The 131,465-nt window shown below is 36.9% G+C and overlaps 8 protein-coding genes across 12 annotated transcripts; 2 read left to right on the forward strand and 6 right to left on the reverse strand.

Annotated features, from left to right (window-relative positions):
• Nucleotides 1–11,511: 11,511 nt before the first annotated feature.
• LOC134674601 (tetraspanin-5) lies at nucleotides 11,512–29,491 on the reverse strand. 4 transcript variants are annotated; one of them, XM_063532722.1, is made up of 9 exons: nucleotides 29,220–29,491; nucleotides 27,703–27,823; nucleotides 26,182–26,255; nucleotides 25,538–25,612; nucleotides 22,769–22,867; nucleotides 15,988–16,167; nucleotides 14,918–15,031; nucleotides 14,171–14,287; nucleotides 11,512–13,093 (listed from the first exon to the last, which is right to left on the reverse strand). In XM_063532722.1, the coding sequence occupies exons 1-9, from the start codon at nucleotides 29,307–29,309 to the stop codon at nucleotides 13,025–13,027; spliced, it is 939 nt and encodes a 312-aa protein (XP_063388792.1). In that variant the 5' UTR covers nucleotides 29,310–29,491; the 3' UTR covers nucleotides 11,512–13,024. The 4 variants fall into 4 exon arrangements, 2 of the variants coding, with proteins under 2 accessions (XP_063388792.1, XP_063388801.1); XM_063532731.1 differs by lacking the exon at nucleotides 14,171–14,287 and having other exon boundaries at nucleotides 29,220–29,490; XR_010099637.1 differs by lacking the exon at nucleotides 14,918–15,031 and having other exon boundaries at nucleotides 12,934–13,093; nucleotides 15,668–16,167.
• A 1,366-nt stretch (nucleotides 29,492–30,857) lies between these two features.
• LOC134674909 (plasminogen-like) lies at nucleotides 30,858–43,685 on the reverse strand. The gene is made up of 13 exons (XM_063533068.1): nucleotides 43,562–43,685; nucleotides 43,184–43,214; nucleotides 42,036–42,201; nucleotides 41,006–41,211; nucleotides 39,557–39,759; nucleotides 38,884–38,950; nucleotides 38,363–38,407; nucleotides 36,483–36,654; nucleotides 34,861–35,069; nucleotides 33,900–34,093; nucleotides 32,592–32,649; nucleotides 31,046–31,090; nucleotides 30,858–30,965 (listed from the first exon to the last, which is right to left on the reverse strand). Exons 1-13 carry the CDS (start codon nucleotides 43,604–43,606, stop codon nucleotides 30,892–30,894), a joined length of 1,515 nt encoding a protein of 504 aa, XP_063389138.1. The 5' UTR covers nucleotides 43,607–43,685; the 3' UTR covers nucleotides 30,858–30,891.
• Nucleotides 43,686–46,692: 3,007 nt separating this feature from the next.
• On the forward strand, nucleotides 46,693–49,378 carry LOC134674774 (acyl-CoA Delta-9 desaturase-like). 2 transcript variants are annotated; one of them, XM_063532917.1, is made up of 6 exons: nucleotides 46,693–47,211; nucleotides 47,392–47,522; nucleotides 47,654–47,859; nucleotides 48,139–48,324; nucleotides 48,586–48,785; nucleotides 49,121–49,378. In XM_063532917.1, the coding sequence occupies exons 1-6, from the start codon at nucleotides 46,938–46,940 to the stop codon at nucleotides 49,345–49,347; spliced, it is 1,224 nt and encodes a 407-aa protein (XP_063388987.1). In that variant the 5' UTR covers nucleotides 46,693–46,937; the 3' UTR covers nucleotides 49,348–49,378. The 2 variants fall into 2 exon arrangements, with proteins under 2 accessions (XP_063388987.1, XP_063388979.1); XM_063532909.1 differs by having other exon boundaries at nucleotides 46,701–47,211; nucleotides 48,586–48,781; nucleotides 49,117–49,378.
• Nucleotides 49,379–50,429: 1,051 nt separating this feature from the next.
• LOC134672410 (vitamin K-dependent protein C-like) lies at nucleotides 50,430–52,990 on the reverse strand. Its single transcript, XM_063530296.1, has 5 exons — nucleotides 52,984–52,990; nucleotides 52,218–52,398; nucleotides 51,667–51,875; nucleotides 51,188–51,384; nucleotides 50,430–50,600 (listed from the first exon to the last, which is right to left on the reverse strand). The coding sequence occupies exons 1-5, from the start codon at nucleotides 52,988–52,990 to the stop codon at nucleotides 50,430–50,432; spliced, it is 765 nt and encodes a 254-aa protein (XP_063386366.1).
• A 548-nt stretch (nucleotides 52,991–53,538) lies between these two features.
• LOC134672420 (uncharacterized) lies at nucleotides 53,539–87,295 on the reverse strand. Its single transcript, XM_063530309.1, has 25 exons — nucleotides 86,933–87,295; nucleotides 86,297–86,411; nucleotides 85,614–85,770; nucleotides 81,884–82,089; nucleotides 81,252–81,457; nucleotides 80,500–80,569; nucleotides 79,981–80,101; nucleotides 78,850–78,868; nucleotides 69,510–69,624; nucleotides 67,015–67,299; nucleotides 66,546–66,741; nucleotides 64,294–64,430; nucleotides 63,942–64,104; nucleotides 63,250–63,455; nucleotides 62,397–62,602; nucleotides 60,745–60,802; nucleotides 60,157–60,277; nucleotides 58,798–58,816; nucleotides 58,262–58,303; nucleotides 57,645–57,720; nucleotides 56,542–56,704; nucleotides 55,215–55,420; nucleotides 54,555–54,760; nucleotides 53,981–54,038; nucleotides 53,539–53,694 (listed from the first exon to the last, which is right to left on the reverse strand). The coding sequence occupies exons 1-25, from the start codon at nucleotides 86,984–86,986 to the stop codon at nucleotides 53,573–53,575; spliced, it is 3,327 nt and encodes a 1,108-aa protein (XP_063386379.1). The 5' UTR covers nucleotides 86,987–87,295; the 3' UTR covers nucleotides 53,539–53,572.
• Nucleotides 66,529–67,340, reverse strand: LOC134674865 (15-hydroxyprostaglandin dehydrogenase [NAD(+)]-like). Its single transcript, XM_063533022.1, has one exon. The coding sequence runs from the start codon at nucleotides 67,289–67,291 to the stop codon at nucleotides 66,542–66,544; it is 750 nt and encodes a 249-aa protein (XP_063389092.1). The 5' UTR covers nucleotides 67,292–67,340; the 3' UTR covers nucleotides 66,529–66,541.
• On the forward strand, nucleotides 69,428–70,266 carry LOC134674874 (15-hydroxyprostaglandin dehydrogenase [NAD(+)]-like). Its single transcript, XM_063533032.1, has one exon. The coding sequence runs from the start codon at nucleotides 69,472–69,474 to the stop codon at nucleotides 70,219–70,221; it is 750 nt and encodes a 249-aa protein (XP_063389102.1). The 5' UTR covers nucleotides 69,428–69,471; the 3' UTR covers nucleotides 70,222–70,266.
• Nucleotides 87,296–95,866: 8,571 nt separating the features above from the next.
• Nucleotides 95,867–119,779, reverse strand: LOC134674914 (trypsin-1-like). The gene is made up of 8 exons (XM_063533073.1): nucleotides 119,490–119,779; nucleotides 107,594–107,720; nucleotides 106,737–106,772; nucleotides 103,528–103,690; nucleotides 100,381–100,589; nucleotides 99,657–99,817; nucleotides 98,863–98,953; nucleotides 95,867–98,038 (listed from the first exon to the last, which is right to left on the reverse strand). Exons 1-8 carry the CDS (start codon nucleotides 119,586–119,588, stop codon nucleotides 97,917–97,919), a joined length of 1,008 nt encoding a protein of 335 aa, XP_063389143.1. The 5' UTR covers nucleotides 119,589–119,779; the 3' UTR covers nucleotides 95,867–97,916.
• Between the last annotated feature and the right edge of the window lie 11,686 nt (nucleotides 119,780–131,465).

The raw sequence follows: 131,465 nt of genomic DNA on the forward strand, positions 1-131,465 counted from the left end.
TTTCACTAAAAAAGCTGGCCATTAGTAGAATGTATCAAGACGTAGAATCCCGGGAAAAGGGTAGCCGAACTCAATAGTCATATAATTCATAGATACTAGAACAATATTTATTTTTCGCTGCGTGTGGTGGGTATTTGTGAAATCGGTGTCATTTAACCGCTCTTACTAAAACACATCTACGAAAGCGGAAATTCGATAATAAATATTACAATTGTTATGCGTTGTTTAGACAACAAATAAGGTGATATTTTAAAATGTCTGTTCAGGAAATTGATTCACCAGGTATGCTTAATTTAATTTGTTTATTATTATTTTCTTACTAAGGGTTATATACATTTAATATCAAATTTCAGTAAGTACTCTCTTGCACTATGAATTTACGAACTTGAATTGAACTCAAAAGGCCGAAAGTTGTTCTATTGGGCTATATTGGGCTAAATTTGTAGTTCTATTCCACAGGACATTTAATTCTCTAGCAATTTTATTTAAAATTAGGGTGCCCAGAAGTGCCCATTAACGAATTACGAGAATTTTTACACTGAGCGATATTACCAAACAAAGTTTCTTTTTGCGGTCGGAAAAAATAATTTTCTGATTTATCATGGCAGGTCCTTCTGGCGTGAGAGTAGTGACCAGAGAATACATTTTTCGTATGATGAAAGACTGTAACGAACCCCAATTTCTACAAAAACTTGATGCAGTCATGAATAAAATGACCCCAACCGTGCACAAAATTTTACTGCATGGTCCTGTTGTAATGAAATATGCCCTTCTCCCTATAGGAAATTTATCCGAAGAGGCAGCCGAGGCCAGAAATAAGCACTTCCAAGAATTTAGGAAGAGCTTTTCAATTTCAAGGAAGTTCTCGAGAGAGCAGTGCAATTTGGACGTCTTAAATCGGCTGCTACTTACGTCAGATCCGTTTTTGAGCAGCATTAGGCCTAAGCCTCTAAAATCAGCGAAACCATTTAGCCTTGCTACTAGGGACATGATGCTTGGCCCAAACATAGACGCAAACGCGATGTCAGATGACTTATCATCAGATTCAACAGGTGAAAGTGATCTTCATCACTGTCGTCTGATTGATCAGATAGTAGCTGTTTATCAAATAATTAAAACTTGAAGAATGTTTTATTCTGCAATTGACCGGTATACAAACGATACAACACTACACCAACTGGCAAATGTATAAAAGTTGTATAAAATAAATTAAAATAGCATATTTGGATTCACACAATAAAACTCCTGATACAAATGTACATAAATCATTTTGGCCAGCTTTTCTAGTGAAATACCCCTATGTGCGCTACCTCAATGCAGTTCCTCTATGCAGAGAATTGCTATTCATCAAAAAGAGGTACGCCGAGCTCTGCAGAATCTTGACGTGAATAAGGCCAGTGGACCAGACGGTATACCTGCACGTGTACTAAAGCAGTGTACGCCTGAGTTGTCTTCTGTACTGACACGCCTGTACCGCCTCTCTCTCCAAACAAGAACGGTGCCGAAATCCTGGAAGCTTGCAAACGTGCAGCCAGTACCCAAGAAGGGTAGTCGTGCTGATCCCTGCAATTACCGACCAATCGCCATTACCTCCATGCTCTGTAAAGTCATGGAAAGGGTACTTAACGGCAAGCTGCTGGCATACCTCGAAGCAAATGATCTGCTCAGTGACCGTCAATATGGCTTTCGCCGAGGTCGGTCTACTGGGGATCTTTTAGCGTATGTCACGCACTGCTGCGGCGAGGCCATCGAGAGGAACGGTGAAGCGCTTGCTGTTTCACTGGACATCTCGAAGGCCTTTGACAGGGTTTGGCACGCAAGTCTCCTTAGCAAGCTTCCTGCATACGGCATCCCAGCTGACTTTTGTAGCTGGCTATCTGATTTCTTGAGTGAACGGTCGATCAGAGTAGTTATTGATGGCTGCTCTTCGGACCTCATGGCCATTGACGCCGGTGTTCCTCAGGGGTCTGTTCTCTCCGCAACCCTTTTCCTGCTCCACATTAACGACATGCTGCAACCCAGCATTGTAGGTTATGCAGATGACAGTACGGTTGTTGAGAGATATTTGGCTAGTGCAGGGGACAGCAGGGAGGATATACGTTCACAGAGAGGGTGTACCCTTGTTTTGCCGACAAACTTTTCATCGAATATTATTTCATCGACAACGATTCATCGAAACGTTAGTACTAGTAATATTGTTTGGCGTTATTATGTTTCATATACTATTTATTTCAATTTTTCTTACTGCGTAGAAATACTATTCTACGAATATTAATTGATCGCTGATTCGTTTCAAATAATTTCAATTGGCATAACTACTAAACAATGTAATTCATTTGTTCGACGTATTACTTTAATACATTTTTATATGTCGTACTACACTTTTATATACATATTTTTCTGTTGTAATAATTTTAGATTTACGTTAGGTTAGAACTGCGACCCCACACAGAATTGAACGGCTATCAAAGTCGGTTTAGGTTAGGTTAGAACTGCGGCCCCACACAGAAACGAACGGCTTTCAAAGTGGGTTTAGGTTTGGTTAGAACTGTGACCCCAAACAGAAACGAACGACTTTCAAAGTCGGTTTAGGTTAGGTTAGAACTGTGACCCAACACAGAAACGAACGGTTTTCAAAGTAGGTTTAGGTTAGGTTAGAACTGCGACCCACGCAGAAACGAACGGCTATCAAAGTCGATTTAGGTTAGGTTAGAACTGCGACCTCACACAGAAACAAACGGCTTTCAAAGTAGGTTTAGGTTAGGTTAGAACTGCGACCCCACACAGAAACAAACGGCTTTCAAAGTAGGTTTAGGTTAGGTTAGAACTGTGACCCCACACAGAAACGAACGGCTATCAAAGTAGGTTTAGATTAGGTTAGAACTGCGACCCCACACAGACACGAACGGGTTTCAAAGTAGGTTTAGATTATGTTAAAACCCTACCCGCGACCTGCGACCCTATACAGTAATAAACGGCTATAATCGCACAGAGTGAGTCGACTGACGTGACTGCTTTTAGTTTAGTTCCGATAACGAAATATTACAAATTGAAATAATTTTACGCGTGATAAATTTTATTAAATATAAACCAAAATGAAATAAGAAAACCCGTAAAGAAATACCACGATATAAACTATATTTAAAATAACTCAAGTACCAATTAAAAGTCCCCGATTTAAATTTACTAGTATCGATTCTTCGACGCAATAACTTGTCGATGAAATGAAAATACTTGAAGCGTTGTCTTCGAAATAAAATTCGATGAAATGTCTGTCGGCAATTCAAGGGTAAACCTCACAGAGAAAGGCCATGGTTGAGCGAATGAACTTGACCCTTAGTCTCGTTTCCCAGTGGGGTGATGACAATCTGGTCACGTTCAATGCCTCCAAAACGCAGACGTGTCTATTTTCCGCAAAACGGAGTCCATTCGACCTGACTCCTTCTTTCCAGAGTGCATCTGTACCTATTGCCGACAGCCTGGAACTCCTCGGCATGGAGCTGAGTTCAGTCCTCAGCTTCGGCAGCTTCATTGAGTCTAAAGCACAAACTGCGGCCAGAAAGCTGGGCGTCCTAAATAAGGTGAAGCGATACTTCACACCTGGACAGCTTCTAACACTTTACAAAGCTCAAGTCCGGTCGTGTATGGAGTATTGCAGCCACCTGTGGGATGGCTCAGCTAAATACCAACTCGCCGCTTTGGACTCAGTGGAGCGCAGAGCCAGGAGGATGATTGGCGACAAGAAGCTAACGGCTAAGCTTCAGTCTTTGGCCCATCGGCGGAAAGTCGCCAGCCTGTCGGTATTCTACAGGTTGCACTTCGGGGAGTGTGCCCAAGAGCTACACGAGCTTATTCCACCGTCCCCATTCTACCATCGGACTTTTAGACGCACGGCCGGTTTCCATCCTTACTTGGTAGATATTCCACCAGCGTCTATATTTCCGTGTTCTTATAACCCGGCAACCTTCAAATCAAGAGTGAACAGGCACCTTCTGGGCGAGCTCGCTCCATCGTAGGCCACGTCTACGCCTCGGCTAGTCTGTGGCCATGAGTAAGCCCATTCATAATTAAAAAAAAAAAAAGGTAATCGGCGGCAGTGACTCGGTGGACGTTTTTTATTTTTTTATTTATATGCATGCTCTTTTTAAGAACATTTAGTTTAGAGATAGTTTGTAGTATTATTTTTAAGGTAATTTAATGTTTAGAATGTTTTTATTTGTAATTTATGTCTAATTCGTATAGTATATTCATATATATGGTACAAAAACAAGTCAAAAAACAATAAATAAAAATAACTTAAAATTAAACGAAATACAAACTATTCTAAAATAAAATGTTTTATATTTATTTAATAGTGTTACGAGTAATTTATTTTGTAAACAGATTTTTTAGTCCCATGGTAAAAAGTGGATTTTTAACCATACATCAACGAAATTTTACTTCGGCTCCAATCTCGTGGCGATGAATTTCATACGGTTTCGTTCTGTTTTGCGCTACAGATTAATTATATAAGACGATCTTTCCTTAACTACAATTAAGCAGGACTTAGCAGTACAAACGGTGTGTGTAGCGATAACACAACGTCGTCTCTAACTCGCAAATTATTACTTTTATACCTAGTATTTACTATCCCAGAGGAGCTAACAAAAGCTTCTCCCCGACTATTAGCTCCGTATTTCACGTCTCCAATTGTCTCGCTCCGGGTATTAGTATGTGTCCCAACTCGCGGCTTAACTCACAATCGTCGGACTCCATTCCCTAGTAGCATTTTCGTTGGGGCCCACGGTGCCAACGGTAGGGAAAACGTTGGGATGAGGTTCGTTCCGTAGCCAACGTTAATTTTGTATTGGCCCACCATCGCATTTACCAACATTCGCTGTGGCACAGATGCCCAACAATGGGCCTTTGTGTATTTTGGTACCGTTGGCTAAACAACGATAATATTCGTTGGCCCAATGATGACATATATCGCATTTACCAACATTGGCAGTGGCAGTGATGCCCAACAATGGGCCTTTGTGTATTTTGCTACCGTTCGCTAAACAACGATAACATTCGTTGGCCCAATGGTGACGAATACCGCATTTACCAACATTGGCTGTGGCACGGATGCCCAACAATGGGCCTTTGTGTATTTTGGTAACGTTGGCTAGTCAACGATATCATCCGATGGCCCAATGATGACAAATATCGCATTTACCAACATTGGCTGTGGCACTGATGCCCAACAATGGGCCTTTGTTTATTTTGGTAACGTTGGCTAATCGACGATATCATCCGATGGCCCAATGACAACAAATATCGCATTTACCAACATTGGCTGTAGCATTGATGCCCAACAATGGGCCTTTGTGTATTTTGGTAACGTTGGCTAATCAACGATATCATCCGATGGCCCAATGATGACAAAAATCGCATTTACCAACATTGACTGTGGCACTGATGCCCAACAATGGGCCTTTGTTTATTTTGGTAACGTTGGCTAATCAACGATATCATCCGATGGCCCAATGACGACAAATATCGCATTTACCAACATTGGCTGTAGCATTGATGCCCAACAACGGGCCTTTGTTTATTTTGGTAACGTTGGCTAATCAACGATATCATCCGATGGCCCAATGACGCTAAATATCGCATTTACCAACATTGGCTGTAGCATTGGTGCCCAACAACGGGCCTTTATTTATTTGGTAACGTTGGCTAATCAACGATATCATCCGATGGCCCAATGACGACAAATATCGCATTTACCAACATTGACTGTTGCATTGATGCCCAACAATGGGCCTTTGTGTATTTTGGTAACGTTGGCTAATCAACGATATCATCCGATGGCCCAATGATGACAAATAATCGCAGTTACCAACATTGGCTGTGGCACGGATGCCCAACAACGGGCCTTTGTGTATTTTGGTAACGTTGGCAAATCAACGATATCATCCAATGGCCCAATGATGACAAATATCGCATTTACCAACATTGGCTGTGGCACGGATGCCCAACAATGGGCCTTTGTGTATTTTGGTAACGTTGGCTAGTCAAAGATATCATCCGATGGCCCAATGATGACAAATATCGTATTTACCAACATTGGCTGTGGCACTGACGCCTAACAATGGGCCTTTGTGTATTTTGGTACCGGTGGCTAAACAACGATAACATTCGTTGGCCCAGTGAGCACAAATATCGCATTTACCAACATTGGCTGTGGTACTGATGCCCAACAATACCAGTTGAGTTTGCTTGTGGCGTCACTAGATGGCGTTACTGTCTCCAAACATCGAAGTTATAGTTATTTTCTCGATTATTCCGGATATAATCATAATATTTTTTTAAAGTAACTTATAAATCTAATAGCTATAACTATACAATTTATACATAAATTTAAAAAATTGTATTTTACCAACATTTTCTCAATTTAAATCTCAAAAAACATAAATCTCGCTTACGAAGTTTCGAAGTGCGGTTAGTATATATACAAATTAGAGTGTATAGTAAGTGTACTTGCTTCGGCAGTACATATACTAAAATTGGAACGATACAGAGAAGATTAACAACAACTGCTGCCTAGGGCCTTCATGTGGATACAACCAATGCCTACCGTAGTGTAATTGTAATACATATTTATCAGCAAAGGCCCAACGTCGTATTACACAACCACTACTTACTTAACGTAGGGTAACTGTAGGACTCGTAAACAAAAGCCCATTACATAATTAGACTGTAGGCACACTATAAATTACACAACTATTTACCTACGGTAGTATTGTAAGAATCCTACACAAGGCCCAACGTTAAAGTTACAATGTTGGCCCTTTGTGGGACAAGCTGTGTTGGGCCTTCAATCTGGTGCACGACTACCTACCGACCTACCTGACTTGCCGTTGGGTAATTGTTGAATTTGCAAACAGAAGCACAACGAAAAAATTGCCCTTTTTTATTTTTTTGCAGTTGGCCCTACAGCAAGCCATACGGCCAAATGTAACAATTAACCAACCATCAAACAAATGAGTATAGGCCCAACCACGACCCAACCAAAACCACCACCGTTGAATAATTGTATGATTTATTTAAATAGGCCCAACGAAAAAATTACTCTAATGGCCCTCTGTTGGGAATCTTCGGGAGGGCCTTTGTCGAGGGCCCTCCAGCAAATCGTACGGCCAAATGTAACAATTAACCAACCATCAAACAAATGTGTATAGGCCCAACCACGGCCCAACCAAAACCACCACCGTTGAATAATTGTAAGATTTATTTAAATAGGCCCAACGAAAAAATTACTCTAATGGCCCTCTGTTGGGAATCTTCGGGAGGGCCTTTGTCGAGGGCCCTCCAGCAAATCGTACGGCCAAATATAACGGTTGCCCAACTAATACGTAAACAAAGGCCCAACAAAATCCCTGCAATAAAATGCTATTAGGGTTCGGACTAAATGAAAGTAATGCACCATTTCTGTCCGCCGCCGCGCTTTACGGGCGAGTTTGTCGAATGGGTGAGACTAACGACAAAATATACTGACACAAAGAAACGAATTCAATAGGAATTGCTTATTGAGTTGAAGTTACCTATATGAAAGAAAGGATAAATGAAACATGTTTGTCATTTATAATAATAAACACTATATTTGCGTATAAAATATTTTACATTACTGTACGTCTTTTAAAAGCAATATAAAATCCTACATCTACATACAAATACTGTTATACTATATTTAGCTGCCTAATTCATCATTTTTCTTTCATTTCAGTAAAATTATGAGATATCTTATGTACTTAAAATTACAAACAGGAAAAATAAAGAAAAACCAGGAAAACAATGATTTGGATTAATAAATGCCAATTCCATGAATTATGCAACTTAAAATCAACTAATAATATCAAATTGTCTTAGAAGACTATACCGAGAACATCGAATTTCGAAAATTGTCTAAGGTGTATTCGGGTAATACCGAATGTCGGATAATTCCGAAATTCAGATGAAAATCACCCTAAATTCCATCATAATAAAAGTCTCTTTTCGGATTTATCCGACAGTTTTTGACATTCGGAATTACCCGAGTAAACCTTATATCTATCTCTGACTTATGTAATAGGAATAACAGAGTTAGATATACAGAATTTCGATAGTTGAAGCTCGTAGGTCCGGTAATGCGTCTTTACATACTTTCATAATATTTAAGTGTAAAATTTTTGCATAATTATACTCAAGGCAGTGTATATTTTAGTCCAGCTAATAAGTATCTAACCTAGTTGACTTTAATAAAATATTATTTTAGATCTTTAGGTGTTAAGTGCCAGAAAGTACGAGGAATTACATAGATAGGTAGAGTATAAACATTAACAATAAGGTTCTAGTCTATTTTTTTTTAATTTGTTCAAGGTTTCACGAAAAATACTTGGCTGTTTGGTGAATTTGCCAACTAGGCTGTTTTACTTTTTAAAGAAGTTCTAAAATTTCTATAATAATTACAACACTAAAGCATAAGTAAACGCACTCTCACGGTTCTGATTATAACACCATGCATCTTATTAAAATATACTGAATTACTATACTGTATTAATTAATTATTATTAGATTGTCAATACCGGCAAATAGGAAGCAAATGTACGGAGATCAGATAGCACAAGTCGCTTATCTTAATAATTTCGCTTTATTCGTAATTCAGGCACGCACATCACTATTTATTGGTAAGCAGCTATGGTTGGAAACTAGGGGAATGTCAGTATCAAATGATACCTATGTATCTGAGTACCTAAGCATTGAGAAGCTGTCAAAATTCAATGAATATGCTTAAGTAATTCATAATTACGAGTACATAATAATATAATTACATTTATGATTCTTTCTTGAAAGTACATGTCATTTTAATAGTTATGGTGTGTTATTATATTTTCAAATGTTGGTACACACCGCGCACCGGGTATATATTATAACATCACAAAAGCAAGGAAAATTTGTTGAAACTAATGGACAGTATAGTTTCACGGTTAAATAATAGTAAACTATTTTCCTTAAAAAATAATAATTCAGCACGTAACGTCACTATTTTTTAAAGACGTCACAACTCACACAACTGAGACAAGCGATGATTATATTTCCGCTAAAACAGAAAAATACACCCTAGCAGTAGTAGCAGTGACTTATTTAAAATCATATCTAAAAATATAAATAAAATATGGTACAAAATATGAAATTATACGTCTTGTGAAAGTTTGTGGTCACATTGTCAAAAATACATGCTGCATTAATAATACGAGAATCAAACAACATTAGTAATGTAGGTACCAGTGGCGGCGCGTCCATAAAAGGCGATTCCAACCGGCTTGCCTGTTTTTGGACGTTTGAGCAGAATTGTAAAGGAAATATGTAAGCCAAATTAGCCCCGGCTTGCCTAGGGATATGTTTGACGCGCCGCCACTGGTAGGTGGGCGTTTTCGGAAAAAAATATTTGGGTAAAATATCACTGTCCTACGACTTTGGTATACTTTTTTACCGTCAAATACTGTTTTAAAGTGTACTACATGTATACAAAAATTGTAAAGTGATTTACTATCTGAGTATTTATGGTAAAAAAACTGATTAAATGGTACTTTAAAGTAAAGAAAATATACAAAAACTGAAGAAAGGGAGATGATTTTTGAGTGTCCCATGCACACTTTGCATACTTTGGATCCAAATATTATATATGTGCCTCCTTCTAGGCCCAAACCTGGTTGTTGTGTGATAAGATCGTACCAGCCAAAATCTATTAAAAACCTTATTTTATAGCACCTAAAGTAAAAATATGCATTAAAGTTTAATTTATTGTTGTCCTTCAATATCGACGTAGTGGAAATTTCCACCAACGTCACGGAGTTTTTACCAACTTAGTAGCAAAAATCTACTAATATAATACGGATTTTTACATGATCGTAACATAATGTTCCTATAATTACCCGGTGTTTAGGTTTTACAAGGCAATTGGGCTCGAAAAAAGCTAGTGTAGGTTGTGCGTCACGATGTGCAGAAATTTGTTTTCCACAACGAACTGAATTAAACTGAAGATAAGGAGTCAATTATTGACTAAATATTTATGAATTACGTTAGATTATTATGTGTTGTATGATATCAAATAATTATAATTAAGAAAATTCAAACGATCAGACCGCTATTTCGCTTCATTAACCAACCGGCATGCCTACGTCACATCCAAAACGTTACGTGATGTATTAGTGGAACAAAAAAACGTGACGTATGGAATGAAAATGCACGGTTTACATGCCGTCAGTTTAAGTTGCCAAAATATAGTAGGTAGAGTGATATTAAAAACACACAAATAATTTTATTCTAGCTATATTCTTCTAACTACTCGACCTACTAGTAATTACTTAGCACCAGTGGCGGCTCGACCTAAGAAACGCTGGCAGGCGCAGGTTATGCTTTCGACTGCAGCAGCATTGCAGTACGACAATACTGCTAACTGCAAATGTCAAAAAACTGGGCAGCAACATCTATTTTGATTTTGTAGCAGTAATGCAGTCGGCAGTATTATCGTGCTGCAATACAGCTGCAGTCAAAAGCATAATTACTGAAGGTAATTTCAAAATCTGTTAAGTTAAACTATAATAATAGGTATTAGTTACTAAATTATTTAATTTAGTACAACATTAAGTAGGTATTAAATTAAGTAGCTATTTTCCGCACATGTAAACCCTTCATGTAGTTCCTAAACGCGATATTATGGTCCATAACGTCACTTTGTCCTACTGTGGCTGTGATTGATTTTATTAGAATTTATATTAATTTTTAGGATAATTGATACTGATTTCGATCTCATTTGCAAGAATAATATATGATAATTATTAAAAACAACTTTTTATAATACCTTTACCTTACGTTTTTTATAACAAAATGATTGCAAAGCAACAATTAAAACGAAAAATGTGACGTATTGGAAAGACTTCTTTAAATAACTTTATTGTAATACTTAGTATTGCAGTTGTTATTCGTTTTTAGAAAATTAATATTGTTTTGTATTTCAATAAATAAAAACTGGTTCACTTAAAACACTCAGATCTTCACTTAAAACCTGCCTAAAACTTGTAACGTAATGGATCGTCACATTCGCTGTCATTCAGTTTAAAGTGATTTATTAGGAATATAAATAATTTATATAGAAAGAAAGTAACATTTTCATAAAATATATAAATAGTAGATTTAATTCAACCCATTTTTAGTCAAAAAAAATTTTTTTTTGGTGTGTGGAATTCCATTACGTGACGGACTCTAATTCTAAAAACGCCCAGGTACCTACTGTACTGCTTATTATGGATGTATATACAAGTAAAAACCTAATTCTAAAGTCCTAGTCTAAATATACAACAAAAACACTACAGAAATCCTACCACTAGACACTACTACAATACAATAATATAATAAACATTTTGTGCAAAAAATTGAGATTTTTGTCAAGATCGAATCACAACATATTGTCTTAAATATAATACTATTTTTGAGATATAACAAAAGAAATAAAATTACAACGAATTTAAATACTTATAAAAATCGTTTCTTAACTTAAAGCTATGAGTATTACTTATCCTAATATTCGTCAGTTAATCTTATAATTGTACAGATAAGTCCTCTAACTCTTATAATACTATTTTCAGCCATTATTCTCCTGGGCCTCAACCCCTCGCACCGACGACAGGTCACCTAAAGCACTTTGTAAAGCATTTGCAAGGCAATTACAATTTTATGCGAACTCATCTAGATTCTAGAGTAGTATATAATTCCCACTAAAACTATCAATATAAACGAAAACTTCACTTGTATTATAATTGATTTTGCAACATATTTGTATACTACACAACTTCGGCGAATATTTTTCACTTTCACTCTATAATTATTTCGATACTTATATTTTCACAGCTCTTTTAAGGCTAATACAGTACAGTTGGCCAATATGAACACATGTTTTGAGTGCAGACAATTTCCTATCTAGTTTATTCCTTAAATTAAAGGGATTTTTAAGATCTTTTGGGTAAAGATTGTAAAGTTCGACGCAAGCTTTCCAACGGCGTGCTACTACATATTTAGATTTTATATAAAGTAATGCCACATACGACGGTTAGATTTGAGGCCTCAATGGTATTTATGTCAGCGCCATCTATTGTGACTGTGATCATATCACGGCTTTGCTTGAGCATGTCTATTTGTTTAGTTATCTTTGTGGAAACTGTCTGCACTTTGGACTTAGGTCATTTACACATTGGATAATTCTTATGACGATATCAACATTTTATTTATAAACTTTATCACCATCAAGATAACTTGAACATTCAGGAAAGAGGTGAAAGTGAAGGATTTAAGGATTTGAAAAGCTATTAATTAAAAGTTTGGAAAAAGCTACGTTAATACGATAGTAGGTAAGGTAGTAACTACAAGGTGTTAACAACAGATTTAGAACGAAAATATCATTGTACTCGTATATTTTTTTCTGGCCAGGCAATATTGTCAGTAGGACCATGTTAATCAGATCCTGATAGACCTGAATGAAATGGAAAGTCAAGTAAATTAAATTCTGTAATGAATATCAGATTCCATTTAATAGACAAATGTCATATTATTTAATTTTTAACTGAAACTTCAGTTGTAAAACATTAATATTATGTGGGTTAAACGTTATGAACTGAATTTGCTGTGTATTTAAAAGATGAGGAACAGTTAAGTACCTAAGTACATGTAATTCGTATTAATGAACATAACGTTTATAGTTTTTGATTTTCCCTTCATTTTCTACTGACAATATTGGCCGACTCATACATCGATAAGAAGTCTTATATTCTTTCTAAATCCGAGTTAAGTTAACAACAGCGCCATCTATCCTAACCTTACATAACTAGCAAGCGTCGGCGACGTCGTCTCCCCGGGCCGCTCACCTGTCCAAGTGGCAGGTGGCGCCGGGGGCGTACAGCGCGCGGTAGGGGTCGGGGGTGCGACGCGGGGGGCGTCACACGGCCGCAGGAGGGGCTGATTGTCAGTGCCATTTCGCCTTTTGGGCGAATATGTCCGCCCGCAGGTTTTGGGCGAAACATATTCCGAGGATCTATTGGGAAAATTAAAGGTTAAAGTACGTAAATCCTTTTCTTTCGTGCGTTCGGCACTGAAATGCTTCCATAGTATCGCAATTAGCTTAAATTACAACGCCATCTAGCGACCGACTGACTGAGTTCGAACAGGTGGATAGCATTCGTGGCATTTAGAACAAGAAATGCAGTGAAGCCGCCATTACATAGTTTTTATAACTGAACGAATGACTGAATGGTAAAAAAATATTATGTATATTTTCTAATATAACATTTTATTACATAGGTATTGGACCTTTTTGGTTGACCAAAAAGTCCCTGCAACTAAGTCTTTTGACGTTTTTAGTCTGTCAATGGGGTTGGCAATTGTCAAAAGTTTGCATAGATGGCGCCATCATAGCTTTGGCTTAATGGAATTTTTATGCCCGGGATGCTGGCATTCAAAATTCCATTACAAAAATAAAAATTGACACATTTCTAGGGATTGACAGGGCAAACTATGCTGGCGCCATCTGCTAAATGCTTCGACCGGCCAACCCCATTCAGACAACTTTCACTGGTTATTATTAGAAAACAAAATTCCCCTATGAGGGCGCCACGGACAGTCGGACAGTCGACTCAGTCTTAAGAAAAATAACTAAATGCAAGCCAAACAAATGTTCCCAAAACTACTACAAATTCATGCCAAAAATCAAACAATGCTCTTTTGATCTACTACATATTAAACTGAGGCGGTTGATAAGGCAGGCACAGTGCGTTTCCTAGTAGAAGGTAGCATAGTTACGAATACGAACTAAATCTAATTTATTTATTTTTTAATTCTAAGACGCACACAGCTATAGCATCAACCAATCCTTATTTTTAACCAAATTGTGTTCCTAGTTTCCAACAACCGCCTCAAGTTAAGTGGTAGACATTTCGCTGGCCCAATATTACAGGGTTCTATGTTACATTTTCAAGATTGTTGAATTTGACTTAATTAATGTCACTATGACAATGTTCAAATTTCAGTTTGATAAAAGTGAAACATAGAACCCTGTAATATTGGGCCAGCGATTTAGTAAAATGTGCAAGTGCACCTACAAACAAAAACTTACGTGTGCAAAAGTAGTACAAACAGCGGTCGTGGCAACCACCAGCAAGTTACGGTCAAACCACTCCTCGGCCGCCTCTAGACAGCCTTTCTCATGTATTATCTTAGCAATATCATAACTCTAGAAAGAAAGAGAACAAAAAATAAAACAAATGCCAACACAAACTTCTCTACGCTAAATTAGAGCGTAAAAGAAAAGATGGTTGCTTGGACTGTAAATTTAACATCTTTTTCGAATTTCAATTAATAATTCATCAGTTTACAAGCATCCATCATGTTATTATACAGTCGAAAAAATGCAAAGAATTGCCACTTTTATATATTTGAACTACCGAAAAAAAATATTGTACAATTTTTGCATTCCTCGTCTAAACATATCTACGGTACGAATATGAATATTCTACCATGCGGTAAATGCCATGTGAACCCAAAAGAAGGAAGTAAGGACTTAATTAAAATAAACTAGCCTCAAACAATAAAGTTTTGGCAGTGGCACAGTTCATTCCTTTGCGTTATTTGCATCTATTCTACTGGACGGCAAAGTCAAATCAAACACATTTTTCGAAGGAACCTCGTGCAAGCTTCCGTTGACGTAGTTTTAGCCATTACTTTGACAGTTTCTATGCTGTATTGTAATTTTAGACTAGGCGGTCTCACACGGGGTCATTCCCTCTAAAATAAAGTTAATTGGGCTTAACCCAAGCCCAAACGTCAACGAAAACCAGCCCCGTCTCTTCAGTAGAGTTAGAACCTTAAGCGCGATGGGCCCTAGGAAGGCGGCCGCCACCACGGGGAAGCGGCGCTGCAGCCAGTCCTCGCCGGCCGCCAGGCAGCCGCGCTCGTGGATCACGCGCTCGCTCACTTGCTGCCGTTTATATAACATAAACTCAATGTACTCGTGTGTTTACTTGCCATAAGATGCCCTTCACGGGTGTTCAGTTATTTAAACGAGAATTATCAATAAGTTAACCTATTCTACAATGAACTACAAGCCAAACTTGAAGTCAGTCTTCGCCCACCGCCAGGCAGCCACGCTCGTGGATCACGCAGACGTTGTAGCTGCACTGCGTGTTGCGAATGGTGTCCTGCGGTAGCTGAAGGGGACTCCGCAGGCCTCACGTGAACCAACGGGGGCGCTCAAACAATTGAAGTAGCATTGTGGTCTCGGTACAAGTACTCACACAGGTCGGCTTGCGAACGTCGTAGCCGCACTGCTTGTTGCGACAGCAGCTGAAGGGGACTCCGCAGGCCTCTCGGGAGCCAACGGCGCCGCTCGATTAGTTGAAGTAGCGTTGTGGTCTCGACACAAGTACTCACATAGGTCGTCTTGCGGACATCGTAGCCGCCCTGCTTGTTGCGGATGGTGTCCTGCGGCTTGTTGCAGCAGCTTAAGGGGACTCCGCAGGCTTCACGGGAGCCAACTGCGCCGCTCGAACAGTTGAAGTAGCGTTGTGATCTCGGTACAAGTCACTAACGTTGTGGTCTCGGTACAAGTACTCACATAGATCGGCTTGCGGACGTCGTAGCCGCACTGCTTGTTGCGGATGATGTCCTGCGGCTTGTTGCGGCAGCAGCTGAAGGGGACTTCGCAGGCCTCTCGGGAGCCAACGGCGCCGCTCGATCTGTTGAAGTAGCGTTGTGGTCTCGGTACAAGTACTCACATAGGTCGGTTTGCGGACGTCGTAGCCGCACTGCTTGTTGCGGATGATGTCTTGCGGCTTGTTGCGGCAGCAGCTGAAGGGGACTTCGCAGGCCTCTCGGGAGCCAACGGAGCCGCTCGATCTGTTGAAGTAGCGTTGTGGTCTCGGTACAAGTACTCACATAGGTCGGTTTGCGGACGTCGTAGCCGCACTGCTTGTTGCGGATGATGTCCTGGGGCTTGTTGCGACAGCAGCTGAAGGGGACTCCGCAGGCCTCTCGGGAGCCAACGGCTCCGCTCGAGCAGTTGAAGTATGCGTTGCGGTCCCAGTCGCGCGGGCCTTCTACTCCGCAGCATTGGAGCTGGAAAGATTCCATAGTAGTTTATGTTACTTGAGTTGGTGCTATAAGCAAGCAATAAAATAAATTAATTTTATACAAACTAATTAAAATATTCACTGAACGTAAAAAGGCGGTATAAAAAAAAACAAGACAAAGGATTAGCCGTCGGGCTCTATTAGATAGCTACAAACTATAAATGATTTTTTTTTTCACGCAAGTCACGTTTTTTTAAACTAGTGCAGAGATAAACTACTCTGTCCCAAACTGTCAAAATTGTTTGCAATTGACACTTCATTTATGTAATTTGTATAGTATTTTTCAAACTGGAAGGATAGTACGATGATGGATGTCAATTCAAAATTTTGTGACATTTGGCATTTTAGGTTATAAATTGTATGGATATGACATCAATCGTACTCTCCAGTTAGAAAAATCTATACAAACATGCGTCGACAAAAGTGAGTCAGTTATTGATGTGGCATAGTTAAATACGAATATGTATAGCAATAGAAAGCAAAAGCACATCTAAAATGGCAGTCATACGAAAGCTAACCCACTTTCCGTATACCTAAACCAGTTTTCATTGAAACGCCCACGTTCAACTTCAACTAGCTATTAAACAAGGTTGATAAAAAATTAAAACCTGGTATCTATTTACTGCGCATACTTCGTAACCATGCACCATCTTTAATGGCTCCTCTACACGATGGCCCAGCGCCGGCCACTACAAGGGACGCATTTATGCGTTAGAGCGGCGGTCGGCAACCAGCGGCCCGCGGGCCCCATGCGGCCCGCGAACCTCTCATTCGTGGCCCGCGAGCCTCCCTGGCTATTTGTGACGTTCCACGGGAAAAGGTACCTTATGAGGGTTTCTAGTTTCGGAGTTATGAAATGTTTTGTAAAGAGGTGAAAAAATGCTCAATTTTTTTTTATTGTGTGATCTCAAACCTTAATGCGTAACGTTTGTTTACCTGTTTTTATTTTTGTTATAAGTTAGTTATAAGCCTAGTAACGTCGTCTCAGAGTTTAGTAAAAAGGTACCTTATGGAAAAAAGGTTGAAAATTTCCAAAAAAACTAGTCAATACGGGAAAAGAAGTTTGGTAGAGAACTGTATTAGCATTCTGCAAAACTAATTTGATAATTTCAGTTCTGGTTGGGGCGCCTAGCAAATATTATAACCGTACATCGACCGACATTATAAATCCAAGTAGCCTGCTATTATACTAAAGTTACTCTCGTCAAGTCTTTCTTAACTAGAATAATCTTCATTTGGTTTGGTCGCATGCAATAAATCAGCCATTGGTTTGCTGAAAAATGCCAATACCCGACGCATTACCTTATGGAATATCTGGGTCAATTTTTGAAGAGGGTGTTTTTTCGACATTTGTATGGCAATTTATTATTTATGAAAAATCTGATTTATAATCATCGTTTTAGGAAGGGTTTTTAACAAAAAAAAATATACTGTAGGAGGCACCTCTGTACTTTTTATAGTTAGCTAGATATGGACGTTTAAAAATCGACATTTGTATGACACTATTTAGCCATTTGTAAAGCGCTTTTGACATGTTTAAGGTATTTTTTCGACATTACATGGCAGTATCAACATGTATATGCCACTATTTATTATTTTTGTTGCATTTATAAGACCCTGACGACATTTGTATAAAACCTTCTCGACATCTGTATGGCACTATGTCGACATTTGTATGCCACAATCGACATTTATACGGTCAAAATAGCCGTATAAATGTCGCCATACAAATGTCGCGACATGTCGCCAATAATATTTTTTAGCGATATTTCCTACACAATACAACCGATTCACTTATTTATTTTATTATATATTTTAACACTATATTTGCAAGTATTATTATAAAATAAACATTTTTATTCCAACTATGTACCAACGTATTAAGCGTCTATACAAATGTCATTGTAGTCGTACCAAAATATATCGAAAGAGATTTTTATCTGTTTTTAAATAAATTGAACTGTTTCCGGGTCTATATTTGATGTCAATCGATGCCCAACTAACCGCACTATTGCGTTGTAAATTTAATCTAACCGTTATTCAATAGACAATGAAGATTATAGGGGGTATATTTAAGTCATAACAAAATAGGTGCCGCGCGGGACAGCGATAAAAAGGCTTCCCTTGTTTTATTAAATATCGCATTAATTTATCAACATGATTAAATCAATTCTCTAGAAAATGCTCTTTATAGAAATACAAAGTTGTTTATAGTACGTTCCCTACATCCAAAGTTATGATTTTTTTTATTGCGCGATGCCGCCACTGGGACACGCGAAAATCGGCAAATTTCGCCGTTTTTGGAACTTCAAATGCGATTTTGTCAGGAACAAATAATATTTTAGGTACAGTTCTGCATGATTTTTAAAGCTTATAATACACTGAATGAAAATATATACATACCCAGACTTTTAGTCCTATGGACTTCGAGTTTTAGCCGTGGGACAGCAAAAAATGCCTATTTGAAAATTGACCCATCTAAGGTCATTGAACCTCAATGCCGCTTGTCTTCAATGGCAATCAAAATATATTATTGATAAGAAATAAACGATTTATAACATCTTTACCCCAAAATATTATTAGTTTATCCTAACTGTTCCATCATCATCATGCCTCATATGTAACTTAACCACAAGGTACCTTTTCATTACATACAAATTATTGGTCTTTTTTAAGATTATTATGACGAAGAACCAATTAAATTTGTGGCAGTTTAATGTAAATTAATATTTTCTATTCATAAAAGATAAAAGCTTCAATGTGATTGATGTTTTGTAGTGATGTATTATTAGATTTATTTCCATAAGGTACCTTTTCGTAAATGTATGGAGCAAATACTGTTATTGTTATGTAAGTTTAAAGTGGCATAAGGGGTTAAATATAGTATTTAGTTGGGGTTTTAGGATTTATTTATTTGAATGACAGAATTTCTTTCATATGTGCTCAGAAAAATTGATTGTGTGTTACATTAAAAGTAAAAATATTCAATTTTCTGATTTTATATGAAAAAGTCAGAAAATACATTTTCACCTCTAAATCGGTATTGTTTTTTGCTTAAACTGTCTCTCAGTGTCGTTTTCTAATAGATAAAATTTAAATCTTGAGAGCTCATTGCAATCAATCGTGAAAATGAAATAAAACTTTATTTTCAAGAGACTGGTTAGTATACACATAAATCAGTCGATATCAAAGGTTTCTATTTGCATTACAGAACAAGTCGCAACATTTTTTTAATCTCAGATATATAAGGTATTATTATTTGTAGTCAACTATGTAACTTACTTCAGGAACATAATTTTTTAGGCGGCTAAACTTAAAACTTCTCTATCGTAAAGTTGCTCATTTCACAACATTATTTTCAAAAAATCATATCTCTGTAACTACGCAACTTAGGAGGTTGATCTTTTGTGTTATCGATAGCTTATTTATTGTAGATTACTGGGGTATGCATAACTCCATACCCGCCATAAGGTACCTTTGACCGTGGGACGTCACATTTTGTATGTAATATTGACAAACGACAATCTATATATATAAATGCAAGTGTCCTGACTGACTGACTGACTGACTGACTGACTGACTGACTGACTGACTGATTCATCAACGCAGAGCCGAAACTACAAAAGCCAGAAAGTTGAAATTTGCACACCAGATTGCATTTATAAAGTGTACAAGAGATAAGAAGCGATTTTGAAATTCAACCCCTAAGGGGGTTAAAAAGGGGATGAAAGTTTGTATGGGGTTAAAGTTTTCTTTTAAGCTAGGAATTTGAAACTTCGTAAAAAGATATATTATTAAAATACAAGAAAACTAATTTCAGCGTTTTTGAAAATTCATCCCCTAAGGTGGTGAAAAAGGGGTTGAAAGTTTGTATGGATATCAAAAAAATTTTCAAGTGGTGGACTTGAATCTTTGTATTTAGGGATATTATTAGAAGACAGGAAAAGTAATTTCAGCGTTTCGTAAAATTCATCCCCTAACAGGGTTAAAAAGGGGTTGAAAATTTTAATCCATTACAAATGCTTTGAAACTTCGTAGAAAGGCATAATAGCCGATTACAAAAAAAGTGATTGCAACGTTTTTGGAAATTCAACCCCTAAGGGAGTTAAAAAGGGGATGAAAGTTCGTTTTCGGGTGCAAATTTTATTTTAAGTTAGGAACTTGAAACTTTGTAAAAAAGTATCAAATTCAAATACAAGAAAACTAATTTCAGCGTTTTAGAAAATTCATCCCCCAAAGTGGTGAAAAAGGGGTTGAAAGTTTGTATGAATATCAAAAAATTTTTCGAGCGCGGGACTTGAATCTTTGTATTTGGGGATATTATTAGAAGACAATAAAAGTAATTTCAGCGTTTTGTAAAATTCATCCCCCAACAGGGTTAAAAAGGGGATGAAAGTTTGTATGGGGTTAAAGTTTTCTTTTGAGCTACTAATTTGAAACTTCGTTAAAAGATATTTTATTAAAATACAAGAAAACTAATTTCAGCGTTTTTGAAAATTCAACCCCTAAGGTGGTGAAAAAGGGGTTGAAAGTTTGTATGGATATCAAACATTTTTTCGAGTGTGGGACTTGAATCTTTGTATTTAGGGATATTATTAGAAGACAGGAAAAGTAATTTCAGCGTTTTGTAAAATTCATCCCCTAACAGGGTTAAAAAGGGGTTGAAAATTTTAATCCATTACAAATGCTTTGAAACTTCGTAGAAAGGCATAATAGCCCATTACAAAAAAAAGTGATTGCAACGTTTTTGGAATTTCAACCCCTAAGGGGGTTAAAAAGGGGATGGAAGTTCGTCTGCGGGTGCAAATTTTATTTTAAGCAAGGAACTTGAAACTTTGTAAGAACGTTTTAAATTAAAATACAAGAAAACTCATTTCAGCGTTTTTGAAAATTCATCCCCTAAGGTGGTGAAAAAGGGGTTTAAACGTTGTATGGATATCAAACATTTTTTCGAGCGCGGGACTTGAATCTTTGTATTTGGGAATACTATTTGATGACAATAAAAGTAATTTCAGCGTTTTGTAAAATTCATCCCCTAACAGGGTTAAAATGGGTTTCAAAGTTTAAATCCATTACAAATGCTTTGAAAATTCTTAGAAAGGCATAATAGCCGATTACAAAAAAAAAGTAGTTGCAACGTTCTTGGAAATTAAACCCCTAAGGGGGTTAAAAAGGGGATGAAAGTTCGTCTTCAGTTGGAAATTTTATTTGAAGCTAGGAACTTGAAACTTTGTAAAAAGGTATTATATTTAAATACAAGAAAACTAATTTCAGCGTTTTTGAATATTCATCCCTATGGTGGTGAAAACGGGGTTGAAAATTTGTATGGATATCATGCATTTTTTCGAGCGCGGGATTTGAATCTTTGTATTTGGGTATATTATTTGAATCCATTACAAATGCTTTGAAACTTCTTAGAAAGACATAATAGCCGATTACAAAAAAAAGTAATTGCAACGTTTTTGGAAATTCAATCCCTAAGGGGGCTAAAAAGGGGATGAAAATTCGTCTTGGGGTGTAAATTTAATTTTAAGCTAGGAACTTTAACTTTTTGGAAAAAAAGGTAATAAATTAAAAAATATGAAAACTAATTCAAGCATTTTTGAAAATCATCCCCCCAGGTGGTGAGAAAGGGGTTGAAAGTTTGTATGGAGATCAGATATTTTGTGAGTGCGGAATGCGGAACTTGAATCTTTGTATAAGGGCATAGGTACCTATTATGAGAATACAAGAAAAGTAATTTCAGCAATCAACATCAAAATCCACTTGACTTAAAACTTCATACAACTTGCTAAAAAAGAAAAGTACTTAATTTCAACATTGCTTGGATATGAAAAATATCGGTACTAAAGATGTAAAATGTTGAAGATAAGCTTCCACGCGGACGAAGTCGCGGGCAACAGCTAGTGTCTGATAAAGTCATAAATACTAACAAAGCGCGGCCCGCGTCCAATTCGTTAACTGTTATGTGGCCCTTGGGTGCTAAAAGGTTGCCGACCGCTGCGTTAAAGGGAGCAAGTTATATTGCTATCTCATTCTACCGCATGGCTGCGTCCCTTAGAGTGGCCGGCGCTGGGCCATCGTGTAGAGGAGCCATAAGGTTTTATAACATTTTACCCTATCAAATGACACATGTCTAAAACAATTTACAATTTTTTTATAATTGACGTGCAGATGTAGTGCATAATTGTTTTCCATCGTATTTTCTCGGAAACCTTCGTATTGGTCATGCTAGTTCAGTCAATGTCACTACTTTTTGTACCGAGAATGACTGAAATAGCAAGACACGTTCGTAAGTTTCAGTGAAAATACGATGAAAAATAATTATGCATTTTGATTTTGAATTTTACAATCCTATATTTTTCTTCTACATCGAAGTATATTTAATTATTTTTAACTGTTATTGGATTATAATAAGAGCCACAAAGAAACAAGCTAACATAGCAGCATTGCAGTGTTGACCGAAACGTTAATGCAATTAACCATTATTGGCCATTAACGTTTACGGTTTAATTTAGAATAGTTAATGGTTAATTGCAATTAACGTTCGTCAACACTGGTTAATAGCAATTATTGCATTTGTTTACCCATTCTTCTTGTATCCAGTCAATCAGGTTCTGCTGGTCTGGGTCTTCCCTGTAATGCGTGATGAAGGTCTGGAAACCAGTCGTCGCCTGCTGTTTTATCTGTAAATAGCATTATAATTGTTACATTAACTAATTGGATTACCGAGGACAGTACCTATCTTTTTTGCAATTTGCAACAGGTAAACCCGTTAACCCGCTTAACAAATTCACTGCCAAGAACACGTAGGTATGTATGTTCATTTTGTACTGGAATCGGGGCGCCCGGCACCGAAAGTGTTAATAATCAAGAATATTCTGAAGGGAAACATCTTTGGCGGTCAAAAGGTTAAATAGGAATCAGTAAAAAAGATAGCAACGTCCCATGGGAGTTGCCAAAACAATCTTCGCCCACTCACCAACCTATCCTCCTAAGGCCCTAAGGCCTAGCACCTCTTCAGTTGGATGAAATTTAAATCCTATTCAATTTGAACAGAGTCGCTTTTGCTTTGTTTCATTAAATTTTCCAACAACGAAAAATCAACTCTATTTCTTACACTATAGTTTCAAAGGGTCTAGCCGTGTTTGTATGGGGCATCGGCCCCAGAAGCCAAATTGATTGCCGGTTTGCCAATTTATTAGGTCAGATGTAAGATGCTATTTCACCAAAAAAATAACCCTAAAATGCAGCAGGTTTTTGAGAAAATTAAAAAAAAAGAAAATTGGTTTTCATTTTTTTTATCTAAACTACCGAACCGATTTTTTTGTAACTTATACACATTATGTAAGTAATCTAGATGAATTATTTTAAAAAAAATGGAGTTCCAAATATCCTTATAATTAGTAAAATTTTCACTTTTAATTTTTCAAAAATTTTTTTTTTATATTTCCGAAATAGGGACACCCACCAATTTTGGGTATTTTATGTATAAATTAATGTTCTATAACATATATTTTTTTCAAAAATATTCATTTGGCTCAACAGGGTAAAAATACCGTATGTATGTATGTAATGTATGAACAGACACAACCGGAAGAACTCCCGGTCCCATATTAACCACCGCGCCGCTCTGTACGAATTTGAATTTCGAACGTAACAAATTGCTAAAATGGACTATATTATTATTGGCTGTATGCGGCTTGGCTATCGTCGCGTCACGAAACTAAAAATAAAAAGGCGGGAAACGCGGCTCATTAAAAGGTTCCGTTTTAATATGAGCTGCGTTGATATTGATCTTGCAATGGAAAAAAAGGAGATTATACACAAAATATTTTCAAAATCTCCAAGATCGTTACATTACTAAAGTCGCACCAAACAAAGTCTGCAGCGGATTTGATAGCCCACGCAGTGTAAGTGTTAAGTATACGTCATAATTTCATAGAAGTTTGACGTTTAAAATGACACTTGCACTGCGTGGGCTATCAACATCGCTGCAGACTTTTTACGGTCTAACTATACGTTCTTAGCAATATCTGCAAACGGCTTCGAGAATATGCGATTGATTATATAGAAAATAGCCCGCTGTCCTTAGAGGAAAACGTAAGCCCTTATAGGATCACTCGTGCGTCTGTCTGTCTGTCCGTCTGTCACAGCCTATTTTCTCGGAAACTACTGGAGCAATTAAGTCGAAATTTGGTACACATATGTAAATTCGTGACCCAAAGATGGACATATTTTTATATAATTTTAAAATACATAGGTTCGAAGTTATTTAAGAAAATAGCCAAAAAATTACCATTATCTCCGAAACTACTGGGTCTAAAATTTTGAAATAAATACTCAAAAAATCATGAATTAATATTTAAATTAATATTAATACTCAAAATAGTTCTTTACCTATAGATGACAGGAAAACCTATTAGAAAAGTGCAGTCAAGCGTGAGTCGGACTTATGTACGGAGCCCTAGAAACGCGAGTCCTAATCGCACTTGGCCGGTTTTTTAATTTCGTGACGCGACGACAACCAAGCCGCATGCAGCCAATAATAATATAGTCCATTTTAGCAATTTGTTACGTTCGAAATTCAAATTCGGACAGAGCGGCGCGGTGGTTGATATGGGACCGGGAGTTCTCCCGGTTGTGTCTGTTCATACATTACATACATACATACGGTATTTTTACCCTGTTGAGCCAAATGAATATTTTTGAAAAAAATATATGTTATAGAACATTAATTTATACATAAAATACCCAAAATTGGTGGGTGTCCCTATTTCGGAAATATAAAAAAAAAATTTTTGAAAAATTAAAAGTGAAAATTTTACTAATTATAAGGATATTTGGAACTCCATTTTTTTTTAAATAATTCATCTAGATTACTTACATAATGTGTATAAGTTACAAAAAAATCGGTTCGGTAGTTTAGATAAAAAAAAATGAAAACCAATTTTCTTTTTTTTTAATTTTCTCAAAAACCTGCAGCATTTTAGGGTTATTTTTTTGGTGAAATAGCATCTTACATCTGGCCTAATAAATTGGCAAAACGGCAATCAATTTGGCTTCTGGGGCCGATGCCCCATACAAACACGGCTAGACCCTTTCTGTGGAAAATTTTGTATTTTTCATTTGTATGGCTGGGCCTTAAGAGCCTATTATTGATTATGAATTTATGACTGTCGTAACGACAGGTCAACCGTAAAATAATTGACCGATTCGTTCAGTGAAAGTTGCTGAACGAATCGGTCACAAGCCAAAAATGACTAATTATGAGAAACAAAAGTGGGGGGAGGGCTTTGCCCAGCAGTGGGACATTATAGGCTCCCAATAATAAAAAATAATAATAATGATTTTACCCAATCTTTGAACACAAAGAACAGTATTCCTGTCGTCATCTCAGACAGCAACAATAGCGCCAAAAACACCGCATACTGAAACAAACATAATTAACGTATTTATTAACCAAGGCTAAACATTATACATAATTAACATAACAGCCAAAGCAAATAAATTTAGGTACTGCGCAGTTTTTTATCTAATACCTACTGGTTTATTTTATTGTACTGTAAAATATTAGAGCAAAGACTTTATACAGCTCATTAAGGCTATAAACAATAAAGCAAATATACTACACTTTAACGATTTCTTTCAAAATTAGGACCTTACTACATTGGAATAAGGTAAAAAATACATCGTATCTTTGACAATGACCGTACAATTGCCATCTCATATATCGGAGCAGCCAAGGTGTTCACAAATATCTGAACGTCTAGATAATAAAGCCTCTATTATCAAGACGTTAAAGTGCATTATTCAGATATTTTGGAGCACCTTAATCGCCCTAATAATATATATCTGATGGTAACTGTACGTACTATCAATATACTTATGTAAGTGGCCATTGGGAAACCTTAATCCATTGCAATAAGGTTTACTATTGATCAGTTGACTATCCATTATAGTGTGATTGTTTAAATTGGTGTTAGTGTTAATTACTCACGCAGGCCAGTAGGCAGGTGTTCTCACGCAATGCTCCGACGCAGCCCGTGAAGCCGATTATGAATGTGATAGCCCCTGAAACGAGGAGTATAAAAAATATGGTTAGATGAAATAATTTGTGTTTAGTTTATTGTCCACTTCTGAAAGTGCGCAGTTCCAGACGCAAACTAGGTACTCGTAATGCTAGTTAGGGTTCCGTACCCAAAGGGTAAAACGGGACCCTATTACTAAGACTTCGCTGTCCGTCCGTCCGTCCGTCCGTCCGTCTGTCACCAGGCACGAACCGTGATAGCTAGACAGTTGAAATTTTCTCAGATGATGTATTTCTGTTGCCGCTATAACAACAAATACTAAAAAAAGAATAAAATAAAGATTTTTTAAGTGGGGCTCCCATACAACAAACGTGATTTTTGACCAAAGTTAAGCAACGTCGGCCGGGGTCAGTACTTGGATGGGTGACCGTTTTTTTTTGCCGTTTTTTGCATTATGGTACGGAACCCTTCGCGCGCGAGTCCGACTCGCACTTGCCCGGTTTTTTTTAATATAGTCTATATAAGTATGTAGCCTATGGCCCAATATATTCAACAATACCAAAGAGTTAAAGAACTGTACCTCACTACAATCTAAGAACAAATATTATGACAACAATACTCTTTTGGAGCCGCCATTAACAGGCGTTCCCCTCTGTCGAAAATAGGCGGCCAATGGTCAACCTCATGTCAACCATATGTATGGACTGACGTTTATCTGACATGACGTACCTATACATTTGATGTGCCCCTCCCCCGCAAAAAACGGCAGACTATTTTGTACCGAAAATTTTAGACATGGCGTCTCCGTTGGTTATATCCTCCAAGCTTTTGATAGATAAAAAAAACAAACAACTCCATTATGTAGGTGTATGACAGTCATTAGATAACCTGATTAATTGTAACTTTTAACATATTGACATTTTGTGGCATTCATACAAAAATATGATACAAAGATACAGAATGATAAAATGAAAACAAAATACATACTAAAATTGTGACTGCACTTGTAAATTCGGACATGTGCTTGATTTTAGGAAACTTAAATGAAACCCTGAAAACACTACATAATGTTATCTTTCCTGAAAATTTGACAGATGACATATCGGAATTTACAATCACAACAACATGTTACATGTTGTTGTTGTTGTGAGCGCTTTGCTTCTACTTTCCTTATGCGCACTGCCAAGGAATGGAATTCCTTGCCGGCGTCTATATTTCCGTGTTCTTATAACCCGGCAACCTTCAAATCAAGAGTGAACAGGCACCTTCTGGGCGAGCTCGCTCCATCGTAGGCCACGTCTACGCCTCGGCTAGTCTGTGGCCATGAGTAAGCCCATTCATAATAAAAAAAAAAAAAAAAAACATGTGCTCCCGGTACTGGTTTTCTATACAAATACAGTACCGGAACAGGGAATTCCCGGTTCTCGCCATACAAACTCAGTACCGTGAGCATTCCCTAGTTACATGTACCTATATGTTAACCCACTTACCAGCACACATCAATATGAAAGCTGGATCCAGTGCTATGTTGGTCAGCTGAGATAGGTTGTTGAATGTGTCCTTTTCCGTCCATGCCCACACACCCACAGCCAGAACTATAAGGCCCAAGAACTGCAAAGAAAATATAAAAAGTGAAGATCAGGGCCTCATTTCTAGCTAGGCCTTGTGGGCCTAGGTAGAAATGAGTCTAAGAGGTAGAAAAGTGTCTAGGGCTAGGTCTCTAAATCCGGGCCTGGTGAAGATGGAGACTTACTACACCTTGTGGTCAACTACCAGCCAAATAAAAATGTGTCATAAACATACCTTCTTTCTTCTTGAAACTTAAACTGTTGTGAGTCATAATAAAATTAAGCTAATTTTATGGCTTAATTCATGTATTTTTATTTATTTCATGCACTTAGGGCTCCCCGATCTGCATGATTTTCCACCATCCTAATAATGGGCGCCAGTGCAGATCCCTGTCAGGCCTTCTTTAGCTTAGTTACTATGTCTACCCAATATAGTTCTACCATTATTACATCTCTAAAACTTTAGTGGGGTGGATTCTTGTTTTAAAATTGTTGGTACCTATGGAAAGTTTTCAACATAGTATGGGATCAAATCTCTCTTGCAGTAAAACTATGTGTACCTACATTAAATATAGATTTAAAATATTTTATTAAGTACCTTAACTTTGCCTGAGCACCTAATTTAATTGAAATCTCTGAGAAACATACAGTCAGAAAACTATGCAGCTTTCAAATTATAGTTATATTTAGGGTTCCATACCCAACGGGTAAAGGAGGGACCCTATTATTAAGACTCCACTGTCTGTCTGTCTGTCCATCTATCTGTCACCAGGCTGTATCTCATGAACTGTGTTAGAAGAGTCAGTTGAAATTTTGCCTAATGTAAAAGTGATGATATACAAGTATTGTAATTCAATATAAGATTTCTAGTGGAATAACCCACTTAGTCATTGCCAAGTTCACCATACAATCTGCATCAATCTTGTTTCATTAGCACAACACATTACTGACATCACGGCAGGTTCATACCTATTGTTTTCAATTGATTTAGCTGAAACAGACTTTAAAGGAGTGTTTTCATATTTATTCAGATTCTTCTAGACAATAAAATTATTAGTTAAAAATCAGTTTTAAGAACCCTACTCTCATATTTAAATTCGCGATCGTAAAGAGGATGTGTAATGTCAAGTACTGTTACAACAAATTGAGGTGGCCTCAATTTAATTCACCTAAACAAATGAAAATACTGACACATTGGCTGGCTAATATCGTCATAAATATGGAAATTCAGCTGTTCCAAATACGTAAGAATGGCTAACTCGTTTCTTTTTTGTTTATTCTAGCCTTGAACTGCACTTGTTTGTAAGGCGTTTACACTAACACAGAAGAACACTGTAACTACGGTACTTTTACTAGGTATAATCGGGTACTTATCAATTATTCATACCATTTCAATTTGGCTTAAGTCTCTTTAATTAATTATAATGAAGAATACTCACCCAAAACAACACATTCACACCAAAAATAACATATTTCAAACAACAGCTGACTTCGCTAGTATCTCGTCGATATTTTCTTATTCCAGGCATTTTGATGGAACTAAATTAATTCATGTCACTTAAATAAAATTACTTAATTAATTTTCACAAAGAAATAACTTAAATCGACCTACATTTAGATAGAAAACTAAATATCTGAAGACAACTAAATTATCGAGCGCAACCAAGCGCATTCTACTCTACACACGACAACGAAACGAACAACGAAACAAATCACAACGGGTGGGGGAGGAGCACGTCTCAATGACAGCAGGATAGCAATATAGCATTAACTAAGGTGCAACAGAGATGCTAAAAAGAGAAAGAAATGACGTGCTCGGAACGCTCGGAAGCGCTTCGGCCATGCTTCGGCCACAGAATAACATACTTCGGCGTTAAAGGGCTCCACTGACCTTAAAACAAATCGCATACGATTTTGATACATTGTGGCATTTGATTTGATCGACCAATTGAATGGGGCTCGTATGGCGCGAAACCAAAATTAACCTGAATTTATTTTAATAACTTTTTTCTAGGTAATTCATTACTAAATATTTTTAGTACTATTATTATGTAGACTTGTGAAGCCTTTACTTAGTACAATATGAAATTAAGTAAATGGGTTTCTGAAAAATACTCAAACACACTCAACTTGTCAGCGAAAAAAGGCGCGAAATTCAAATTTTCAAAAACCTATCTCTTCTCATCTCATCTTCAACAACCTGTAAAAAAAACTAGCCTAGTCTAAATCGTAACCTTCTTTTTCTAAATCTAAATCCTAAACTTTAATTACATCCCAAGTGAAATAGAACTTGGCAGACACGCGGTAGCGTATCAAGCCAAGTTCAAAAGAAGAGAACTGGCGACACGGCGCAGCGGCCCGGTGTTATATTTCACGAACCATTCTGAGCCACTTTTGACTTCTACGGAACTCAAAATCTATTTAATATAAACACATGAAATTTGGTTCATTTATTAAGACCCTTTAAGGCTAATTGGAACCCAAAATTTCATTAGTGTAGCTCAACCGGTTATTGAGATAGGTACATATGTACATCTAAAAACCGATATTTTTCTCAGACTAATAAAATTGCCTCATGTAATACTGACTTACCTAACATCAAAAACCTAAAACCCTCTTCCAGTTGACCTAGCAAGTTGAAATTTGTCATCCAGCTGGGAAATTGTTTGATCACAAAACTAAGATAAAGAAATAGTGATTTTTCAAGATTTGTGTTGGCTAGTTTGTATACTATCACAAGTATCACACTAAATTTTTGAAATGTAAAATAGACAAATATAATATAGCGTGTAGGTGAAAACTGGCCAAGTCAAATCTTGAACTTTAATTATATCCCTAGCGAATTCTTTTTCCGGCGAAGTCGACAACGACGCATATTCTTAATATTGAACTTGGCTCTCATTTCACATTTATGCTTTTGATGGGATTATTATTACTTACCATAGTATACCTACCTTAAATAGAATACGCCATAGAAAATTTAAAATCACGCCTTTTTTAGCTACTGAGAAAGTGGACTTTCCAAAGTACTTACAGATACTTAAATGATAGTGTCACTAATAGGCAATAAAACACCATTCAAATTGTAAACTAGGTATTATTTATAATTATTTATTTGCACGTTTTTCCATCTTCCGAGTTTTTCTGTATCCAGTCAATATAGTTGCTAACCTTCGTGTAGACTCCTAAAACAAAATCATGTTAAATGAAACGAAAGCTTATTTAAATAATGTTTAGTAGTTCAGTTCATACTTAGTTCAATTACCTGGGTATCGTGGATCAGCACAGCCAATGCCCCAAGATACAACGCCTGAAAAAGGGCAAAATACCAACGGTTATTAGCTTGAGGATGATAAATATTGCATTGCTTTGCTACTATTTTTCTATCAGGCGTAGATGTTTATTAAATATACAGTGTGTCGCGTCCAGGCGGGTGCTACGCCGCCTACGGTCGCGTTTTTATCGCTTGTCACCATGCCTGTCACGTTCTAACAAGTATGTAAGTGCGAAAGGGACGCGCATAGTGATAGGCGATAAAAATGGAACCGTGCTGCGCCCGCAACACCGATAGCACGGTCGCATTTTTATTGCTTGTCACCATGCCTGTCACGTTCTAACAAGCATGTAAGTGCGAAAGTGATGGACATAGTGACAGCGATAAAAATGGAACCATGCTGCGCCCGCTGCAGCGGTATCATGGTCGCTTTTTTATCATTTGTCATGTCATGCATCACTTTCGCACTTTCATACTTGTTAGAACATGACAGGCATGGTAACAAATGATAAAGAGCCGACCATCTTAGCCCTACAGCACAGATATCATGGTCGCATTTTTCAGCCGTATTCGAACAATGAGATACGTCAAATACTAGATATTGAAACGATATGGATTAGATATGTCAGTGTCAAACAAGTGTCAAAAGTGACGTATTTGTTTGAAGAAACGTCAATTTTGACACTTGTTTGACACTGACGTATCTAATCCGTATCTTTTCTAGATCTATTAACTGACGTATCTTAAAGTTGGAATCGGGCCGTTTATCACTTGTCGTGTCATGCGTCACTTTCGCACTTTCTTATGGTAACATTCCATTTCTAACCGCAGCTGCACTACCGGTACTGAACGCGTCGCTGTCATTGACAATTTCCATAGTAAAATTGACAGTAATGCAGCTGCGGTTAGAAATGGAATGTAAAAGGCTTGCTACACGGTCGCCGACAAGCCCCCAGACCGCGTGGCCTTGGCCGGTCCCGGACCGTGTAGACAGTTGTTACCAATAAAATTTGACCAAAACTGACCAAGGACAGACCAAGGTCAGACGGTTAGAAGGCTTGTCGGCGACCGTGTAGCAAGCCTTTTACCCTTACTTGTTAGAACGCCACGCCAGACATGGTGACAGATGATAAAAAGGTGACCATATTAGCCTTGCAGTATGATGGAACAAACGAAGCCTATGATATAATATGCATGACATACGAAATATGTTTTACCCAAGCTAAAGCGATGACGCTTCGCTCGTGATTCGCGCTCGCTCGGTTAATTAGAGGATAGGTGTACGTTTTAATCGAAAACTGTTCTCCTATCAATGTATAGCGAAATTTCAATAATTTCTTTAAAACTATGAATTTTCGCTGAGCATGCATGGGGGGTCCTATCACCTTCTTCTTAAGGTCCTCTACACTATCATTGGCCATCCTTTGATTCGTGAAAGCGGCACCGTGTAGGCATCTATTCTTATTTAATTGTTACATTCATTTTGTAAGATATCATGAAAAAAAAAAGGTTTTATTTTTTGAATTTTTTAACTCGCCTGCTTGTACGTATTTTCCAGATGTTTCAAATACTAGAAATGGCCCGCCGCTGTCTCCCTGAAATGTAAGTAAAAGGCACAATAAGATTCAGACCTTTGGGCTTTAAAATATGTACCACTAGGTAGGGACGTTTAGAATCCGTTGCTCTAATTGGTTACTTTACTCTACTTAAAATTAATTATTTTCATTCTGTGCACAAAATAAAACACCAGATAACTATTAGAAAAACATAGATACCTTGTTATTTTTAACCACAATTTCTAATTACATTTTATTACATTACATTTTCCAGCATTTTTGGTGCAGCAGAGTGGTGTTAACGGAATTGGTATAAATAATTTCAACCCTAATGATTAATTAGCGTTAATTACGTTAATATTAACCTTAATTAACCATTTCAGTTGAAATTATCTATTTCTTACTTTTTCAGCCAATTCCGTTAACACCACTCTGCTGCACCAAAGATGCTGGAAAATGTACGGTCATTGCTAATTAATAAGTCGGATTGAAATATAAATAGTAGGTGAGTTGACCGTGACGTCACTATACACTTTTTCATATAAATTCCGTATTACGCTACGTCTTACGTAGGCGAACAACGCGCGAACGCGGCGCGGCGCGGCGCGGCGAAAGCGGCCGCCGCCGCGCCGCGCCGCGCCGCGCCGCCTGACATTCGCGTGCAAATCGCGCCGCACCGCGTTCGCAACGAGATCGCTTACGTAGGACACTTCTAAGGGCATCAAAGGATTGATTTCGCCGCGCCGCGCCGCGCCGCGTTCGCGCGTTGTTCGCCTACGTAAGACGTAGCGTTAGCAAATCGTTTTGACAGTTCTAAAAAAGAAGCTGATTTGACTAGTAGCAAAGTAGCCAATAGAATTAAGAAAACCAACAGGTTAACATGTGTTACGATTTACGATATAGGGGTTGTTGCATTTTTTGGCAATAGACCGACTTAAGTAAGTATGAGACTTTGACTGATTCTCGGCAATATGATTAATTGATTAGGTACCTATCTAAATTCAAAATAAGCTTAGAAGACAGTGCCTGCTGCCAATTATCGTTGATGAGTTGAAACCAAGCGTAGGTACTAAACGGTTTGCTTCTAGCTAGCAGCTTTGCTATGCGAACAGCTAAGGTGTGGATCTTACTTGCTGCTTATCCATTCCCACAATAACTTTCAAATCTTAGACATCTCTTAGGCAACCATCCTCGATCACATAAGCTCTTACCGTCAGGTGAGATTGTGGTCAAAAGCTTTCCAGTAAAATAATCATTGACATCTGCTGTATCAACCATTTTGATCATACCTGACATCCATCCTTTCCCTTTGAGAAAGCGCACATCATAGTCGGCTTCAGATGTTGCGACAGCTTGGATTGCATGCACTCCTCGTCGCTCAGGATCTTGAGGGTGGCCTTCAGAAGGACTTTGGATGCCGAGGCCTCTGGGGCTATCCGTCCCCATCCGACTATAGTGCCCACTCGGTGGCTGAACTTTTGTCCTGTAAATGTGTAAGTATAGTTAAATCAGTGCAACAGAATTTAAAAACAATTGACATAATATTATAAATATTTTCAGTGGTTAACAGTTTTGTAGTAAGTAACATCAACCACTTAATAAACAGACTCGTAAGGTAATAGTACTGGTGCACGACGCGGTCCCAGTACATGTCATCTTGAAACTTAAGTCATTGTCAATGACAGCAATGTGTCATCTATTGGGCATTAGCATGTCGAGTACTAGTACGTTTACCTTATATAAAAAGTGCTAAGTGGAAACAGAATTCCCATTTTTACAAGCTTTTATTTACTTTCACCTGACCGTTGTCTGTCTGTCTGTAATCAAATCTTGCAAGTTAAATTTGATCCACTTCCCAGTTTCCGATTGAGCTGAAATTTTGCATGCAAATGCATGTATAAATCGGATGAAAATGCAATATTATGGTACCATCGAGCTGATCTGATGATGGAGGCAGCAGGCGGCCATAGGAACTCTGTGATGAAACAACGCAACCTAATTGTGTTTGGGGTTTTTAGAATTGTCTCGATGAGTATTAGTTGTCTGTCGTAAGACAAGTACAGTCAGCGATAAAAGCTTGTACCAAAAATGAAATTTTTGCCAAAAACTTATAGCTTTTTATTTTTTATATACTTACATTAAGCTTCATACGGTTTACCTCTCGCAAAGCCAAAGTAATCTTTGAACACCCTTTCTTATGATACCTTTATAGGTAAATACTATAGGTTCATAGTGTCGACTGCTACTTACCAGGTTCAGGCAAGCATATAGGGATGATGGTAGGTCCAAACGTCACGGGTGAGGTAAGCGTGGCGATCGCGATGTCGTTTTCGTCCCTCACTGCAGTCGAAGTGAAGTTCTCGTGGATGCTCACGTGGGAAATGTTCCTCTTCTCAACTTGTTTTAAATCGTCCAAGTTGTCCAAGCCGATGAGGACGTGCATGTCTTTGTGGTCGTCCCTTAATGAAATATTGTCTATTTTTAGTGTAGTTAAAACCGTCACGTTGGGGATAGTGCAATACCGCGTAACCACGAAATCCATTTAGGTTCATTTCCTTGTTACATTGTTTTAATTTGGAACTCTATCGACTTTTTTAGTTACGCGGTATTGTACTATCCCCGACTTATTACAGTAACGGCCGCGATACCTGTTAGCTATGATATTTATCCAAGAGGGATGCATTGAGATTGGTATTTTTTAAATCTGACTACGGCTCCCATACAGTTGAGTGTACAGTATCTTATGTAACGTAAAGTCACAGGTATGTATTTCAAAGCCTGTCATTACTCCGTTATCGCTCTCACACGTATAGCGTTGATTCATTGATTTGTTATTTGCAAACATTTTATTTACCTATACGAAAATCTTTAGTTCGTAAACTAGTGACTCTGAAAGATGCTCATAATTCGGTGTCACAGGCAGAGTTAAAACCTTTTCGAAGGTTACAACTGAAAAATTATAATATTATTGTTTTATATTTTGGCGCTACTTTTACTAATATAGTTATCCTAAAAGTCACATTCGTATTTAGCACCTGCAGCAGCATTATAATGTTGCAACCTAAACGATTACTGCTGCGGCTCGACGCCGGTGATGTCACTGTCAAGGCGACATTCGGATGATAATTGCAGCTGTTTAAGTAGTGAAGTTTAATAAAAATAAAGACTTGGCTTAGATCTCGTAACAAGGCAATAAAAAAACTGTTCGGGCTTTACTGCTGCGTTAATTTATTTGAGAAAATGACAGATAGACATTTCTAATTGCAGCAGTAAGTAATGCGGCTTCGACAGTCCCCGCGCCATGGCCGCAGCAGTAAGCATTCCCATTATAACAACAGTAATGTATTGTCACAACAGTAATGTATGACGTTCGTTGCCACATTACTGCTGTGATTAAGTAGAACGTTTCATACGTCACTCATTTTATCTAATCAATTAACAGTGACATCACCCGCTTCAACGCATATATTTAATTACCGTTGACGACTGCAGCACCGTAACGGTCGTCAGCGGAATGTTAGTCTTATTTTTACAAACGAAATATGAGCTAATTAAATGAGAAAGAAAGGCTGTGGGTGGCTTGATCAGTAGTACAAGCATATTCAGTACAAAAATGCTTGTGCACTGGAATCCCGCCTTAACTGTGGTAGAAACACAGCCCAACGCTTGAACTTGAATTATCCGCATTTTTGGTGTAACATTTATAATCTCTAATATGATGCATTACCTACTCTACACGCAGTGCTTTAAATTTTTCTTGATAAACGCACGAAACGACGGTTATAAAAGGCTTAACTCGTCTGCCGACTACCTGCTCTACTCCCACTATTCGCATAGTCAACAAAATGTAAACTATCCAAAGGTACACTTACCATTTGAAGCAGTGCCCGGCACTTAGCACGTGTCTGTCTGTAATGATAGCGCCCCCGCAGTGCATTCGATCAATTTTGATGATCGCCACCGTCCATGGAAATGAGTAAGGCTCTGCCCGTCTCCCACCCACTATTCGCTGGGACACTATTGTGTCCGAAGGAACGCCACATTCTGAAATGGTCCATGGTTCTCTATTAAGGAGGTGGTCGATTACAGCACGCGCTACGATCGAATGCAATCCACATCTTAGGGCAATTTGGTTCCCCTTGTGCATGAAGTAAAGGTTTATGTTAAACTAAATTAACTTTTATTTTTAATATTTGTGTAAAATGTATCTAATACATATAATATGGAAAACTTAATAAAACTATTGAAACATAATAACTCACCAAATGTAATCAAGTTAGAAGGTTTTATACATACTTAATTAAATACCATTTACGGTTAATTATTGTATAGTTAGGTACGATTATTTTTAGATTTACGTGTTAATTTTTCATCATTTCTTCTCTGTCAGAAGGTCAGAAGCTTAGAACGGTCCAAAACGGAGATTTTTATGATTAGAAATAGGTAAATAGGAATATTATTAAATTAATAGTTACGTCTCACCGCACTGTTGTCCATATGATGGCACGACCTAAAATATTAAAACAAAATCTTACGGGAAGTTGCATTCGGATAGTTCTAGTTTATGTAAATAAACAAACAAGAAATATTTTTGCCAACCTTAATATACCCTAAAAGCACTATTACACTAAAAATAGTTTGAAACATAACGTATCCGTCTCACCACACGGTTAACACAAGAACCAACACCAATTCGACTGGTCTGTCGCACTTATTTACGCACCACGAAGAAATTATGCACGCGATAATAATGGTCCTTTTAAATTCACCATGCCACAAGTCATAAATTAGAATAAGTATGACCAATTCAGTTCTACACTACACTATTACGCTATCAGTTTTTTATAAACAAATTAACAAACACGTTCTGCCAGCATACTCTTCGAAGACATGTTGCAAAACGTGTGACTGGCCGAATCGAAAATTGAATTCCGTTTGTTGACTATAATAAAACTATGACTTAAAGGAAAACATATTTCCTTATCATCGAATTTCACGCAAGTTATAACAAAACAAGAAACGGATACATATCTTTGCGTCAATTAAATACATTTTGCGTTGTAGCTAGGTAGAGGTACCTATGGGTACCGATACGAATTATTTTAATGAACAAACGAATAAAATAGAATTGGGTAGGCATTTATTATATAAAATGTTCTCATTTCTTCTCTTTGCTGATATATTGAAGTTCATAGGTAATAGTTAGCCTTGATGTTAGAGTTGCACCGCTGGGCATAGACCTTCCCTCTATTTCTCCACTCTAGATTTACTATTTATAAAACTTTTATACACAATATTGCCCGTCTTTGCTCTCTTTGTGGATCCAATCGATATACTTCGATACGACCGTGTAGACACCTGTAGAAATAGTGGAATTATAAATTAATTATTTAAGTTCTAGGTACTTAGTTGCTTTTGGTAGGTAACTGTAGTTACCCCTAGGCTAGGGGGTGTCCAGTGAAAGCTTTGGCAGTTACATATATTGATACATATACCTACATAGTATGTAAAGGTAAATATTTCCAGCTACTATTAATTATTGTGTACCGATTCATTTTATACGATTTCGTTTAATTGCAGGTATTTGCGAAAACTAGCCTCGCAAATTCTTGGACATAGGTAAATAATTAAGAAGTGGTAAGAAGATTAGGTATAAAACGCAAAACGCGGAAGCGTAATTTTTCCATTTTTTCCTTTAATATAAAATTAAGATTAGGTATGTAACAAAAATTGCTGTAAGTAATGTAGGTACCTGGGTAATCCGGCATTGCACAATCAATACCCCATGACACGATTCCTAAAAAATAAGTTTTGAATTAATACAGATGGCAAAACCGTCGCCCTCGAGATGGATCCGGTCTGTTAGTTTAAGAGTTCAACCCTTGCTACAATAAATGCTAAATTGCTGCTTGATTTTTAAACCAAAAGAAAATATTGATTGGCTCTCGTGAGCAAATCACGCCTACCTAATCACACTTAATGATTTAATGAGACAAGCAAAGCAATGTAATTATAAAAATTGGTGGATTTTGGTTCATGAATTTGCTTATGAGTGGTTAGTTATTCTAGTAACTAGTGATGTTCTCTATTTGCCCTGCTGCATTATTCACTTTCAACGTACAGATTTATTACATTTAGATACAGTCGGTTCCTTATCAATCTTATCATTTATTTAAGGGCTAGGACCTAATTATTTGAATTGGTCAATTAGGTACAATGTATCATTTGGAATAAATGGAATAATGATTAAAACAACAATAAAAATATACCAACCAACATGATACCACTTTCTGTTACCAGTGCTTGAATGAGTAGAAAACAGTGGTCCACCACTATCCCCCTGTTGATAAAAAAAAAATGTTAGTCTAATTATTGCTCGTATTAAAAAATACACTAACTAGATCAAACAAGGTAGACAAATCACATTCTTGCATATCTCTATAAGTTATAAGGCTACCATGGAAACCTAAATTACCTATTATTAGGTTTGTATGGCCCGCAGATCAACTCCACTTCGCAAAGGTTCAAACATCATCGTTCTGCAGTTTTTATTTGGATCTGGCTATAATGGCACCTATGGATTTATTATGGGAAAAATAGTACTCACTATTTGGGCACTTTTCGTTAAATTAAAGTATTTAAAAGATCGGGCGATTAAACTCAAGCTGGGGGCCGATTTTTGAAATTCGACTACTCGATTTCGTGTATTTCGTTCAATAATATCTCCACTACTACGCATTTAAATTCTACTAATAGAATTGAAAACGAGTGGTCAATACCACTCGATTCCCAATTTCTATCGCTAGTATTTCAAAAATAGCATTTCGCCGTTTTCCACCGATTTCCGAATGACGAAATCGAACGATCGAATTTCAAAAATCGGCCCCCTGCACGTACCTAACTCCCTTTTTCCTGAGATGGGTAGAAATAGAAGCTATTATCTCACCTGGCAAGCGTCTTTTCCATAAGCGTATGCGCACATCATTGTGTTGCTAACGAGGTTGTCTTTATAAATTTGCGTCTTTTTACATTTCTCTTCTGGCACTATCTTCACTTTGGTTTCCAATAGGTGCCTCGAAGATGTTAAGGCTCCCTGTCTTATCTTACCCCAACCAGCAACAGTCAGGGGAAGATTGTTAAAGTCCATGTCTAGAAAAAAAATCGTTTTGATTAACCTTCATGAGAATCAGAGCAATTTTTCTAGAGTTGATCTATAACAGAACACATTCTTGGATATCCACGAGATATACCCAAAGTAGGTCCTATTGTACAAAATGCAATTTGTTCAACATTCACTTCCAACGCTTTAAATTATTGGTCCTAGCCTTACCTATAAGGATACATAGGCAAATATGCATTGAAAAATTTAGGATAGAAAAGGGGTTTCAATTGATGTGTGGTAGGGCTAGCTATGTACAGTCGACGTCAAAGAGAAATTTACAGCCAAAGTAACAAAAAAATGTTTACACGACGTAAATGCTATGACAATAAAGTCGTGTAAATAATTTTTTGTAACGTTAGTCGTAAAGATCTCTTTGACGTCGACTGTACAAATACCAGAACATTCCCAAAAAGCGGAAACGTTCTCGAGAATGTTCTCAGAACATTCTGCAACATGGAAATTTATTGTTCCGCCATCTTGGATTTTTTCCAAAAAAAATTTTTTCTCATAGGAATCTAGAGGCCTCTATCTCCTGCCATGCCATATCTCAGCGCGCTCGGACCAACTTGAAAAAAAAAGAAAAAAAGTCGGCCATTTTGATTTTTTTTAATGCAGTTTGTTTTGTCTCGGGGCCCTTTATGACATTTGGTCGAGCACCCCCACCCCCCACCTATCAAGCACCGTTTAAAAGTTGCCATACAAAATAAAAGTGGCCAGTTTTCCCGGAATTGTAGCATTTTTCCAAAAAAAAATTTTCATAGGTATCTTGGGGACCCCGAACTGTGACCAAAATTTCAGCGCGCTAGGACAAACCTGAAAAAATAAAAAAAAGTCGGCCATATTGAAAAAAACATGACCGCGTCAAAATCTGCCAGAGTCCCTCTATGATATTTGGTCGAGCACCCCCCACCTAGGTCTGACCGTTTGGCCGGGCCGTCATACATTTTTCTGACCGGAAGCGGTAGACCAAATGTCGGAATTTTCTGCGGGTAAGGATACTACACCTAAACTATCGTGAATATTAATGGTATAAACTAAATAAATAAATAAATTCTCGTTCTCGAGACGAGAACATTCTCAGAAGTTACCGAGAAATTCTCATGTGGAAACTTTCGCAACTTTGGAAAGTTCTCGTGCGTGCATTGATAGGTAGGGCGCCACCGTCGTCGAACTCAAGCCACATATGGCTTGTGTGCCTTGGATACACATGCTAGCACAAATGATTGGTCCTACCTTCACTCGGCAAACAAATAGGCCGAACTTTATCGTCGAAGCGTATTCTCCTGTCAAGAGTTAGCACAGCGAGATCATTGATGTCCCGCACAGCGTTCGAGGTGAACCTGGGATGTTTGACGCCATTGCTTACTCTCCTAATTTCGAAGGTGTTGTCCAAGCGATCGTGCATGCCCACGTGCACTTTAAGATCTCGAAAGTGAACCCTGAAATTAAAATAATATATAAATAAAGCGTAAGCAGTATATTTGGTAAGCTTTTGGAAATATGATCAGTGTAATAGCTTTAAATTAGGTAGCCTCAACTCACACACTTCCTGTTCATAACTATCTGCCACATTCCAATCGATATCTTTTACGTGTGATCTTATAAATCTTATCATCACTACACCTTATAAAACAAAGTCCCCCGCCGCGTCTGTCTGTTTGTGTGTTTGTTTGTATATTCGCGATTAACTCAACAACTACTGGGGGCCGATTTTTGAAATTCGATCGTTCGATTTCGTCATTCGGAAATCGGTGGAAAACGGCGAAATGCTAATTTTTGAAATACTAGCGATAGAAATTGGGAATCGAGTGGAATTGACCACTCGTTTTCAATTCTATTTAGTAGAATTTAAATGCCTCGTAGTGGAGATATTATTGAACGAAATACACGAAATCGAGTAGTCGAATTTCAAAAATCGGCCCCCTGAACGGGTTTTCATGCGGTTTTCACCTTCTATCAATAAAGTGATTCTTAAGGAAGTATTAGGTGTATAATTTGTTAACCCGTGCGAAGCCGGGGCGGGTCGCTAGTTTATTTACCTATACGATATTTAGGTATCTGACTATACTGTGGAAAGAGCAGCAAACTCATAAAAAAGTTACATTAAACTCTAGGATCGCAAAGAGATCGATTAATGTGATGTGTCCTAGAATACTTATGAAAATTAAGTATTCGACAATTGCAAACTATGTTCGCCTTATCGTTATATGTCCCATCGCGTTACGCTCGTTAATGACATTAATTATGTTCTAAACTACGTTACCCAAACGTAATGCAGTGGCCGGCTGTAAGGATATGCAGATCAGATATGATAGCACCGCCACAGTGCAGCTTGGAACCCAGCATGAGAGCCACCAGCCAGGGGTATTCGTGTGGCTGGGCTGTAGTGCCACCCACTATGCGACGGTTTGTGCCCGCAATTCCGCATTCTGTCAACATATCGATAATCAGTTGGTTGAGAGCGATCGAACCGATGTTCCAAAAGGTCGAAAGCGCGAATCTTGCCGGAAGCGGTGAATATTTTAATCTTTCCTTTAATATGTAGTTTCGCCCACAGACACTATTATGCCCAATAAAAAAATATTTTAATGTATTTACAGTCTTAGGTAATGCCTATTTCGCGTAATTTTATCAGAGTGTATGTTAATTAGTATGTACATATAAGTGTGTGAGTTTTTTTAGTCTACCATCATTTATTTTAAGACCGTTCGCCTTTCTGCAGTCGCACGCAAATTTCATATTAGATAACGGCATGTTGCATCCGATATATATTAAACTATACATAGGTAGGTACGAGATCTCTATATAACATAGTATATATGACTGCACATAATTATGTATGCAGCAATGTATTGAATATTGCACGCAAGTTTAGGTTTCACTTACTTGCTTAAAAACAATATTGGTAGGTGCACCTTTTGTGTGGGCGGAACATGTAAGATTGATTTCAGAAAAAAAGTAATTTTCAATTTCCAGCTACAGTATTGTTGATCAATCACAGATGCAAAAATGTTTTTTTTTCATGATACAAAACATACACAAAAAATTCTAGTATGTACCTACATTATATTTTATGCATACTAAACCAATTAATAAGTATGTATAGGTAGTGTAAATCTAACATAGTCTTGGGTAGTGTAGACATAATTTTTTGGTTAATTATTAAACCAGTTAGTTGAAATTATCACGAACTAATTTTGTACCTACAGCCGGCGTATTATGGATGGCTTTATCCACGTGATAAAACAACTGTTACTTTTTAACACCGCGGGATAGAAAGTGACGGACACCGTTTTATCACGCTGTCACGTAGACAAGAACGACCATCATATCCGTACAGGTAAACATTAAATAATATATTTGACTTAAATATTGAATAGTGAAGATTGTTTACTGTAGTAACATATTTACCGCATGAAGAGTTATATCTCTGCCCGTAAGCCTAGAAAAAAAACACGAAGGTTACATAATTAATCTTGTTTTACTTATTGTTTGATCCATAAGTAGATATGGTGGAAATATTCGCTTTCAACGGGTAACTCTCGGTAGCTCAGTTGATAAAGCGGCGCGGCGGGCTGGTTTCTTAGAGTCGAGTTGAGTCACGGGGGTTTGGAGGGAGACTCGATCTCGGGACTATAAAAATTTCCAAATTTTTCCATTTTTACTTTAATCGTCATTGCTCTATAAATAATTGATTTCCACTCTGAAAATCGCTTCCGTCACGAGTCATAATGAGGTGAAAAATCACTACGGCCGACCTGTGATTAAAAGACGCAACAAGTAACTTACTAACTCTACGGAGAAGCAAATTATAAACAGTTTATACGAAAACATTGGACTACGTTACTGCTTGAGGGGCAAATAGACCAGTTCGGCATCGCTGCAAACGATTCATAGCAATAAAGTGAACGGAGGTGAGTTTTAATTAAAAACTGAAATTATTGCAGACTCGTGCATTGTAATTTGGAGTTTGGGTTAACTTACTTATTCCGTCGGTTGTATGATCCTAAATTATTTTCTACTTTATATTATTACATTGATGAAGAAAATGTATAGTTATTAGTTTTACAAAAGGCACAAGGCGTTCAAATTCCACGAGCCAACATAAGGAAACAATTAATTATCATCAAAATACTTTGCCACTCTTGTATGTAGATACAATGCCATATTCTCATCAGTATTTGAAGAACAAAGAAAGCCTTTCCGTGCTTGTGTGAAAAATGTGATTACCTATCTACCTACTATTTTAACATTTTTTTTTAGAAATAGAAAAGTTTTATTCATCTAGACACGCGGCAGCGTGTCAAGCCAAGTTCAAGCAAAGGAACTGGCTAGCCAGCGCCGAGTGTAATATTACACGAACCACTTGGTGCCACTTTTGACCCTTCTATAACTCAAAACATCTTTAACGTAAACACATAAAACTACGTGTGTTTAATTATATCCATAAGGATATCTAGAAGCCCAAATTTCATGACGCTAGCTCAAACGGTTATAAAGGTATGAAGGTCAAAAAGTCGTAAATTTTAAGACTGACTTATGACTTATAGTACCTAAACCTAACCTACTTCCAGATGACCTAGAAGGATGAAATTTGGAATCCAGCTTGGTTATTGTGTGTAACCGTAGGAAAAAATCTAAAAATAAAATAAAGTTAAAAAATAGGGGGGGTCCCCATACAAAAAAAACACTTTTTATTGGGACTGACATATAAGTACCTAAACCTAACCTACTTCCAGATGACCTAGAAGGATGAAATTTGGAATCCAGCTCGGTTATTGTGTGTAACCGTAGGAAAAAATCTAAAAATAAAATAAAGATTAAAAATAGGGGGGGTCCCCATACAAAAAAATATTTTTTTTATTGTAGCGTTGGAACCGTTACAAGCAGATATTTGAAACTACCCCAATATATGTATTATTATATTTGCTATATTAAAATAAAGTTTAGTCAAAAAATAAGTGGTGTCCCCATACAAAAAACTTGTAATACGCTCTAAACAACCGGCCAACGGTGTGTCGTCGGCGGCGCGCGGCACCATATAATTATACAAAGAACAGAAGTAAAAACCATACAGCGGAAACACAAGAAAAAACATTAAATCTCAATACCTGCCTAGTTTTCTTTACAAAAAGTATTGATATCCCACCAAAAACATAAATGTAAAAAAGGAGAGCCAAGTTCAATACAAAAATTATGCTTGGCTGTGGGGCTCGCCGCAAAAAGAATGGAGATCTAAATGAGTGCCACTGCCAAGTTCTATGCAAAATCCAAATATGTATTTATAGGAACAAAATAACATTATAAACAAGTAGGGTACATCGCCAATTACTAGCCACCCCCCAATTACTGGCCACTTAATTTGATTTCTATTTATAGGTGAACAAAGTTCATTTTAGTATATAAGGTACGAAAATCCAATTATTAGCCAGTTTTCAATTACTGGCCACCTATTCCAAAAATGAATTCTATTTACAGATAAATAAAACTCATTTTCAGTATAAGGAAAATGGCCAGTAACTGAAATTTATCCACAACCCACTCGTTCAATAACTGGCCGCCTCTTACAAAAATGAGTTCTATTCACCTATACACAGAATTCATTTTAGTATAGGTGGCCAGTAATTGAAAACTGGCTAATAATTGGCGATGTACCCTATTAAACTCTATTTCTTTGCTTTATTGGATACCTATAACAATAGCTGTTATTTAAAAAAATGTGAGATCTTAAAGTAGGTTAGATTTGGCTTGGCCAGGTTTTATCAGAATTACAATAAATATAAAATGATTGATATAATGAAAACTGGCCAAGTCAAATCTAACCTACTTTAAGATCTCACATTTTTTTAAATAACAGCAATTGTTATAGTTATCCAATAAAGCAAAGAAATAGAGTTTAATACTTGTTTATAATGTTATTTTGTTCCTATAAATACATATTTGGATTTTGCATAGAACTTGGCAGTGGCACTCATTTAGATCTCCATTCTTTTTGCGGCGAGCCCCACAGCCAAGCATAATTTTTGTATTGAACTTGGCTCTCCTTTTTTACATTTATGTTTTTGGTGGGATAGGTATATACACTAAGGGAGCGGTGGCGGCTTAGCGGTAAGGGCGTGCGATTTTAAATCCGAAGGTCGCGAGTTGAAACTCAGGCTCATACCAATATTTTTTTCGGAACTTATGTGCGAAATATCATCTAATATTTACCAGTCGCTTTTCGGTGAAGGTAAACATCGTATGGAAACCGGACTAATCTTAATAAGGCCTAGTTTCTCCTCTGGGTTGTATGGTCAGATGGCAGTCGCTTTCGCAAAAACTAGTGCCTACGACAACGGGATTAGTTGTCAAGCGAACCCGAGGCTCCCATGAGCCATGGCAAAAATGCCGGGATAACGCGAGGAAGAAGAGAGTTAAATATTGAATTCGATAGTCACATAGAATTTTACCAACTAAGCGACGGTGTCTAATGTCACAGTATGTGTGATTGGGTAATTCCGAAAGGAAAAGCACAAAAAAAAACTGGCCGATAATTCCAAAATGGGACTCTTAGTAGGTACAACGGAATATGGCTTACCATCAGGCGGGGCGTATAGGTACTTTATTTGCCACGAACAATGGTACCTAAAAAAACCTATTAGGTAGAAATAGTAAGGTACCTTAATCATAATAACGGCACGCACACAATGCATGCAATGCTACATAAAGTAAGAAGTATGTTGTCTAAGGCCCACTTGCACCATTCCACTAACCCGGGTAAACCGGTTAAACCTGGAGTTACCATGGTTACGAGTACAATTTGACACTGGGTTAACGGTTTAACCGCTTAAGCCCGGGTGAGTGGGATGGTTGGTGCAAGTGGGCCTTAGCTCACGTGTGTCATAGGGTGATTTTCTCAATAATTGTAATAGTGTCGAATTTAGTAAATCTAATTAAGTATTAACTACGAACAAGTTCACGAAATCAATTGTCTTTTGTTTTACCTTGCTAACCTTGCCACCGTGGTTCAAGTTCTAACTGCGCTTGCACCATTGTAATCGATATATAAAATCGTGCGTGATGCGAGTTTGTCACTACACTCATCATCGCAGAGCAGCCTAAACGCATCGTTAATATTGTCGATTTAAATTTGGGCATTCTTTAACATAGAAAACAAATATTGGACATGACTCTTTCAGATAATTTAATATCTGCTCCAAATGCTGAAACGGATATATTTTCAAGACTTGAAGAAATGTTCGACTCTTCTCCTGATAAAATGACTAATGGAAGTGACAAGAAAACTCTTCAATTTTCTAAAACTATCGGAACTGATTATTCTTACAAGCATCAAATAGTTTGGAAGAATGCAATTGGATTCCTCATACTACACATTTTTGCTGTGTGGGGTATTCTCATTCTGTTAACTGGCGGCGTAAGCTTGCCAACTATATTATGGAGTAAGTATGTCAAACATTAATATTTTACCGCTGCATCGATAATTTCGGATAACAATCCATATTTTAAATCGTGTTTTTTAACCGACTTCCAAATCTTAAAGAAGGAGGTTATCAATTCGGTTGTATGTTTTTTTAAATTTATAATCACGACTTGTTATTTAATTATGTTTATTTTTTTAGCTCTTTTCGTTGCCTACATCAGCACCGAAGGAGTTACGATTGGCGCGCATAGACTTTACACACATAAGTCTTTTAAAGCCACGCCGTTCCTTCGAGCAATGCTTATTTTGGCTCAAACTACAGCTGGACAAGTAAGTAATTTAATGTACTATACAGCCTCAAAATATTTGGAAACTTTAAAAACCTTGTGATTTATAATTAACATATTTAACAGCTCTGAGTCTGAATTCATTGACTACACTAATATTTTGACATGTTTTAGAATTCGATGTTCATCTGGGTGCGTGACCATCGCCTCCACCACCGGTACTCGGACACAGACGCCGACCCTCACAACTCCAAGCGCGGTTTCTTCTTCTGCCACATCGGCTGGCTCATGAGCAAGAAACATCCCTTCGTTATTGAACTCGGTAGAAAGATCGACATGAGCGATCTTGAATCTGATTGGATGGTCATGTACCAGAAGAAGTAAGTCCTTATTAGCTTACTACTATTTAAGTTTTAAGAGATGAGGTCCTAATGGCTTCCTGGATTGTCTTGTCAAAGGCCAAGATTTTTGGGCCACTGACCAGGGAATGCTCCCGGTATTGAACTCGTAATTAAAAAACCATCTGGTTTTTTGGTACAATCTTCCCGGTGCTGTGTTTGTATACTAGACAACTATTACCAGGATCACAACCTATAACTGACGCAAAATTGTTTTTTAATTATTAATTATACTATGCGTTTGCGCTTGTGATATTTCAGATATTACTACTGGCTGTACTTCCTGCTCGCAGTCTTCATCCCCGCCTGGGTCCCCGTACAGTATTTTGGAGAGTCCTGGGGGAATTCCCTCCTAGTGTGCTACTTCGCTCGGTATATGGTACAAATTAATGGAACCTGGCTGGTTAACAGCGCTGCACATCTTTGGGGTACTAGGCCTTATGACCAGTAAGTTTCATCATAATGTTATGTTTTAATCCTCTAAGTCATTGCTATCTCACATATTTACACTAACTGTAACGATGTAACTTGCAATGTAATTAGGTTCTATAATTTTAAATAAGTAGATCACTATAATTTTATGTTTAAATAACTTTCAATTTGTGAGTGCCAATCGATTGAACAAACATTCTTGCGTTTTGTTGGCATTCATTTCAATTAAGTCAAAGTCAAAATAGACATAATATCTCACCACCTACTATTTTTTAGGGGTCTGCAACCTGTAGAGTCCTGGTTTGTCTCCTGCATAAGCTTAGGCGAAGGGTGGCACAACTACCACCACGCTTTCCCTTGGGACTACAAAGCTGCCGAATTGTCCTCCAGGTTCAACCAATCCGCAAGAATCATTAAATATTTTGAAAAAATTGGACTAGCTTATGACTTGAAAACTGCATCTCCAGAAATGGTTTGTCAATAATCGTACACTTTACTAATTAGAACTGTCTGCAAAATCATTTTATATATTCACAAAATAACAACGGCAGATATCGCACTTTTCATTGGTCTCTCGAGAATATATACAATTCAAACAAGTTTTCATCAAATGACCTATCTTGGCAAGTTTTCATTAAATGACATAATTGTCTGACTCTGTACAGCTCTTAGCGTTTATGCTTATCTAACGTTTCAGTACCCGTGCGTATTTTTTTTCTTTTCACGGTCTTGAGCCTTTCCTTTTTTTAAACCTTACTTTTTCAAATATATCTCTGTATCTATTAATTAGTTATGGGACAATTCCAGGTAGCAAACCGAATCATCCGTACCGGTGACGGAACGCACAGCGAACTTGGCAACGATGAAGCCAAAGCTGCTGTGTCAGCACCAGGTATTCTCCACCCCCTGAACCCATTCTACAACGTCACATATGACCCACCGAGCGGCGCGCTCAAGCAGGAGGGTTTACCACTGTTCCATGAGAAAGATGTATTCAATGTAAATGGCAGCCTAAGAAACAGAAGTGCTAGGGCTTAAAAGAAACTGTTGATATCGATGTAACTAAACATATATTCTAAAACTTTAGTTTAGCTAAGTAGATATTTTATGAAGGAAGCAAGGTATTATGAAATTTATTAGGTATATCAAGAAATACATGTAATATACAGTATGTGTCTGACCATGGGGCTTTAATTCCAGGGCTTGATTTTACTCGCTAAACTGAGCTACTTTTACCATGGGACCAACCCTAAAATCGGGGAAAAATTTTTGGCTTTTCCATAAAAAACGTCGACATCTGATCAACCAAAATGTATGAAAATTAAAAAAAAAAATCGGGATTTCGGGCTTGGTGCCATAATAAAACTAGCTCAGTTTAGCGAGTAGAATCGAGCTCTGGATTTAAAGCTTTAAAGCCCGAAGGTCTGTATACAAAAAAAAAAAACTAAATAAAGCTACAACTAACTACAACGTAAACTAAAATAACCTATAAATAGGTAGGTAGATTATTATGTGATATGATGACGAATGGATGATATGTGGATGGTAAATCCAATTTTGGCGATGAACTATCACGGAAGACTTCATTTATACATATTCGATGTATAGAAACAATTTATGAAGAAAGTTAATTTCATGTACCTAAGTTATTAAGGCACAACCATATTATAGGGATAAATTCGCCTTTGTACTTCCATTAAGTAATGTAATTTATTTTTGTAAACCAGTGTTGTGTACAAGAAAGTAATTACTATTATGCACATCGTGTGCCGCCCACTAGACATTATTAATTAGATTATAACTATGTAGGTAAGTAGTAGATGAATATGTAAAATAATTAAAAATCAAAAAGTACTTGTGGTCTTATTTATAGTATTCAAAATGCAAACTAGACAATTCTCTTTATCACTTAATTTAAGAAGCCATCCGCAAAGGTAGGTACATAAGTATAACTCACACTCATTGAAGTAAACCCTGACATTTCTTTTTTTTCATAAAGGTACCAAGGCTACCTTTTATTTTACCTAAACTAGCCGAAGTCATATAATAAATTAAAAATAAAACTATGTATGATAAATATCTTAGATAGGGAAGGTAGATCTTTGTAAGCATTCACAAAGTTAAAGACATTGACAGTCACTATGGGTATGCTGGTATATCCAGCCAGCGTGGTCAATTATCCTCGTGTAGAGCGGACTGGCGATTCGGTCACACGATGACGACGACACGACGCCCGCCAGCCTGAATGAGAACCCGGGATGTCTCTGCATGATAGGGGCTCCCACATCTGCCTAAAAACAAAATCTGGTTCAATGATTGCTGGGGTCTACGTATCCAACAAAAAACTGCAAACATAAACTCTTTGAACAAATGTGTTTTTATATTTAATTATTGTTCTAAAGACCTTTCCACAATGGATCTCTGTCTGTCTCAATGTTTTTTTTGTTATATTCTCCAACAACAGCAACAATGGCATACCGAACTGAAGTGCGCGGAAATACAAAACAAAAAATAAACGGTTATTGATTCATACCTATCTATTTAATGTGTGGATAAACTACGTTACCTTTTAACGTAAAAATGCAAAAAAGAACCATGGTAAATTTTGACTTTTTTGCGTAAATTAATAACTCATATTCCAATCAATGATGAGAAAGGTTTAGAAAATTAATAAAGTCTGGGTTAGGTAGGTACCTACTAAAAAGCGACTTAAGTCAAATAATCGTCTCCCACTCATTAAATGTACAAATGTACCTGCAATAAATTTTGAAGTTTGAAGTTTGTAAAGCCATATGGATTGTAATACTGTAATGACTCCTTATAGATTAGTCCTATCAGATGCTTAAACACGCTGGTATTCAAAATATAATTTTCTTACCTCGCAAATAATATTCCGTGCACCCAAAGGTCCAAGGCAACCTTTATCAGGGGTCACGAAATTAGAGCCCACAGTGTCCTTCAAACAGGATCTTGTAGGAAGAATAGGAAGAGTGACAACTCTTGGTGTACAAGATTCATTGTTATCCGTGGCAGTCCATGCCGCCGTCCAAGCGACTTGTCCGGATTCCGGCGCTCCTGGTATTAAAATATGTAAAACTACAGGTTTACGGGTAGAATTTATTCTAAATGGGTCATGATCCGCCTTAATACTAGTCTCATTACCCTTAAAATACAGAGCACCAGTCTTTCACGTTTAGGCAAAAAAAATCTTCATTGGAGAAGTTTCTCTACCCTAACTCCCTTGTACATATATTTTTTCTTTCTTTCTTTTCAGAATTGTAAAGATCCTTTTTTCATCTAGGTATCAAAGAGTTATTTCATATCTTGAATCTATTAGGTCTAGAGTTAGGAACCCACCGTAATGAGGCATGCATATCGGTGAAATAAATCGGCCGAAAGGCACCACATGCCTTAGCTTCAGCAAGGCGATATCATTGTCGCGGTTCGTCGGCGAAAAACCAGGATGTATGATAATATCTGACACACTGGTGTTCAGAACCGGGTCACTGCCATTACCGCAGCGGTCGTGAGCTCCCAGAGTCACACTGACTTCGTTGAATGATTTTCTGAAAAATAGTGGTCGTACAATGCTTAGGTTCTGTGGTCGAATATTTCCTGGACTATCTACTGGCCTGCTTATTGACTGGCATGACCAAGCTGTTACAAAATTGATTAAACTATCTAGTTACAGTCAGCAAGTTCGGATCAATGATATTTAGTCGCATTTATCAATTTAGGTATTTTACAATTTCGAATGCAAAAACGCAACTACGGAACCCATGTATATGGAGTATTCTTTCTACTTGTATCAGTACAACAAGTTTTCAAATATGTTTTTGAGATTATTATATCAGCGTAATATACCTAGGGCCTTACTATTACAAAAAAAAATACAATGAAATTCTAACCCATAGAGAGGTGATGCGGCGGTAACAATATGTCTATCAGATATGAGGGATCCGCCTATGCTTCGGGAGGCGATATTCACGGCAGCGAGCCATGGGAATTGATGGGCGGTGGTGGTCTCACCGCCAAGAAGTCGGCCTGTTCTAGAATACTCTGACAGGTACCTGTGAGGAACGCCACATCCTGAAAATTACAGTGATTTAAAAATCACCAGTAACGATTCCGGTGACTCCGTTTCACGTGTGAGGGGCGGGTACAAATGAGAATGAAGATTCATTCACAAATGGGAATGAATCGTTCTTATTTGTGTCCGCTCCTCACACTTGGGGAGGGGACAAATGGGAATACATCCCAAATAAGAAACATTTGAAACATTCCATGGCTATCAACATGGCATTTTTAATGAAAAGGCGGGCTTGATAAATAAATAAGACTTACTGCAGAGACAAATTTTTTGGAATCCAAAAACATATCCAAACAATCCACCTGATATGTGAAGAGCCCCCTAGAAAAATCAAAACATTACTTACCTACGTTTAATAATAAAATTTTCCTACATATTATGTTTGAAAGGTATTGGTGGGTTTAGGAGGCTATACTTACCACGAGATGAACAAAATATGCACCAAATAATAAAGGGCAGATAAACATAATTAATTTCGTACAACTGCAATGTTTTAAAGTTAAAATGAACTAGACCCACTAGTCTCAAGCTCGAATTGTGCTAAACTGAAGTGAATTTAGGCATAAAACAAACGGAAAACAAACTTTCCATTTTATATGCGGGTCCTTTATTTTATTTATTGACATACTGATAAGTTACAAGTACTTACGTATTACACACTATTGTTTTTTAACACAAGTTCTAACACATTGACACATTTTATGAGTTAACATTTACATATTTATGTTCTATTTTAACATGTTTATGCAAGGAGCTGGATACTCGGGACCGATTTAAAAAAGGATTGTTTATCGTGATCTTTATTCGCACTTAAAAAACCTAAGACTAAACATACCTACGTCAAATAGTAGATAATAACGTGTTTTACGTGTTTATATGTATACTGTTTCAAGCCGACATTGAAAACGAGGTATTTACCATGTAATATTAAATAAAATAAAATATACGGTATTAATATAAAAATGGCTTATTATTAATGTAAGTGAAAATGAGGACGAGTGACACCGTGCGTAAAAAGCGAATCCGAAAAATGGGTAGGTCTATGATGTGTGGGTACTAGACCACAATATAATTCATATCACGTCTGTTATTCCGTAAAGATGTTATGTGCAACTGTGTCAAAATATCGGGAACTCGCCAAAACAAATATACATGGTAAATAAATATAAATGATTAATCTGAGCAGAAGCATCCCTGACGCGCATTATGCCGGATCCAGTACAGGTACTTGGTGACCCGCGTGTACACTCCAGGGTAACCGGCGCGCCCGCAGCCTATACCCCACGAAACCACTCCTGAAATTAATGCAGAAAGTTTGTTTCGTAATTATATTTATTTTATGATACAGGAGGCAAAGACTCTGCAAAGAGTATAACGACTAAAAAGAAGACAGGAGACAAACGAGCGGACGAATCGCCTGATGGTAAGCGATTTCCGCCGCCCATGGACGCGTGCAACAATACAGAGGATGTAAGTGCGTTACCGGCCTTTGAGAAGGAAAACGCTCTTTTGAAGGTCTTATTAGTTAATAATAAAGTATTATGTTCATAATACTGTAAGTGTTGAAATTAGTCTTTTTACCTAAAAGCTCGTAGCGTTTATCTCTCCTTTCGGCTGCCAACGGTCCGCCGCTGTCACCCTGTAATTAAGTTTTTCAACTATAAATAAATTACCTAGTATGAGGAACATTTTTTCTCAGTGCCAATGTAGGTAATCTAAAGTCTGTGATTTATTAAAATTTCCTTCAGCTTTTAGAAATATACCTATGTGGCAGGAATACTTTCGCTACGTAAAAAAAGTAAACTTCAGTAAATAACTCCCTCTTAACATGTGCATGGCATTCGGCTTATGAGATCGCGTTGGCCAAGGACATTTAGGGCTAAGGCCTCATTGACACAAGCGCTTTATCAACGCGCGTTAAATTAAGCGTTTGAATGACATAAATGGATACATGTCATACATGTGTATTTATTCACACGATGGCGGTGACGCTTTTTATCAAGCGTTGTCGGATTTTCGACTTTACGCCTTGGTAGCTAAATCGAATTTAGCGTGCGGACAGATTCAAGTTCTTTTTTAACGCGCATTGAAATAACGCTCATAGGAATGGGGCCTAAATGGGCTGCTACCTTCCTTATAGATATATGAATCTCACCTGACAAGTATCCTTCATCCCTTGGTCCGGGAAGCCGGCGCACAGCATGTCGTCAGCTATCATGGCTTCCTCATACTTGGACTTCTTGCACACGTCGTTGCTGAGGACGGGCAGCTCCACGTCGCTGAGCACGCAGGAGTGGTTCTTCTGCTCGGTTACTGAACCCCAGCCCGCTGCTATGGCCTTCACTCCTACGTATGTGTCATCTGTTACAATGGTTTTGGAAAAAATAAACAATGCCTTTTAATGACGACTTAATGCAATTGTCCAAGTTACTGAAAAAAGTCTTTACTCGTAGGTATAATAAATAAGCATTTTTGCACACCCATTTATCTCTTGTTATATGCTTATCAAAAGGTTGATTCAGATTTAAAAACGTATTACGGTTTTGATCTTATACGACAGATGAAAGTTGTGTGCGTGAGATGCACAACAATTACCGAGACGATCGTCAAGGTCGTATCAAAACCAGTTCAGTGCCGTTCTGAATCGAGCTTCAGGCCAAACTAGACAACTAACATACTTCATAGGCCCTACTGCGAAAAACAAATATCTAAATTTCGTTATCTGCCTCGCTATCACTGGAATATGCAAGAGCGGTAGACAGGCAGATAACGAAATTTAGATTTTCGTTTTTCGCGGTAGCAGACTCAAAATTACCGTCACTATGTGGCAGACAGATAGGCTTGATCGTATCAGTAATGTTGACAGGTTGATTGAGCCGCAGCAGCGCGATGTCATGTCGGAAATTGGTGTATGTAAAGTTGTGGGCGACGATTCTTGTCACGAAGCGTGTCTCGGGGCGCGTGGTCTCGTTACAGCGGTTGTGTTCGCCCAGGGTCACTTTTATCATAAACCACATGAGCCTGGAAATAATAACGTATTAATATCGTAAACTTTACTCTACCTAGAGAGTAAATTACACCACCTAATATGCATGAAGAGCTTCACAGATTCTCATAATTGAATCTAGGAAACGGTCACTGAAACTCACTCGTTGCTTTTCTATGAAGCGAATTAAAAGTGATAACTTTTGGTCCTAGGGACTAAACTTTACTTTCTGAGTAAGATTTTTTTGCACCATTCTGATATTTGTTAAATTTCAATTTCAATGAAATACCTTCACGATATATTTACTTAAGTACTAAAAAGGTTTATACTTCGTCATGTTTTATAAAATGCACATGTATTTGCTTTCCTCGTATTTGAAATGAAAAGTCACCTTAACCTAAGTATTAACCACCTTTGGGGGGACCTTTGAGCCGGGTACGATTCAGGGTGGTTTATTTTAGATTATTTAATAATTTATGTATTGTGCTGTGTTTATTTGTAGTTTTAGTATATAAGTTAGTTTACAGGTATTTGTTGTAATGTGATTGCTTGACATGTTTTTCTTTGTACATGACGATCAGTATTAACAACGTGTGATTTGTTCTAATATTTCATTTTACTAAAAGTTTAATACTTATTATAATGTAGATACTTATACTTAAAAATGTAATGTCAACCACAAAGACCATACAAATGCAAATTTCTATTTTCAATCACAAAAGATTTTTAAATAGACACCTAAATAGCTTTTTTTTAGGTCCTATATTATCTGCAAGTCAGTCACGCTACTATCACGTTTAAGTAAACATACATAACAAATTCAGTAGAAGCGGCTTGTAACGAAATCTTAATTTTTAACAGAGCCTACATAGAAATCAGTTAATGAAATAACGAAAATGCAGGTAAGCCACGGTAGACGTCAAAACCTTCAAAAGTAAATTCTACCTAATTGTTTTCCGTACACGGAACAATGATATTTCGTACATTTAGGAGCTGTGCGTGGAACCGAAGTCAACACGTAGAGTTCTTTTTGACAATTTAATGCAATGTAAGGGGTACACCGAACAGATGCTCCCTTGCCCGTGTCTCAATATTGTTATTTCAATTTTTTCCTTTTTTAAAACGTGATATTACTTAAACAGTAGTAAGTATATACCCTTTAGTGCAATGCGCAGCGGTAAGCACATAGCGGTCGTTGATGAGTATGCCCCCGCAGTAGAACTTCTGGAAATACGTCAATCGCACCATCCAGGGGAATTCATTCGCCATCGTTTCAACGCCCCCCACTATTCGGGAGGCTTCGTTGCGTTCACCACATCCTTAAAATGCAAATAAAGAACTTGAACTTGAAAATACACAGCGTAGGTATTTTTTTATTAAAATGTACGCAAAATTGTGAAAAGTTTTATTGGTGATTTTTTTGTTTATGTTTCAGAGGTATCACGTTGTATCTGCTACTACAACTTTTTAGATATCTCAACTACAATTTTTTAGATATCTTCATGCTTTTTTTCATGCCTTCATCTCTAAATTCCTTTGTTTTCTATTTTTGTAAATAGGTACCTATTACTATGTAAAATATTAATAGTAAAAACCGGCCAAAAGCATGTCGGGCCATACGCTAGGGTTCCGTAGTGACTCTTCTATGACAAGCTAATTGGGTGCTGTACGCTGTAAGCTGTACTTTCCCGATTTTTTTCATATTTTTGAACCCATAATTAAAAAGTTAGAGAACCCCATTCGTTTTAAAGACCTATCCAACGACACCCCACACCATAGGGTTTAATAAAACCCCAAAGAAATATTTGTATACTTAGTTTTTATTTTACCTCTATGTACCTATGACGTCATGACTGATTTATATATCCATGCCAAATTTCAGTTTTCATAGCACTAACTATCACGGAGCAAATCTGCGGGCAAACACACAGGCGGATAAGGCTTCCTAGTTGACTACGAAACCCTAAAAACTGGCAATAACTTAAATTTGTTGGACATTTATTGCATTGTTACGGTCTTTTGTTTCTTTCAAATGAAACATAATAATGATGCATGGAAAACGGTAAAACATGTTACAAATTAATAATTTTCCCAACTTACAACTACATGCAACGTAATAATATGTGTTACATATTTATTATAATATAATATTTCATACGTTAGTATTTTATTCGAATCAAATATATATATATATATATATATAAGTACTTATACCTATACGAAAATTTAACAGAAACAAACAAGAAAATATTTACTTACGACAATTGCATTTAGGTATATTTTCATAATCTTCATCGTCTTGTATTTTCTTTAATAATTCTTCATCAGCTTTTATCTATTGCAAAAGAAAAATAAGCTTTTATTAATCTTACATGATATTGAAAACATTTGAGAGCATTTCGTTACTAGTCAGCTCAGCTGGTATATACGGTCGCCGGTCGGTGCCAACTTAAGTACCCGAGTTGCCAACTTGCTATACTAATTACTAATTGTATCAGGCGTGGCTCACTCCGCGATTTCGTCGCTTTGCTACAGGTAGCTAAAACTCCATCCGTTCGACCCCAATTTTGGGGTTTGCCATAAGCCGCGCGTGGCGCTGTCGCCACCTAGCAGCCATATCTGTGCTGATCATGACAGTCGCGTTTTGTTAGAGAGTGAGTCTTCTCTTCTGTACCTAGTACTATTATTTATTCTGTGATTGTACAGAAAAGTGGATAGGTACATTGTTGGGGAACCGACTGATTTAGAATTTGGAAAACCCCTATTCTGGCATTTCCATCGATAGGTGTTTAAAATCCATACATCGATCTGATTATATTTACTCAGTAAGTTCAAATTTCATAAAATAGGAATAACTAAATCAAAAATGTACTTACTGTGAATGCTAAAACAATTGCACTTAAGAAAACAACTTTCCACTTTAACATATTGAAAATGAGGTTGCAGCGATTGAACTAGGTATTACAAACTTTTGACAGCGAAAATCTGAATTAACTAATGTCACTTTATTGATGAAAATTATTTTCAAAAGCTGACCCTGCCTGCTGCTTTTGCCTGTCGTTCCCACACAACCAAAATTCACTGTCCATGGAAAGAGGCATACAACTTCTAGGTATTTCACAACTGACACTTGTGAAAATTTTGATGAAACTGAATTAACTAACAATTTCGGAAGAATTGTGTATTTTCCAAGAGATCTATTACGAAGACGCGCGCGCATCCCGAAGGGAAACTGAGTCCTGCGTCCGCTGCGGTCTAGGTCGAGGGCATTGCTCCCTGCATTTACTATGCAAGAGCAGGGACTAGTAAATATTCAAGACGAGCAAGCTCGATACAATACCGCGTTCCTTGCGTGCCTTTTTACTATTTTTCATTTTAGATACATATAAAGCTGTATTTTTGTCACCTATACGGCTACCGCCAGTTTGACACTGAAATATTCGCTAGAGTGTACTTAAATTACTTTCTATGCATTTCGCTCATACTCGCATATCAGTACGAGCGAGATGTAAGTATCAGAAAGTAAGTTACGCAGAACAGTGACAAATAATTTATTAATATTTAATGTAATCGTGAACATTGACGATTCCCGCGGCGTTGTATGGGGGTTGTCAGTCTTCTTTATTTACTAGACTCTGTCAAGAGCTTTTCCTAAGCAGGTCAAGCAAGTAAGATGCTTAGCGACTAGTTATGCAGGGCTCTAAAATAAATGTGTGCAACTTAAAAGGCATTTACATAAAAAACGTGAGTTGAATACGATTTATTTATCTATTAAAATAGCTATTAATGTCAGATATGTTCATTTAATTATCAGTTGGATATAGGTATTTTGGCAAGTCAAATGGCAACTTTCATTTTCAGATCTGATGTGGTCCTAGAAGTCATAAATGTCTTACCGCGCGATTTGGGAAATTAATTAGGGATTCACTAGATACGAAATAGTAAAGCTATGTGACGTTCCACGGCAAAAGGTACCTTATGGCGGCAGGCACTTACGCTATTATTAACGCCGCTACAATATTCAGCCGGGTTTTGCCGTGAAACGTCACATACCTTTACTATTTCATATCTAGTGAATATCTAATTCATTTCCCGAATCGCGCCGTTAATAACTTAAGATAAGTTTCTATAAATTTTTTTGAAAATTTACTAATATCAATTGCCCCACTTTTATTAATTATCTTGACCACTTTTATGCGTAGGTAACTACATATGTACCTACTTATATATTTAAATAATATGCTTATATTTAGAAACTGCTTTATATTTATTATTAATTCGTTTATGTAGGTAACAAAAGTAAACTTAGATAATAGATATCAAAGTTGTATCAAAAATGCAATATATCTAAGGCTCAACTATAAAATATATTTTCATTTATTTTAGGGATTCCATAGATTTTAGTAAGAATGCATATTTATTTTTTTACTACAAACTATGAGCGTAATTTACTTAAAATAAAAGGCGATCTGGACATAATATATATTTTTATCTCTTAACATAAAATAATTCTCGTATATTTTCACTTTTAGCAATTTTTTATCATAAAAGAAACTAAGAAGTGGAGGCGGTTTGACTCCTCCGATATGTGACATGATTGATACTGCCATCTTGTTGACTTCATACTGTCATCGTTTTAATACAAGCCAATGCGATTCAAAATTTATAAAGTTAGTCTCAACAATTTCAACTACACATCCTAAGCGAGGTCTGATCCTGGTGTTCCAAAGATCACTGAGGTTTGATATGACGTCTCAAAGGGAGACTTTACTGGTCCCTACAGTAACAGGCGTCGTCGGTGTTGTCTCTGATCCAGTCCAGATATTTCGTGACCCGCGTATAGACACCCGGATATCCAAGCCTCGCACACCCGTAGCCCCAGGAAACGATACCTGGGAAAATATACTTTTATTTACTTTTCAAATAAACACAATCAATGATGTTCAAGAAGCTTATTTATAGACCAAGATATAGGGTAATATTTTTTAAAGTATAGGATAATTGGAACAAGATATATAGGATAGGCTGTGGGATTAGCTTTCATATCGATATAATTGAAAAAATATGGTTGTCTGTAAAGTCGGTTTACGGACGATAATTTTGCGTGATAACGTCAATAAGAAAACATTACCATAACATTACATAACGTTACCATGGAGATTATTCCACAACGTTACCATGGAGATCTGTCCGCAACGTGACAATTTTTCGTGCATGCTACCGGTGTTCATCGTTTTATAAGACATTATCACATTCAAAAACAAAAGTTAGTACCTGTAGGTGTTAGTATCTATAAAAAATCTTTTTCATTCTGAATTTACTAATTATTTAGTAGGTTATGTTATAATATAAAACTGACCTATAAGTTCATAAACGTGATCTGAATTTTCGGTGATAAGTGGTCCACCGCTGTCACCCTGCAAAAAACAGAAATGGAATTAAGGCGTGTCACACACACGATAATAATCGTGTACAGTGACAAATTGATGATTGATTATGATGAGGTTGAATGGCTAAAATGACATAGCTGCGTAGGTAACAACAATAAATTTTATGACTTTTATTGTTCATTAGTATGCATTTCAAAACAGAAATCCATGTCAAATCGAGCAATTTATAAGATTAAATGCAAATAAGAAGGTACGAGACCTAGGTCCGCACCAAATTGAATAAGACATTTATTCAGGACTCCTTTTATTTTTCTTAGTAGCTTTAACCCCCTCGATTAATCAGGTTATGCTTGTGGTAATGTGGCCTTTGGTAAACTTACAAACCTTTACAAACTTTTTTGTAGCTTATGCAAGGTAAAAAAGCACCATGTTTTGACAGTTAGACATACACCTTTAACTGCCAGATTCATATGACACTTCAGGAGTTGCAAGCACCCGTAGCAACGATATCCAAATACCATCAGGAAGGCCGCTTACCACCATCGTGGTGTAAGAAATACCAAACGCAATTACTGAATAGAATAGGTACCTACATGAATATCAATTCATAATTCATGAAGTCAATTTAATTAACTAAGTACCTAGGTAATTATAATTTATTAGTTATTTAGATTATTATTGTGAGATAAATGAATAAATGTACCTAGTTTGTAAATTTGATCGTTACTTACATGGTAATAAACTAAACAGTAAGTATATATATTTTCGTAAGTATATATTATTTAGTACTGCTGTATTCAATAAGTACCTAGGTATATGTATAATCTTTTCATGTTTAGTTCTGACACTAAGGGGTCATCCATTAATTACGTCACACGTTTAGGGGGTGGGAGGGGGTCAAGAAAATGTGACATATTGTGACATGGGGGAGGGGGGAGACACAAACTTTGTGACGTCACTTTAACTTCATCAGTAACCGAAAATTTATTTAAATTATTTTATTCGCTGTACATTTAAATAACAAGTTTTTAAAATGATAATCGTTTTTATTCGTTTAATTTTCTTTCCTAAGCAGTTTTGGGTTATAAAATTACTAATATTTGTATCGTCAAAAATATTTTGATAAAATATTAATAATACTTAGAAACTTACTTAATTCGATTTTGCGATTTTGTAGAAAAAATGTGACGTCACACTAGGGGGGAGGGGTTTGCCAAATGTGACCAAGTGTGACAAGGAGGGGGGAGGGGTCAAAAAACCTAGAAATTCGTGTGACGTAATTAATGGATGACCCCTAAGAGATGTTTGCATCGCTAAATAATTTTAGATTTTTGTTTTTGTACCTATACTGACTTTTTAATATTTTACCTATAGTATTTTTTTTGTAATTCGACATTTAGAGACTTTATACATCTCTAAGTAATTGTATTGGTAAAACTTTAGTTTGAATTGACATTTGCGGTTAGATGTGTTTTATAATTTTTGATGTGTTTTTTTGCTCGTGCCTGCCTATGTAAATTTTATGTTGACGTGTAAAAGTGCCCTTGTGGCCTATTTGCTGAATAAATGTTGATGTTTTATGATGTTATTAATTTTATCGCAGTTTGTATTAGGTACTTACAGTACAAGCATCTTTATGTGCAGTCTTCGGGAACCCGGCGCAGAGCATCGCCTCCTGGATCCTGGAGGCGTTGTACTTTGTGTTCCTGCACTCCTGGTTACTAAGAACGGGTAACTCGGCCTCTAGGAGCGTGCATGACCAGTTCTTGGTCTCCCCGGTTGCGCCCCAGCCAGATACTGTTGCGATTGAGTTCTCGTAGGATCTTCCTGTGGACATTAAGTAAAATCGCCATAAGTCCACAATTGCGAATATGACACTTAGGCCCACTTGCACCATTCTGCTAACCCGGGGTGAAGCAGTTAAACCGTTAACCCAGTGTCAAATTGTACTGGTAACCATGGTAACTCCAGGTTTAACCGGTTTTGATGGATGTCGAGTTAGTGAATGGTGCAAGTGGCTCTTAGTCACAGTAATTGTACATATCTTAATGATAAATTCATTAGTGTATAATAATCTTATCATTCCAGTAAGTTGTTCGGTACCTACTTATATGTACATATATCCAATTCAATTCTATTTATTTATTTCAGAAATATTAGACTATTTATTTTTTAAGAAATTGTTACCTTGTTACCAATAATGAGACCTTGCAAGATCGATTTATTGCCTAACTACTACCATATCATATATGTATGTACCTTTCTCAATACGCTCTATACAGCTTTCGTAAATTATTCTCGTTCTATTCGTACCAAGTTCCACTGAAAACTTGGTCTGTGCTAATAGCTGATAGCATATGATGGGATAGAGAATTCACCATTCTCTTTGCGTCCCGTTCGATATTAAAAATCATACAGGACTTTGATACGTCTATCTGTTGTTTTAGGGCCAGAATTCTATGAGTCAATCTTACCTTGGTACTTCGGCAAGCACACGGGCCGAACAGCGTGGGAGTACGTAATCGGTGAACTGATCTTCAGCAGGGCGATATCATTGCGCAGGTCGGAGAGAGAAAAGTTGTGGGCTACAACTTTTGTGACGTAACGGGTGATAGGTCTCGTGCTCTTGTCGCAGCGATCATGCTCGCCGAAAGTCACTCGGAACATGAACCACATGAAACTGAAAAAAATATGTTACTTTAAATAGGAAGGTTTAGGAAGGCTTTAAATAATGCTGATTATGAAACCCTAGGAAGCAAACGATCCAAATAAAATCACAATTGTAAAGAATTCCTAAAAAAATGTTTGTAAAAAGTTTAAACATAGATGCTATAATCCGAGTACCACCTGTGTTGTACATAATTCCACAACAAGGTAAGTCAAACATATCTATAGCTCTACCGTTTAACTGAGCTGATTGGTAACAAGTTATGGACAACTACAGACTGGTTGAAGGCTTGGCTGCACGAAGCTGATTTGTGTTATACCTATCAAATAAGTCAAGATATGTATACCTACTTAATACATAATATTTAACAGAAAATCACTACGCTACTTCTTTGGCAACCGTCTGAGACAAATGGTAGAGTCATACCTTCGTTTGTTCTCTGTTTAAGCATTTTTTTAAATCTATGAATAAATATTGTTTTATTTATTCCACACTGACCCCTTCAAACAATGCGCAGCGGACACGACGTATTTGTCATTGATAAGGGAAGCCCCGCAGCCGAAGGAGTTGTGGTAGATGAGCCGCGCCAGCCACGGGAAGGCGTTCAGGCTGGCCGCGGACCCGCCCACGATGCGGGGCTCCTCGTTACGTTCGCCGCAACCTGAAATACATTTTCACAATTATAATTTTAAATGACTAGTTTTAATAACAAAACTTCCGTGAGACACAGACATATTAAATCTCTCTCTTCCTAGCTATCCATCCCACATGGTGGTGGGGTCAGCTTTCCTGCTTAACCTTCTCCACTTCGCCCTATCCACGACATCATCCTCGGATAACTTGCACTCACTCATGTCCTTTAGCACTACATCCTTCCATCTTGTTCTGGGTCTGCCCCTAGATCTTCGACCTGGGATGGAAAGTTGCAGCGCCAAATTTCCTACGTAGTCAGAAGGCCTTCTTTTTACGTGACCATACCATCGCAGCCTGACATATTAAATACCTATATTAAAACGGGTCACTCGTATCACACCCCTCGGGTGGTGTATCGGGTCGGGTCTCAGGTCCTGATGACACTCGGTACGGAATGAAACATGTCGAGCGTTTTTCGACTTAAAATACGTGAGTGACCCGTTCGTAATATTTTATATGTAATTACTGGTATTTTTCATACTAAAAATTACCGGTTACGTTCCGTAGTGTAGAGATTGTTGGCCAATATGAGATGCCATTAAGATCTCAATTGCATGTAGTTATTACACATAGGCACAGATTAATAAATAGTTTGACATAGGTACAATATTTACGATACAAACGACTAATTGGACAAATTGGAAAAAAATAACTATAAATAAATAATATTGCTTCGAGTAACGCGATAATTAGGTACTCATGACTTTTCGAACCCTTTTTGTGATTTAAATCATTATATTCACGCGATCACATCTAAAATCTAATCGAGCAAAAACTTTTTTTTGTGAGTACTTAAACTATATAAATAAATTTAAAATTAATAATATTGTAAGTAAGTGTAAGGTCATTGGGACACAAATATTAAAAGAACTTAGTTATTTCATGTTTAATTTTATAACAAATCAATGTCAAAACCAATAATAAAAATAAAAATAGTCGTCCCTTGATAACCTTCAACATTAAGAGACCTTAATTATAATCGGATGACTTTATTTAGAAATGAATTATAAAACTTTGATACCTAATAGTTTTAAAATAGCCACACAATTTACATTATTCATAAATTACTCAAAATGTTCATGTTACTAGTTAGATAAATATGAATTGACGTTTACCTTTATACTACCAAAAGTTGTAAAAGGATTGGCGATGCTGGGCAACTTACGCTCAAAAAGTGCTTGAAGGTGGAACTGGTTATGAAAACCACACAATGATGTAACATAGCCTGTAAGTTAATAAACAACTATGGACTGTAATTGTCTGAAGATAAATAATTTTAAATTTTTATTTATTTTATTTTATAATGAATAACGGAACTTCGTAAAGCCATCAAGTATTCCAGCTCCTGCAGCTTGATGGGCTAACTGTAATAAGTTACTAGGTATAAGATGCACTATGATTCCAAATATAATTAAATAACATTTCAAAGTTTTCTCTGAAATTGGCTTTTCTGTTAAAAATTATTTTGCATCATACATACTTACAAAAATGGTGTACTATGGTGTTACAAAAAAAAAAATTGTCCTATTGCTAATATGCAGATAATTTTGAATTTATTTGTGTACGCATAATTTAGAATCTGTGTGTAGCCTTCAAATGAAAATAGTGATAATCGTAGTACCTATTTATTTTTACAGTTACTAACGATAGCTAGAAATGAGAGGTCATTGGTTCAGATCGGTGCCGCGGGTTAGCCACCATTAAGAAAAACAGTTCCTTCAAGTGATATAGGCAAAATATTTGACTAGTAATTTTGCGTTGGGGCTGTCCATAAATTACGTCATCGGTTTTTGACGATTTTTGACCCCCCCCCCCCCCCTATAATCATCCGAAAATCATGTTTCAAATGACCCCATTTCCTCATACTTCATGCTACCGTCTTCCGATGCCCAGACCCCCCCCCCCTAAATTTAAATGACGTAATTTAAGAATAGTCCCTCTGACGTATTTGGTTGATAAAAATTAGAGAGAGTTTTGTTTATTACCCATGATTATTTATTTCTGATCACATGATAGCGGGCGGGTACTTATACAATTATGAATAAATATAATGTACACAATAGAAATGGGACTAACTAATCTACGAGTGTATACATACTAGCGTCTGCCCGAGACTTCGTCTGGATAAAATTAGTACTTTCAGCATGTTTACGTCCCCTTACAGTACAATTTCTGTAATACTCGTACCTATCCCATATACTTTCCCGAGATTACTACATGCCAAATTTCACCTAAATCGGTTAAGCGCTTTAACTTTTAAGCATTTATAAAGAGGTATCAGACAGACAGAGTTACTTTCACATTTCTAATATTATAGGACAAATTTAGGAGGTAAGGACAAATTTCAAATAACTAAGTACAATTATAAGTACATATTTGCCATATTTAAACGACGAAAAACAACTTTACACTTCAGAAATGGGTTCTTCGCCTTGAATTAACCAAGCTGTTCCACTATTAGCCTTCTGAAACACGTCTACAGTTCCCTCTCCGACCCTGTTCGCGTCCTGCCAAGGCATCCCATTGAACATTGCTACAAAGTCCTCTTGATTCTCCTCAGCTTCCCAAGTTTTGTAATCAGTGACAAGATTCGTTGACGTAATTCCTGGACAGATAGCAAAAATTCTCACGCCTGTTTTCTTGAAATTATACATATGCCCTTTACTCTTCGTAAAACCAAGGACTCCAAATTTGGAAGCTTTATAAGCAGTTAAATATGGATCCACCATAAAACCGTATATTGACGACATGTTTATTATAGTGCCGCCTTTTCCACCACGGTCAGTCCTCATAATTTCCAAGTATTTCAGTGACCACTCTATGATCGCTGTTAGGTTTATTTCGATCACCTTCCTCGGATTCCTTTCGTTTACAATACCAGCACTGTTCACCAAGACGTCTACTCTTTTGTACGTGTCTAAAATTACTTTCGTAACTTTGTCCAAGTCTTTAGTGACGTCACATTGAATGAACGTAGCCTTGTTTCCGTGCTTGGCGTTTAGAGTTGCGGCAGCTTGGTCCGCCTGCTGGGCGTTGAGGTCGAGGAGGATGAGGCGGTGGGCGCCGTGCTGGAGGAACGCGTCGGCGATCGCGAGACCGATGCCGCTCGCGCCGCCGGTCACTACCACGGTAGTTCCTTGTATATCTTTCGACATTGCCACGTCTTTATAGAATGAAGCGTAAATAAACACTGGCAAAAATCGCTGAACACCTAATAATAATTCGAAAATGAGTATGATTGTTTTTTTCTTAAACAGTAAAGTCAAACTGGTCAAAGTTATCTTACTTTTTATTGCGGCTCATAAATTGTGTTAATGAACGATTGTTTAAGGATTACGTCAATGTGATCCAGCTACCTTCTATTTAGTCTTATTAGTTAAACATTAGTAGTTAGCTTACCTATAATTATACAATCGCGGTCAAATAATACAGTGATGAAAACCTTTATATTTTTCATACTAATAGTGGTATTTACATGAAACTAACTCTGTATTAAAGATAATTTAATATCGTATTATTCAACCTTCAATGTTCTACCATCTACATGATAACTGGAAAAAGTTTGAATAAAAAAAAGTAAATTAAAGCAACTTCCGAGAGACCCGCAGGGACGACATCAGCGAGCGGACTGAAAGGCGGCGGCTCCAAGAAGCTAATTTGACCCCACATAGACCGGCAAATGGCCCAAAACTTGAAAGAGGACATCGAACAGCAAGAAGACTTTACGCACGCGAACACAGACGATGGGGTGTCGAAGAATGGTCAAGAATTATTAGAATCCTGAGCGTAATGAGGGATTCAAGTGTTAGCGCCCAAGATGAAATAATTTTGATACCGTGTGACACATACTGCTTTTCATATCAACTATGAGGAAAATAAAAAAAATCTTAGTGTTGACGTTGACACAATCTGATGCTTAAACAGATTACCTATAAATTTAAGCTAAAAAAATAATGTGCAAAAAATGTAAAAATAGTGTGCTAGAACAGAAAAGTGTTACTTTGATCCCTCCTAGCAGGGAGGAAAAGTGCCACTTTGATCCCTCGTAGCAGGGAAGAAAAAGCCTTTTTCCGAATTAATACAGTAATTTTATACATTTCGCGTTTGCGTTAAATCCGGTAGATTTGTTGGCCCAATGAATAATACAAGTTGGTACGCTGAACGCAACTTTGACAAATATCGAAAAATCCGCGAAAATTTCGGTTTTCTTTTAGATTTATTTAGATCGCCCGATTATAACCCTTAAGGACTGGTTTTTGATGGTACCTTCCTTAGACGTTTTTAAAGAAGACTAAATCTGCTACAATACGTGATTAGAACTGTCTTTGTAGATTAAATAGTTTCCGAGATAAAGGCTTTCAAAATTTAGATATTTTTGAAATTGAGTTCGTAAGCTAAGTGAGTGCAGTGAGTATGCACTTTTGACTCAGGCGATGCCGCTTGGCACGATTGTTCCTAAGGTCAAACAAAGCTGATTTGGCCCAGTAGCTACGAGATCGTACCGTGCCTACCCCCCAAAAGAGGAGGGGAAAGGGTCGGATCAAAAAAACAGAACTACCGGATTTGACGCAGAAGAGCCACGTTACAAAATTCTACAATTTCACTGGATTAAATAGGTGGTGTTAAAATAAGATACCAACGCTCGAAAAGCTAGTGTGAGGAGTTCTTAGAAATTAGGTTATAATTGTAGCTAGTACCTATTACTAGCTTTTTACCGTGATTCTGTTTGCATTTTATCCACTAATATCTGGGAGACTTAGGGTTGCCATACGTCCGGATTTTTGACCCTTTGTCCGGATTGCGGCCGAACTTGGCATGTGTCCGGATTTTTAGGAATGACCTTATAAAAATAAAATGCGCGCCCGGGGAGGGGGCTACGAGATAGGGCGAAGGGAAAGGGAAAAGTAGATCCACGATACAGTACACCACAGAGAGCAGCACGCCGCCGGGGCGTCGTTTAAGCTAAAATCTCTGCTACAAGAAATGTCCGGATTTTTTTTAAAGGTATTATATATAGATTGATAGAACGTATTAATGTTTAGGTACTGAGATTATTTTAACACAGGGTGACCTTAACTTGTTCACATACCTGTTTTTAGTTGAAGGTCGAATAAAAAACAATTTATTCACAAAGCTGTCCCAACAGACCAAAACTGTGTCTAGACGGTCGTTGAAAGCAACCAAGATTAATCCGAGAATACAATCAGCAAAACACAACGGAACAGACAAACTTTTTTTCCGTTAACAATTTTTATCATTATTTTAATGACGAAGATTATTGTGAGAGCGATTTGCTTTAGTACCCAAATATATGTATTTGGGTTAAGACGTGAGAATGTCGAAAGACATACAAGGAACTACTGTGGTAGTGACCGGCGGCGCGAGCGGCATCGGTCTCGCGATCGCCGACGCGTTCCTCCAGCACGGCGCCCACCGGCTCATCCTCCTCGACCTCAACGCCCAGCAGGCGGACCAAGCGGCCGCAACTCTAAACGCCAAGCACGGAAACAAGGCTACGTTCATTCTATGCGACGTCACTAAAGACCTAGATAACGTTACGAAGGTTATTATAGACACATACAAAACTGTGGACGTCTTGGTGAACAGTGCTGGTATTGTTAATGAAAGGAATCCGAGGAAGGTGATCGAAATAAACCTAACAGCGGTCATAGAATGGTCATTGAAATACTTGGAAATTATGAGGACTGACCGTGGTGGAAAAGGCGGCACTATCATCAACATATCCTCGATTTATGGATTTATGGTTGATCCATATTTACCTACGTATAAAGCCTCTAAATTTGGCGTCATTGGTTTCACGAAGAGCAAAGGCCATGAATACAATTTCAAGAAAACCGGCGTGAGACTGCTTGCCATCTGTCCAGGGGTTACAAAGACGAATCTCCTCGCTGATTACAAGAATTTTGAAGAAAAGGAGAATCAAGAGGACTTTGTGGCAACATTTGACAGTTTTCCGTGGGCGGAGGTCACGAGGGTGGGGCAGACTGTTGTCGAAGTGTTCGGTAAAGCGGATAGTGGAACGGCATGGGTAATCCAGGGCGACGAACCTGTGTTTGATGCTTAAAGTTGAATATAAAATAAAGAGATTTATGAAAAATTTAATTGTGAATTTTTTTATGTACATATTTAGGTAAACAAACAGTCACTACAAGAAAGGCTTAAATGTAAACTACAGTAGAACCCGGTTAATACGATCACGTTTAAAACGATTTCCCGCATAATACGCCATTTTACGCCGGTCCCTGCAATTTTAGGCCTATTTTCATACATTTTTTCACGGTTAATACGACTCGCGTCCCGCTTAATACGCCATCTAAAATTCCCGTTACGAACTATCTGCCCGTTTGTGTTATTGTCATAACCATCGTACGGTAGTATTGTTATGCAATACGCCGTTAGTCAACATTTTTTAATGTGTTTATGACCTACCTTAGGTTTTGTGTTTTGTCTTTAATATCTTGTGTCGGCCGACAACGGCGTGAGAATGCTATGCCATCTGCTTGACGGTTATGGACCACGGAGTGCAAGCTATCGCTCCCAGATTTTTATTTGCAGTTAGTTACTCCACGACTTGAGCCTATTGTTAGTGTACCTAATCTAGATTATTTAATCGCGTGTGAACCTGTACACTTAGATATCATTCGCTCATTATCACCGCTGCGGTGTTTGTACATGAAATAATACTAGTTTTTATTTCACGTTTAATACGATTTCCCGTTTAAGACGCGTATTTTGCTAGGTCCCCTCAGAATCGTCTTAAGCGGGTTCTACTGTATTTTTAACACTATACATATATAGTAAGTGTGACCAAAACCGTTCACCACTTATTACAATTACGTACTTTGATTATTCGGAGCTTTATACCTCTGGAGCTTAAGGCTCCGGAAGGCATTGACAAGGTAAAGGTTATATTATATATAATCTAAAGTAATGTGTGTGTTTAAATAAGCGGGTAAATAATTAAAGTGGGTAAGAGTAAGTAGCAGGGTAGTAAAGACCTCGTGCGCTATTGGAGTGAAAGAGATGGCAGTTCTTGGGAGGCGTATTTTGGTCGACAAAGATCCTCTCGTCCCTACTCGTCCAGTATCCTTACCTTGAGTTTAATGTCGATACATTCATGGGAACAAGATGCACTACGAGCGTGCTGACAATTACCGCTTTCAACGACCGTCTACGATGGCAGTTTAATGTAACCGTACTGATGGTATAGTCGCGGACGGTCTAGAACGGGGCTATTCATAAATTACGTCGTTTCAAATTAGGGGGGGGGGGGTCTGGACATCGGATGATGGTAGCATGACGTAGGAGGAAACGGGGTCATTCGAAGCATGATTTTTAGATGATTTTAGGGGGGGGGGGGGTCAAAAATCGTCTAAAATCGATGATGTAATTTATGGACAGCCCCAACGCAAAATTACTAGTCTAATATTTTGCCTATATCACTTTTAGTCTACATCGCGAACGGTCTAAAACGCAAAATGACCACTTTTTTATATCACACAGGTAGATAGGTTAGGTTCGTTAGTTATCTTCAAACCGCACAGGATAGGAGCCCCGCGGCAGCGGGGCTCCGTCGACATCGCTAACGTAAAGATAAAATGACGGAAAATGATGTAGGTATTTTGGGTTCTGGACCGTTCGCGTTGTATACTAAGAGCGATATAGGCCAAATGTTACCTAGTCATTTTTCGTTCCGCGAATAACCCCGTACTGATACATTCATGGGAACCAGATGCACTACGAGCGTGTTGACAAAAAATTACGCCGTCGTTAGCGCTTTAGGGTTCTGTCAAAAGGTGCCATATACTATGTTCCACCGTGATACAGTTTTTACTAGTACGGGGATCAGATGACTCTTACTCAATGTTTCATTGCATTTACCTTAAAAACTTAAGTGTACAAGTTATTTACAATGTTAAATTGCCTTATTACCTTGTATTATTCATTACTTGTAAGCAGTTGTGAGCTATAATTTAGCTAAATAGAGTTATTTTATTTATTTATTTATTTATGTCTTCTCATTAGCGATACGATAAGGGCGACCTCTAATTGTTAAGTAGCTTGATAGCTGACTTTGTACCTATATGTTTTTTTTTAACACTTGTGCGATACGCTATTGCATATTTTCTTAATAAGCGTAAGGCACAGAGTATCAGATAATAAGCCATAAAGTGAACAGATAAGATTAGGCTACGTAGTTATTAGATTACAAGAATGTGCATTTGTGCAAATCAAAAAAATCTCTCTTTTTCATTATCAATCAATTTATATATATGCATACGAGCGTTTGCCCGCGACAATATAAAAGATAATCTTTAATAGAAAAAACCGACTTCTCAAAACAGTTTGAAACGCCATAATATAGGTAAATTGTTGGCTCCTATTTAATGATCACCAGATATAGTGCAGGGCAGATGATAGGCTTTCCAGCACTTGCATTTGAGTTTTAATGTTTAAGTACGTAATTAGTTTAATTATGCGGTGTATTGGCATACGCTGTGATGCCGTGCAAATGTATTTAGATAATAATAATAAATAGTAATCGACTTCGTCACCTTTTTCTGGTAGCATTTCGATTCAGTTCTAACCCAACCTAACCTAAACCACGAAATTGAAATCGCCAAACGTGTGCTAAGCGTCGTTGAAAAGTTCTGTTCTGATCATCATCAGTTACTGAACTACTGTAGTTCCACTTCATCAGATGCGACAATGTTTAATGTAAATGCTTGATATTCTGATGAAAATACAAAAAATCTCTATACGCATGCCTTTAAGATTTGAGGAGTTCCCTCGATTCCTCGTGGATCCCATCATCAGAACTGAGTTTTGACAAAAACGAAACCAATCTATATGCATATACATACAATAAAAAAAAGAATTTTCAAAACCGATTCAGTAATGAGAATGACGGAGATTTTATTAGAATACATGAATACTTAAATTTAACCGTTCTCGAAAACGTTAACCCACAACATTCAACACAAGGGGGTGAAAGATGTTATGGGATGAAAGTATGAAATTTTGTAAAAAGTTATTTAATTGTAATACAAGAATATTAAGTTCAAAGTGTTTGAAAATTCATTCCCTAAGGTTATGAAAAAGGGGTTGGAAGTTTGTATCGCGAACGATTTTTTTTGAGTGAGAGATATGAAACTAAGTAAAAAGAATTGTTAACTTCATCACTAAGTATAAAAATCAATAGGCTAAAGGATGCCTCACGTTAGACCGGGCCGGGACAGGTGACAGATGATAACGTGGTGCTTTCCATGGAAAACAAAGCGCCGGAAACTTCGGGCCGGTCTAACGCGAGTCATCCTTAATTTATAGGTTAGAATGGTTTGATGTTCACTAATTTTGATATTTGTATTGTTTAACTATTTCTTATGCAAATATATTACTTACTGCATTGGCTGCATGGAGGCAGGTATCGTTGTTCCGGTCGGGCCCGGGCGTTTACATATGCTTCGTCCGAAACTGATAACGATTCCGTCACGGGTTGGAACTCCGGTTCTGTGTCTGATTCATAAACTATATGCTGGTCCTGCAAACATAAAAAAAGCATCACAGAATTGTCATGTAAGTTACAAATAATGTAGCTTATTGTTAATTTCAATCTTGATATTGTTTGAATATAGGTATTCGTAAAGCTACCTACTTAATTAAGAAAATTTTCAAAGTTGAGTAGGATTCAATTTTATTTTGTATTTTTTAGCTTTTTTCAACAATTTAAGTAATATGTAATTTTACGATAGCTGCTAATGATGAATGAAGGCTCGACTGTAAACGAAAATTCGGGGTCCCTTTGTTTCCCATAAAGTTTTAAGTCATAATGTATTGTTTGTCATATTATCGTTAGTCATAAAACTGAAATCGTTAACTTTTCAGGATTTTCCTAAGGTTATTCTATAGATAGGTTAGGTTAGGTTAGATTTGTTTTATGGCAATCCTGAAAAGTTGCTCGTTTCTGAGAAAAACCAATTAGGGTCGGGTGTTCATCAGTTAGCCACTCGTACACAAATAGCCAAGCGAATATCTGGCGAACGCGACGTTGCCGCTTGGTGCAACCAAGGCTATTAGATACCTAAGCACTTGCCTGCCCTACTCCCCACTTAACAGCTCGGTCGCTCCATCTACGAACGAGTGAGACAAGAATTTCAATATTTCGTAAAAACTTTTTGGGAAATCAAGATAAGATTTTTTTCGCTTCATGCCTTTTTGTTAAGTTATAGAAAAATCTTAATATTTTAACTGCTTAGATGTGTTCTTCAAGTCTCTTTTGACGTAGGTATTATGTATCTTAAACTGATAGATTAAAAGTCAGATGAACAGAACCGCGGCCGGAGCGGGGTGTCGATCATTTAACCAAAATTTGATGTCGGACATTTAGCCATGGCTAGTCATATTAAAACGTAATATAAATGTTATTTTTGATAAAAATAAGCTGCAATCATAGCTAAACTTATACATATAAATATGGAAACTAGTTACAACAAATAAACAGATGTTACTACAATGATAATTACATAGTAATTCTACTTATCATATATTAGAAATTTGGAATGTTTACAGTTCGTCACCATGTTACAAAATATTGATTTTTGAGGATAATATATCAAGGTAAAAATATTTTCTTTAATTTCTTTAGTTTTATATATGTTTGTAATTAATAAAAACTGCGTTCTTAAATTTGTGGGGCTTATTAGTTTTAAATAATTATAAACATTCAAATTAGTGATTAAATGTGTACAACTTGGTTAACTCTAGAACATCCCCCTGGTTAATACTGTCCTATAGGGTGGACACTGTTAGCCAAATTCCATTTTTTTCTAAAAGCACTTTAATGTCAAACCTGTAAGGAAAATTAAAATTTCTTGAATGCCAATTTGTAGCCAATTAAATAGTCTATCGATTAATGTTCGCAATAACGTATTTCTACTAAAAATTTGCGAGATATGACCGCTCGAAAAAAGGCTGGTTAACTGATGAACAACTCATCCTATATATGACTAACGAAAATTCGGACAATCAATACATTATGACTTAAAACTATTTGGGAAATAAAGTGAATATCTGTTACAAATATTTTGATCAAAAACGGGTTAAAAATTAAAACTATTAAATAGCTTGGAACCACTATACTTAGACCCCTAACGGCAGGACTCCGATCATTGCAAATTAGCTCTAGAAGATAAATGCGTCGTCGTCGTTGTATGCGTCAAGTAATTGGGTACCTAGGTTTACAACATTAGGCACTAGTAAATGCGCACATATACCTAATATGTAGGTACCTACGTCACGACAACGAAATGAGTTCCATTGTGCTTAACTTCCGGGAACATAAGAGACATTTTAAGGTGTATTTTAGTAGGTACCTAAAATTATAGTACCAAAACTACGAAGAGTACTTTTTAAGTTACATATTAGGAAAACAAGTTTTAGTTGTGACAGTAAGAAACGACATAAATTGTACAAATAAGATTAATTGCACTCACCTGGGGTAGAGTACTTCCTAGACACAAAACTATGAATATTATTGTAATACGACACCACATTTTACTCCCTTTGAAATATTTTATTAATAATTGTTTATGTACCACGCGATCATGTGGTCGGGTTTAAAAGTGTACTAAGTCGTTCTTTGATCTTACGGTATGAACACTAACGGAGCTTAAATTGCTGCTTTTGAATGGACCAGAGAAAGGCATCTCTTTTTTATAAGCTTACTCGTACATACCTATACGTATATTCACAATATTATGTTTTTTGTAAACATGTCGAAGTCGGGAGAATAATGGATTAATTTTATACCTAAGGGCACATGTGTTTGATAGCTTTAACAATTAATGAGCTCAATCATTTTACGTCTACATTAAGTACATTAGTCATCCAAAACTGTGTGATAAAACTGGACTTGAATCATCTTCCCGTTACACCGGTACGGGTATGCTTATAAATATGTACTACCCAACTTTTTCAAACCTAATAACCGGTGCAATAAAGCACAATCATTTATTTAAAAATGTAACATTTAAGTAATAAAAAAACTAGAAATCTATATCTATAGTGCCAAGGATGCTGGCAGCATTTCCTCGCTGAATCGCAACGCTTATTCGCTATATCGTCGGCTTAAGTCGCAAACCTCGTAACTCCATTTCAAGGAAATTAGTAATTGCTACCTTGGACAACAATACTTAAAGTCGTAAGCCTCGTAACTCCTCCGGAGGAGTTCTGAGGTTTGCGTCTTAAGCCGATGATATACTATAATTTTGCTAAATTCACGAGTGAGCGTCATTTTAGGTCCCCGGGAGGCTGTACGACATGTTTATTTGGCAATGACCTCGCGGATCAATGAACTCTCATCGCCTCTCGATCTGCAATCGATACACTCGCCAATACCAACCTTATTCAACTCTTTCGTAAAATCTAATATTCGAAAACAAAAAAAATACTTTGGGAAATGTTAATTTTTGGATTTACGATTTCGGTAAAGGTATCGGAAAAAAGTTAATGAGTTCAATGTATGATGTTTGTGTGACTAATCACATTGCAATGCAAGTGTGTTATTCCTTAACGGATATATCCTTCTTTTAAAAAAATATTAAGAGGAAAGTGGACGACTATTTCTCCATAAAAATGTTCCTGTTTTCCTCTTTGGAAATTGACATTAATATGGAAAATATTTATACACAATTCGGTGTATATTAATTTCATGGGCCTTATCTAAAAATATTCTTGAGTACTAAATATGAATATTTTCTTTGTCAATCTTAAAATCTACTTAATAATTTACATACACACTAAATTTTATGTCCTAACTTAAAATCTAAACACATTACTAATATAGGGCCTTATTCGACATGCCACTTTTGACGTCGTCGCATGTTGAACTTCCGTTGAATCGAATCATTACTTTTCGAAATTTGACATTAGCAATGGTTTGGTTTGGTTGTCACCTAACTGTGGGTGAGAACCAAACCAAACCATTATAAACCTTAAAGCAATAATAAAACAAAGTTGTTTTTTGTTAAATTATTGGTTGTACCAAATGAACTAGGTATCCGCACTTGATGAACTTCAACGGTTGAATTGAAGTTGACGCGAAATTCGACAGTTGTACATGTCGAATAAGGCCCCATGAATACTACTGAAAAGGATTAATATATTAACATTAATAATAACCTGTCATTTTTAACATTGACTGAATGACATCAAAACCCATTTTCAAATTACCTATAAACTAAATGAATGAAAATAAAAAATATATGAATGGAATGTAGTATCCGGATGGGTATTGGTGTGTACTATGCACAAACTCACAAAGTAAGCAACCAGATTTTTTACGAATGGATATTTAGTTCTATCGCCTCTTAGATAATTTTGAAGTTATAGGTAATAGCTAAACACGGTAGTTCGCATTATTTTACTTAAGTAATTATAACGTAAGCAACCAGTTTTTTTACGAATGGATATTTAGTTCTATCGCCTCAGATAATTTTGAAGATAATTACAAAATCCTATAAAGGTAATAGCAAAACATGGTACTTACTTCGCATTATTTTACTTAAATAATTATAACGTGTGAATATTTTTTTGTTTATTTCATGTTATATAAATATTTTTGTCGGCGAGGCTGGGCTTTCATTTTCAGATTTATATTTTCATGGGATCTTAATTGAATGGGGATATTGACTGTAGTTATTTATTTATTCTATTTTATTCGCAAATAAGCTTACAGTCTAATAAACCAGGGCGCTTTTAATAAATAATAAGTAATATTATTATAATTAATTATTTTTTAATTTACGAGAAATCTAGAAAACCCAATGTTCATTTATAAAGTTTCATATAAAGTGTATCTACTTTCTTAACTGCTTTCGAAAATATTTAGACGACATTAAAAAAAACGTTATTTATTTGCTCAAAAATCTTGCGCATTCATAAAAGAATAAATTATGTTCAGTTCCTAAAGGAAAAGTTAAAATAATAAAACAATATTTTTATGTCTAGTTTTATTTTTAAAATAAATTATTTTTATTGTCATGACAAGTAAATTCACTTACGAGTAGTCTTTTTCAAACTTATCGTTTATAATTAAATAATCATGGCAATACCACCCTGTGATACCATTACAAAGACATTTTTTAAATATATTTTAATCATTACCTTCAGTACTTAATCGTTCTGAATTGAATACTTGGCATAGCTATAACTAACTAATATAGAGTTAGTCTAAAGGCGGGATTCCACCAGTGAGCGGCACACACACAAGCATATTCAATACAAAAATCCTTGTGCCGCACAGCGCCGCACACTGGTGGAATCCCGTTTACAGCGATTTATGCTAAGTAGATTGGTAACACGAGCCTAATGGTAACATTCCATTTCTAACTGCAGCTGCACTACAGGTACTCTGAACGCGTCGCTCTCATTGTCAATTTCCATAGTAAAATTGACAGTAGTGCAGCTGTCGTTGGAAATGGAATGTTACCCTAAACATAACCCTACTGCATGCTTAGAGGTGCCATTCGGACAATAATATCAAAACAGTAACGCAGCTGCAGCGGGCCTACCGCGAACCACGTTCGACGTGTTGCCTCTCTGTCGCACTTGTAAATTCATACGTAAGTGTGACAGGGAGCCAACACGTCGAACGTAGTTCGCGGTAGGCCCTCAGTTACCACCCAAATGTCACCTTTAGTAACACGAACGGGCTAATTCGAGTTTTAGTTGTTAGATCGATATCTGTCGATATGATAGTACAGATCTGTCAGTGTCAAAAGTAACATTTCTTTAACTAAAACTCGAATTGGCCCGGAAATCTACTATACAAATATCTAATATTTTGGTACACAATGTCCAAATAATCCGTTGCACTTAAGGCAATTAGGAAAAACAGTAGAAATACATAAGTATAGTTACGTACAGAGTCAAATCAGGTAAGTTTAAATCGGTTCAGTTAACATCGAACTGGCTTAAAATTTTATATCAATATAGATAATATAAACTCTGCTACCACTCAATTGCTTTACGGCCCGATTCGAACAATGCTTATAAGATGTCACAGCAATACGATACTGATCTGTCAACTAAAAACGTCACTTTTGACACGTCATTAGTCGAATCGGACCCTTAGGCATTTCTTAAGTCTCAGGAAGACATTGCTTTTGGACGCGTCGCTGAATAATATTTAAATAATATTTAGTAGGTAATGAATTCCTGTTCTATATGTATAGAGTTACACCATTAAAAGTCTGCAGCGGATTTGATAGCCCACGCAGTGCAAGTGTCATTTATACGTCATAATTTCATAGAAGTTTGACGTTTAAAATAACACGTGCACTGCGTGGGCTATCAAATCCGCTGCAGACTTTTCATGGACTGACTCTAAGTATATACTATTAGAATAAGTATTAAAAAAATTACGGTTATCACACTTGAAAGACTGTAACGTCCTTAAGGGAAGTCCTCGGGGTACAGCCATACATGTTTTGATGAAATATCACCATCCTTTATGTTATCTTTCAAATAATAAAAAGTCGCGTAACCGCACTATTTAGACCTTATTTCTAGAACAGATTTTTATATGGCATGTTTTCTATTGTTCCAAAAACGGGCCCATGTGGTTTTCTTTACGCGGATGACCTACACACACTCATGAATCGGCCACGAATATAAATAATACTCCGAATGAATTTTATTTGACTCTGACGGTGTCGCACTTTTATTTTTCAAAAATATACGGCGAATGATGCGACCAGTGTCAGGTAAATTCTGTCGATGTTTTTTTTTCGTGGCCCTCTTGTTCGGTTTTGGGATTATGTACTAATCGGAGCAATAGCACGCGTCCTTCGTGTTTTCGCGGATCCATCCAAGATAATTGGTGACACGCGTGTACACGCCCGGGTAACCAGGGCGCGCGCAGCCGTTGCCCCATGACACCACTCCTGGAAATCAATCAGATTCTGTGTTGCAAGATTCTCTAAGGCAAATTGATGCAATAAAATTTCCAAGGATAGGTCGGCCAAGTATTTCATTAAATAAAACAACTACTTTTAACCTAAGGGTGGGAGGCGCATGCACAGGGTGCAATTTTCTGAGTGACTAAGAAAATACTCAGGTGTTTTAGTAGAGAAAGATATAAGAGAAATGTAACTGTGGCTGTCCTGAATGTACCCCACTAAAACACCCTGAAGTCGACGTCAAAGCTCCGTAGGTAGGTAAGTATACATCCTCTGTCTCCAATTTCATATTGCGCGTAATCTTTGACGTCGACCATAATAATATGTAGCATCGGCCATTAGGTAAACACTTGTCAAAAGGAGATGGATATATAAATATTTACCAATCAACTCGTAGCGTTTCTCTTGCGACGCGGTCGTCTTCTCCGTGATAAGTGGTCCACCGCTGTCACCCTGAAAAATGGGCGAAAGTGCTTTTAATACCTAAAACTTTCTTTTTAATCACATCCAAACAGCGAGTATAAAGGATGACTCACGCTAGACCGGGCCGAGGCTGGGCCGTCATTTTCTATGGAAGCACCACGTGATCACCGATTAGCTGTCATAGAAAATGACATGTCAACTGCCTAGGTCCGGGCCCGGCCCGGTCTATCGTGAGTCATCCTTAATGTACTTTAAAAGTGGATTTACGTGTTTTGATATAATTTTAACGGTCTTTTAATAAACTTAAATGTTTCCTAATTTATGGGTTGAAGAGAAACACAAATAACCTACCACAATACATATTTTAATATTACCTATGCTTTTAATTGAAATACTTCTCAATTCTCAGAAAATAAAAAATATGTAAATTATACACTTACTAACCAGTAATAAATTAAGGACCTAAGCAGTTTTTTTGTGATTTTATAGTGTAAGAATGTCATTTGGCACTGTAATTTTTTGGTCAAAAAAGATTGAATGCATGCATGCGGTAAAGGGTTAAGTAGATAAGTTTAAGTTACATATAAACTACCTAATACTTACATAAACTAATAGGAGCCTCGTTTGCCAACAAACCGCTCTGTGGTTTGGCAGAAGAATGTATGTATTTAGATGTAAGCTTGAGATTTTTTTTATTTTTCTTTATATTAACCTGGCAAGAATCCTTCTGTCCCGTAGCCGGGTACCCGGCACACAGCATGTTGTCGGTGATCATAGAGGCCGTGTACTTGGTCTTGCGGCAGTCCTGGTTGCTTATCACCGGTAACTCCACCTCCTGCAGGGTACACGACACCTTGCCTTCCTCCGTAAGGGTACCCCAGCCGGTGGCGACGGCCTTCACTCCGACGTACAGCTCCTCTGTTCACAAAAACGTAGGTAAGTAGATGAATAACTTGACTGGAATTGATCTCTATTCGAGAAACTCTGTTTGAGAAATATTAAGTGGGCGCAAAGCGGTACGAGTTTACACGTCTTCTATTAACATGGCAATAAAACTCATAAATCATTAACCATGAGTACAAGACAAGGTAAAAAAAAATCTCTGAGGTAATGTTGCATTTCTTAGTATCCTGAAATCAGTTAAGTTTAGTGATAATTTTTAGTATTTCCTAATTTAAATTTGTCGGACCGCTAAGGATAAAAAAGATTAGGTAAATAAGAGATACTACTTACTGCTGTTTTGACAAGATACTCCATAAAAAAATCTTATAGGTATATCCCTGGCCATAAATTTGAATGCTTATCACTTTATGATCCAGGATTATTTATCCTAGTGTTACTCACTATCGTTAGTAGGCAAGCAGATAGGCTTGATGGCCTCCGACAGAGGCACGCGCTCGTTCAGCCGCAGCAGGGCAATGTCGTTGTCGAAGTTGGTGAGGCTGAACTTGTTAACGATGGCGCGCAACACGAACCGAGTCTCGGGCCGCGTCGTGGTGTTGCAGCGGTCGTGCTCACCAAACGTCACCTTGATCATGAACCACATGAAGCTGAAATTAGAATCCACGGTATAATTAGATACTTTAAAAAAAGTTAAAAAACAAGGGGTTCGTTTTTTAGGTTTTCGGGCCTGCACAATTTCGTGATTTTGCAGCGGTATCGAATGTTGTCTTGATGTACGGTTATTTGATAAATACCCACCTATGTAATTAACACACTCACTGCTCCCGACGCACATGTGCGTTCACCGTCATACAAGTTTGTTCCTAGGCCACGCCCCCTGGCAGTGAATGCGTTAATTACGAGTTAATTCCGCAAAAAAAAACGTATAGATACCTACGCTTCGTACCTACAAAGGGTAAAACTTCCCCCATTTCACTTCATTTTTGCAGAATTCAAATGGTACCCTCAATTTAATAAATTTTGACCAGGAGCTAACTAGGTAGGTTTCGACCGTTCAGCGAAAGTAAACAGCATTTCGGACATGAATACTATAATGTCTCATTATTTACCTACGCTTTCACTTACTGTACGAGTGTACGTATGTGTCATCGTTATTTACACGTTTTTACGATGCACTTGGACACCGCTTATTTTTGAACGCTAGTGTACCTACAAAATACGATAAATATTAGTCCAAACTACCAAAATATCTTATTATAGATGGAAAATTCTAAAATATATACGTTGGTACTATTTGTGAGGTTTTGGGCAAACGTACCTAATCGCTTTCGGCTGACAATATAATGATTGCATATTATTTATTTTTATTTATTAAGTTACATCCGACTTTTACCGATATGATACGACAAAAAGGTGCGTTTGGTTTGAAAATAAAGTTAAGCACTAGGCACTACTTGTAGTCTTTTTGTTTTGCAGACTCATGAAACTCACTGTCCGATTCGAACTTTAAGATACGTCAATTAATAGATCTAGAAACGATATGGAATAGATGTGTCGGTGTCTAAAGTGACGTTTTTGTTTGAAGAAACGTCACATTTGACGCTGACATATCTAATCATAATCGTATCTTAAAGTTCGAATCGTGCCGCCATTTGGTCTGCTATTAGTTCGTTTTTCTTTTCTAGTTGGATGTATAAAATCTTACTTGAAGAGACAATAATGACGTATAAAGCAGAATATATAATTGCCAAACTTAATGTCAACAATAAATATCGACCACATTTCGGGTATGTTGAACCGATGCCGCTGGCGCCTCCAGGCCGGTTTAAGGTGAATGTCCTGAGCTATAGGTACTGAGAGGAATTCACAAATTTGGTTCCGACCAATTTATTGTGGAATCGTTTCGTCTTCGGGTTATCGGACTTTGGATATATGATTATACGCACAAATTATAATTTATGTCACGAATATAGAGGTAATATAATATAAACCTTGAAAAGATTACACTCCTTTTTTGTTACTTGTGTAAAAATAAAAAGCCATGCAGTTTGCCATACGATTTACCGATTATTTAGGTGCCTACTTCTTTCTAAAAATAACTTATTATTATTCCACGAGTTTAATGTACCTACTGATTTGATACACACATAATTTTGATTACTTAATACAACCGAGCAGTTGATATATTCAGAACGTTGAGTAGGTAACCATATTAAATAATACTTATCAATATTATTCATAACTTTAGGTTATTCGAATCCTGTGACCACTTTGCATTTTACTATTTTTTTTATTAGCCTAGATTATTGTCCCACTGCTGGGCAAATGTCTCCCCTCGCTGTTTCCACTCAACCCTGTCTTTTGTAGTTTCCCGCCAATTCGGATAAAATGCGTCCAAGTCGTTCCGCCATCTCCTTTTCGGTCTGCCTATAGATGGTGCTGGCCAAGGTACATACCTACTAAATATAAGGGAAAAAACCCTCCGTTTTATTCCTTAATAAAAATATTCAAGACAGTCGTTAATGTCTCGTTAACCTAAATAAAGTTCTTGGTACCTAGTGTGGATATTCCGTAATAAATTTTGAGTCGTATCGAATTTTATTTTAATGATGATATGCATTATCTTAATTAGATATAGGTACCTAAGATTCAAAAGGATTGTGATTACTTTTGTTATATAAACTAAACAACTATATATCCAATATATCACACATGTTATTAAATTACAAACGTATTTAATTACCAAAATCATTAAGATTTAATTCAGAGAAGCAAAATTTTCCAATGCCTAAGAAACTGTTTTCTATTTGTCTCTATATCTTTAGGTATTTAAATAAAAGTAAACAAAATCTACCCTCAAATGGCTCCTTAACCCACTTGAACACATCAAATAATGTAGGTTAAAGTCAGGTCGTTCAGTGACAGATCTAGATGGTTTCGTTAGTACTTGGTTGTTAACCAGTAAATGTTATAGCTACCCGAAAATTGTTGTTTACTTTTATTTAAATACCTAAAGATACAGACTATAAATCAAGATTGTATAAATCAAGGTTGATTGTGTAGGTGTCGATATGTACCTGGACGGTTTTTTTTTTCAGCAAACCTAATTAATAACTGCTTATACAACATTAGCAATCTGGCTTTATCTTTGGACACATATTTCCTGTTCCCGTTCTCGAATAAAAAAGTAACTTTAAATATTAGTAAAAGAAACTAATTCTGAAGTAGGTAAATCAGCTTAAGACGGGGACCTAAGTACTTACTTGCAAATACGGTTAAAAATTGAGTGAAAATAATTTCAGTTGCCTGAGCAATGACACCATGAAACTCTTCCAAACATTTGTTGTATTGTCACTTGCAGAGTTACATAAGATGAGGAGGTAAAATAGCTTGTTGAAGCTATGTCAATAAGTACCTGAGTGCCAATACAAACCGGGGAGGTAAACACGTCTTTAAACACTCAGTGCCTCTTAGAGATGCATTAACACTTAGCAACACGTCTAATATAATTGAATATTACCGTGGACTTATAGGTACAAGTGTGAATGGGTAACTTTAAATGAGAAAGGATTTCATTTCACTCGAAGGCGAAGCGCCGATCGAACTTATTGGCAAGCTTTTTATGTAAGTAATGCTTATTATTGAAATTAAATGAACTACAATTTCCAGACTGTTTCGTGCCAAATGATACCGAACAAAATACAATTCCAGTTACCGGTTACACTAATACCTGTGTAAAGTTACCTGTTAACAAAGACTTGGCTTAAAGGACTCGCATCCAGGTCATAAATATAAAAAAAACTATCGTGAAGTTCATTTTAAAATACCTATATAGCTTTCTATTTATATATATGACACCGTAAGATTGTAAACCCATTAATTTATAATCTAACGTAGGTTAGGTTAGGTTAGATTTATAATCTCCCTACCGTCAGTTTATAATTTAACTAGCGAGATTATAAACTGACGAGTGTTTACAATTTTACGGTGACATGTTATATATGTGACGGTGACGGGAAACGGGAAAACTGGTGGACTGAGAATTTAATTGCAAGTCTAAATACAACGTTTACATGAATCTAGATTAGTTTAGCATCTAGACGTTGTACGTCCAACGGATTTTAAGACGATCCCAGCTTACCCCTTACGATTACAGAATGAAACAACTTACCCCTTAACGCAATGAGCAGCGGTGAGCACGTAACGGTCATTGATGAGCATGCCCCCGCAGTAGAACCTCTTGATGTACGTGAGCTTGGCCATCCAGGGAAACTCGCCAGCTTCCCTGCCGCCCACGATGCGGCCTGCCTCATTCCGTTCTCCACATTCTGAAATAAGAACAGTAATGGTTGAAACATTTTCTTTCATTAGGTTTACATATTGAGCGTTTGAAAGACATCATCAACACCTTCAGCTGAATATAAACTTATTTTAAAAGTAAGCACGAGGAAAAAATATATCGCTAAGGGTTAACCCTTCACCCGTCTCAACCCTTCACTACACTCTTGTTGGACTAATTTTAGATTTTTAATTACGTATTAAATAAATACGACAACGGAACTTCTATGAGTACCGTCACAAAAAGCAATTCCCACTAACCAAAACATCTAAATTACGGCTACAAGAATACTGTGTTAATATGATGAAGACTTACTGCAAGTAAAGATTAAGCTTGGTTGACCTCTATGAGTGACGGACGGCGGACGGCTAGTCCATTACCTTTAAATTTCTTCGTGAACACCCCTCAAACTTAAGAAGACTTACTACATAGATGATCCTTTCCTGGTTCTGCATCGACGTGTTTTTGTCACAGAGTTAAACGCTACATTTGTAACATAAATATAGGAAACTTACTGCAAGTGCAGATGGCTCTAGGCTGGTTGACCTCCATGAGGGGTGGACGGTTGCCCCACACTCCGCCAAAGAAGTTCTTCGTGAAAACTCCTCGAGCATCGCGCGACACTTCATTCTGTGTTCAATTGTTGAGTAAAATTAATGATTACTATTGGCCAACCAAATATCACCAAATTACCATATAGAGACTTATTTTTGCCCACACCAGCTCGGAAAGGCTCTCTTTGTTCTTCAAAAAGATACTAAAGTTGCATTTATTCGTTGAAATTCAAAGACAAACATTAATTTAAAATGTTTTACTGGTAGGCTCGCTTTGGTATGGTGAATATTTTTTATAAGTTACTTGTTATACCTAAACACCTTTATGTTTGCCTAAACCTTGCTCAAAGTTATATTTTTTTGGCTAATATTTACGGGCCTAAAATCAACCCACACGCTGAAACTGAAGACGATGGGCGTAGTAACTTATAGTTTTAACGTGTGTTGATCAATGTAAAAGAACATAGACTAAAAAAATATACTACGTTATTCTGGTTTTTTGATGTACGAAAATTCAAACGATTTTAAGGCAAACAAAAAGAACCCAGAAACGGACAAAAACATCCATAAATTAGCATAAATTCAAAACATCCTCACCTCAGAATAAGTGAAAGCGGCAGCACACAATAAAAGGAAAATATACTTCCACATGTTGGCACTTGAAACAAAAGAATCGAAAGAAAAAAAAATCAAATTTGAAATAAAATATTCGCGCTCTGCGGGCGCCTCTGTTCTTGAACTTGGCGCTGTCGCCCGTCGACGGACACTGAGCGGCGCATCCAACGCGATTTGGGTACGGCAGCCCCACTAATTTTTGTCTTTGCGAGATAAATAAACAATCAGTATCATGTTATTTATTTTATTAAGCCAATCCAATGATTGGATGATATTGAACCTATTAATTTTGGACTTAATATCTCCTATTTTAATGTACGTACCTATCATCTTGGGTATCTATTTAAGGAAAACTATTAGGTATGAAAAATTGTTATATACAGTGACCGGAAAACTCATTTTTTTTATGAAACATAAACAGTGTTTATAAATGCATAAAAACTTTACACACAAACTCGAATGTCTGGTAAAATGTATGGTGAATGTATGGTAAAATGTAGTGGAACTTAATCATAATTTCATAATAGTTAATAGGGTAAACCTTCTCCTATATTCTAAGTTGGTATGTATTAAAGGCCTTCTAACACGGTCTTTATTGTTTTACGCTGACTTTTTCGATTAGGCTAACAAGCTTACGTCACAAATGTTTCATTTCAATACATCCTCAACAGTAGACAAGACAAGTGTGCGTCCTTTGGGCGACCGGTTACGATGGAAAGTGCCACTTTCCAACGCGTCGCGCGTAATCTATGCAATTTCTGCATTTTTGTCACTCATATGACCGAGAGTTGAGAGAATAGTAATTAGACTAACTATTGGTACCTACTTAAGTTGCATAATTATGTTATCTCGCTACACTTGTTCGTAAACGTAGGTAGAGAATGGGACAGCATGGGACAATTAATTATCCCTGCATACAACATTCCAATGCAGCGTTTCGTATCGTATGCCCCAATTTCGTTGCGCAAAAAATTATCAAAAGATAACAATAAGCTATTGCCTATATTTTATGAAAAGTAACATTGACTTTATACCTATGCGTTTTCGTAAAGATTACTGTTTTACCATGTCCTTTTGACCACTCGATTATCACAACCATTTTATTCAGGAGTAATAAGTAGAGATGCACCGGATATCCCGGGCGAGTCTATCCTACACACTCGTTTATACCCCACTGCGGCAATTCTACTTCATGTCTACTTATGTCCTATGTGACCCTGGTACTATTAAAGACTGCCCTAGCCCACTAAGTCAGCAAGGAAATTGTTTAATTGCTAATATATGTCCATTCAATATGTATCGGACGACTTGCTTTGTTTTATGTGATCCTAATAGGTTGCTAATGCTTTTTGTCGACTTTCATAACTATTTGTCCACACACATCACACACACACAATCTTATAAAATACTAAAATCTTACAAATCATATACAAAAATATTAAAACACGACTTTTTACAAACTTACACTACTATACACAACACGTCTATATCCAATACGAAACTTATAACAACTACTCTCAGCCTACATAATAAACTTGTCTCATACGCACATACAACTACCACTTATAAGGTAAATAACTTTATCCCTTCCGTAACACCCCTTGCTCTCAATCTAATCTTAATATGAATAATTTACTTACAACAATAAATGACTTGGATTCCTCTGAAATATCGACGTCAGTTATTTGTGACCTACACGACTTAAACAAAAACATCACAATTTCCGATAATAGTTTTACTATAATATCGCAGAACATTCGGAGTATTTATTGCAATTTTGATAATTTTATTATTACACTTTCAGAGCTCAAATTTAAAACCGATGTAATTATATTAACGGAATGTAGATTAAACAACACGAAACCTATACCCTATATTCCTGACTATACTTACTTATCCACTAAAAATAATTTAAATCAGAACGACGGAGTTGTGGTGTTTGTAAAAAACCATTTAAGGGCGAATTTAGGCGAACTAGAGCTTGACCAAGCTTCAGGTATTTATATTAAAATTAAGAATATGATAATACTGGGTATCTACCGGTCACCTTCAAATACCAACGCTGATATTTTTATTAACTCTCTTAGCAACTACTTAAATACTATAAAATCGTTTAACAACATAATAATAACCGGAGACATTAACATTAATCTTATTTCCCGTCACCAAGATTCGCCACAGGAATGCTCAAACAGGCACAAGTATTTAACCATGCTCTCCACATATGGCTTACTTTCTGCTCACTCACTACCTACTCGAATGAACAACTGTTTAGACCATTTTATATTAAAACTACAATGTAACAAACTGTCTGCTTCTGTTGCTGTTCTGAACACTTCTGTGACGGACCACAATACCATTCTTTTAGCTTTAACGGGACACAACTTTTTTGAAAAAGCCCCTAAAACTCGCACAACTTACGATTACAGTAAAGCCCTTGAAAACCTACAAAATAAAAACCTAGAGTGTCTTCTAGCCAGTAATGATCCCAATTTTATTATTGATCAACTTACATACTACATTCAAAATTCGTTGGCCGAAAGCAAAAGTATCAAAGTCATAGCAAAAAATCGTAGAATCATTAAACCTTGGATTACTCCTGGAATCTTGCGCTGTATCCACAATAGAAATAAAATCCAACTAAAACTTCGCTCTGACCCACACAATATAATCCTGAAGACCACGTTTACAAGATATCGTAACTATTGCAATAATCTTATTAAAAAAGTAAACGAAATTATGAAAAGGAAAAACTTGCCAGTTCAATGAAAAACTCCAAAGCACTTTGGAACTCAATCAAGTCAATTACTCACTATAAAATAGACAAAAATAAAAATAATGAGTTATTAAAATGCAAATCATCTCCTCAAAATGCAGTTAATCACGTAAATAACTATTTTGCAAATGTTGGTAAAAGCTTAGCTGAAGAAATCGGAATCGTAGAGTCAAATTCCTCCTCTAGTAGAGTAACTCAATCAATAAATTCCAATCTCTCTTCATTTTTTCTTAGAAGCACTGACCCTAATGAAGTGGACAATTTACTAATGAACCTTAAGACTAAAAGTGCTCCAGGACTAGACAACATCCCCACAGAGTTCCTCAAACTTTCTAGACATCTCGTAGTTCCAATAATCTGTCACTTGGCAAATCAATGTTTTACAAATGGAGTTTTTCCATCAGCTCTTAAAAAAGCTATAATCACGCCAGTTTACAAGAGTGGGAAAAGAGATGATGTCAACAACTACAGGCCTATTTCCGTTCTTCCTGCCATCTCCAAAATTTTAGAAAAACTTATAAATAATAGATTGATTTCATATTTAGATAAATATAAAATTTTATCTAGTTCCCAATTTGGCTTCAGAAAGGGCAGGTCTACCGAGGATGCAGTATTAGCGCTCACTTCACTAATAACTAACTATGTAGATAAAGGCAACCGATGTATGGCAGTCTTTTTAGACCTAAAAAAAGCCTTTGGCACCGTCTCTATTCCCACTCTTGTACACAAATTAGAACTGATTGGTATTAGAGGCAAACCTTTGAATCTGTTGAGTGATTACCTCCAAAACCGGGAACAACGAGTCAAAATTGACGATTATGTAAGCCATGGCTCAAACATATCTTATGGCGTCCCACAAGGCAGTGTATTGGGGCCTACGCTGTTCTTGATTTACATTAATGATTTGACTAACATGCTTGTAAAAAATGGACACGTGTTTTCATATGCAGATGACACGGTTTTGGTGTTTAAAGGAAATTCTTGGGATCAAGTATACAGTAGCGCTGAAATTGGCCTAAGCAAAGTGTCAAATTGGCTAAAACGTAATCTTCTAACTTTGAACACCACAAAAACAACCTATACCTGCTTTACGAAAACCATAAGCTCTCAACCGTCTAATAGCTACACTCTAAAAATACACACGTGTGATCTTATTAATATGACTGATTGTAATTGCACGCAAATAGAAAAAGTTAGCTCTACTAAATACCTTGGTATTATAATTGACCAACGCCTATCATGGTACTCACACATTGAATATGTAAATAATAGAATTAGGAAACTCAACTGGATTTTTAAAACTCTAAGACACGTAGCTTCTAGACCTTTACTCAACCAACTATATACTGCTCTAGCCCAATCTATAATGTGCTACTGTATTGCTGTTTGGGGAGGGGCAGCAAAAACAAAATTCCTTGAAGTTGAGAGAGGACAGAGAAGCTTAATTAAGGTCATATATTTTAAACCTTACAGATACCCTACTAATGAGCTTTACAAAATTTCCGAATTACTTTCCATTAGAAAACTATTTGTCCTACAATCAATTTTAAAATTACATAAGGCCTTACCGTACAACCCTAATCTCATAACAACTACAGGGAGGCGTAAACAAAATGTAGCACCCATACCTCCTACCAAATCACGATTTGCCAAGATTCAGTTCAATAAAGTTTCAGCTCACCTATATAACAAAATTAACAAAAAACTAGATATCTATCCCTTACAGCTATTTAAATGTAAAAAAGTTGTGACAGATTGGTTAAAAACGCAAAGCTATGATGAAATTGAGTCTCTCTTGTTATAACATATAACTATAACATATAACTATACATATAGTCCCAAATATAGAATAGACGTACATTTGCTCACACTCTCAAACTCACGCACGCACACGCACACACACACACACACACACACACACACACACACACACACACACGCATACACACACACACACACACACACACACACACACACATACAAACTTTTTTAGGATATTTGTACTAGATTATAACTTATTTAAAACAAACAAACTAATTAAATTGTATTAGAAATAGCAGTAGCTAATTAGTTAATATTCCCAATATTAAGTTAATTATTTTATTTTTTCTTAGATAACAATATTGTATATTACCTATATTTGTTAATTAAGTCCTAAGCCCTAGATATTATGGAAGAGCGGGGTCTTCTGTCACAAGTATTTTATACTTACTAGAAGACTTCAACCTTTACACCTGTAACCTTTGTGTTAACAAATAAACATTTTTCATTTTTCATTTTCATTTTTCATATCCGGTTACTATCCGGTATCCGGCCTATCCGGCCATTATTTTACTATCCGGCCGGATACCGGATAGTGACCTGTTATCCGGCCGGATACCGGATAGTAACATTGCTTGATTTCGGAGTAAACAAATTGGATTTAAGAAACAGACACGGTCATAATCGTACTTTGTTTATTATTTTAAAACAATTTAATCATTCCACTGACTTGCACGCGCACTCATTTCGAACCTAGAAATGAGTCTGCGGGAACGTTTACTAGGAAACAGGTCAAACCTGCAGAATGCGCCCCTTTTTTTTTTTTTTTTTTATCTGCGTATTTAGAAGGAGCCTTTATCTATGGGACATGTCGGCTCCGTTGGGCCTCTACATTACATTACTCTACATTACATTAGTGTTGCTAGATATCAAAGAAATGGTACACGAACTTCGCATGTTTAGATAGGGGTTCCGCCAATATCGACTGGAAAACCCCAACGTCTGTTGCTGTATAGCCCCCAGCTTCAAATAATTGTGCCCTCTTGTCCCGAGTCCGAACACATTCCATTAAAAAGTGCTGTACATCCTCCACAGAGTCGCAGATATCGCAGTTGGGCGACTCTGCTTTCCTCATCAGATGAGCAAACTTATTTAATGGAATGTGTCCGGACCGAATGCGCCCCTGAAAAACCGAAATGTAGGTATAGCTCCGCCGGCCGAATATCCGGCGGCCGGATACCGGATATTCGGCCAGTGTCCAGGCCGGATATCCGGTATCCGGTATCCGGCCAAACAACTATCCGTTGCATCTCTAGTAATAAGTAATATGGCCCGATATAAATTTATGCGACTTGGAAGAAGGCTTGCTTGTGTAGTACCTAAGCCATTTTTTTAAATCTTTAATAACTTAAAAAAGAGAGAGAAATATTTCAATTCTGAATTTCGAGTAGGGTAGATCTTTGACCCAAGTTTTGGGTAATTGCTTCTCGCTCTGATAGTAGGTAAAGTACCCATTTTTAATTTAGTAATGGAATTAAACGGCACAAGTTAATACAAACGGCACAAAGACGTGCAAAAAATGTTTCAGAGTTACCTACACATATCCCTGTTGAAAATATATTTGGCGCCTTAAACCTAGGTATAAAGTGGTAACTGGTAGCACCACTCTTGAAAAGAAAATCGTACAAGGCGTTTTTGCTTTTCTTGTGCTGATTTTTTTAAATAGGTACAGCGTTATTTTAGGTTTTGGAAAATCCTACCCTGTAGTGTTGCAATTCTAAAAAAGTAATAAAAGTTCTCATAATTATCATTTGTTTAATTTTATTTCCAACATTCCAAAAGAACAAAAGCAACAGCAATGCAATCAATTAATCAGAATAGCACCAACTTGTAAACAACAACAATACAATAATTAAGCTCTAAAACAAATGTAAACATTTATACGGTTAACATGCAAATTCATTTTGTATAAATTAAAAACATGCAAACACAACAATAACGTCCATAACTTTCATTGTACAAGGTACGCGCGCATCAATTATAAGTAATTAGGTATACTAAAATTGACATAATTTAATTAGTTCTCCTTTTTGGACTTCACGGGCCTATAAATCCCGGTCTTTTGATAGGCTTGCGTGGGGATATAGATCCAACACGTAGAGGCCCTTTGGAGAGTTTTAATGTCATGTAGAACGCCTGCTGGAACCCGTTCACAGGCGCAACAATAGACACCCGTGAACCGGTCGCAGCAGGCATTGGGACTATTGTAGAAGAAGTGAACAGTATACCGGTTTATGGATTGATGTTTGGGTGGACAATGAGACTGGGCTATTGTAAAAGAGGTCCGGACACCTGCCATAACAATGTAAACACCGTCATCGAGGCAGGCGGTGACTCGCCGCTTACTATATGGGCCCCTGAAACTGCCGTCGTAAAGACGACCAGGAGCAACATCGGTGTGAGCGGCTCAGGGGTGTCGAGAGGTGTGCGCCGCTTTCTACCCAGTGGCTGTTAACAGCCACTGTGCCAACTCGCGTCTTATGCATCTTTCACTTCCACCCCTGGAGCATATAGCTCTAACGACTCCTCTCTGGACGGCCAATTAAGGCAAGCCAGAGCTGAGAGTCCTGCGGGTCCCCTTGGGGTCCACTCCGGCCGACGAAGACACGCCGGAGATGGAGACCCTGACCGACTCTCGGGAGCACTCGGGTCCGTGGGGTCGTTACTCCCCAACAGCTCGCCACAAGCTGCCCTGCCATTATTATAATCTTTACTTTCCACTTGTAGACTTGAAGAAATCTAACCTTTCTAGATTATTAACCTGCCTTTTTTCTGAAATAATACCTACATTAAGTAAAAGTATACTGTATAAACAAATAATATTGAAATATTAATTTTCAGGTTTGCGACTATCTGAAAACACTTTTAAAATAAAATGGTCAAACAAATACAAACTGCCGTATTCGAACTTCAAGATATTCACAAGAGATCACACGTACTAGATCCATTCTAGATACGTTATAGTTTAGAATCAACTAGTTCTCTTTTGCAGCGCAATTTGGGCAACCAATGTCTCTTTTACGTTCGATAGAGTAAGATATCTATTAGATGTGAATTAGATCTCTAAGTCATTATCCTGTGGAGATCGTTCAAGAGTATTTCCAGAATAGCGCAAATGTCAAATTTGACAGGTTAGATCTTCATCATCATATCAGCCCTTTATCGCCCACTGCTGAGCATAGGCCTCTCTTCTAGTACGCCTCTCTTCGGTTAGATCTTAAACATATCGTTATCGTATCTTGGTGATGTCTAAAAGATGTCTAATAGATGTCTATTTCATAATCCGAATCGGGCCCAAACTCGAAGAGAAAACCAATCCAATCGACTCGTTTCATGTTTTCAGTTATGTGTATTTTAAGACGTAGAATTTGCTTCTATTGAGAGAAACTAAAACTATGCACCTTAACTAATTTTAAATAGATTATTATACATTTCTTAAAGACATTTAGCAAAACTTGTCATGTAAAAGGACATTATTTTCTACATGGACGAAGATCTCAAATTATATCTACAATTTCTCTCTTTGGTGAATTTCGTGAGGAAAATAGTAGTAATAAGTATGTTTAATTTTTGAGTTCCTTGCCCGCGTAGACGCTACAACGTTGTTAAAAAATAATAAAAACGTCATTAGCACAACTCTTCGAGCAACACGGAAGGGAGGCGGCATTCGCACTATTTCCCCTCTGCCGAGGTACAAGATTAGCACGTCAATCTAATCTAGCGCGGGCAATAAAACTAGTTGCACTTGGATTTTTCACTAGACCGAGTCCAGACGCGTGCGTGAACACTGCTGCACAAAAATGCCTGTTTGCTCGGTTTTTTGTTATAAAAAGAGGTCGGGGACATCAAATTTACAAAAAGAAAGTGTTACATTTCACATGTATTTTTTTTTTTACATATCATACGTTAAATTACATTTAAATACAATTATTATATTTTAGTCTCAAGTAATTGTTGGATTTATCGATTTTGCTCGCTCAGTACAAATTGCGGATCGGTCGAGCGACAAATCCGACTTCTCATCTCTCAGAATACAATGACATACTTCAACGAAAATGTGTTAATGTGCGTGTTGTGACACTAGTCACTCGTCCGTACACAAAAAGAGATCGAGGTTTGCAAGATTTGTCTTTGACGTGCGTCATTTTCTATGTATTTGTGTCGTCATCATAGATTGGATTTTGTATGTAAGTGTGTGAGAAGTGCGTCTGTGTGCACCTTTCCCCCCGCGAAAAATGGCAGAAAGATTTGTACGGTGAGATATCGCTTGGGCCCCTCCCTTCCGACGTGTCGGAAGCCGGTGTTGCTCGAAGGCACAACTAGTTATTAACAAATTTTATCGTGATAGGGATCACAGGTACAGCCTAAAGAGCTTTTTATTCTTAAGTCTAAACATCGCACAAATGGTCTCTACTGAAAATATGACAATGGTCGATTAAATCAGCTGTTTCAGAAATGTAATCGTTTGAGTAAACATAAATGGCATATTTACTTATGATAAACATGCAAATTTGCACAAAGTGACCAATGAAAGTAGTGATTGTGTTTTTGCGTCATAACATTCTACCATTTCTACCATAGAAGGCATTAATGTACATATTTGTAGTAGTGAACTTTTGTACAACGGGGCTTATTTTAACCAAAAGATTGATATCTAACTACCTATAATAAGGGACTTTTAAATACTAGCCTCTAGCCTACTAGTTTTATTTGATTATTTGAGTCAAGCACAGTATAACTATCGTTTGCATAGTGGTGAGCACATAAGTTTGTACCCATTTTAATTATAATAATGTCCGTTTTAAGGTTTTAAGTTAAGTAAAACTGTATACTACATTTGAGTAGATAAGCAAATTATGATTTTTATTTTTGTGTTGTTGTTAGACAAAATGTATAGTAGGCAGTTTAGATTTTTTTTCTAAATATCTAGTTAACAATCGAATATAACATTTTGTTTAGCTATTGACCTATATACATATAACGTACAATAAATAAAAATAAATTAGAAATTAGTAAACAAGGTTCCAATACAATATGTACACATAATCCAATGAACACTTAGGTAGTAGTTTCTCTTATCCCTATTGGTAATCTGCACCACCGGCCTTTTCGTAATTAATATATAAACTAAGATTGTTAGTAATTTACACCTTTACATTCATTAAAATCTATACAGGTTGCAATTAAATTAGTTCTATCTTAAAAAATTTAATATGAAAGTATCTAAGAAATTTGAAGGAATTTTATGATGATGATATTCATATCATATTAAAATAAAGTAGTAAAAGATAATGGTCTTAATACGATGAGCATTAATTGAATGGAGGTACCTAATAAAAATAATATTACGATGGCTGACTAAATTATCTAGATGTTTATGAATGTTACGAATTTGACTGCGGAATAAAATATTTTAGTTATTTCTAAAACTGATCACATTTTAAATGTGTAGATAGATGAGGCTTTACGTGAACAATGTAAGTTCCATTAGTAAAGTATTTGAAAAGCAAGCGAATGATGCAATGATGATGTATGCGGTAGGTGTATCCAAATGATAAAAATAACATAAAACAATAAAAACTACATAATGTTAATATTTACAAACGTTACATTAACAGTCTAATATGTATAAGTAAATGTTATATACAAAAGGCTTAAAAACAAGCGAAAAATACGAACGCACACCGATTCATTCAAGTTTGTATAGGTAGAATTAACTAGTCGAAAACATGTATAATTAAATTAATTAATTATCAACTGCATTTTATTGCTCTATTTGTATAAAACTATTGAGTATTAACTACATTACATGAGTATTTATACAAAACAAAACTATATAAGTCATAAATATATACCAATTTTAATGAAAAATCAGCAACTTAAAATTTTAGTGTTTAATTCATTATCATTACAAATGATATCGATTTATTTTATTTCCTACATGCGTTTATTCAACATAAACGGCTGTTTTCGATATTCGACTTTTTGCTTATTCTAATCGTAATTTTGGACCCACATTTGCCATTGTGCCCTCGAGATGTATGTCATGGGGTTACTTGGATTTTACCCTTTTAAGTAATTTTAAAGCTTTTGACTAAGTTAAACCATATTGATTAAATAGGTCTACCGTTAACCCAGGGCGGTTGGTATTAAAAAGTTACGAATACCTATGAATACATATGGTCAGCTACGAAATGGTTGAAGGCTTGGCTGTAAGAAACTGATTTGATGATGTTAAGTACTTAAGTCATAAGGTATTAGGTAGGTATATAAAGTAAATCTTAGTCCTAAAACTCAGCGTACTTTCATCTACTAGAAAATCGCAGCGCCTCTTTACCAACCACCTGAGATAAGTAGTAGATCTACAAATCAATTGCCGCAGAGACAGGAATCCCGTAAGTTGGCTCGAAGCCAGGGCAGGAAGCGAGTGACTCTCGTGTAGACTCCTGGGTACCCCGGCCGTCCGCAACCAACTCCCCACGACACTATACCTGAAAATTTGCAGAACAAGTTAAATGCTTTAGTTAAATTATTCTCTGCAAAAGGTTTTATGATCATAAATGAAACTCGAGAAGGCATTTTTCCCCACACGTCAAAACTTGCCAGGACAATATTTTATTTGTTTTACAAGGGGGCAAAGTTGTTGTTTAACCGCTCCTGCTCATATTGATACCCGAGCAAGCGAAAGCTTCCAAAATTTTTTCGAACCACGAGCTTAGCGATTGGTTCACACTCGCTACGCTCGTAGTTCGAAAAATGAATTCTTGAGCGTTGCGAGGGTTTCAAAGCACGAGGGTTAAACTAAATTTGCCCCCGAGTGAAACACATAATTTTTCACCAAACCAAATCGAAGTAAATATTAAATGTAAAATATCAAACAAAATCAAATCCAAATTAATGTTATTAAATATTTATCATTCAAAATCATCATTTAAAAGTCAATTCTACCAGCAAACATAAGAAAACAACTCAAAATTTGCATTTGACTACTTTGCCTCACATGTGAATAAAATGCAACTTTGCTATCAGTTTTTGAGGTGCAAAGTAAGCCTTTCCGAGCTGGCCGCGTAGCCAAGATGCTAATCGCTTACGCTTCGTAGCGATCGAAACGCAACTGTCACTGTCACGCTAATATGGAAGAGTGATAGAGAGACATAATGCTTTTCGTTGTCGAAGCGATAGCGATTGTAATCTTGGCTAGGCCGGCTGGTGTAAAATAGAATAGATTGGGAGCACTTTTTATAGGCCTCTGGGTGGCTTATATAGGTGGGTAGGATATGAAATACAGATAAGGTAGAATAATTTTATTTCTTACCAACAATCTGGAATTTGTCTCCCTTTTGTAAAAGCAGAGGCCCACCGCTGTCGCCTTGGCATGAATCGGTAGACGCTCGACCGGCACACAACTGAAAATAATATTTTGTTATTTGAATTAAAAAATATTACAAGGATTGAAGAACAAACATTCTTGAAAGCCGAGAAGCGTATTCATATTATGAAAATATGAAATTGATTTGACATTAATTTCAGTACAATTAGCTCAGGCCCTTATTGATGCGCAGAGACTAATTAGACTTATTATAATTCAATATATTATCTATTTTTAAAATCGAATAAGATAGCTCAAATCCATACTAGGTATACATATATGTAGGTAAAATTGTTAAATGAGTTGTTAGTAATCCGGGACGCACGTAAAAGGCACTCGCGCCACGTCTTGCAGCTACCCGCCCTCTGACGTGCGACCCCAGCAACTACGATGCCTTCTGCTTGAGGGATACACCTACCATGTTGTTAGTGATCCGGGAAGCTCGGTACTTCATCCCGCGACACTGCGTGAGCGACAGGATGGGCACGCGCACCTCCCGCACGACGGCCGGGAGCTGCCCGCCCTCTGACGTGCGACCCCAGCCAACTACGATGCCTTCTGCTTGCGGGATACACCTACCATGTTGTTAGTGATCCGGGAAGCTCGGTACTTCATCCCGCGACACTGCGTGAGCGACAGGATGGGCACGCGCACCTCCTGCACGACGGCCGGGAGCTGCCCGCCCTCTGACGTGCGACCCCAGCCAACTACGATGCCTTCTGCTTGCGGGATACACCTACCATGTTGTTAGTGATCCGGGAAGCTCGGTACTTCATCCCGCGACACTGCGTGAGCGACAGGATGGGCACGCGCACCTCCTGCACGACGGCCGGGAGCTGCCCGCCCTCTGACGTGCGACCCCAGCCAACCACGATGCCTTCTTTGCCCGAGGGATCTATACCTGAAAACAACGGTTAACTTTTATGTCTCCACTGCCTGAAAATTGTAGGGGCTTTTACGGGAATAGTCTGCGGGACTACATATGGAAAAGAAGTGTATAAATTTGTATAAAGATAACTATGATTGTGTGACAACATCGTTGGAATAGAATATGATATGTATTTGGCTTTATCGTACCTTGTCACAGAAGCAATCAATGTGAAAGCCGCTAGGGATCTCATAGTACACAGTGACAACGCACGCAACGGTACAAAAATCATTCCTTCACCGTGTACTTTTACAACAAAATTATACTTTTATGATGTTTTTTTTCATTACATAATTTTTTTACGGTGGTTCCGGTAACAAGTGTTCTGTTCTCCAACTTTGTTGCTCAGTAGCTAATTAACTCGGACGCTAATGTCCGGACTTTCATTAATTTCCAGTTGAATGATAACTGACTTAGTAGTAGCAGTTTTAGTAGATATTTTAAGCTTGTCAAAATAATATCATTGGATTCGTGCACATCGAAGCCGTGCTGTCCGATGCCGGTGATAGATATTTTGAAGCTTTCAAGTGACTTACTAGCTGGTGGCAGACATATGGGTTTGATGATCTTGGAGAAGGTGACCGGCTTGCGAAGCTTGAGCAGCGCTATGTCGTTGTTATAGGAGTCAGCGTCGAAGCTCCGGTGACGCACGATGGAGGTGACGGCGCGCATGATGGCTGCGCTCTCCGTCGTGATCGTCTGGTCGTGGTCGCCGAGTATCACACGGATCTTAGAACGTTTCAGTCTGAAATAAGGAGGGAGCAAAAAATAAATAAGTATTTTTCTTTGTATTTCTTGTAGGTTTCCGTCCGTCTGTCTGTCCGTATTTCACAGCCATTTTATTCAAAAACTATAAGCTATATTTTATTGAAATTTGTTTAGTTAGTTTAGAAGTAAAACAAATAATTTTAGGGAGGACACTCCATACATGTGGCTAAAAGTAAAATAATACCGGGTGTGGCCTGTAACATGAGCAAAAAATTAAACCGTAGGCTGTACTCCTCATATTGACCAACATATGTTCAGCGACTTTTAAAAATTACTTGTGGTTCGATTTTTAATACACTTTAAAGTTTATTCTAAGACGCAATGTATTGCGAATTTTGTTATGTTTAAGGCGTGACAAGCAACGTCAGTCACAATGATAATGGCGTGGCGATGGCGTCCATTGAAGATAATATTTATTTTGTATGAAAAATAGGGAGTCTAAGTACTTCATAATTTTTAAAAGTTGTTGAACAAAAGTGTCACCGTTTGAGGAGTACAATCTATGTTTTAATTATTTGCTCATGTTACAGGCCACACCCGGTATAAGTAATAACCATAACTATTTTTGCACATCATTCGATAGGTCTTTAAAAACAAATTCAATTAGCAACGCAGTTTGCAGCTATTGTAAATGTTTCTAAATGAATCATAATCATGTCTTGGCATTGTTTGCAAAAGTAAAATTAAATAGAATTACTATCAATAAACTTTCATACGCGGAAGGATTATGTCAAACATTGACAGTAATGCCTGTTAAATTAGCTATCACAAACTCATGAAACAAAACGATACACATGACAGTTGTTAGTAATGGCCTGTCGTCATGACACCACCTTAATTACCTATATATTAATGAATTCCCTTTCTTATAATCTGAATCTAGATTTTCTCCATCTTACTTCCGGAATTTAACTTCTTAATGCCGAAAAAACGACTCGAATGCAAATTGCATCAGTTGAAATAATTTGCAAAGGTAGGATTCGCTGTAGCAACGCAATATTGCATGTTAAGGTGCCTACTACATACGAGTAATAAGTACCTGAACCACTCAACACATAATATAATGATATATGATGTGTATTCCGCCTAGCTATTTGGTATAATGATATTTCCTTACGATACGATAGCTAGTACTATTATTTATTCTGTGACGATAGACAGAAAACAAAGAAGAAACGGTTGTTGTTACACATTTTTAGGATTCATATTATTAATATTTGGTTATAACATAGGTAGGTAGTAATCATAGATTTTTTTTGTACACTGTGATATGGTTAGAAACCATTTGTGCATTTTTATCATGTTTAAGCATGTAATAAAATGTATATGACTCTTACATTACTTATACGTCAGCAGGCTAATAAAGACGAAAATTAAATAAAAGTAGATTAACCTCGCAATGCCATTTCATGGCTAACAAGTAACCTCAACAACCAAATAACTAAATAAAAGTGACAATTAAGTAATGAAACAATTGAAAAATCCAAAGATAGTATTTAGTGTTTACATGATAGTACGCATAAATCAACACTTCGCCACATTGAACTACTGTATTAATCTTGAAGAAGTAAACAAGTGCTTTAGTCATAAGATGCAGAACAACAGAACGTAATGATAAATCATCGCAAACCGACACGCAAACGTGTCGCATACTTATGTGGTTTACGATAGAATAATGATACGTGCATAATTAGTAGGTATATTACATGATTATAAGTGGCCACATGTTGACGCTTAATTACTTCGAATTAAAGTCTAATTTTAGTTGTGCTGAGTGCATTTCATAAGTGCATACTCTAAACCGGTAATACTCGTAATATTAATTTGATGCAAAATGCAGATGATTCACGAGTTTTGAAAAAGTATCAATTCATTTGTGCTATGTTTTTATTACAGATAAATATCAACCACGTACACAGGTACATATATGTACATTATTTATCTATTTACAAGGAGACATTTGTGGAAGGTCGATATAAAAATATTCTGTTGGTTCATTTCTAAGAAAATATTTTCTTTTGCATTGTTGTAAATGTTTTGGGTGAAACAATCGCCAATTTGTTTTTTTTTTTAGTTATTTTAAATTTAACACTTACTTAATTGATAAATGATAAAGCGTTAACTTCCATTTACCACCTGATCATTACTTATATAATACTACTTTCATTAACCACCCAGATTATACATTATACTAACTGCCTAGGTCTTCTTACTAAACCGTAATAAGGAAATCCTGAGGCAGCGAGCGTGTATCATTATTTCACTCTCACTCCGGCCTGAGAACTGTTTAGGTACTTCCTAAAGCAGATAACTTTTACTTTTGACTACAATTAGTATTTTTAAATTATAGTTCACATAAAAAGGATTTGGAACATTTTTATATTTTTAGTTTCAAATTATTATTCGTTTACTAAAGTTTCGAATATTTTGAACAAACCAAGTTGGAAAATTGTCGTAAATTATGAGTATTTCCGGTACCATTTTAATAAGTCGCCTCACTCCATCATTCAACATATTCTGCATCTATTATTTTCAGAAACATTGGAAAACCTGTGCTTAAGTACTAAACTTATCGTAACTTTCAAAACTCTAAACGCACAGCGTTTTCAGTTTCAGTGATATAATATTCTAACTAAACCGAAATGTCAGCGCCGTTGGCGGTGATTATTTTGAAACTTTTGAGTGATAAGTACTACTGATACCTTGCGACTTACGGCTACTCCTATACATCCGATTTAACAATCTATTTGGAATTATTTCAATTGCATGATCACGTTTACGAGTATGGTATGCGGGTTTTCAGTTTAACGATGTTTTTAAAGTCACAAAATAGTATAATTTCCCTAGTAAATAAAACAATTTTCTAGTGTAAATTCATACTTATTTAGAAATAAGAAGTCGTCCATATAACATACTTCCTCACGCAATGCGCAGCCGTGAGCACATACTCCTTGGTAAGCAGCGACGCTCCACAGTGGAACTGTCCATCGTAGACGATCCTGGCCATCCACGGGTAGCGATTGGCCCCTGCCGGTACGCCGCCCACGATGCGGTTCTCCTGGTTCGATCCGCCGCACTCTGTGAAAGCGAAAGCAGTTTGTTGAACCCTAACATTGTAGATATCTAGATGGAGCCCTTGACAAACTGGCTCGGCCGCTTTGGGACCGGGAAATTGCTTTATACGGTGGCGGTTGTGGATATGAGCATAAGGAAGTGGCTTCGTGTGAACTGTGTAGGATACTTTGATGATAGTTTTGTGACAAGAGTCTATTTACGCTAACTCTACTTACATTGACTTTGACAGAACAAAGTGTGGAAGAAATTTGTGTCTTAGGAGATTCCATGCAGAGGGCCCGACTCTACATCACATATTTTTTAGGATATAAAAATAAACAGTTAGGGTAAGGAATGATTTAATCTGTACTTGTGTAGTGTGACACTAAAGACGTTCAAGCAATCCCTGTTCTGCCCCGACGTATGCATAAAGCATTTTAATAAAATGCGAGAATATCAAAATAATTGCAATATACTTTAAACGACTTATGTACCTACGTTTAAAGTTTATGGCGATGTTTTTATGGGAGGTTGAGCCATAAAGTCGTATGTCATTGCCGGCATGGCATTACAATTCAAAAAACCCAAAAATCCAAAAACAACATTAGGTAGATACCTAATTATTCGGTACTTTATTAGGTAAATAGATTAGCTATATATAATTTCAATTATTTTATAACACTATAGCACTATCAAGTCTACCAGTAGGCGATACCTGTGCGATCGTTTTCCTGTCATTTTTAAACGTTTGCAGTTGAACGGTTTGCGACCACCATAGGTAACTACTTCACTTTCTCCGATGGCTGCAGTTCAATGCACATGGGGTCGTTCTATTCTTGTTAATGAATGTTTACATCTTTCTTGCACTCTTTATGAGATTGCTGTAAAAAGACATTGCTTTCGCAAGACTATTTTAAGTGTCATGTCTACCTGGTTGTTAGTTTTTATTAGACCATTGCTACCATACATAATGACTACCTCCATTGTTATTCAAACTTAAAAACATTGAGGAATACATTCACACATAACCAGGAGTTATACACAGGGGTTGTTAATTCTACATATATTGATAAGTTAATAATCATTACACTACATAAAAAAAAGTTTAATTAATGCTTCAACATTACTTACGTAAATATTGACCAAGTTTATTTAGTTAAGTAATAGTGCAAGACGGAAACGTGAGACATGGTAAATTTTATAGCATTTTTAGTGCAGCGGAGTGGTGTTAACGAAATTCCAATTCCAACGGAAATGGTAAATTAAGGTTAATATTAACGTAATTAACGCTAATTAATCATTAGGGTTGAAATTGTTTATACCAATTTCGTGAACACCACTCCGCTGCACCAAAAATGCTATAAGATTTACGATGTCTGTTTATTAAATTAATTTAAACTTGATCGAAAACGTTTTCACCTATAAATAATTTAAACTGAAACAGGTAGGTATTAATCGCGTGCACATACTTTTTTTTTTTAATTGTTATATCATTTATTTACATACAATATATATACAGTGGTACAACTAAACGAAATTAATAATAACTAGCTTAAATCTAAAATAGGCCCCTGAGGCATTGTACCAAGGATGCTGGCGGCATTTCCCCGCTGTATCGCAATACTGATACGTTGTGCGAGGTAGCCGCCAGCTCTTCGGTCACCAGTTACGTCAACCGGACGCTTCGCGATTTCTGCGAACAACTTATGCGCGCTGGGACCCCATAGACCTAGAGTTTCAAACATGTTACTTTTATTATTTAGTCTTCCTGCCATCAATAACGTAATCAGCCCAAATAATAAAAGTAAGTTCACTCGATTAAGGCTTGTTTCAGTTTAAATGCTGATTTTTTTTAAATTACCTGCAACGAGTAGGTATTTACTTAATATTATTTATTTATTTATTATTTATTTTAAACTTTATTGCACATACAAAAAGTACAACAGGCGGACTTAATGCCGGTATAGGCATTCTCTACCAGTCAACCATAGGGCATAGGGGCATAGGGGTTAATATTATAACTTGTCATGTTTTGTTTTGTATATTTTCTGTACCTACTAACTTAGTTATTAAGTCAAAATTGTTACTAACACTATATGGATCTTTGATCTGCAATAAATGATTTTTTTTTATAACTCGTAAGTGCCTCCTCTACCCGTTACATACGGAACATTATTAAGCAAACGGCTTAATTAAAATATTCGTTCACACTATACTGCATAGGTAAATACAAACCTATTATTAAGTATGACAATTTGACGTAAAACTATGTGCTTATTATACTTATTACTTATATTAGTTTACTAAATAGTAAATATGTATGTGTGAGCTGTTCAATATTTGTATTAGTATAGGTTTGGCTATAACTTTTCCGCTGGACTGTTAGAATGTGAATGTGAGCTTTACAAAGTTTGTAGATAAAGAAAGGTAGGTACAGCCAAGAGTAAAAATATCAATAACACTGCCATTGTGGTAAGGACATATTTTAGGCAAATTGGTCGCAACGGTTTATTGTAAGTTAAGTTTTTTTACCTAGTAGTCACTAGAAGATATAACTAAATATGTAGGTACATAATATGTATTTTATAGAAAGAATATTCTCACTGGCACTCATAAGTGTTAAAATGTTATAACATACATATATGTACTACGTACATGTGCACGAAATGTAGGTACCTACAGTAAGTATTTACAAAACCTAATTGTTTTTTTTTAACATGTACTTAAGTGTCATTTTTGTGTATAATACGAATTATACTGCCAATAGACGGTTAAAATAAGTACAATAAATAGGTACAATCGCCTGCGTTCGCGGTGTTTCAGCCTTAGGTCGATACTCGTTTGAACGCCTTGCAGGTCGCAGGTAGTAAGGATTACCTAAGGCAATTTTTTTTTAACTGGGACACCGCGAGCGCATGCGATTGTACACTTACAAATTAAGCATAGGTAGTGCATGTTGTGCAATGTGCATAACCAGATAAACAATAGGTCTAGGATACTAAGGATACCACTATTTAATTAGATTATAATGTGCATTTAAATAACGAGTGCTGTACAAGACACAACTTACCTATCTTCCTAGGAAGAGGATTTGCTCTGCCGCACTCTAAAAAGTGAATTTGAATGCACAATTAGAACTGCAAATAAGCGCTAAAACTTGTGAATAGATTTGGACCATGCAAATTACAGTGTGGCATGAAAATTTGTGACTTAAATTTATCGAGTGTATAATAACGTAATAGATGTTTGAGCAAGATTAAAGGTACCTGTAACCGCGAATGTCGAATTTCGTAAATTTCAAGCAACTACCTCTGTCACTCTTATTACGCCTTAATTAGAGTAGGTAAAAGAGAAAGATGCCCGAAATTGGCGAACTTCGGTATTCGCGGTAGACCCTCGATACTTTGAGAACTAACTACTTGCTGCAGTGTCTTCAAAAGTACTAATTACAAATTTGTAAGAAAAGGACATGCCTAACTAAACTATAAGATACTTTCGTGTGATAATTTTACAGTGAATTTAGGTAAATATAGGTATTTTAACAAATAAAAATAGGGTTCCTATGGTCACCCTTTGGATTCGGAACCTTGAAACAACTCGTACAACGTACGATGGTTTTTCAAATAGTTTGTTAACAATTTTAAAAATATTGAAATACAGAGATAGACTTTTTCATTAAGTACCTATGATATACCTTTAATATAATATATATTATTGGTATTTTGATATAATTTTTCAGCAAGATACGTAAGTATGTATAGAAACATTTTAACAAAAAGAAAGATATAATCTCAGGTTGAGCCAAACTAACACTGAACTACAAAGTCACTGTGTCCAAAAGTGGATTGATCCTACAAGAATGTTGGCAGTAGGTACAGCTACAACAAAAGTGCCGCAACGGGAAGGTTGGTGAACGTGAATACTTGCCACATGAGCAGTTCTTGACCTGGGAGTCATCGTCTTCCTCCTCGACGCTCTGCTCATCCAGGAGTGGCACCTCCAGTCCGAAGATGGCGTCGAAGAGAAACCGCTGGCTTCTGTTACCTGATGACACCTGGAAATATAAAAGAACTCACGTGGTTAACTCATAGTTACTTCCTTACAATTTGTAAACATATTATTAAATTATGATCATAGGTCTAAACCTAAATAAGCCTGAGGCATTGTTCTCAGGACAGTGGCCGCTTTCCACCTCTTGATTCGGTCAAATTGTGTTTTTTGAAAAACTAATTATAGCCAGCATTCTATGAATGTAGTATGATACCTTCGGGTATGGTGCTTTACGCAGGCTAGCGTCCCGTCCCCTCCCCCTGACGCAACCCCCCCCTTTTAGCATAAATATGTCCCGGTTGGGGTTTTTTTTTGTTTTTTGGGGAAACTATACAATATAGGAAAAAAGTGTCAATGAAAGAAATGGTTATATTCATTTTTTTGATACGACGCACCATATTCATGTTATGGCTAGATGAACTTCGACAAAATTTAACCGTTGAAAAACTTGCAGAAGATCAATATAACATAGTACGTGATAGTACTAAAAGAAATCATACAGGACAATAACCTTGCAAGCTTATTTTCCGTATAAGATTTTTTTCAGTACTATCACGTACTAACTTATAATGAACTTCAACAAGTTAATACATGATTATGGTGAGTCTTACTAAAAAGTTGTATATAACCTTTTTTGTTTAAAATTTGTTAAGGATTATTTCTTACCTTGACACTTATTTCCTAGCTCTAATACTTTTCTCAAATATAAAAAAAAACCGTAATCCGGGACATATTTCATGCTAAAAGGAGGGGTTGCGTCAGGGGGAGGGGGAGGGACGCTAGTGTGCGTAAAGCACCATACCCAAAGGTATCATACTACATTCATAGAATGCTGGCTATAATTAGTTTTTCTTGCCCATACATTAGAACATAATTTAACCGAATCATCTGCACAGTGAGTTCTTGCGCAAAAAAATGCGCCTGCTCGTAGGTCGCCTGACACCCATTCCTTACAATTTCTTCAATAATTACATGTCATTTTTGGTTGATTAGGTTTTTGGAAAATTTTATAGCTACAGGGGTTCGCGAGATCTACAGCTCACAGAGCCACTAGTAACACATGCAGTTTTGTCAGTTGGAAGAACACGCTTTTACGATTACCGTTTACTTACATAACTACCTTAAATTTACGTGACCCATCACGCGACATCAGAGAGGCTATAAAACCAGAAACACAGATAAAGTTGGCGAGATAGACCGTCCCAACGGAAATGCACTTACATAAGCATTGTTTAATGTTTATTTAAAGTTAACGGCGGCTTCGCTTTCGCAGCGCGCACGTGCATTACCGCACTTGCGCAATGGCAAAATAATTGACCAGAGAGCCTACCGCGAACCACGTTCGACGTCTTGCCTCTCTATCACACTTGTACATTTGTCTGTAAGTGTGACAGGGAGGCAACACTTCGAACGTGGTTCGCGGTAGGCCCTCTGTAATGTCAATGTTGCTTTCACAATCTCAAAAAAACCATGTTCCGGTGATCTGATATGCCATTACTCTTTTCGTTTTGCCTAGTTTTTGTTACACTTTCATTCTCATCTCATCTGACAGGCGGTGAATTGTGGGATGACTCAAAGTATAACCACGTAAAGTCAGGTAACACTTGGAGCCGATGATGGAAAAGAAATGGTTTTCATTTCACATGCTCTGAAAGTGGCTAATTGTTTATCTATGAAGCGTGCTGGAAGTGATAGTACTTTCCAAGAGCGTTTTTTTGCATTTTTGTAACCATGAGCAATGAAAATTAAATTCGGTTATAAATGCATTTGTTGTACTTATAATTTCCATTGTGATATACAACTCCCGATTCCATAAATAATGATTTTGTTATCTAATTTTTTTGCAAGTGGGTACCGTCAAGAAGTACTATGTAGGTATACAAGTATGTATACTAAAATCATTTATTTACAAATCCACATGTAGGTATTTTACTTTCCTCGTATTCGAAATGATAGTAGTGTTTAACTTAAAAAAAAGCACCCATTCAGACTTGAACTAGTTGAACTAAGGCCTAAATATTTCGCCTTCCATCCCTTGGTTAATAATCTACTATACATAGAGCCCAGAGCATAAAATCTACTGATTGCAACCTTCTTGCAACTAATGTTCATTAATTAAATCTGCTAAAAACTGTGGTATGTACTTTTGTAGATATTTAGGTACCTATTTAATTAAATTTTCTCATTGTGCATAATCATCATGGAAGTGATAGCCGTATGGTATGACCGATAGGATTAAATACGTGCAACATAAATCGATTTCAGGATTTCCGAGATATGTTGATTAATAATAATAAGCAATGAACGTAATAAGTAGACATGTACCTACTTAGTATTTTATATATATTACATACTTTAAAATTCCTACCTACTTTTCCGAAATGATTGGTTTTGGAAACGAATGATTATTTTTGTTAGCAGTTAGTTAACGTTTCTGCTTAGTACAAAATTGTTTCGTATTTATCTGTTAAGTACTTTTAATACACATATTCTTCTTCTTCTACTGCCATGCCCTAGCGGGCGTCGGCGGCCACCTTTGCAAAGTCTTCTCTATTCTCGGCCAGTCTTGTTAGCGTGGCCGCGTCTTTGATGTTTGTCCATTTTTTGATGTTGTCGAGCCAGTTCATCCTCCTTCTTCCCCTTCCCCGTTTCCCCTCTATTTTTCCTTCTATTATAACTTTCAGCAGATTATACTTTTCATTTCTATGTAGATGTCCAAAATATGCAATCTTTCTCCGCTTAACTGTGGCTAGTACTTCCTTCTTCTTCTTCATTCTTTTTAAGATCTCTATATTCGTTATTCTTGCGGTCCATGATACTCTCAGCATACGCCTGTACAGCCACATTTCGAAGGCCTCTATTTTCTTTTCTATTTTTTTATTCAAGGTCCATGTTTCAACACCATAATAAAGTATGGATAATACATAGCATTTTACTAGTCTCCACCTTAAATTTAGCTTAATGTCTTTATTGGTATACAATTTTTGCATTTTAATGAAAGCACTACGGGCTATTTCTATTCTCACCCTGATTTCCTGTTCTGGATCCCAGTTTTCACTCAGCCAGCAGCCCAGGTACCTATATTTAGAAACTCTTTCTATTTGTTTACCATCAATCAGAAGCCTGCCTGTTGGAAATGTTGTTTTGCTTATTACCATCAGCTTGGTCTTACTAACGTTCATTTTAAGGTTGTAGTGTTTTACCTTGGTATTTAAGCGGTCCAATAGCTGTTGTAGTTCTTCTATACTGTTAGCTAGTATTACAGTGTCGTCTGCATATCTTATGTTGTTGATATATCTTCCGTTACACTTTATGCCCATCTCAATACCGTCCAATGCTTCCACAAACAAGCGTTCTGAGTAAAGGTTAAATAGGCTTGGAGATAATATGCAGCCTTGGCGTACACCTTTTAGAATTTTCAACTCTTTTGTAGCAGATTGTCCGACCTTGATATGTGCTGTTTGATTCCAATATAGATTCGTGATAATTCTCATATCTTTGTTGTCGACATCTGTGCCATTTATAGCTTCTAGCAGTTGTTCGTGGTTCACAGTATCGAAAGCTTTTTCGAAGTCTATAAAACACGCATATACGTCTTTTTGGTGTTCTAGGCAGTTCTGTACGATTACCTGGATTGCTGTCAGAGCTTCCCTGGTTCCAAGTCCATTTCTAAATCCAAATTGAGTTTCCCCTATGCTGTAGTCAATTTTGTTGTACATTCTGTTGTGTAATATTTTCAAGAAAATTTTAAGGACGTGGCTCATAAGACTTATAAGACGATATTCATTGCAGGTTTTTGCATTGGGTTTTTTAGGGATTGGCAAGAAGGACGATTTCAGCCAGTCGTTAGGTAATTCTCCAGTCTCATAGATGTTATTGAATAGTTTAACTAGTATATCTATTCCAAAATTATCTAATAATTTGATTAATTCTACATGCACACCATCTGGGCCTACAGCTTTTCCTATTTTCATGCTACTGATGGCTTTTTCATACACATATTATTTATTATTAATCACATTTAATGTTTAACTAATGTAGTGGTGACAGATTTCATTGCTATCATTTATAAAAGTACTAGGTAAGTACCTATATTTGATTAATTACCTACTCAAATGAGGATGATGATTACGAGTTTTACTTTATAGGTAACTGATTAATGTTAACATCGACTCCATAGCTCTCTTATCTTACTGTTGCTATAGAAAATCCAAAGCCTGACAATAAGTGCTATATGTATATCATACATAGTGTTACATTTAACAATCCTTCCTTATGTCAGCCGCATTCCTATGTTTACAATATAATATGACCAGCAACATACATTCGCTTTCCCCGATATGTGTTCTGACGTAACGTCTGTGACGAAACGACACGTTTTTCCATTACGTAACCCGTTATGGCACAAATAATGAGGCTAAGGTTGAAACTCTATCATGAATAAACTGTTACGCGTGATACTAAACAACTTGTAAACAATAATAGGATATTTAGTGTTATGGCTTTCGCGGAGCTATAAGTAATACTAGTAAATAATAGTTATTTGTATTTGCCCCAGAGTGAAACACAAAATTTTTCACCACACCACAACCCGAAGAAAATATTATAGACTGCTCGAAAACAAAAACGATGAAAAATAGAGATACTACTCCTAAAAATATGTGTGATACCGCATTAGATTCGTCATGATGCCTAGATAAATTTTATGTATTCGAAGCGTGTATTAGCACACAAAAATATCAAAAATTATTAAAAAATGGGGGAAAAAGTAGATATTTTTATTTCCCCAAAATCTCAAAAAGTATTGATATTTAAGTAACCAAAATTAATATGATAAAAGAGGAGAATATATCCAATAAAACATTCCATACTTGCAGAACTGTATCTCCATTATTTATACTTTTTATTCAACGCTGAATACAGCCCTCCGCGCCTCATTTTCGGGAAACGCGCACGGCGAGAAAAGGCGATTAAAATAATTTTAAAGGTAAGTATAAATATTCATTAAAATTAAAAAAAAAATATGGCGTATTTAAAATATGTCAACAAATATAGTACTTGTAGGAAATTTTCTTTAAGTTATTTTTTCAACAAGTTAGGCAATAGTTAATAAACAAAATCTTCTCAAACTTCCTTCTTTATTGAAAACGAAAAAGAAATTATAAATAGCTATCGTAAAATTATATCACTTTCTAGAGCCCTTATCGTATACATGCCTAATACTGAGAGTAAGAATTAAGATCATTGAATCCAAAATTAAGTAACACAAATATCTTTCGAGCTTCTAACACGCTTTTCGATTTTACGTCACGAATATTACTCATGAATCATGAGTCATGATGATTAATTATTGTCACGATTATTATTGTCATGTTTTTCATAAATTGAAAAAAAACGGTCAATGTCTGATTCCAAGGCTGCCTGAAAGGTCAGCAAAAAATGAATTCTAGACAGTTCGAAGATCGCTAATTTAAATTGAAAACCCGTGACCCCATTAGTGATTTCGAAACCGACCCGAGTGAAATATCTAATGCAATGTAGATCGCTGGTCAGTCTGAAGTTCAATGTCTTCATGTCAGGGTCGATTGATTGTTTTGTTAACAATGCATCGAAACAATACAATTTCCTCAGATAATATGCATACAATAAACTTTAGGTACATAGGTAAGTATGTGTTTAGTATATGTCGATGAGACTTTAAGGTGAAAAAAAAAACAATTGTGTTTAGTATAAGCTGAGGACAATCTTTAGGTTATTTTCTAAGAAAACGTTTAGAATATTATTCATTACAATAAAATAGACATAATATAATATGTCTCATGAGATGTTATAAGAACACTATTCAAAATGTATCCTTCAAATCGAATAGGTTACAGATTTTCCCTTTTGTGTTTTCTATTAAATCAACTACCTACCTATATATTTTTTTATAAAATATTTTATGGCAACGCTCAATTGCACTAATATCAGTATCACATTTTTTTCATTAAAAGCGTAAAAGGTCAAGCGATTGTAGGTACTTACTTATACTTTCCAAAGTATGATTGGGCTGCCTTTCACGAGGTAATTGTTGCTCTCGTTTTTGCGATCAAAATAATGCAAGAAAGTGTCTGGCGCCGGTTGCGTAACTCACAATTTGCAGTCCACTTTTTGTATAGAGACAATATTTTTTTCTCTGCAAAGTTAATATTCCTGCCCGACCACGTCAAATAGATTTAGTAGATAATGAGAAGCTTTAAAAAGTTCATTGCATACTTATATCTCTTAGTGATGAGATGACATGTGATGATTGAGAATGAGAAACGAACTGGTAGTGTAGTCTTCTTACCATATATTAAAAAAATATATATTTATTTATTCATTTCGAACAGTTCATAAGATTAAGACAACCCTCTTTAGATTCTCATTAATAAAATTATATTCATTGGCAGGAACCTATTAATGAACAAATGAGGTGATTATTAACTTAGTTGCTTGTCAGTTATCTAATTCGCAAACGTTACTAAGTAATTCCAGCACAAGTGCGGAAACACGCATATTATGCACACCCAAACTTGCATAACTGATCGTTTAGTGACCCAGCACGGCGGAAAAATAGTTCCTATTCGATTACTTTGTATTGAACTATTAGGTAGGTACACTAATGACCTAGTAAGTGGGTAATAAACAAAAGAATGTCTAAGTGTATTTATGCATTCATTAGGTGAATGTATAGTAAAAAGTTACTTTCAAATGTATTAATTAGTCAATCAGGAAAAAATAAAATAGCTTGTTGAGTTACGTATCAAATATTTACACGATTAAAGTATTTGGGTAAAACCAGCGATAGATATGTATATTAAATACGTACAGATGTGTATTAGGTATATTCAATGGAGAAATACTCCAGAGACTCAGATCTCCGGCAGATATATTAAGTGTCTGATTCCCGCCATATATTGACCACTGTGACAGGTCTAGAATGTGGGTACTAAGCGTAAGCGTCCTAGAGCAGTGTTTTACTGAACTTCAAATCGATTATGATTGAACCTAAATTGCATTGGGTTGCCAAGATATGTGGGTACGTATCGGAGGGCATAGGTCGCTCCTAAACTCTATGCTAATATGCAAGGCTAGTCGGTCACTACCGAGTTCGAGAACTATTGCCACGTGTTGTTATATAACAGCTGCACGTAACAGCGAAAGTGGTGCACATCCGCTTCATCTATCGAACCTAATTATTACAGTTATTACGTCGATTCTGCTCAACCCATTAGTCATAAATAACACTAATCGCTAACACCTTCTAAACTTCCATCATCAGTTGTTAAGTCATTTGGCTTTGTTTACTAAACTTTTGTTTATTAGCTCTTCAGGAAGTTATTTAGTTGGCATTCATATTTAAGCATCATAGATTAAAACCACACAAAGTTTGCACTGGCTTGACAGTGACAATACATACATACATATCCAATAAATAAAGTGCAATAAAGTTTAAAATAAATAAATAAATAAATATCCCATATCAGTAGGTAGCATACTTCCTGCTTCGCACAGCTAAACTGTGGAATGAACTGTCGCCCGTGGTATTTTCAGACCGATACGACCTTCACACCTTCAAGAACAGAGTGTATTCCCATCTTAAAAGTGGCAACGCACTTGCATCCCCTCTGATGTTGCAGGTGTCCATGGGCAACAGTAAATTGCAGGCATCAGGGATATTGCCCAAAGAAACAGCCATGATTTTATTAGGGTTTCATTGTCAACAAGGAACATTTACTAATTTCGCCATGTCTGTAGACCCGTAGCTGGTAAGTACTTACATAACGAATAACGCCACGGTTTTTACGAACTAAGCGCAAAATTTGAGTCCATAACTAGGGCTTGCAATATCGGATGGTCTCCAATTCCGGAACTGATTTTCGATATTGGATTCGAATTCCGGAATTCCGGAACTGGTTCCGGAATTAGGAGTTATCGTATTTTACTTATTTTTTTTTGTAAAATCCAACAAAAAATGTGAAATTCTGATACTTTACGTTTATTAAAGTTAATATTGTTTAAGAGAAATTTAATTTGAAGTACTACAGATAATTTCATCTCTTTTTTACCACCTTATTAAAATGGTTACTTTTATTCAATTCTATGATACGCGGTATTTATTCGGGGAAAATTTAGTTGCTAGCAAACCATTCAATGGATAATTTTATAAAATAGTTAAATATAACAGCTCTATAATCAGCCTACTCTTCGTAACATAGTACGTAGTGGTGTTGTTTAAGAAGTTGAAGGTCGAAATTTGGCTTTTTCCTTCCTAAATCCTAATTATGATTCAGAATATCATATATTATATGCAGACATCGGATTCCGTGGGGCGAAACTTCTTGACAGCTAGGGACTTCCTACGTCGATAAACTCATTTATCGATACTAGTTCTAAATACTAGTGATCACACAAAGGTTTGCTTATAAAATATTTTTTTATTAAAAGAGTATTATATAATAAAATAAGAACTAAATTTTCCTCTTCTTTTTTTAAAACGTTTTTAAAAGTTTACTCGTCACAATTTATTTCTTCATGACTGTCCCATCTATTGTTGTTAAAGTAAACTACCAGAATTTTTTCCATATTTTCGGGCGTTAAGCGTCTCCGTCTTGGCTGAAAAATCCATTTCAGGTGGCTAAAAGACTTTTCAATTTCTGTGGAGGTTATAGGAGCATAGCAAAATTTCATAAAGTGATCAATGGTATTTCGTTTATTTATCGGTTGTAATGTAACTTCTTCACCTTTTAATAACAAATTGATTTTTTCCATTGTGTTGTACCCGGAGTTTTTGTAAAAAACGTTTTTAAATTTATCGAATACGATTTTCCCCTTTTTGTCCAAAAATATTTTAGATAATGCAGACTGTACCTTCTTCACTATTCGCACACCAAAGTCTAAAGACAAATTTGTTGCTTGTAATTTCTTTATCGACTCTTGAATGATATTTAGATTGTCGGCAATAAATTTAAGTTCACCCTGAAGAGAAGATTTATTTAGTGCAGCCTTGGCCATTTTAACTGCTTTCCCATCTGATGCAGAAAATGTATGCAGAACTCGTCTTATATCTTCAAAATATTTAGCGTAATAGTTTGCTGCTTGCAACCATGTGCCCCATCTTATAATGGTTGGTTGCGGCGGTAGAGGTACATTTGGTAACATATTTTTAAATACATTGATTCTCTTGGGACACTTCAAAAATACTTTTTTGACGGATGATATCAAGTTATTAACATTTGGAAACAGATATCTAGCTTTCTCAGCAACCCTATTTAATCCGTGAGCTGCACATGTTACGTGAGTCATATTTTGAAAAACTGAATCCAGTTTCTTACCCATTTTTATCATATAAGGTGCTGCGTCAGTCACCAACAATAGCACTTTTTTGAAATTATCGCTATTTGAATCACAGCACCAAAAATTTGATAGGGACGTTATAATCAAATTTGCAATAGTTTCATTATTTGTCTGCTGTAAACATTTACTTGCAATAACATACGGCCGACTTGGTGTGCTGTGAGAAAGTTTGCCAATGACAACATTTGCAATTTGGTCACCGTTAGAATTTGTAGTTTCATCTACCGACACGTAGATGTAATTGTTTCCAATTTCGTTCCTAATTTGTTGATACGTTTCATTATAAATTGGAGAAAGATAATTTTTTCTGATAGTAGATTCCGAAGGCACTGAAAACTTCCCATATCGTCCAGAAATGCAATTTTGAATAAAACCATAAAAATTTGGATTTTCTAATTGATACCACGATATATTGCAGGCCACCATGAACATAGTAAGCTCTTTGGAGAATTTATATTTTTCTTCTTGAATACTTGTATGTCTTCCGGTTTTCAAGTGCCTAGCAAGAGAATAATTTTTGCGATGAAAGGTCACTTGACATTGGCTACAGCGTAGCTTAGACCCGCGTTTAATTATTTCAGGATGCTTTTTAAGCAAGTCTTCTATTTTTTGAAGAGGCATTATTTATTTTCACTCATAAATATAAAATCTGTAATAAATAGCACGTCTTTACAAATGAGAATGACAGTGTCTGATGACATTGACAAGTATTGTTTCATAGTGAGTGTCTAAGTAGGTAAGGTACTTCTATTTAATTATCTGAAGAGGTTAAGATAATGGGTATCAACTATTTTATAATGCAATCGGTACTAGCCTTATCTATGTGTAACCTACCGATTATTTTAGACGCTATGTATGAATTTCATACTGGTCTTCAGAACAATAGTTACGAAAAACACACAATGTTGGGGGCGGTCACTAGTATATAGAACTAGTATCGATAAATGAGTTTATCGACGTAGGAAGTCCCTAGCTGTCAAGAAGTTTCGCCCCACGGAATCCGATGTCTGATTATATGCTTCTACAGGATCCGAAATCGTTGATAGAGAAAACCTTCTATCTAAATCGAAGATTCGCTCATGTAGGATTGAGACTATTTTGACTATTCTAAGCAAGTAAAAAAAAAAGCACTGTGCTTTTTTTTTTGAGCCCATATTGTCCCACTGCTTTATCAAACCGAAAAGTAAAATATACCCATACTATAGGTCACTGAATGACTAAGAGACACTTATTAACAACAAAAAACATCAGTATAGTGTAGTTTCTTAACAATTTTCAATAATAAACGTATTAAAACCTGAAAAAAGTACTTAAATCCAATTCCGGAATTTTCGATATTCAGTTGTATCAATTCCGGAATTGTAATATCGGAAAATTTGTCCGAGATTCCGGAATTTCGAGATTCCGGAATTCCGGAATGCAAGCCCTATCCATAACCAGTGTGGAATGATTCATGGTTACGTATATGCACGATGTAAGCAATGCAGTGCACCGAAGAAAACTTTTTATGGCTACATAATTATCTAACAAAACTTTTTACATCAGACTGTTAAGATTGTTTCTTTGAAATGATTGCCCCAAATGTGTTATTTTGACCTACCTCAGCGGCGAATTTAATTTCTAAGCATCTTTGTAAATTTTAATAGGAGTTAAGATAAATTACTACCGATAATTTGTGATAATGTGTACAAAAAATTCTAGCACTTGCCCTAACCACAAGCTATGTAACTACATAGGTAGGTACTTGTACGTTGCTCGATACGCACCGTCTAGCGTCTTGTTCTCGTGATAATAAGGCAACAGTAGTCAGCTGGCGGAAAGTAAAAGTGCACGTACGGTCAACGCACGCGCAGCCCGACCGACCGTGATAACGCTCCCGACGTAAACAAGCGGGATTCCCGGGAAGAGGACGGATGTTATGAATTACAAACTCGAACTTGTTGCAAACAAAATTTTGAGTGATGCTCTCCGCGAAAGCTTATCCTGATCCTTTACGCAATGATTTACCTAACACGAAACCAGAGCGGTGAAATCCGTAAAGAAAAAGGAGAGCATAACTTTTACTGTTGGTGTTCCTGCAGTCCAATGTTAATGTTAACTTACAGCATAATTAAATCAATGAATGCACCTATAACTTAGTAAATATTTGTAGCTTTAACCACTCGCTGTTTTATGGCATCTACTGTACTCACCTTGCAACAAATCGCATGAGGCCATGTAGGTTCAACGTTAAATTGATCAATAAAAGCCGCAATGTGTAAAAAACAACATGCAATTTGTTGCAAGGTGAGTAAAAGGTCTTTAGGCAGAGGAAGAGTCAATATTTTCCTTATTGCACTATTTAAGCATCAGAACTGGTTGGAGTAGGTATATGGGTAGGTATGCTTAAACTCACATGGTTATCAAGCGCAGCGATATCCGGCGAGCTAATCTCCCTCGCAGCACCCGAACAAACAAACACAAAAACAAAAGCCACTGTCGTCCATGGGCACATTGTCGCGGGTCCGGGGTAGGAAACGGTGGAGAACTAAATGCGCAACCATTTATTTGCACGGCATCTCGAGGATCACTGGCGATGTCGGTGAAGGCGAGTGGCTGGCATTATTCGCGTACTGACGGCCGCGGCGGCGCAGCCGCAGTGCGGGGTCTTCGGCCACACCGCCGCACTTTCACTCGCGCCAAAATCCCGGCGCCCCACCGTGTTAGCAGCAGCTAGCGCAGTTCGACCAGTTCCTATAGGTTGTTCATCGGGATAGACAGCCGTTGAAGACATAAGCATCAATATTGGTTAGTTTATCATTTATCTGGTAGGTATTAAAACCAAACTAACCTGAAATTTCATCAACAACTTCTACTCTTACCTACGACAGAATAGTATAATAATCGGCCAAGAGCATGTCGGGCCATGCTCATTGCTCAGCGCAGGGTTTCGTAGTTACCATTCTGTCATGTTATATAGGCCAAACGGGGGCTATTAGTAAGTATCATGTACATACTCGTACATTACAAGCATAAGGGAGTACCTACCTATGCAGCGCTTTGAACATAAGAAAAAAAATTTTTCACCGCACCAGCTCGGAAAGGCTTACTTTGCACTTCAAAAACGGATAGCAAAGTTGCAAGACTTGCAAGTATAAGTTGCACTTTGCTATCAGTAATGTGAGGCAAAGTAATCAAATGCAAATTTTGAGTTGTTTTCTTATGTTTGCTGGTAGGTAGGTACGTAGGTAGAATTGACTTTTAAATGATAATTTTGGATATTTTTTATTTTTATTTAGAAAACAAACAGCCTTTTACAAATAAATCTTACAAAAATTATTAAAAATAGGCCTAAAGTTTCATATGTTACTATTAGGTTGACTATTACAATAAAGGTAGTAGGTTACTTAATTATAAATTACCCGAAGGTATAGTTGTGAATACTACACGCAAATAAAGTAAGAAAACAATGCAAAATATAACTAGAAAACAAAATATGCCGAACTTTCTTCGTGTTTGTGTGTTTGTTTGTTTGTGTTAAAACATTCATTTGAATTTGATTTGGTTTGATTTTGTTTGATATTTTAATTTTAATATTTGCTTCGGGTTGGTGGTCAAAAATTTTGTGTTTCACTCGGGGGCAAATTTTATTTAACCCTCGTGCTTTGAAACCCTCGCAACGCTTAAGATTCCATTTTTCGAACCACTCGTTACGCTCGTGGTTCAATTTTGGAATCTTTCGCTTGCTCGGGTATCAATATTAGCACTAGCGGTTAAACAACAACTTTGCCCCCTTGTAAAACAAATACCGAACTATTTTGCAATAACTCAAAAATTACTGGAGATGATCATGTTTGCTACAGTTTTCATTGAAAGGGTTTCTAGGTGGATACGAAACTGCCCTTTTTCCGGCAGATAGGCACCGTTTTAGACCCAAGTAGTCTGAGAATAGCTATACTTAAGGCTTGGGTCCAAAATATGTGTCCCTCACACGTAGGCCTGAAGCAAAAACGTCGATCAGCTGGGCCGACATGGCCTTTCATGCCCCAAAAGCGCCGGCCGCCTTGTTCGCCACGGTACCATTTATGATTTGGTCCGTCGCTCGCTTGCCAAGTTACCACTGCCTCTGGGCCTGCAATTCTCGAACGCGGGCATTGCGAGAGACCACGGCAAGCGGTCAACCTTCGCACAGTCCCAGATCCAGGCTACCCACATCCAGGCCACCGGTGCGGCTGACCAGGCCCAAGTTCTGAAGCGTCGCAAATACTCGTCCTTACTTCACAGGACTATATACGAGTCCTCGCAGTAGAGAGAGACACCGGGCCCTTGGTCAGCCGACGTAAAGGATTTGTGAGGGCTCCATGTCTCCTATAAGAATAATGCCAAATGCTGACGAGTTAGCATGTCGAATTCCTCTTCTAGGTAATAATGGTAGGTACCGATTATTCATTTCCCACGGATCTAGTTGTGGGGTTTCCCCGCGTGCTGATAAATGAAAGTGAAATCAGTGGAATAATGGATTTCCGCAATACAAGCGGAGTAGTGTAAACGAGATGTCTAAGATCACAAAGAGTGTATTCAGAATAGGAATGATTATCATTTTAACCTTTCAATGTAATTCGGTCAAATTGTGTTTTTTGAAAAACTAATTATAGCCAACATTTAATGAATGCTTTACGCACTCTACCGATCGAAATCGCCAAACGTGTACCTACTAATATGCATCGTTGAAAAGTTCTGTTCTGATCATCATCAGCGTTCCACTTCATCAAATGCGACAGTTTTGAATGTATATATTTATGCTTGAGATTTTCTGATGAAAATACATAAATCTATGTACGAGTATAGTTGTATATGCCTTTAAGATTTCAGAAGTTCCCTCGATTCCTCATGGTGGGGTTCGGAACTCGAGCTTGAAATAAATGTGGCTTAAAAAAAAACATAACGAAGAGGATTAATCGCCAAACGTGAGCTACTCGTATGCGTCGTTGAAGAGTTCCGTTCTGATCTCCTCCTTTTGAGATTTGTGGAAGTCTATTAAAAATAGGGAATTTTTCTCGGTGATTGAATTGATGATGCAGAAGCTCGTGATTCTGAATAGAAACAATGTAATAAAAACTTTATACAAAAAAAAGAAAACCGAGTTCAAAAAGGATGAAATAAAATATTATCCTTTTTAAGTCTATGCGTTACTAACAGATATGTTTGAAGTCGGTGCCAAGCCAACTTTTGAAGCATACCATGATTTTGGTGCGATTCGATAAGGATGTACGTTAGATTGCCTTACACGACGACAATTAACGTACTTTCTGTACAAAGTACAAAGGAGTAAGGTGCAAAAGTGTAAACATATCTTTGACGTCGACTGTACCTAAGAACACACCTCAGAACACACGATCAAACCTTCTTGGCACAGTCCGTACCATGTTTGTCGGCACGCAAGCGTGGGATTGGGACTAAAGTTATTTCCCGTCCCTTATTCAGAGGACTACATTTCAAAATATAAAATGTTTAAGCAACAGATGTCGTCAGCGCATCGCGCTGATCCACGCAGATCAATCTAGGGCATAAGCCAGCATAAACATATTTTCTTAGTTGCACTTTACACGGATGGAATACAAATAAGATTTACATATGTGTGCTATAGGTAAAGTTGTGTATATAAAGAAATGTAAATTGTAAATAAATCAGATACCAATTGTCCGTTGGTGTTTCACTACCTCCATACCCAAAAAACCTCTGCTTGCTCAGGGCGGCACTCTGAGAGTAGAGGCTCCCATCCACCACCTTTTTACAGGAACCCTTGCTGTGGCATAAGACTCCTTCAGCCTTAATCGGTCGTTTGAGCCTGGGCGATCGGCAGCAAGTATCCATCCAAACCACCTTGATCCCCCCCCGTAGGGAATCCGTCTGTTACCGATAGGTCTCCCGGTACAGACATCCTTGTCATAGAATAAGTTAGGGCTAGGGAAGTAGGGACTTAGGCCAATAGGATCCCTTGCTATCGCCTCCCACCTTATTTTATGCAGTCTGTGCAGGCACATGCAACGCCTGAGTACCATTTGATTCCATGTCATTTCAGTCCATTTAGTAATCCAGGTACTCGGCCTTAGCGTGTGGCTGTACATAAAACAATTCAAGGAATTTACTTTCTTGCTTTGGAGACGCCATGTCTAAAATTTTCGGTACAAAATAGTCTGCCGTTTTTTGCGGGGGAGGGGCAAGTCAAATGTATAGGTACGGCATGTCAGATAAACGTCAGTCCATACATATGGTTGACATGTGGTTGACCATTGGCCGCCTATTTTCGACAGAGAGGAACGCCTGTTAATGGCGGCTCCATTGTTAATTACTCCGAGCTTTCTTGTCAAATTTCACCTAAAGCGGTTCAGTTGTTTAGCCATGAAAAGGCGATAAAGAGGCAGACAGAATTACTTACACATTTATAATAGTTATTAGTACAGTTCTAATGGGATTTATAGTCATAAAGCTGATTATTTTTGACGGGTATTGTTACTACTTGGCTTGGCACCGACTTCAAACATATCAGTTAGTAACGCATAGACTTAAAAAGGATAATATTTTATTTCATCCTTTTTGAAGTCGGTTTTCTTTTTTTTTGTAAAAAGTTTTTATTTTTCCATTTTTAGTTTTAACGCATTGTTAAGAGCGCGACGCATGAATGAAAAACTACATCATGATTAACACTAAATTCGTGTACCTAGTTTAATAAATATGTAATCAGGAATTTTCTCGAGTCCGTCTGGGAAATTATAATTCCTGTCACTTCACTAAATCCATCCTCCGCCCCGCCACTGACCCAATCCCTCAACCCCCCCGATCACTCTACCTCTCAGCGCATCAACCCCCCTGATTCATGTACCAGTCGGCCCTGAACCAGCAGCCCATCAACCACCATTACCCGACCCCTTAACTCCTAACCCTAACCCCCGATCTAGCCTTACCAGCTTACCAAGAGTTTGACATTGATTTATTCGCTAGCGTGTGTGTTCTTACTTTCTTTGCATCTCGCTCGTACTGGCATATTAGTGCGAGCGAGATGCATAAAAAATAAGTTACGAAGACGTTATCGTCACTATATGTCAATGTCAAACTCGTGGTAAGGCTACACTTGCACTACATCAAATTGGCGGTGTTCGGAAGCAAATGCTAGAGTTACTTTAGAAAACACCGAAATCACTTTACACGTGCCTTTAAAAACTGAGGAGTTCCCTCAATTCCTCATGGATTCCATCATCAGACCAGAACCAAAAATAATACGGAAACACCTTGGAGGCAACTCCTTCCAAACAAAAAAAGAATTACTCAAATCGGATCACAGGTGCCGGAGTAATCGCTGAACATACTACATTTAAAAAATCATCATCATTATCATCAAAACAATCATCATCATCAGGTCTACTTCATCAAAGTGGTGGTTTTCGGAAGAAAATGCTCGAGTTGCTTAAGAAAACACCCAAATCGCCATGCATGTGCCTTTAAAAATTGAGGAGTTCCCTCAATTCCTCATGGATCCCATCATCAGAACAGAACCAAATTAAAATGGGACCAACTCGGAGGTAGCTCCTTTCAAACAAAAAAAGAATTACTCAAATCGGACTACGGGTCTCGGAGTAATCGGTGAACGTACATAGAAAAAAAAAATAGCCACAACCGAATACAGAACCTCCTCCTTCTATGAAATGGAAGTCGGTTAAAAATAACCAAGTTTAAGACAAAAGTTGGGAAGTTCCCCAGTTGGCTACTCCAGCGGGCCTACCGCGAACCACGTTCAACGTGTTGCCTCTTTGTCACACTTGTAAATTCGTACGTAAGTGTGACAGGGAGGCAACTCGTCAACCGTGGTTCGCGGTAGGCCCTGAGTTTTGAATGACATTTCGTTGAGCCTGCAATGTGGCCTTTAAGATCTCTAGAAAAGTAGGTAGGTATTTAATTAGACACAGGCAGGCATCGCGGTCGTGTCCATGATCTTAACCCTAAAATGCATGATTTTTTCTTTTTGCCCGAAATTAATATATGTGTTACGTAATTGTTTGCTGATTATGGGGAAAATGGTAAAAAAATTATAACATCGATTTTCACTGCGAAATCAGTGTTAAAAGTTGCATAGGCTAAATCATATTTATGTAGGTAAATATAATTATAATTTTCAGTAGGTAAAATATATATATGATAAATCCTACCATCATCAGAAAGGTAAACTATGTATTTGTGAGACACCTATGAGGGAGATCATCCATTAATTACGTCACACGAATTTCTAGGTTTTTTGACCCCTCCCCCCCTCCTGGTGACACTTGGTCACATTTTTCAAATCTCTCCCCACCTGGTGTGACGTGACATTTTAGGCAATTTAGTTTTCAACGAAATCGGCAATACTAACTCGGCAGTATATTTTTAATAAAAAAATATTTTTGGTAAAAGAAGTATTAGTAATTTTATAACACAAAACCAATTAGGAACGAAAATTGCCTACTTCCAAAACCTCATTATTTAAATGTACAGCGAAAGAAAAAATATAAATTAATTTTCGGTTACTGGTGAAGTTAAAATGACGTCACAATGTTTGTGAAGCCCCCCTCCCCCATATCACAACATGTCACATTTTCTTGACCCCCTCCCACTCCCTAAACGTGTGACGTATTACGTTCAAATTTTCTGACATTTCTCTCATCTCTTCTCTTTAGACTAATGTCAGAAAATGAGAGAAAATATTGCGAAAATTTATATAAAATTTCGAAAAACGGATTAGTTTTACTGTTAAAATAATATATAAATAGACATAAGTATATATATAGGTTTTTCTAATTATGTATAAAATTAGATGTTTTTTCTGTAGGCAGCATCCTACACTATGCATTTAACCCTTTGACCGCCGTTGTCCGGTATAGAAGACAACGATAGAACGATACGCTGGCGCCGTCGTCTTGTATACAAGACACAAATTCAACCACTGAGTTAATGTGAAAATAATAACAATTGCAATTTCATTTACACTCGTGTTCATATTTAAGGTCTTTGTTTTTTCATTTATTTGCTTTTTAAGCGGCTATATAAATCCCTTCTTTTATAATAAGGCATTTAAAAAAAAATGCTCCAATTTCCAACATTTTTCATGTTCCTCGTCGCCGTTGTCTTGTATAAAAGACAGCTAGGGATGGGAATGTTAACTCAATATGGGAATTTTTAAAGTAAATATAAAGTCAGAAATATGTTTTTATCTAAGTATTTGAACACTTGTTAATCGCCAATTTTTTTCAACGAATAGTAGGTAACTACTTACTAGAATACGTAGAACGAGAGTCAGATAGGCATAACTATATTTAAAGTTCAGGCAGCTTCTTTAGCTCTATAAAGTAGAGTCAGACAAGTAAATTTGCCCTTGTAGATTGTGGACTATTTAATTGCAGAAGACATAAATAAAAAAAATAATTGATGTTATTTTATAGCTTAGTGGGAAGGGATACACCGCAGCGACCGCTTCGCACAAGAGTGGTACAGGGACATACCTGTTTATCAGACTTTAATTTTTTGTTATAACATTGAAGTTAATGTGTATTTTTTTTATAACAAGTCGTTGAACGTTTTTTTGATAAGAGTTTACCTATAGATTAATGTAAACCAAACTGAAATTATAATGATAGATTCTAATTCCGGAATAATATCTTCACTCATTAAAAATTCAACCCACGTGTAATTTTCACTAAAACAGTTCCGGTATATTGACTTTATCGACACATGATGCGCAGCTTTAACGTTACGCCAATAAAGTTTACGTACCGACAAGCGCTTACGCCGTTGACCTAGAGACTATTATTACTTGATCCGCGCGGAAACAGTCCTTGTCAGTCTGCACTGCGGGCAGTCCATGGGCGCCGTTGTCTTGTATAAAAGACTGCTCGTCTAGCCTAGTGCGGCGATATCACGTCTTGAATCGACATTGTTTAGTGGTTGATTTTTATGTTAAATCCCTATATTTTAAACATTTTCGGGTGTAAAACATATGTTTAATTTTGGCAATTTGGAATGAAATTAAAACAGGATAAGAACAAAGCTAAATTAAAAAGATTTTTACCATAATATTGTAAATATCGATATCACTATTTGCAATCCCTAAACTTTTTATTAGTTGTTTACTTAAAATTTGCTCTGGCGTGTGAGTGAGCGTCTTTGCGGACTAGGTCCGGCGGCCAATAGGTTGGGTTCATTTGTTAGTACCTACGTTGATGCTTTTAGTAAATAAAATACAGATGGACGGGAATTAACAGAAGGTACAATGCAGCGGACGTTTTGACAGCACTTATTTACGTAGGTAAATTGGTCGTATTATATATATATATATATACTATATATTATATATACTATACATTTTTCCTTGGTTCAGCTTGAACGTACCAATTGGTCAGAGCGGAAAGGTTGCCGAACGATCATTATATATATCCCATTACACTAGGCCAAATCTCAACGAACAAGTAAAACCTATGCTAGCGCCATGTATAAAATATTTTTATAAAACATTCATCTACGTATAGGAACGAGTTGCCAACCCCATTCTCAATCGAAGACGCCTCTTCCCTAATCGTACCTAAACTCTAAACTAACACAGGCCGCGTAGCCAAGATGCCAATCGCTAACGCTACGTCTTACGTAGGCGAACAACGCGCGAACGCGGCGCGGCGCGGCGCGGCGAAATCAATCCTTTGATGCCCATAGAAGTGTCCTACGTAAGCGATCTCGTTGCGAACGCGGTGCGGCGCGATTTGCACGCGAATGTCAGGCGGCGCGGCGCGGCGGCGGCCGCTTTCGCCGCGCCGCGCCGCGCCGCGTTCGCGCGTTGTTCGCCTACGTAAGACGTAGCGTAACGCTCCGTAGCGATCGAAACGCAACTGTCACTGTCACACTAATGGGGAAGAGTGATAGAGATACATAATGCTTTTCGTTGTCGAAGCGATAGCGATTGTAACCTTGGCTAGGGGGCCTGGATACGTTTCGCACGTCGAGAGATGTCGCTATAATAATTATATGCATAGCGTAACGCTCCGTAGCGATCGAAACGCAACTGTCACTGTCACACTAATGGGGAAGAGTGATAGAGATACATAATGCTTTTCGTTGTCGAAGCGATAGCGATTGTAACCTTGGCTAGGGGGCCTGGATACGTTTCGCACGTCGAGAGATGTCGCTATAATAATTATATGCATAGCGTTATCTCGCTTAACATCGGAGCAAAGTGCGATAGAGTGCTAAGCGCCTATAGTTTAGAAAAGTAAAGTAATACACTGATAAGTATGCCGCATTCTCACTTACGCCTACAATATTAGAGTTAGCAACAATACCTATGCGTAAAGACGTTGCTCAGCTCAAATTTATGTCACATATATATAGAGCGCTTGAAAAACTATGAGTCTGGCCACGTGGCCACGCTAAGTTTTCATGCAAAGTGCTGCGTCAAGTATGGAGATAATACCTACATGCTCATGTATTGCTAATATTGCTATTAGAGACCTAGGTGCTGTTTATCAAAAGCTTTTAACTTGTAATACAAGTGGAAGTCCCTTTTTGACAGCTTTTAATAAAACAGAGCACTGGGTGGCGATGGCGATTTCTGCATTTCGTCACTTGAAAAACATTGGAATACGGACGGTATGCTAATTTTTGAAATACGAGGGTTAATTATAAATTGGGAATCTAGTGGTATTGGCCACTCGTTTTCAACTGTTTAGTAGATAAATGCCTAGTTGTAGAGATAATATTGAACGAAATGCTGAGGTCGGAATTCAAAAATCGGCCCCCTCAAAAATCGGATCGGATCAGTCTTGGTTTCCTCAAGACTAATTTCTCATCTTTCTTCACCAAAAAGAATAATTGGTATTCGTCAAACTTATATATACAGGGCGTCCCACGGCGATGCCACATGGAGGGAAAGTACCTTAAATATCATAGATAGCATATTTTGCTGAAAGAAGACTTCATTTTATTTTTAAAACTTAGTAAAGTTGCATTCATACTTTTTTTATTTTTTTGAAAAAAAATTGTATGGAAAAAAATTATCGCGTCATTGGAGGAAAAGTACCTTAATTATTGTAAATGAGCATCTTACCGAAAGAAGACATTATTTCGATTTAAAAAAAAAGTTGAATTGCATTTTAAATAATTTCATGGTTAAACCGGGAATCGAACCCGCTACACGAGAAAAAAAATAAGTTGTAGCTTTGTCATACCGACCGAAAGGCTTCAATGTGAACAGGATGGAAAACATTTTGAGCATTTGATAAATTGATTTAATTTTGTATTAAAAATATTAAAATGCATGGCCTTTATTTTTATTTCGTTATTTAGCAAAAAAGTAATTCTCACATTGAAATAAGCTCTATTTTTTTGAAGCCTTTCGATCGATATGACAAAGCTACAGGGTATTTTTTTTTCTCGTGTAGCGGGTTCGATTCCCGGTTTAACCATGAAATTATTTAAAATGCAATTCAACTTATTTTTTTAAATCGAAATAATGTCTTCTTTCAGTAAGATGTTCATTTACAATAATGAAGCCTTTCGATCGATATGACAAAGCTACAGGGTATTTTTTTTTCTCGTGTAGCGGGTTCGATTCCCGGTTTAACCATGAAATTATTTAAAATGCAATTCAACTTATTTTTTTAAATCGAAATAATGTCTTCTTTCAGTAAGATGTTCATTTACAATAATTAAGGTACTTTTCCTCCAATGACGCGATATTTTTTTTCATACTTTTTTTTTCAAAAAAAATAAAAAAAGTATGAATGCAACTTTACTAAGTTTTAAAAATAAAATGAAGTCTTCTTTCAGCAAAATATGCTATCTATGATATTTAAGGTACTTTCCCTCCATGTGGCATCGCCGTGGGACGCCCTGTATATAAAAGACCCTAAAACTCATATTAGCACATGTCGAACCCACGACTGGTTTACCACGTCACCATTGTGCGATCAGTGCATTTATCTCTACAAAGATTTATTGATGATCTTTTTGTGCACTTTCATACCTTTATCTCATCCCAATACCAGGAATGCCAGGTAGGTAGCAGGTAGGACCAACAGTTTCTTTTTTTAATTCTCCAATTTGACTACAGGTGTAGGTAAATTCTTTGAATGTTGTTCTCTACGTCGTAATATGAAACAACAAAATCCCTTTGAGTTTTGGGTTACGCGGACTTCTACTGATTTATCCATGTCTGTTATAAGACAGGAAATTATACACTGGCACTCATGCTTTTGTAAGAGGCAATCAGTCCGCTGTAATCATCCCGACTATACATGCCAACATGTGTTTGTGTAAGGCTGGAGGAAAGGAGATTAGGGTAGGTAGGTATCTGAATAAATGAAAACGCAGATTTATTTTTAAACTTTATTATTTTATTAAAACACAACGAAGGTAAAACTAAGATGTTAACCAGTCACCGTTTTTAGACCCCATTGTATTTTCATAAGCCGACGGATATACAGGATGTGGCAGGCGGCCAGATTAACGGAAACGAGAGTTCATTTAACCTTAACTGTATATGCGTCTGCACCGTTATAGAATACATCAAGGTCGACGTGATCGTAGGTACGTGTTGTTTCAACACATATCAAAATTAGCCAAGTCCTCAAAATTTTAACTCCTCTTCCTTCAGAAATTGTTGAAAATCGTCTTAATGCGTGCAAAATGAAGTTTGATATGTGTCGACATGTATTGATGATTCAACCAGTTGAATTTCGTGGGAAAAAATACTCACCTGAAGATGACATATCACTGGCCGATCGATATGACCCCAGTCCCTCCCGCAGTCCATGGAAAATAAAATTTAAAGAATTAGAAATAAAATAATAGGGAAAACTTCTAACGCACGACCGCTGTACCTACGTGTCGTTGAATTTTATTTTGTGTGTAAGTATAACCACACGTTTCGTCTAAAAAGCGATGTTAAGGTGTCCCCTATTCTTACAGGGTGGTTCGTTTTTTTTAAAGTTCAGGGCTGCGTCGTCTATTTTACCTAAGGTCAGAGCGTAAACACAGCGCAATAATATTTTCACTACTACTAATGTGCAAACAATCCGACAATGATTAGCGGTAAAATTTAGACACAGGCTTTCTATCCATTCAATAGTACGTATAGTACCTACCTACTGACAGCGCCGCTTCCAAAATAGTGACTGCCAATAACTGTGCCACCAAAGAATTACCGTTAAATATGAATAACGGTTGGGTCAGCAAGGTTAACAACTCGGGTTAACAAATTCCATCTTTAAAATTCCTACGTAAGATTCTCCCGCATTATTGAGCTCAATTTCACTTTGGATTTTTGGATGTACCTAAAGGAAGCACTACTCGTGATTCGATCCTCGCAATAAATGGA

Source organism: Cydia fagiglandana, chromosome 2, assembly GCF_963556715.1.
Source record: "Cydia fagiglandana chromosome 2, ilCydFagi1.1, whole genome shotgun sequence".
In the NCBI taxonomy this organism is placed as follows: domain Eukaryota; kingdom Metazoa; phylum Arthropoda; class Insecta; order Lepidoptera; family Tortricidae; genus Cydia; species Cydia fagiglandana.

Coding starts and splice junctions, on each gene's coding strand:
- LOC134674909 (XM_063533068.1), bottom strand. CDS start 43,606: ATGTTTTCGTATAAACTGTTTATAATTTGCTTCTCCGTAGAGTTA. Junction 39,760..41,005: donor TATTTGTTTGCCGAGTGAAG/GTAGGACCAATC, acceptor TTTTTTTTCTAG/ACATGGACTTTAACAATCTT. Junction 34,094..34,860: donor TATATGCTTGCCTGAACCTG/GTAAGTAGCAGT, acceptor ACACATTTACAG/GACAAAAGTTCAGCCACCGA.
- LOC134672410 (XM_063530296.1), bottom strand. Junction 51,876..52,217: donor GCCGCATCACCTCTCTATGG/GTTAGAATTTCA, acceptor ACTATTTTTCAG/AAAATCATTCAACGAAGTCA. Junction 50,601..51,187: donor CACGGAATATTATTTGCGAG/GTAAGAAAATTA, acceptor TTTTGTTTTTAG/GCAGATGTGGGAGCCCCTAT.
- LOC134672420 (XM_063530309.1), bottom strand. CDS start 86,986: ATGTGGAAGTATATTTTCCTTTTATTGTGTGCTGCCGCTTTCACTTAT. Junction 81,458..81,883: donor CTGCTTGCCTACTAACGATA/GTGAGTAACACT, acceptor TTTTGTGAACAG/AGGAGCTGTACGTCGGAGTG. Junction 56,705..57,644: donor TATACCTAAATGCAATTGTC/GTAAGTAAATAT, acceptor TTGCATTTTAAG/GATGTGGTGAACGCAACGAA.
- LOC134674914 (XM_063533073.1), bottom strand. CDS start 119,588: ATGTGCCCATGGACGACAGTGGCTTTTGTTTTTGTGTTTGTTTGTTCG. Junction 106,773..107,593: donor GGTCAAGAACTGCTCATGTG/GCAAGTATTCAC, acceptor TTCACTTTTTAG/AGTGCGGCAGAGCAAATCCT. Junction 98,954..99,656: donor CCCGGATCACTAACAACATG/GTAGGTGTATCC, acceptor TATTATTTTCAG/TTGTGTGCCGGTCGAGCGTC.
- LOC134674774 (XM_063532917.1), top strand. CDS start 46,938: ATGACTCTTTCAGATAATTTAATATCTGCTCCAAATGCTGAAACGGAT. Junction 47,523..47,653: donor CTCAAACTACAGCTGGACAA/GTAAGTAATTTA, acceptor GACATGTTTTAG/AATTCGATGTTCATCTGGGT. Junction 47,860..48,138: donor ATGGTCATGTACCAGAAGAA/GTAAGTCCTTAT, acceptor GTGATATTTCAG/ATATTACTACTGGCTGTACT.
- LOC134674865 (XM_063533022.1), bottom strand. CDS start 67,291: ATGTCGAAAGATATACAAGGAACTACCGTGGTAGTGACCGGCGGCGCG.
- LOC134674601 (XM_063532722.1), bottom strand. CDS start 29,309: ATGCCTGGAATAAGAAAATATCGACGAGATACTAGCGAAGTCAGCTGT. Junction 22,868..25,537: donor TCTTTGTGTTCAAAGATTGG/GTAAAATCATTA, acceptor TGCTATTTACAG/ATAAAACAGCAGGCGACGAC. Junction 14,288..14,917: donor TAGGGCCCATCGCGCTTAAG/GTTCTAACTCTA, acceptor CTTTCTTTCTAG/AGTTATGATATTGCTAAGAT.
- LOC134674874 (XM_063533032.1), top strand. CDS start 69,472: ATGTCGAAAGACATACAAGGAACTACTGTGGTAGTGACCGGCGGCGCG.